Below are 121,896 nucleotides of genomic sequence, written 5' to 3'. Positions count from 1 at the left end.
GAGGGTAAGAATGAAAGGGTTCTTATATTACCTATTTTGAATCTCCAGTAAGCTGTAAGAAATAAAATTTAAATTTAAAAATAAACCCAAGTGTTTTTAAAATGTTGACACTTAAAAAAAAAACAAGTTCATTTTAACATTTAATGTTAATGTTAAAATGAACGTTAAATTCATTTAATTTTTATATTAATTTTAACTACAATTTTGGGTACTACTGACAAGATGCCTTATTTCACCAAGCTGTAACCAGAAAGACAGGTGTGTTTTTCTTTTTTCCTTTTTTTTTTTTTTTTTTTAAAGTTCCCAAGTATTACAAGGTTCATACAGGTGGACAAGGTTGGCTTTCAAGCGCAAATGCAGTTAGACAGTGTCATTAACACGTTGTTAACTCCTGCCAGGGCCACATAACCTGTCCATGTTAATTGCTGGCTCCCATCCAGGAAGGAAGTGTTATAGCATTATAAACCTAGATTAGTGCCCGTAAGCCTAATGCCTTTAATATTTAATAAAAATTAAATATATATATATATGTATAGCGTTTTTTAACAATTGTCATTGTCGCAAAGCAGCTTTACACAATCAAAAGAATTATTTAAGTTTGTATGCAATGTGAATGTGTATGAATCAAAATAAAAAAACTTTATATCTGTCTGTCTGTCTATACTGTATACGCAAACATACACAGAGATGGATGAATAGTTAGACAGACAGACAGATGGATATGTGAATACTGTGTGTATTATCATTGTAAATCAATAAATCATTGAATGAAACTTTGATGTCTGTAAATGTTTATGTACCTATTTATTTGTTCATAGAAAATATGTGAAAAAATGTCATTATTAGTAGTATTGATTCATTTATTTGATTGATTATTTTTATTATAAATGTTATACATGTACATATATATACAAACATACCCACATATAAGATACGTAAGGAAACAAAAAGCTTCATGCACTTCCACAACTTTACAGCACATCTGGTTTTCAGATGTGGATCCAGTACGCGCTGTGAGAGCATTATTTCCCCATTAGATCCCGCCTTCTCATCTGTGATTGGCTGGTAGGTGGATCTGATTTAATCTGATTGGACACCGACGTGGTGACGCCATCGCGTATTTTCTAAGAACAGAGTCGCAATTTCTGAACATAAATATAAACATTAAAAATGTATAGAAACATTGTATGCATAAAGATAAAATGTTGCTATATAATAAAAAAAAACAGAGGCTTGAGAACTAACTCGTCCTGAGAATTGGGATTGTGGGCGTGAAACACGGGCCAATCCGGGAGACGGTGGGCGTGGCTTCCAGTATGTAGGCGGGGATGGAAAGGGAAGGGGAAAAAAAAACAACAGAAAACAAAAAAACAAAAGAGACACAAGGCGTTTGTGTGGGAATGTGTGTGAGAGTAAGAGGTAAAGGAAGTCTGGGTGGTTTACTGTGTAACAGTTCAGGAGTGCGCGCGCGCGTGTGTGTGTGTGTGAGAGAGTGAGTCAATGACGCAGGAGTCTTTATGTCTGTCTGTCTCTCACTCTCTCTCCTGAATGAGCTGATCAGACCCTGAACTATTCCTCGAAGTCGATGAACTATATGGATGTGGAGGGAGGGAAGAGTGTAATCGGACACACATACACACTTGTCTCCTCCTCTCGTCTTGTTCTGAGTCAGAAGTCTGCCGGGGCTGATATGGCAACATTGTAGCAACTTGATTTTTAGCTGCAGCAACAGATAAAAAAGCAGGACCGGTGGATTCCATGTGCGTTTAATGTTGCAAGGTAAGAATGTTTGCATTTTGTCCATTTGTCGGTACACAGTGCAAAAATCTCTCTCTCTCTGTATGCATGTCTACATGTGTGTGCGCGCGCTCGCTTTGGCGACACTGTGTCTAAGTGGTTACTTTTGCTTCCTTTGATGTATGCGTTCAAAACAAAAATCCTTAGATCAGCTTTATTTGTTTAATAATTTGACATTCTTGAGTGTTATTACTCTACAAACAAGTGTGCTGCGTTAAAAACTTCATATATATATAAAAAAAATCATAATGGATTTACACTTTAATTATAATTCTTGTTGTTATAATTCTTTTTCTGCCTTTCATATATCATCATTCACCTTTTAAACTGTAGTACAGCGTTAAAGGTACACTTCATGTACCTTTCTTGGTAAAAAAAAAAAAAAGCAACATAAAGGTGTCTAGAAAAAGTATTCAAATTTGCAGTTGTTAATTATTAATACCCTGCACGATATCAGTTATAAGGATCTATGTGTCTGCGGCGTGTTTTTTTTTATGTTTGCAGACCATTGGCGCTTGCTTAGCTGGTCTTTTGTCATGCAGCCAGGTGTGCTGGTTCAGATTTCAGTCTTCGCCCCTGCGTCCATCAGCTTCCCACTGAGCTCTGAGCATTACAATAGACTGGGCGGAGGTTGGGAAAGAGGGTGCTATACACCATTAATCACCTATTATTTCACACAGCAGAGTGAGAGACGGAATTAACCAGAGATGAGCAAATACCTTAACTCTTTTTGCCGTTTTGAACCGAATTAAATCATGTTCAAATTGCCGAATGCGTAAACAAATAAATGAATTGACATTGTTGTGTTAGATCTGTGTCTTACTTAGACGTCAGGTTTTGCATAGCTTTTATTACACACATTCAGCAATCTGAGTATTGTTTTCTGGTCTCATCTGCACAGAAGTCAATATTACTCATAAACAAGTACTTCTATTGCTAAATAATGACCTGAACACAAAGTGTTCACACAAAGATAAAGCGAGGAGCAGAACTGATAATCCAGGCATTTACCAGACTATTGAAATGACTTTTGTGTAAAAGCATACTGTGATATCCTAAATCAGATTAAAGGTGGTATTGGATTCGAGCATGATAATCTCATGTCTGTGCACGTACACATGCACACAGGTGGAGGAAGGAATTTGTCTTTGCTTTAATCTTCTGAACAAATATAGAAAGACAGGAAGCACCGCATTATGTTTAATTTGCAATCGAGACTTTTTAGTCCCAGTTGCATCCAGTTTAGATGCAAGTCGAATGAGTAGAGTTTAAATTCTAACACTGCCACTCGAAAAAGGACTGTAGGTCTGGTCCAAACTGTAAGCTCTTAAAATATCTTCAATAAATGTCTCGATTAGTAAATCGACAAGACAAACATAACGTAGTAGATTAAGAAAATTAAGCTATTAAGAGTTAAAAAGCTAGAAGCGTTGCCACTTTGTTACTGAAAATGCCATAAAACCAGTAGCTAGAGGAAGAAATGTTGTTATTGACTGCTGTAGACTCCTGAGTTTTGCTTTATCTGATTACTTAAGTGCATAAGTGCACTGATCAAATTGTCCTATCAAACCAAACGATGTGTAAATTGATCGTTGTCACGTCTAATACACAGCTTTCGATAAGCATATTCCCGGGCTACTGCTTAATATCAATAGCTTGTTTTTTGACTACATAAGGCACGTTCGTGTCTCTGTGTGTGTTTGTGTGTGGCTTCACTGATGAGTTTAATTAGAGGAAGCAAAATCAACACGCAGCTGATAAAAAGCCGTTCTTCGGTAAGGTGTTTACCCAGACGCCCTGGCTGAAGCTTAATCATATTTGAGCAAGTGTCTGTGTTTACTGTAAGTAAAAAAAAGAAAACGTAATCTAGTAAAATATGCCTTGTCGAAGGAGCTTGTTCGAAATGACTGTATTGAGTCATTCTGTGCAATCGGATCGTTTTCTTACCCCTCAGATTTCTCTCATCTCTGTCCAGACGGGAATTGTCTCTAGACAAGCTTCAGTGAGTTGCAGTACAGGGCTAGGTCATCACAAGGCCCTGCACAGAGCAGCTCTTCCATAAACTGCTGTATTGTATGGCTTTGTGATCACAAGCCATATGTGTGAGAGATAACAGGGATCTGTTCCGACAGGTTTCTGTGCTGAATGGAGCTCGGTGTCACGGACGCGCATGACGTGTTTTGTTACGGTGTAACGTCTGGTATGTTCATGTTAAAACAAAGGTGGGTTCATGAGAATGGCCAGCTTTTAAAGACACTGTTTTTCTTTTGCTTCTCTAGACACGATTAAGCAAAATAGAGCCTGGTAGCCTGCTGCCTTCAGCGGCTGTGCAAATGTGTGGAGCTCTGGAGAGATGTCAGTGCATTTGCAAGTCATTTGAACAAAGTTCCATTTTTTTTTAAACATGTTTTTGATCAAGCGAGGGCCGAGTCGGCTGGATCACAGGTCTGTGGCGGTGTCCACATTTGCATTTCATTTACATTTGACCAGCACTATTATCCAAAGTTACATACAAGTAAAAGGCGAAGCAATCCAAACACGTAGCCGAGGGAGATGGACGTTTTTCTGCGGCTGCGTGAGGTTTTAAATTTGCAAGCTTCCGTCTCGCGAGATTAAAAGCTTAAAACATCGAGTCACCACCGGCAACAACGCAAAGTATCGTGCTACCACGCCTCGAGAGATTTTCACAACAATATACAGTATGTAGTATGTAAGTAGTACAGCAACAAATTCTCAGCATCAATCTTTGTAAAATGTGTAGAAAAATTCCACACTTTTGTGACACTTAATTGCGAGAAATGAGAGGGGAGGGGGAACAAAAATAAAATTCTTATATATATGTATATGTATAATTATTCGCCCCTGGACACTTTTCTACCAAGAAATCTCCTAACCTGTTTTTACAGGTTAAACAGCACTTTATGTAATTCTTAAATAAAATATGTAGTTTGTGGGTGAAATTCTTATTGTTTTTATTGCTATTATTTTTAGCTATCTATATATTTTGCTCAATATAATGAATGGGAGATGAAGGAAGATGAACCATGACCTACTTGTATAGATTTAAACATTAAGCTCGCTGTATGTAGACAGAGGTAGATTAGAGTGTGTAGATCTCTGTTGTCATTCGTTTCTTATATATAGTGAAGAGAGAGAGAATGTAATCGTATTCTCCACAGCCCTGGTGCAGGCTGTAACAGAAAAGTGACGACCGTGTGGTACAAGATAATCACCTTATATAAGGAACAGAGATACATTATACCTGGTGCAGAGTAAGAAGTGTTATGATGATATTCAGAGTATCTGAAAAAAAAAAAATTCTCTGGCTGGGTGATTAATCATAATATAATATGATTTTTCATTATACGATCCTAGCTAGTGGCAGTTTTGTGGTCATAAGTGTGTTTGCGTGTGTGTATATTTGTGCTGGACAGTGTTCGAGTCTGTCTAGTGGGGGTCGATGGCTCTGCCTCATGCTGGGGCATCATTGTCTGAAGAGTGGCACCCTGCTGGGGTCTTTACCCTCAGTCACGTTCTGAAGTCATCTGATAGCGTTCGGATAGCAGGAGGAATGGCTCTTCTGTCTGTCTGTCTGTCTGTCTGTCTGTCTGTCTGTCTGTCTGTCTCCCTTCATATCTCCCTTGACTCCCTTTTCTGTATGCACTGCAGCGGATATCGGCGCATATCTCTTTGAGAGCTTCTTCGCACGAGTGACGCGCTAGGCCTAAGGCTAGATTACACTCTTTCACTGCAGCAGCGCGACTAACTTTTGCAAGGCACACGCCTTGTTTACTGCTTAAAGGAATAATCCAGCGCCTTTAAACCTAATCTTTAAAGACCGCATCTGTAACATATGTGTGATTACCCTGTCAAGACGTTTCTCTGAACTGAAGAAAGAACAGAAAACCCCTTCACATGAACCTTGTAATGGAAGCCCAAGGGCAGTTGTTAAGTAATGGCAGTTAAATGATGTCTTGCAAATTCAGAACCATCAACCACTCCACTAACGTTTTCTAACAAAGCCTCAAAGAGTCGCTTACGAAATGATGTTTTACCAAAACTGATCCTATTTCGTTCTATCCAGCGTTAGAAAAATGCAGTAAAAAAGGATTACATTTATGTGTGTTTTCTGCTAGAACGAGATGCGTTTAAGTTAAACCGGGCACTTTTGATTGCGCAGAATAAAAAAAACATAGTTACGAGAGCAAAAACTACCTTTATTTTTTGATATACTCCCCTAGATTCACTAATTTCACTAGTACTTGGATACCATCCAGATACTGTATAAAGTTTTCTAATCCATGATCAGACTGTCTGCTTCACGTAGGAACCGCTGGCCTCCCAGGAACTCCTTTAATGTCCAAAATCTGTGAAAATGGGTTGGAGAGAGGGCAGGATTGTATGAAGGATGTGGCAATAACTCTCAGCCATTGATTGTAAATGATTGTGTGTACAGTTCACACAGACAATCCACAAGTTGGCGAAAATGTATCTGTCTTTTAAGGATCGAAGTAACGATTGCAGTGTGCTTTGATCCACCTAGACTGGGATCGCCATCACGGTTTTAGGGCCTTCTTTAAAAACGATATCACAAGTCTCAGGCTGACAGCCCTCGTATATTTAGTTCGAGCTACATCAATTTGAGTATTTTATTAATGCATAATGGCAAATCCTACACTATGAATATTGTGGGTTGGGCTACATATGTAGAAATGTAGTAAAACATATAGAACTAATGAGTGCCTTCATGTAGCGCTAAAATTCGGTAACTGCGCTTACAGTATAAGTGCGTAAGTGAACTTCTTAATTTTTTTCTTTATTAATTAGAAAACAGGACAAAGGTCTATTGCACGTGTTACAAATGTGGAGAATTGAGGTAAGGCTGGATAACAGTCGGAAATACCTTAAAACTCGCTCATGAGTCAAATGATCACATGCTCAGTGGTGCTGTTGTCAAAACGAGCTTGCAAGTTCATTGAGACCCTCATTAGGTTTCGGTTAAACGTGACACTGGTGCTTCCAGACTTCGCTCCTGTGTCTGTGTGTGAAATAAAGATAGGAATCATGCAACTTCATCAGTTTTATGAGCGTCATGTTTGTAGATCCTTCTTATATTTCACTCCAGCTCCATCGCTACGCACATTTGTCTGTTTAGAACAAATGACTCGTCCTGTATTCCGTTTCCTCTTATTTAATAAGCAGGTCGATTTTTCATCAGTTTGTTATTAAACCCTCACCCTTGCCACTGTTTGGTTTGTGCATGTGCTGTGTGATGGTCATTGTGAATGTACGCCGCATTTTTCGAAGGAAATGCATCTGCTGTTGCTAAGCAGTGAGGAAAGGTGCCAAACTCCTAAGAAAGAAGTCCTGCTGTTTTGGGGTCATCAGAGGAGAAAAGGACTGTGATGCCACAGGGGGAATTATAGAGTCTTAATACAGAGTGTCTAGGTCAGCCTGTCTTATTTCCTTCCTTCCTTCTATTCTAATATCCCTGAGAAAAGCGAAAAGAGTTGCTGTACAGATTTATAGTACGGTCTTGCTTTTTTTTTTGGTACATTTAATCATGTAAGCACGTTACAATTGTGTTGTCAGTCGTGTAATACTTGGTAAAGTACAAAGCAGTTTCGATTAAATAATGACGTGGTGGTGCCATGCAGAGCAACTTGGAGTGTACCTCTAACAACACGGCAACCAGCGGACACGCGCACAAAATAATTCAAGATGGCCCTCTGCTTTAAAGAAACTATTTTTCTAGTTGTGTTATGACGGTTATAAATAGTTGACGCCTTCTGACCAATCAGAAATAAGCATTTATTGGTGTGAATTTTTTGATACTTAATATGCTGTACCGTAACTTTAAATTGTCCGTAAGTCCAACAGATATTGTCTAGGTACTAGGATACTAACATGATTGGCTATATACAGTGTTTTTTAGATTGATGTTAAAAGAATGAGCCGTCTTTTTTTTGCCATCCTGGCACACACGTGGACATGTGATCTAACTTCCACGATTGAACATGAACGGACGCATGTTCGCAACTCAAATGTTTGTATGTAGGGGACTTGCTGTACACTGATGACATGTCAAAACATTTATCAGTTGTATACCACTAAACTGGTGGCATCATCATGGACTTCTAAGGCCTGCCCGTCTGGTGCGATCCCACAGAAAACCCAATGCAGCACAAGCAAAAAAAAAAATTGGCGCTAGCCATAACAGAAAGGTACCAGGACACACAGTGCATCACAGCCTGCTGTGTATGGGATTTACCAGGCAAAGAGTTCAAGGCCTCTTTTTGAGCATTTGATTAAGCATCTATGGAAAGTCCGGGACAGGCAAGTTTGATACATCAATTGTATTGTGATAGATAATTGCGTTAAGTTTTATGACTTTAATTGTTTGATGAAGACTAATCAACAGCTCATTACTGCATTCATAACAAAATGCATTCGGTACTGTAATGCTTTTAAAGTGCTGTGACATTTGCACCAGTGTCCTTGGATACCTCCAAAAGGACTTGTATACAAACTGTTATACAATTATGACCGTATTCAGATTTCATATAACAAATTTTGTTTGAATTCCAATCCATGATTCAGGTGCATATTCCTTTCTGACCTCGTATCGTCCTGTATTATTGAGTGATGTATTTTTTCCCCCCTTAAATCCAGTCCCAGTGCAGTAGCTTTCCACTGTTTTATCCAACAGGAAGGTCTTGTTAATTAACTGATTACTGAAAACAGATGTGCTGCAGCTGGGGATTTATTGAAATGAGCTGGGCAGTGTTGTGCAGAAGTGGATTTGTCAGTCGTGTAATACCTGGTCTATGATTAATGGACTTTTATGCAAACCAGCGTTCGTCATGTTTTGCCTTGTAGCTCCAGTTAGGTGTACGTACAACATTAACATGTTTGTGTTTCTTACTGCATAAATAACAAAAGTTTTAGCACCTCAAAATACCACAGTAACCAGTGATACTACTGTATGTTTTACAAGAACTGATTGGAACTGGAACAAATTTGAATTATTAATAATAGGTAATGGCCTGGCTCAGTGGTGGTAAGTGATGTGTTTTTTTTTTTTTTTTTTTTTTTTTGGTACACATTAAGCTGTGGCAGCTTTCAACCATCACAGATGCTAGAAGTCTAAAAAACCTTTTCTCAAATTTAGCGTGAATTAACATGTTGTAAAATCGTTATGATTTCAGTTGCATAAATGTTTCTAGTGCTTTATATTTAAATCATTAATACAAAATGTAAAGTAAAAGTAAAACAAATTAACCTGCACTTTACCTTTTAAAAAAGTAAAAAAATGAATCCAGACAGATAAGTGTTTCTGTTTATGCGCGCAGGCGGTGTGTGTGTGTGTGTTTGTGTGTGAAGCTAAAGTGAGAGGAGATTCAGATGTTGATTATACCATATAAGAGACGCGCACTAAGACCCAGCAGGGGAGACGATTACCCACAATTACGCAGCGCAAGAAAGAGAAAAACCGTTGGTTCAGTTGTGATCACGTGACGCTCGGCGTCTAAACAAGAAGCACATGCGTGATACTCAGTACTCGTAAACCAAGACTTGTTTATTTTACAAGTCAAAATTAATTAAAAATCTTTGCTTGTCTTGCGGAACACTTGCAAACCGCGTTACTCGCAATCCAAGGTTCCACTGTATATATGTAAATCATATACTTTTAGAACAGAGGCTGTTAAATGGAAAACTTTCTAATTCCATCGTGGGCCATTTTTTTATTGTTCCGTCTTTTATGATAGAATCCTTTTGTCACACTTTTGTGTTCACTCACACATAACCTGCAATTCAGGCAGCTTTTCAAACTTAACACTGAACTACAATAGTGTTAAAATAATGCAGCTGTTGTTTCAAGAACTCCGCCAGCCATCACAAGTCGGTGGGAACTAGAATTAAAACGTTTTAAGTTAATTTCTGTTGAGTTGTGTGTTATTGAATGTTCACTGGAAAGAAAAAAAAACCCTCCTCTGCGAAGAAAAAAAAACTCTTTCTCTGAGAACTCTCCTTGCAGTATGTGTGTGTGTGTGTGTGTATATATATAAATATATATGCGTCTATCCCTGAGAGTGGATATGTGCGAGTGTCTCTCTCTTCCTGCAGAGGCCCCGCAGCTGCCTTTTCACAACAACATAAAGTGTATAATTTGTCTGCGGAAGTCTGAACGTCTCGAAAAGCGTGGTGAGAGAGGGAGACTAAGAGAGAGGGGGAGAGAGAGCGGAGGAGAAAGAGAAAGGAGGGGAAACGGTCCTCCGACAGCAATCATTTTTTCGTGCACAGTAATTTTGCTGTCAGAAACAGCTGGCAGTGCGGGCCGGAACAATGCGAGAGGAGAGGATCGGAGCGAGGGAGCGTGGAAGGCGAGCAGAGGGAGGGAGGGAAGGAGAGGAGAGGAGAGGAGAGGAGAGGGGAGGGAGGAGCGGTGGTTGGCAGAGACCTGAGGGGGGGATCGGATTTCAGACTCTGTCATTAAGGCCAGACTGCGCCATGCACACACAGCCACAGCCGCAGCTTCAAGTCTGAGCAGGACTCGCAAACTCTTACCCGGGTAGGGCTTTCTTCTCTTCTCTTTTTTTTTTTAAAGGTTTGTCTTTTAGTTCTTTTTTAACCCCTCCTTAAGAACTTGACCCACCTTACACACTCTCTCTCTCTCTCTCTCTCTCTCTCTCTCTCTCTCTGAGTGATGTTCTCAGCTTCTCCTGGGGTGAGTAGAGAATGTGGGAGCTTAAAAAGTGAGGTGAGGGACAGATAAAAAGAGGGTGTGTGTGTATGTGTGTATTGTATATGAGAGGGAAAGAGAAGAAGGCAGTACTTGGCAGACAGACCTTACGGCGGAGAAGCAGGCAGATCACTTTTAGGATTCATCAGCGCAGACGGAGCCTCGTATGTCTGAGTGTGTGTGTGTGTGTGTGTGCGCGCATACTGACATGCCAGTAAGTCCAAGTCTTTACTTTTAAATTCAGATGAGCTCTTGGAAAGAAACAGAGAGAGAGAGAGAGAGAGAGAGGGACAGAATAGGCAAAACAAGACGAGACGGAGAAGGAGAAATGTGGTATTCTTCTTTTCGCTGTTTTTCAGTTTGCTTTCATTGTTGAGTCCAGATTTGCTCTGGCCCTTCTGTCTTCATGATATTTTTAGTCCCAAATCCTTCAGCCTTTAGTAATCATAAGCCTTTCCGCAGCCTCGCCATATCGGAGGGAGTCTGTCCATCTGTGAGACAGAGAAAGAGAGGGAGAGTGAGTGAGAGAGGGAGAAGGAACTGCTGCCGCCCTGATGGCACACAGGCAGGAAGTGAGACAGAGAGGGACTGTGCAGTCACACACATATACACACACAAGTCCCAGTTGTATGGTTGCTGCTCTGGCTCTTTCCTCTCCTTCAGTGGGTTTCGGAGTGCAGTTATTGATTTCTGCGTCATGCGGTGTCCCTGTGTGTGTGTTTAAGAGTGAAGGAGGGAGCGAGAAAGTGGTGTGGTGAAAGATTGGGAAGGAGCCGGAGAGTCGTGTGTCTGTGTGTGTGTCTGTGTGTGTGTCTGTCTGTGTGTGTGTCTGTGTGTGTGTCTGTGTGTGTGTGTCTGTGTGTGTGTCTGTCTGTGTGTGTGTCTGTGTGTGTGTCTGTGTGACGCTCCAGGCTCCTCTTGCTCCCATTACCCCCAGACTGCACTGGAGACAGTCTGCAATGCACATTTTATGAGCTATCTCGCTCACTGTCTCCTCTCTCTCTCGCGCTCTCTCTCTTCTGGGTTTCTGTTTATTTTCTCTCCTTCAGCTTCACTCCTGCACTGTTCTCCTCCGTCTCTCACCAGGTTTCCCCTCTGCTCTCGCTTTCACAGCTCTGGTCCTGTGTTTTCCTTCTTGCCAAATGTTTTGCTATCATTAGACGTTAATGTCTAACATGTGCTAGACGCGCTGGTTCCATGCATGAGCAATGTTTTTTTTCTTCCCCCTGCCAAAACAAAGACAAAATCTAGGTTTTATCAAGTGTGTCAGTAAACTAAGTCTGCATAACAGCGGCAGTGTAATATAGATACCATGATATATGTGATAATATCTTCAGGACTAATTGCATTCAAGTTGCACAATATATATAATGTATCAATCCCACAGAAATCATGAATTTGTCTATCCTACATTTTGAATAAATAAATTCACGTGATTTATTCTCCGAATTAAAATAATTATAATTTACTTTTGTCACTATTCCTTTTTTGAGAATCGTCAAATCAAAACCTATCTTTTATAACAACATATAGTTTGCCGTGCTCTGCATTAACTTTTACATGCACCTGTCCACCCTTTTTGACATAACATTCTGTTTTTTTAAATACAATTGAATAACAAAAACAGCATTTTAATAACATCTGATTTTGCTCAGACTCAATTACTGTTTTTCTGAGATATGACACAGCGAGCCGTGTCATACTGTTGACTCAAACCCATTTTACAAAGAAAATTTAGGCGTGCATTGAACAGACAATGAACAAGAACAAGTGATATTTAAGAACAGAACGCAATGTCAAACATTCCTCATACAGAAGATTACAGCAGCATTATGTGTGATGGTTGTTTTTTTTGTTGATCAGAATAATCACCAAACCGTGGTCTCCTTTTCCTTTGACCTCCATAGTACAATAAGAGTGTATGATAAGAGCGTGTGAAATGTTGCAACATGGAAACAAAACCACAAAGTGTTCGCATATGTCCTAAAATGCAAACAGGATACTATTACTGAAATGTGTTAATCTTACAGGTTAATTAGAACACGAGATTAAATAGTAGGTTGTTAGAGCAGATTAATAGATTAATAGTAAGAAATGAAACATTTTAAAAGCAGGATTCCCAGCCCTTCCCACCAAGAATCATGACGTCCCAAAATAATGACCGTGATATGAAATTACGCATGTGCTTTTCTACTCCTGGAACAAGACTCGAACTTGATTTTGTATGTTTTGTATTCTGAGTAAATGAAAAGGCATGTTGAATGGGATTTTATTAGATTAGTAATGAACATGGTTTCGGCTGCTCACGTCAGCGGGTGGTGGTGGGGGGTGTTGATGTGACGCTCGATACCCTGCCCGATGCAACCCTCCTATTTCATCTGGGCTTGGGACTGGCACTGCATCCCGTGACTGGGGTTTGGACATTGGGTGGGAATTGAACCTGGTCCTTCCACATGCCAGGTGAGGGACCTTCCACTGAGCCACCAATGTCAAACATGCTATGTTGTCGTATTTGCCCTAGCTACGTTTGATATGAACTTTGCCTGGGCTTTTTTTGGTGGTTGTCAACTGTTAATATAATCATTAAAAATAATCATTTTTTTACCCCTATGTACTGCAAGGAGGAGCTGGAAGATCAGGAATTAAAGGTTATACGGTTCCAATAAATAGGCATTACATTTACTTTAATTACAGTTATGGAGAGAGTATGTGGAGGTTATTTTACAGTTTCATGAACTCGCTTAAAAATGCTCCCAACTGTTTTGAAAATACCCTAGTTGTCCATCATATGATTTTTTTTTACAGCACACAATAGTGCCAGAGAATCCACATGTGTACCAGATTTGTGCTATGCAAACTGTAACAAAACTATAAACGTGGCATTTCGAGGAAAGAAAACTCGAGTCAGCAGCTTTGTGGTTTTCTAAAGTTAAACATATGTGTGTGATGTGGCTGCTTCGGTTTACAGCGTATATGCCACAGATGTTTTATACGCTTTGATTTGCAGTCTCTCCCTAACAGAGAGATTAGTTAAGAAAGGGATAAAGGGGCGCTACAGCTCAGGGCCGCCTACGACTAGCCGGCCAGATTGCATGTTTACGTACTTGCTCAACATTTCTGGTGTAAATGTTGTAGAAAGAGGGGTAGTTGACATTCTTGATACTAACTGGGCCTGGCTGTATTTATCATGCTAACATGCTACATGTTAATGTTTTTGTAATGTAATGCATTTATACACACACTGTGTTTACAAGTATTTATCACATAAATGTTCCTGTCTTGTGATATTCACTATTTCAGATGTTGACATTTTCGGATAGCATATTTTAAAATTGTACCCCAAATGGCAGCACACACAGAGACACAGTTTGTGATTTAATGCTAAAGTGTAATTCTCTTTGTTTTCTTTAAATTTACCAATGGATCTGAGGGAAATGCTGAAATTGCAGAGAATTTTGTTTGTATAAAGGAATAAATGAGTACAAGCTAGCTGAGAAAATCATTAGCCTCAGGTGTTAGCTGGCTAATGCTAATTTCCTGTTTCTGAGTTGGCTAGCAACACAAACAACTAAATAATGGATAGAATCAACACAACTAACTCTGGTATCATTTTAAACTAAATATTGTATGTTTTATATTAGGTATTAAGATTATTTTAAAAATGTACAGCATAATGTATGCAGTTCTGTTGACTAAGCTAGCAAGACTAAGCTAGCTCAGTTTTTTTTTAAGTCAGTTCTTTTACAGTATTTTACATTAATAAATTATATTTTGAATGCAAATCTTTTATTCTTATACAAAGTATACACTTTTATTAATAACTTTAGGAGTCTGTTGTATAAAATATATGTGTTTTGACCCATTGTTTGTGTGTTGATTAGAAGCTAATGCTGTGCTGTGTAACTCGTACATGAATCCTGCAAGTAAAATTTTATATCTTTTTGTTTAATTAAGTCTTGCCACAGATGCTTATCACAGGAAAATAAACATAAACAGCTTAGCCTTGGGAAGCAGGTATTAGTAATATATATCTGGCTCCAGCTGGTTAATAGTGTATCAGGAGATGAATAGGCGATGAATGTGTGCGCTAGAAAAAAAAATGCACACTATAATTAAAGGAAAGTGTGTTTATCTAGGGCACTAAATGCAGTGTTTGCTATTATGGGATTATTTCGGCAAGCACTTTATCAATGAAGGCTTTTCGAGTTAGATCCAGTGTAGATATTTCTCCTCGTTTTATGTAATCTGATCAACCTATTTCACCTCGCTGCCGAGAAGCGGGGCTTGCGTATGGAGATAAATGGAGATCCGAGTACAGAGATATTACATATGTAGTTTCCAGAACTGCTGGTGCAGCAGACTTTGGAAAAAGAGAAAGCACATGGTTATAATGATCGTAGTTTTTAGGCCCACAAGATGTTCATCATAGATGTGGGTGTGTGTATATATAGTGACTATATTCAGGACACAGAGCCTATGGAGAGAATGCTGCTGATGCTTTTTATACTGGTTAACTATACTAACTTTTTACATTGCATTAAGTATATAGGTCATCCTAGTACTGCAGTATATTGTGTTTACTGTGCACATTTGTTTTAGCAAGGATAGGCAGGAGAAAGGGAGCATGTGTGTGTGTGTGTGAGTGAGTCTGTGCGCTGAAGATCCCAGCTGGAGATAACACACTGCAGGGCATTTTGGAGCCCGGCACAGACACGTAGGCTCTGGAGGAAGGGATGATGGAGGGACAGAAGGAGTGCATCGGCAGAATGCAGACATCATGCCAAAAACTCCCTCAGACACAAAAAGATGGCTTTCTGTCAGGGGACGGTTAATCAATAGGAATGATGTATATTCTTTTGCTTGTGTGGAGATGGTTATAACTCCTACGCTGCCAGTAAGCCTCGAATATCATTTATCAATAAGCTTGAGTATGTTAAGAGTAGGCAGTTTAATATTTAGTATACTGCATTGTAATATATATATAACAGTATTGCATGTCATGTGCACTTTTCCAAAATGTCACATATTTAACATTGTGCACAGTAATATTGGATTTCCAAAAAACAGCGGTTTAAGATTTACCATGAAAAATTTTGTCCTTCAAATATTTTGATGTGTTATTTTTGCACTTCACTTCAGCACTGTTGAATGCTCTATTCTAAATGGACAAAAGCAGTTGATTAATTTCCTGTAACAGCAGCTTTGACAATAGTTACAGCTGCAAGCTAAATGCGGTCTTTCACATTGTGTCTATAGGAGCAGCTTACACGGTAAGTGTTATAGAAAATGAGGTTAACCGATGATATGGTGGAATTTGAGCAATTTTTTAAATTTTTTGAAGGACTCTTCAGTGTCGGCGCTTCAGAGAAGTGACCCTTCATGGAAAAGTCTTCGTGGCTGGGCTTTCTGACAATCTATATATATATATAAAAAAAAAAAAAAAAACTTATCTTGAAGAAATAGACAAAAGGAGAGCATGGTGAAGAAACAGCTGATGTATGTGTGCATGTGTACATACTGTGTGTGTGTGTGAATCCAATTTCTAATCCATAGTGTTTAATATGATTTTGGCCCACCACTTTGCAGCTATAGCAGCTTCAACTCTTCTAGGAAGGCTTTCCACAAGCTTTAGGAGTGTGTTGATGGGAATTTTTGACCATTCTGACAGAAACGCATTTGTCAGGGCAGACACTGATGATGGAGATAAAGGCCTGTCTCTGCTCTAATTCATCCCAAAGGTTTTTTATCGGCTTGAGGTTAGGACTGGGCAGGCCAGTCAAGTTCTTCCACACCAAACTCGCTCATCCATGTCTTTATGGACCTTTGCTTTGTGCACTGGTGTTTCAGGATGGCCCTTCCTATTCCAACATGACTGCGCACCAGTGCACAAAGCAAGGTCCATGTAAAAGCTTATATGATGTAAGTAATAACATGAGCTCATAATTAAAAAAGCTAAGTCGGTCTATTCACTCAACCCCAATAATGGATAATTTTCCTATGACGGGGTGCCACTAACTGTTTCGTGTCTCATATATCACCCAGGACATCAAATCAATATGGGACGCAATTTACATTTATTTAGGCTTTAAATAATAATAATCCCAATTCCCAAAATTTGAGGGTTATTCGAGGGTTTCTTATATGTTTGCAACCTTTTGCAGGTTTTCTGGTAAACTGTTTCAAATTTGCACATGTGAGACCTTCGTGTCATGTACACCCCTATCTTTAACTGTCTAGCTGAACAAGGTGAAGAGTGTGTTTTTGAACCTTTGTGTTCAGCCCTGAACCTGGGGTGGTGAGACACTTTCTATAACCTCCTGTTTTTATTAATATTGTAATATTTATTAGAGGAGTATTTGTACATTTCTTAGTAATAGATGTTAGCGCAAATCATCGAGAGTGTGTTTGAATTGGCCCGGTTGTGATGTGATGTTGAATCCTTAGCCATGGTGACTGTGTGCGGTAGCCCCATCACCAGTCCTCAGCCTTCACACGGTCATAAAACACCAGCCTTAATTGTTTTTTCGGCTTGCTTTTTTGCAAACTGCAAGAGTGTTCACATGGATTAGTGTGTCCCTAGCTGTCTCACGGCTGACCAAATTAGATCTGGGACTGAGATCCAGCCCTTAATTACAGAAGAGGACAGAACTATAAGCTAATGCACTACACACCGTTGATACACAAAGCAGAGTTGATGTACAAAACTAGTTTTAAACAATGGTGCCTTAGGGACTGCTGCTTAACCTGCTGCTTTAGTACTTAATTAGAAGTCTATGGGAATATCTAATCTAATGTCTAATAATGTTCATTTTGTAAGATATTCTGGCAAAAAAAAAAAATATTTATATGGTCATGAATTGAACCAATTACAACTTTATACTTGGGTTCTGATATTTCTTGTACATTGTGTTTTGTACAGGAAATTTCCAGGAATTGTATTTAACTATGAAATATGTCGTTGTATCAAGAAATGAACCTCTTAATATGCAGGGTAACGAGCGGAATTGCTTGCATGAGTCTTATGATTTCTATAGATAAAATAATCCACTGACCTGATGATACCAGGTACCAATTCACAACCTTTTCCTATTGGATTTTCAGTAAATCCATGGTACGTCAACCTCCATCATTTTTCTCCACTTTAGTAGCTACTCTATTAAGTTGTTACATCCTTGCAACAAGTGTGTAATAATACGTTATATAATACATAGTCGTGGCCAACGGTTTTGAGAATGCCACAAATATTAATAATGAAATATTAATGACACAAATGGCGCCATCATCAGTCCTGTGTCATGCCAACAGTAAAACATCCTCAGACCATTAATGTGTGAGGATGCATTCCAGTCAAGGGGAGTGGGCTTAATCACAATTTTGCCTAAGAACACAGCCATGAAAAAAATGGTACAGAAACATCCCCCGAGAGCAACTCGCCTCAACCATCCATATACAGTTTGGTAATGAACAGTGCCTTTTCCACCATGATTGAGCACCTTGCCATATGGCAAAAGTGATTAACCAAGTGGCTCAGGGAACAAAACATCAGAATTTTGGGCCCATGGCCAGGAAACTCCCCAGAACTTGATCCCATTGAGAACTTGTGTTTAAACAGAAAAAACTCACAAATTCTGTTAAACTCCAAGCATTGATTATTTCAGGATGGGCTGCCAACAGTCAGGATGTGGCCCAGAAGTTGATTGACAGCATGCCATAGCAAATTGCAAATATTGACTATTTGCATAAACTTAATGTAATTGTCAGTAAAAGTCTTTACCTTTTATGAAATGCGTAGAATTATACTTCAGCATGCCATAGTAACATCTGACAAAAAGATCTAAAAACACTGAAGCAGCTGACTTTGTGAAAATCAATATTTGTGGTGTTCCCAAACTTTTGGCCTGTACTGAAGTACACAACATTGATGACAACAATGGTCTATTTTTGGTATATATATATATAAAATATTTTTTTTTTTTCTGGCTCACTTCTTATAGCCACAACATGATAATTATGACCGTGTCAGAGATTTTGCGTAAATCAAAAAAAAAAAGAAAGAATTTCAGAAATAATTACACCTATTGTTTCACGTTTTGTTGCATATAGGCTCTTGGACAAAGACCTTGTGTGTTTTTAAAAAGGTTTAATTGATCCTAAGCTATTAGCGGGATATCATAACCCTAAAAGCTATTTTGGGTTTGGATATTAAAGCTGGGTTTACGTAGCCTGCACTAATGCAGACACTTTGCTGCTAATTACACAAGTGGCTCCCGTGCTCCTCGGGTCCTGTGACACATGGGTGTAATTAGCGTTAGACTGGTATCTTTGTCTGTTCTCTGATTAGTGAATGATTCACTCTTCAGGTTGTAATAAATGACATGTAGATGAGAGGCCAGCAGGCAATGACGCATTCCAAATGTTTGTCTCATGTCTTTGTTGTGGTGAGTGTGTGTGTATATGTGTGTGTGTGTGTGCGTATCTGTAAGTTCGATTTTTTTCCCCCCTACTTTTCCACTTTTGGCGTTCACATATCTGGAGAAGCATCAGCACACCCACCTGGTAGTGTTACAGCTTGATGAGGTGCTGAAATGCCGGTGTCTCTTGGGTTTTGTCCTGAATTAGTTATATCCTGTGGTTTGGGTTCTTGCTGTGAAACTAAGTAGAGCTTGCTTCACATTTCGGCGAAGAGAGCAAATCGGAATCAAAGCGAGTGGAAGTGAGATGGATTCGGCCTGTGGAGAACGTGCAGCTCAGCGAAGAAGGATGTTTTTGCTAGACTATGCTAAAACATGAAATATAAGTTATATTATTTATTTGGGGATAGAGACCAAGACTGAAGGCTTTGACTCTGTAAGTGTCTCTGTGATTGTGTTTTTCCATGAAAAACAAGCGCATTGTACAATTTACTCTACCATTTATTTTTAAAAACTGTAATATTGAAATGGATTTAAATACTAACGAGTCTGTGACACAGATAAACGTTAGCACTAGATACAACGATACCACCTTATGCCCTAATATTGAAAACTTGTAAATTAGCTCATCTGATACTTTCTACTAAAATAAGATAAAATGAATAAATTTAATTAAACTGCTTAAGATGTCCAGTAAAATCATTAAATCATTTCATTTTTTATTACTCTGAACATTTTGGTGTTATTATCTGTTTAAGGTTTAATAATGAATGGCATTAGCCTTGTTTTAAAGGTGTCCTATTGTACTACTTTTTAATGAGTTAGAACAGGTCTCAGAGATGTTTAAAATGTGTCTGTTAATGTTCTGGCTAAAATACCGCTCAGACCATGTGTTCTTCCAACCCTGAAATAACTTCAGATGCAACTACTACTACTCCCAAAGGTTGTTTAAATATGTAACATAATATGAAAAAAAAAAATTATGATACTTACAGAATCGCAGGTATCGTGATGATGTCATATCGGTTGGTCCCTGTTAACTATCTACTTGGGTTGTTGAACATTCTGTGCAAATTTATTTTGCAGTCTCATGTGGGTTTTCAAAATAGTTTGATTTGAGTGTGTTAATGGATATTGGTGTTAATGTTTTACCAGCAAGCAGGGAAAGGAGAATCATTTGTGGAACAGTGACTAAACATTTTATGCAGCAACAGGTTGCCCAAGCATTACGTCTTTGTGGTTCATGTTATCTGATAAATTGAGTGTGGAAAGTGGGATTTTGTGATTTCCATGGAGCTTAGACTTTGTTCAGATATAAAATCATAGAGTAGAAGTATAAAACAAAGGCACACTGACATGACTGCCTGAGTCTCTAAAGCATCTCTGATGTGGACGTTGACGGAAACGCTTATTAAAATGTCATTTTAAATAATGGCACATTTGGCTTTTTTGCATTTAAATATGTAAATATATATAAAATAAAAAAAACCCTGACCAGTTTGGGCAGTAAATTGGTTGTGACAGATATAGCAGAGGAGTAGCATTGGCCGTGTGGGTGTCTGTGCCTGAAAGAAAACTATCTAAAGCATCAGTTGACGGCTGTAAGCTTATAAGTAAAAGGTGATGAGCGAGCATTAGCATTTGAGTGCATTCCTCAGGCCGATTGAATAGCGGTGTGTATTGGTACTGGTATGGCTCGTTGCTGTAGACGTCCCCTTACAACCTACAAGCAACTACAAACCTGATTTTTTTTTAAGGGAAAGACAAAAAAGCCTTTAGGTTATTCTAATTTCACGGACGAACAGATTTTGTTTGGATTCTTACACGTGTTTCGTCTGTCAAAGTTAAAACCCTGTTAGCTCTTTGTTTTCTTTTTGCAAATCGTGTGTTGTGTGCGCTGTTATGTTAACGGTATTTTTTTTCTTTTTTTTTCCCTCCCTCTGCCCGTGTTTGTTGAATGATGACACATTCGGGTTCTGCTCATGTCCCTAAATGGTGTCCCACATGGTGCTAACACTTTGGGCTTGCCAGAACAAATAAGGATGAAATATATGGGCAGGGAAAAAAAAAAACAAGCAGTGAATCATCAGGAGATGAGATGATCAAACTGATCTCACCAGTGTGAGACGGTCCTGGAACGATTTCACACATCCCCACACTCCTCTGTTTATTCTTATATTTTTAAACTAAACAAATATTTTTAAATGATATTTTTTCATTTCTTCATACTGATTTTTTTTTTTGTGTTATATTTGAAGTAAGACCTTTTTTTTTTATTTTTTCCCCGTAAAACGAGGGCAAAGTAGAAGAGTATTGATCGTGTCTGGGGCTGAGGTCAAATCAGGTCAGGTCAGGTCAGCTTCATTTCCGTCCTGAGATTTGGCGTGTATATTTAATACCATATCTGAAGCACATTTATGATGCAAAATACTAAGGCTTTCTTAATCTTGCATTATAGTATACTATTAATATTTTTAGAAAATAAGAATATCACATGGATACAAGCAAATGTTTTAAATTTGTGATATTCTTAACAACATACATACAATTATAACTTATTTTTCATGCACATCCATGTCTTTATATGTTTGCGTTTGAGCGTGCACAGCTGAGTGGGAGACGGAGTCTGTCTCTAGTGTCTGGGTCAATGCGACACTAGAGACAGTCCTCGTCTTGCTCCCCTTCTGTTCCTCTGTCTCCAGCTCTGACTCAGCCCTTTCTTGCTCTACCTCACTCTCCCCCATCAAATCTCTTTCTCTCTAAAATTCTCCCTTCTGTCTCACTCTTAATACTGTCTGTCTGTCTTCTTTTGTCTGTCTGTTTGTCTATTGACTCTCATCCATCTCTCTTGTAATACCGTCTCCCCCCATTTGTCTATCTGTGTCCCCCTATTTGTCTGCCTGTCTCCCCCCACATTTATGTCTGTCTGTCTGTCTGTCTGTCTCCCCCCTCATTTTTACCTGTCTGCCTGTCTCCCCCCACATTTGTCTGTCTGTCTGTCTCCCCCCTCATTTTTACCTGTCTGCCTGTCTCCCCCCACATTTGTCTGTCTGTCTGTCTCCCCCCCATTTGTCTGTCTACCTGCCCCCCCTCCCCCCATTTGTCTGTCTGTCTGTCTCCCCCCCATTTGTCTGTCTACCTGCCCCCCCTCCCCCCATTTGTCTGTCTGTCTGCCCTTCCTTGAGCATGTTCAGTGACTCAGCATCTCCAAGGTGTGTTGGCAAGTGTTTATTTCAGTATAAACGACAGCACAATCCCGATCCACCTGGACTGCTACAGAAAAAGGTTGTGGTATATAATGAAGGAGATATAAATATATAAATCCCAAACGCCGTGGCTAAATTAGCACTCGTCCTTTATCGCACTGGAAGTCCTCTGCTCATTAGGGTTGCATGGGTTTTAAAGCTAAGAATCCAGGACATCGTGCCGCCACAAACTTGACGCATCATTACTCACTTATGCTTCTGCAGACGTGTGAATACAGTAAAGATTTGTCATCGTCTCCTCACCCGAACGAACCCGTTCACTCAAACAGGAATTTGAAATCGAATCTTCTAATTGTACAATTAGTAGTTATAGGTGACGTTAAGTGCTGTATCATCGTATGTGTTTTCATTAGTCTTGACATGTTTTTTGTTCTGACTGTAAAGATGGTTTACGTTTATGTAATGATGAAAGACAGTTTTACTGTCGTTGCATTGCTCATATTGCACTCCACTCGCAGCAAACACACGCTGTGATTGGACCTGGAGGTTCATAAAACACTGAAGAATCCTTCAGTATGTATTAGTTAGGTAACTGTGTGAACTCCAAATTACTGGTCAAACTTTCCTGGATGTCCCTCACGAGAGACAGCTTCATCAAAGCATTTGATGTTTATGACCGTTTGAAATGACTGTATATCCAAAGTTCCTGCAGTTTTCCAAATGAACTGACCTTTATTTCTTCTAGTGGTTATAATAATAATAAAATTATGAATCGAAAACTATATCCAAACTTTGAACTAGTTCTGTACAGGACTTAAAAATAAGGTGGTGATGTAGTGCAAGAATGCCAGCAGTCTGACCTGGTGCGCCACAAAATGCTAAAAAGCCAAAATTCATGTGACTGAAATTGACTGAAAATATACGTAATTGCAGGACGGATCTGTCCAATTACTTAATTGCAAAAGGCTGCAGTTCACATGATCATTTATAAATCTTAAGTGATTATAGATAAATGTTTAAATACAAAATGGTGCACTTAATATTTTAATATCACGGTTTAAATATTAAAAGTCATTTAAGTGTTCGTGTCAAAATAATAAGAGGGATAATTGCAGCCTTGCAATTGCAACTTTTAATGCATTTTTTTTTCCTATTCTTTTGTCGATGCTACCAACACTTTGTTTTTGTTTGTGACCCACATTCAGTCCCAGATGCATGCTCAGACCCTCGTAGTTAAATATTAAAGACCAAGCCAGGCCTAAGTCAATCATAAAAGTAAAAGCGGGGCTGTTACTGTTTAGCGTAACAGCATGGCGCAATCAACATTTTTCAGGTTCAAATACTAAAAAAAAAAAAAAAAAAAGTAAAAGGTCTTCCTCTGCCTAAATTGTAACCTGATAACAAACAGTAAATCAGTCAGGTGACGAAACCACTAATACTCAAAATGGGCCCAAAACTCCCAGCAATAGCCAGACAAAGTTGAAAGAAAGCTACGGGCCAGAAAGGCTGGGTGGAACCGTCACCATAAAAACTGCTGGCAAAAAAATGTTTTACAAAAACACCTTTCACGCAATGGAAAAAATCTGAGTAATGGAAGCTGTTTTTTTTTTTTTTTTTTTTTTTGCTTCTGTGACCAAAAGCTTATTTTCGATCCCTGGCTCTCTATATATTAAAGCATTTACAAGTCTGCTAACCGTCTTAGTCACCTGGACGAAGGGTTATGGAAAGGGTTATTGAAGAGCGCATGAGGTAATCAGGTGCTCTCAGCCTTTATAGGGTAATGTTTAACTCTTAAGATTCTGTGTATTAAATAAAAAAGTGTGTAGGACAAACTCCACATCAATGCTATTTATTCTCTTGTTAATACACGGAATCCATCAGACACATAAAATGTAGCTAAAGGCCCTCGTTACTTCGTACACTCTTAGAAAATTGTCCCTTGAAGGGTTCTCTAAGGGGTCATTGCACTATTAAGGGTAATTAGCCTCTTAAAATGGCTACACTTGGAACCTGATGGGGATCATATAAGGGGACAATCGAAGAACCCTTAATAGTCTGGCACTGGCGAGAGCTACTTGTACATGTGCTACAACAAGTCACAGCAAGAAAATATTCGAGCAAGCATATTTTACAAGATCTGTTCTAGCCAATTAGTCATGTACTTTATTCTTTCTACTTCCTGATGCTAATTGACGCTGGTTGTTAATAGTCTTTCTTTTCTTTTTTTTTAAAGGTTAGCTATTCAGCCTGTGGCATCTCTATAATAATGATCTAAAATAAATAAAAAGAACAGTCAGGGCTACACAAGACGGTGCTGAGCAGTGTATCAACTTCTCTAGATGCTTTCAGCTTGTGAGAAGCAAAGAAAAGAAAAAAAACCTCTGCTTAGATCTTACTTGAGCCCTAAGCGTCTGGCCAGTTTTGGCCCCATTTGACTCCTCGAGTGCAGCGTCTCTTTCTTTCTCCAGAGCGACAGAGCGCGTGTTCTTTACTGAACTGTCTGGGTTTGATCGCGCCTCTCATCTCGTCGTCGTCCCCCTGTGGGCTGACTGACTGCAAGACACTGATATCAGATCCAGGATAAGGAGGTGCAGGGGAACAGAGCTGACTGACCTGATCTGACTCAGGGTGGGCTGGAAAAAGAAGGCGTTTAAAAAAAGAAAAAAGAAGGAAAAGAAAAGGACAGGAACATATAAGGTAGGCAGAGAGAGAGAAAAGGAAGAGAAGGAGGCGAAACAAGGTGAAGCGGATTAGAAAAATGGTGAGGGAGATTTTGAGAATTGAGAAACGAGATGAACAAAAAAACGGGAGGGAAGCACACGCTGAGAAAAAGGAAGTGAATTAGAGAGATTGATGAGAGAAGTGAAAGAAGGTGAGAACTCCAAGAACACATCTTTGGCGTTTTTGTCCCTTTTTAATTTAGGCATCATTTGTCCAAAATCCTTTATGGCTCTAACACCAGGTGGGTTGTATTCGCCTTATCGGTTAGATTTATTCACGTTTTTTAGTTTTTATTCATAATGCTACGTCCCGATGAGATTTCTGTTCCAAGCAGCAATTAAAAAAAATTAATAAAAATTCCCCACAAGGTGCCACGTGTCAGTAATGTCAGTTCTGTCTGTGCCAGGATTTGGGTACATAATGCTGGTAATGGTTTTAATTAGACCAAATAAGCAGCCACCTGCAAAGGCATGGCACATTTTATCTCCTGAATAAAGAGAGACTGAAAGAAAAGCTTTAATTACAGCTGAGCCGTGAAAGCTGGGTGGGAGGTGAGCCAGTTCAAACTATGTTGGAACTGATGACTATAGCAGAAGCAAGAACTTTAGCCGGGGCTCTTTTTTTTTTTGTTTGTTATTGGGGTGCGTGGTAGTTCAGGTATGATTTTAGTCAAGAACTATATTTCTGTACATGTGGTTATTGCTAACTGTTGGTTAGGGGCGGTAAAAGGAATAATGAGAGGAGCATGCAATTTCCATGGTTTAGTTTTTAGAATAAAGCAGTGCTCTAAATGTAAAGATTTTAGCTGATATAGTCTGGTGTTGTATTTATTTATGTATTTCTGCTTCACCTTCACTTAGCTGACTGCTTTTTCGTCTTTGCTGAAAATATCAGCCGACTCTCCAGGGATGTGTGCTGCAAACGTGTCCGGGTGTTTAGTATCAAAAAATAAATTCAGTGCTGGAGGTGATTCTGCAGTATATTTTTTTTTTTTTTCCTAAACATTGCTTACTACTGGTCTAGGCTTACTATGTAGAAATCGATTGAACTTGTACCGTTTTATAAAGGAGCGTTCCAGAATAAGAGAATATGCAGGATTTGAATCAGTTTGAATCTGATGCCTTTACCTTCTTGGTTCGTTCGTGCAGGTGAGAGCACAGCAGTCTCACTCGGTTGCAGACGGGAACAAGAAATAGCGGTGGTCTCTGTCTGCTTCCAAAGCGAGTGTGGTTTCATTGCAGTCAGACAGCAGTTTGGCTTAACCCAACTCCAGGAAGTGAACCAGACACGCTATATTATAGGTTGTAGGCATTATTTCTTTGTGGGTGCATGCTGAGCTGACACACACAAAGCTGCAGCACTGCAGAAAAGCAACATTTAGAATAGTCATGTCAAAAAAGAAAAACAAACTAGGTAGAAAGAAAGTAGTCATTTATATAATATGTATTATATATGTATTATATATTATGGATATCATTTTATTTATTGCTCACGTTTAGTTTACACTTTTTATTTCATATTTCATATTTATGTATATATGAAATTAAACATGAAATTAAATCCTACAGAAAATACTTGTAATACTTGTATGCCCGAAAAGAAAGCAGGATATTATATAATCAAACACTTTTTAGACAATAAACAAAATGAGAGTTTCTGGGTTCAGCTTTACAGAATCAAAAAAAAAATTATTATGGAAATGTGTATGACATGTGAGAAAATGTGTATAAATGATCAGATTGGAAAAGATCTAAATCCTCAGACGAACTGTGGGTGGTTTTGCAGGATGCCAAGTAAAACTTAAAAACCTAGTAGCTATTTTCCCTATAAAAGTGCACAAATTCTACCTAAAGGGTCCTCATAGCATCGTCACAATATTATGTTACAATTATTATTATTATTATTATTATTATATTATGTTTTTATTTATTTATTTAATATTTATGTTTTTTATTTTGACACTTCGACAGATGTGTGTAGAAATGTCCATAAACTCACCCCAGCTGCTTGAAATTCCAAGGTTACATGAAGCACCTTGATGCTTGCAGGACAAATCTGTGGATTCCATAATGGTACTGTACTGCAGTTTTAGTAAACCACAATGGTTTACCTATAACATTTAAAGTGTTGACAGTCAGACAGGATGGTGGTTATACTGGTCCACCCTGCTAACATGTAGACCAGCCGCTTTCAAACTCACATCTCTGTTAACTGACAAGTTGAAATCTATTGTAAAGTAATCTTTAATCTAAACAAGTTGGTGAACTGTTCAGTAAAAGTAGTTGCGTGAGTTTTCCTTCTGTTGAAGAGAAGCAGCAACATTGGGGTGTCATTGGAGTGTGTTAGCTAAGCATGAATAACCAGCTAGTGAGTCACGACCTAAAATACACTAGCTGGCTAGATAAGCATAAATAGCTAAATAGTGTGTCATGTCTAGCTACCATCACCGTGGAATATTAAGATACTGACATCAAAGATAACGTAATATTGGCTGAAATCACTCACTTGGTTAAAAGAATTGGGTGTACAGGGTTCAGTGTGATTTTAAAAAGGGCTCTTTTAATGTTCTAATACTGCATATCGAAAAAAGCTTGCTTTTCTGTCACAACCAGCATTAACCTTTTCATCACTTTGATCTACAGTAGCTCTTCTATCGGATCAGACTACATGGGCCAGCCTTGGCCACCCATGACCCTGTCGCCAGTTCACCAGCTTTCCTTCTTTGGACCACTTTTGGTAGGTCCTGACCACTGCTTACCAGGAACATCCCACATGAGCTGCAGTTGCTCTGACCCAGTCCTCCACCAATTACATCACAATTTGCCCTTTGTCAAACCCTTGCCCATTCTTTTCTGCTTCTAACACACCAACTTCCGGAAAGCTACTAATATATGGTAACTATAGCCACTGGATGAGTGACATGAACTTTGAGTCATCGGCGGCCAAAGCTAATAAAAGAGCTACCGTAGCTCAAATTGGGTAAAAGCTTAATGCTGGTTCCAACAGAAAGGTGTCGGAACACACAGTGCTTTACTGTTTTGGTGGCAAAGGGAAGGGACCTACTCCATATTAGGCGGGTGGTCAGAATGTTGTGGACTGATCAACATATATTATTAAAAGATAAAGAGCATGTTTTAGACTGATGGATTATCTTAGCATTAGTTGACCATCAAGCTAGCTAGCTATCTTAGCCACAGCTTGGCTATTGGCATGCTGGAAATTAATAAATGTGCTGTAGCATATAAATGCGGACGAGTCGCACTAGTTCAGAGACAATGCAGAATGATTATCTTTTTTTTTGTGTTGTTCAGATTGTGGAGGAATAATAGAATAAGAAAGGCATTAAATGGCGATGTAATGTACAATCGTAGGTCAGTGTGCGCAGGGAAATTCAGGTCACTCAATATACTGCCTGCCGGTTTCCTTTAAGAGTTCTTGGGATAATTGAGTGAAATCCCCAGCTGTATTCATTCTCCTAATTGAAAGCAGAAAATGCCCCGTTTCCTTACATAGTTCTATTTCTGCGAATTCCCGTTTTGCTCGCGGTCTGCCCCACTACCCCTTCATTCACCTCGCTTAACCCCCTCGGTTTGCCCCTGCTCCTGCTGCTAACGGTCACCGATTGTGTGTGTCTGCCTTAGTCTGTGTGTACGTGTGGCCTGATTAAGTGAGCAAAATGTGGTCTCTGGGCATCCACAATGCTGCCAGGCGAGCATTAACAGGACACACTTAATTTTTTATGTCTGGGAGCATCCAGCCAGCCACAAAAGCTCTCTCGCTTGTGCTCTCTCTCTCTCTCTGTCTCGTTTAGACACACGCAAATCCACACACATAAGCTAGATAAGTGATTTGTGTGGAATAAACAGGTCACGAGGGAGCTCTTAGCTGCTAGCGTTTTATCATGTTGCAAGAACAACGATGATGATAGTAGATTTTGAGTGGGCTTTTATAAACTCAGCTGTGTGTGTGTGTGTGTGTGTGTGTACGGGCTAAATGACTGAAATGAAGTCGGGAAGGCATGCGTGTGAGTGGGCTGATTTTAGGGATCCTGGCTCTGAATCACTCTTCAATTCTGCATTCATCCGTCCTGCTGTGCGTCTATCCCTCTCTCCTCCACCACCACCTCCTCGTCCTCCTCCTCTTCCTCCTCCTCTCACGTCTGGCTTTTCCACTCTATCTGCCAGGCAGCCTCCCCTCCTCTGTCTATCTGTCTCCCTCTCTTTCCTCCCTCTCTCTTTCTCTCTCTCACTCCATGTTAGCCAATCGTAGCACTCCAGTCTTCCCACTGCTTGCCACTCAGTGCCTTGTTGCCAGGACGACAGAAAGGCATGAGACCCACTTTAGTTCAGGATTTTAAAGTTGCCGTTGATTCCGTGCCCAGCTGGAAAAGAGCTTGCGTCCCATAGAGCATGAAACCCCATGCTCGCATATCTTTTTTTTCTTCTCATTCATATTAAGGGTGTGGTTTATGATGTTTTAAAAGTGTCTCAGATAGTGTAATAATTGTGCAGTTTTAAACACCACTCATTTAAAGGATTGTCGTGCAATGCTATACTTTAGCTGTTGGTATATTTTTCTGGTCCAAAATTCAGCTCTACTCCTTAGCTGAAAGACCAAAAAGCATCAAACCTGTTATATATCTGAACTACACGAGTTGGACAAGCTATACCCATCACTTCTTGTTGAACGTAAAATAATAGTCACACATTGAAAATCGACGGATAACTTGTCGCGTCTGTGTGTGGGAACTGTACACACCCTCTTTCACCACGTGCACATCATAGAACCTCGGCTGGGAGTTACAGTCCTGACCTCCCTCCAAGTTATTTCCACATGTTTGATCTGTTAAAGGAATTCCTGGGAGGCCAGCGTTTCAGATGTGAAGCAGGCAGTCCCATCAAAACCCCTGGTGTACTGAGAAAATGATGAATATGACCATGAATGCCATCGATGAAGATGGTTTTCTCAGTATGCCGGAGATATGATAGACCGTAGAATTTAATTGTATGGATGATCATCATTTTTACACAACATGGTCAATAATAATCAGGTTTCTTGTGTACGTTGAGTTTACTGGTTGACGTCTTGGCATACACGGTAAAAAGGGCTATATAAGTTTCATGAGCATCAATCTATCATTTCTAACCCAAAGTTTTCTTGCTTACAATGAGGAGATTCGGAGTAGAGGACGTCTTGCTGAGATCGACATAATTTTAAATTTGTTAAAAACACAAGCAATACCATGGAGACCTCTGCCAACATGCTGAACAAAGACATACCTGTTCCACCCCTGACAGGACTCACAAACATCCGATAGGTGTAGCAAGCTCACGCCCCTGACATGCCCTTAAATACCCTATGACTTACTTGTTAACAGAGACCTTTGTGAGTATAAACAATTTATCGGCAATCTGGACTCCGATGAAGTCATTCGGCTGGAGGAAAGATCTGCGTATAAACGTATAACCGATGGTGCGCGGTTGTGGAGGAATCCTGACCTCTTGCTCCACTAATCTCATGTTCCCCCTCTCTCTCTCTCTCTTTGCCTGCCTACTTCTTCCCTTTCCTGGCACTTACTTTATAGCTATCTCTCTTCCTCCTCTTCCACACTCTGCTCTCTGGTCTTTGAATTGCATCTCCTTTTTTCTGGCAAGATGTAGGAGGGTGTCTCCGTCTGTCTGCATGTGTGGGGGGTGTTTTTTTTTTTTTTTTTCCTCCTTTTTTTTTTTCTTTTGCAACTACGCAGTTTCGTTACTCCAACTCGGATGAATATGAGTTAGCAGTTTTAAAGAAACAGAAGGTGAAATCTGCTTATATGCGGCACATTTGGTTTTTAATTTATAACACATCTTTCTTTGCCTATGATTCCAGGTCTGCGATGGTCGATGGCATCATGATCCTGCTGCTTGTGGCCTTGACGGTTTTACCAGCTGCCAGTGTGGAAGGTAAAAGTTGCACGGTTGCTCTCTAGTCATAACCTCGAATGCAGGAGTCTAGCAAATCTCTGAAGGGCCATTGACAGATGTGTGCATTTGAGAGAGTGGATGAGTGAGTGAGACAGTTAGTTAGCATCCTCCTTGCTCAAGGACACTCTCACTCTGTGTGTGTGTGTGTGTGTGTGTCAACTTGTTTGTGATGGCTTCACTGATTGCCTTTCCAAGTTAAAATGATGACTGAGCATTTAATACTTTAATTCTTTCCCACTCTCCTTCTACGTATAATGTATTAACCAATCCACGATGGAACTGATGTGCAAAGCCATGTGTAATGAATCCCAAACTCTGTGTCCTTCTTTCGACTTTCCCTCTTGAATTTCACTGCTGCTTTGCATAGCATACTTTAGTAACCTCTGAAGTAGTATTTGACATTGCCGGCTCTCCGCATCGCGGTACTGCAGATAAAAGAGGGAGGAAGAATGATTCACTCACCTCTTGTGTGCTTATGTGTGTGTCCCGCGTAGATAAAGCCATGGTGAATGACTTTGAGTGTGTGTGCGAGGGGCAGTCATGCAGCAGCAGCGGCCGCTGCCTTGGCCAGCAGTGCTTCTCTTCTGTCTCCATCCGGAACGGGACGGCCCTGCGACAGAAGGGTTGCATTGTGGGTAGAGAGGAAGAGGCGGTACAGTGCGGAAGCTCCCTACTGGAGTCTGGCGTCATGGTGCAGTGCTGCCAGGGAACACTGTGCAACAGCAACCTGACTGTGGAGATGCCAAGCTCAGGTGGGTCTCCTGATTTTCATAAAGATACAAAGAACCCTTGGTATTAGGTGCAGTTACATCAGGGATGTGCAACGTTTTATTGATTTCCTTTAAAAACAAATAAAATAAAATGCCAAAATTAACGTACCTTAACCAGCTTAGTACATAAAATTGCTTTAGACTACTGCAAAATACCAAATAATCCAGACTAACATAAAGGAACCTAGGCTTTTATATACCAGCTATTATAAAGTAATCTGGACCAGGATAGACGAACCTGTATTGACTAATGTAGACCAGCATATAACAAACCAGGATGATGATGAGCCAGGATACTTAGGCCTGAATGATATAAGATACGTCATTGTAGTCTACTGACCAGGATTAATCTGTAGGATAAAAATAATCTTGACCTGAATGCACAGATAATAATCTGGTATCTAATCAGATACTAATCTGGATCAGAATGTAAACAAGGCTAAAATAGACTACCTTAAAGACTGCTAACTACTAAAATTTAACATGAACAAATCAGGATAAACTATTCTCTCTGTGAATTTTCTATTGGATTAAGGTCTGAAGACTGGCTAGACCACTCCATGACCTTAATGTGCTTATTCTTGAGCCACTCCTAAGTTGCCTTGGCAGTATGATTGGGGTCATTTTCATGCTGGAAGACCCATCCACAACCCATCTTCAGGAGGTTCTCATCCAAAATTTCACAACACATGTCCTCATCCATTGGCGCCTCAGTGCAGCAAAGTCAGTCTGTACCTTTAGCAGAGAAACGGCCCCAAAGCATAATGTTTCCACCTCCGTGCTTGACTGTAGAGACTGTGGTGTTCATAGTGTCATAGTCAGCATTTTTCTAAAAAAAAACAAGTCAAGTTGATGACAAAGAGCTCAATTTTGGTCTCATCTGACCACAGCAGTTTATCCCAATCTTTCTCTGTTCATTGGCAAACCTTAGACGGGTCTGTACATGTGTCGTCTTGAGGAGGGGAAGCCTTGCTGTGCTGAAGGATTTCAATCCAAACAGGCGTATTGTGTTACAAATGGTTTGTTTGGTGACTGTGCTTCCAACTGTCTTAAGATGTAGTGTAGTCCTGAGCTGGTCCTTAGTCCAGCCTTGTGCAAGTGTAAAATCTTGTTTCTGATTTGCTTCGACAGCTCTTTGGTCTTGCCGATGGTGGTGAGGTTTGAATGGAAGATAGAGATTTTGTGGACAGGTGGCTTTTATACAGATACCACATTGTTGTTAGGAGCACCTACTTAAATTGATATGTGTACCACAAGAGCACATAACCAGTCTGTGAGAGGCAGAATTATTGTTCGTTGGTACGTTGGTAGGGGATCAAATACTTATTTCAATTATTGAAAAGCAAATCCAAAATAATCCAATCTAAACCAAGTTAAAGGATGGAAAGCTAATATAGACCGGCATATACACATCAGTATTACTAATCTAGCCCAGAATTTATACAATGGAATAAACTAACCTGGACCAGATTATGCACATCAAGATACCAGCATATAAATAACGGGATTATCTAATCTAATCATATACAGATCAAGATTAACTAATCTACTAAACTCTTTTTTTTTTTTTTTTTTTTCCCCAGATAAAGACTCCAGGCTGCATATATGTAAATGTGAGGGAGCGGAGTGTACAAGTGGGGGCTTTTGCACGGGAGAGCAGTGTTTCTCCTCCGTCACCGTCGCTAACGGAAACCCGCAGCACCGTAAAGGCTGTTTCTCTGCTTCTCAGAAGGGCGGGGCTAACTGCGACACACCCAACTCACCAGATAGCATCATTAGCTGTTGCACTGGATACCTGTGTAACGCCAACATTACAGTGGAGCCCCCTAATAGAGGTAAGTAGTGCAATGAATCATCACTGCAGTTTGAGGTGTGCTGTTATAGGAAAATAATCAATAATGAGGAATTGCTTTTCCTATCCTGAAGTTTCCTTCACTGACTCCATCACTTTAACATATCAAGTACTATATATCTTGTTATATCGAAAGAATCAACAGCTTCTGACCAGTTTAGATTTGAATGTAAATTCACGCGTATTCTTTGCTAACCTGCACATCTGTTCTTTTTTCTGATCCTCCCTTTAAACAGACACGGAGACGAAACTGCTCCCGAAAGAGCATGAATGTGTGTGTGAGGGCCGTTCCTGTGTGAGCGGTGGGCGATGTAGGGGGCAGCAGTGTTTCTCGTCTTTGACCGTAAGCGACGGAGTGCTCGTCCATCAGAAGGGCTGCTTCACCGTGTACGAGCAGGGTCGCATGACCTGCAAAACCCCGCCCTCACCTGACCAGATCGTCGAGTGCTGCCAGGCTCACCTGTGTAATATGAACCTCAGCGTGGCTCTGCCTGTCAGAGGTAAACACCATTATAGATGTGTATACTATTACATGTATTTATTTGGCAGATGGCATCATGCAAAGTGAACGATTGCTTTTCCAGACCACATGGACATCCTTGCACATGCTGAACAATGCACACAGTACCATGTGCAGGGAGGTTTATGATTTCCATAAGAAACTACCATTTTATATCATAGACAGACTCAACACTACCTGCAATTCCCGCTTCCTGTTGTCACCTAGATAAGGACGGGCCCGGAGTTCAGTCTGGGTCCTCTCGAGGTTTCTTCTTATTGCCTTTCCAGGGAGGTTTTCCTTGCCACCGTCGCCCTCGGACAATCTGATCACTTTGATTTATACAGATTTCCTCACACGTTTCAAACTCATTTCCCGAATTCCCTTTAATTCTATAAATTTGCTTTGCAACAATGACTATTGTTTAAAGCGCTATATAAATAAATCTGAATTGAATTGAATGTCTAAAGGATTTAAATGCTGAGAATGCAGGAAAAACCTTATTGTTGGAGACACTGGATTTTGGCACAAAATAACTTCCTTTTCTTCATTCGAGAGGTTAATTTCTACAGTAGGTCTAGGCAGCATGCTAGCATTTGGATTACCATGTTGATCGACAGTTTCATGATGCATGTGTGTGTGGTACTTCAGGTAATCACTTCTCTGCCTGTTATATCCAAAAGGCTTGAGCCACCCCTAATTTCTTATTTAAGAGAAATATATAGGAAGTACTCAGTCCTGCTCCACTTCATATCAACCCATTGTTGAGTATTTTACTGTAACAGCGTCCCCGCCTCCCCAAATTTCCTCCAGGTACTCCGATTTTCTTCCACGGTCCAGAGATATGCAGATTAGGGTAATCGGTGTTCCCGTAGTGTGGAAATGAGAGTGTATGTGTGTGCATTGCGATGGATTGTCCTGCAGTCCAGGGTATCCCCTACCTTTCCCCCTTTCAGTCTCCTGGGATTGGCTCCAGGCCCCCCCACGAACCTGTATACAGGATATAGTTGGTATAGATGATGATTAGACAATGATGACAGCATGTGATTGTGCTCTTATTACACTTTCAAACTAAAACGGCATCATTTTAATTCTTGTAAGCATGCACCGTGTATCTTCTAACCTTCACACACACACACACACACACACACACACACACACTGCTCTTTTTATTAGCGCCACCCAGAACAAAGGCACGGTCAGTTAAACCCTTTTGTTGTTATGTTGAAGCCTGGCGTCCTCATCGAGGAGCAGGAGCAGTGCAGCAGGTGCTGGGGCGTGATTCTGCAAAAATCCTGGATCACGGGCCGCGAATGCCCTTCACCTCTACTCTCTCCTCTCGCGTGAGCTCCAATGTGAGCTGAGATTCAAGAGGCGACTATCCGATCCCGGTTGCCCGATCAAAAGCCTGTTCTGTACTGGGCTCCGTTTAGTTGAGGCTCAGAAAACCAGGGGTTCCGCTCAGCACAGCAGGGCATGAAATTATCTACCATTATCACTCCTCTGAATTCGGTCTTTTCAGACTCGTACATGTTCCAGCTTTATTGTCGCACAATAAAAACAGTCCTGCTGTGAAAGGGAAGCTCCTGGACAGCAGTTTTTCGCTTCAGCGATTGGCTTCTTCCGCTTTTGTCCTTGTGGAAACATGAAGGAAATGAGTCACGATGTCTGCCTGCCTGCCTGCCTTCCAGGAGCCTGTGAAATTTGTGCTAGCGTTAGATCGAATGGATTTTTCCGGACGAGTCTTGGATTTGCATTAAACGAAAACTGTTGATTTTTAAATCAAATGATTCAAGTTTTATCGTGAACTGAAATCCTTAACTGTCTTGCGTACAAGTCTTTAGCAGTCCTTTATCAGTATTCATTAATTAATTCATTTTCTATACCGCTTATCCTATATACGCGCGGGGGGTCTCGAGCCTATCCCAGGAGACTTTGGGAACAAGTTGGGGTACATCTGGACTGGGGGCCAATTTATTGCAGGGTACATACATGCGCACTCGCAGGAACCAAGCAATTTGGGAACACCAATTAGCCTAATCTGCATGTCTTTTGACTGTGGGAGGAAACTGAAATACCTGGAGGAAACCCAAAAGCATGCAAACTCCAGGCACACAACTGAACCCGGACACTGGAGGTGGGAAGGCACTGTGCTTCTCCCATTTATTTTTAAGATTTAATATTTCATATAAAATGACTTTTGAGTATTTTTATTTTTATTTTTTGGATGGATCGCCAGTGTGCTTCCAAAGATGATAAAAATGTTCTTTTTTTTATACTGGTCAAGGCTTCAACAAGCCAAATAGATTTCCTCCCTATTGTGACCTCATATAACAAGTTACCCTTCTCTCCTCTGGCTAAATTATTTCAGGGGTAATTTAGCGAGGGCATTAACAGACATACTTCGGAAGAGCTCTGAGACCTGTGTTAACCTGGTAAAAAAAATGGGTTCCTTTAATGCATGATTTGAAATGACAGCAAAACGTGAGCAAAATTGTAACATTAATATCACTTTCGGATCGAATAAGAACTTGCGTTTGAAATAATATTAGAAGAAAGTATCGGTTTTGTAGAACATTTATTAAATATGAAGAAGGAGTAATACTTTTCATAACGGCGTAAAAAAAAGGATGTTTTAACAGACTTTACACAAATGAAAGTGTTTGTGATCTGAAACGTTGAAAATGAGAATTTGTTTGCCTTTGGATATCTAATTATGCAAATTTAAACACTGAGATTAGTTTTAAATGCTACATTCCAACACACATTATTGAACCAGGAGCATGAAATGTGCATAAGTCAAGCTGAGAATCAATAAAAAAAAGGAAAGTTTTAAACACATTTACACTTCCTCTGTGATATTAATCTCAGATATAGCCTGTAATATATTCTTATAACTCGATTCATAGAGTTTATACAACCCTTTCTATAATCATCTCTCAACGCAAACGTCATGTTAAGAAATTATTCTTCGACAACCTTTCCACATCATGTAGTTCTATACATGTCTTGGACAATTTTTAGATTGTGATCAGTTCTAAAATACCCGTATGAACATGAGCGCATGACGCCCTAACGTCCAAACAAGCAGGCGTCTTTGGTTGTCAGTGCTCTGATCTCTTTAGGAAAACAGGTTTTACTAGAATCATTTTTTTTTTGTTTTATCTTCAGTTTCTTGACCTTTGAAATGAAGCTTATGACTGTCACACACAAGAAAGCACAGGAGACGAAGGATTTATCAGATCTGTCGGGATGGAAGAAAATTCTTTCTTGTCTCGACTCTTCATTCTTCTCCGAGGAATGAAAAGAGGAATTATGCGAGACAAATTATGTTGTCTTCTCAAATTGTAGGCGTGTACGTGTTGTGTGTGCCTGTCTGTTCATGTCTTATTCTGCATACATGTGTTTGTGTGTGTGTGTGTGTGTAAGAGAGCGAGAGAGCACGATTTTAATCAGGCTGCTGGATTTATCCCTGCCTACTCTAGGAATAAACGGAGTCTTGAGTGCAAGTGAGCAGAAAATGGCGTCTTTGTCTGGAGTGCAGCCCTCTTTCCTGCAGTCTCGCACGGGAGCGTGTGGGAGGTTCTGCTGTGTGAGGCTGCAGGCTGTGTTCTGTGGTTCAGGGGCACCATAAGCCCTTGCTTGGCCCACCTTTAGCCTGTGTTTAACCGGTTTTAACATCTCAGCCCACCTTTCAACGATTCAGCCCACTCTGCACCATCATGTCTTGTTTTAAGAGCATGGAGAAACCCAGAAGCATAAACGATCTTCTAACCAACTTCTAACCCTCATCCGACTCTGACTTACAGCGCTGGATCTCTGTAGCTTCCTTTTAACATGGTGATGCCGATAGTGCATACTTTCCGAGTTTCAGTTTACGTTTATAAAATTTAAGTTAAATAATGGAAAGCATGATTTGTTTTATGGCACATTTTTGTGGACATTTTTTTCACTACACTTTTAGCACCGAATCTGCGTTTTGTTACTTGTTCTAGACAGGTGCTGGATAACTGCGAAAAGACCGACTTTGAACAGAAAAGACACTCATTTTGCCGGGCTTGTAGCATTGAATTCCTTTAAAAAAATGAATAAACTAGCAGATGGATGTTTTACTAGATAATTTAAAACAAAAGCTTACTGAGAAAACACGCATGCAAACTCCATGCACACAGAGACGGCATTCGAACCTGGCCAGGAATCGAACCCGGACCTTAAAGGTGCAAGGCCACCATGCTGCCTTTATTACTTAATTAATTAAATATTGTAGATTAAAATGAAGAAATGGAAACAAACCATTCAGCATCACCAGTACACTAATCACCGGACTGATCATCTGTCATCATCTGCCCCAGTTTTTTACTGGTTCATCTCTTAAGTTAGATGTTTTTTATGCTTGAATGGTTTAATGGTCATTGTGTGGCCTAACAAACAAAAACATTCCTCTATGAAACTAGTCAGAGTAGGAGATACTGTATCTTAATTATTTGTAGGGTAAGATGCTTATTAAAAATGTCGTTAATTAAGCTGTAATTAACATTTCAAAGCAACATCTCAGAAATACTCATTTAAAAAAAAAAAAAACAGTTTCATACAGTGGCGACATGGTGCCTTTGTGGTTAGCATCGCCGCGGGTCTGAGTGCATGAAGTTTTGTGTTCTCCCCGTGCTTGGAGGGGTTCCTCCGGGTACTGTTCCCTGTCACAGTCCAAGCACATGCAGTTTAGGCTAAATGGCGTTCCCAAATTGCCTGTAGTGTGAAATGAGTGCGTGAGTGTGAGTATGTGTGTGCTCTGTGATGGATTGGAGTGTGTACCCCAGCGTGTACCCCACCTCATGCCCCAAATAAGACTCCTGGGATAAACAACCCTGTATACAGGATAAAGCGGTATAGACGATGAGTGAGTTAGAGCTTTATGAAAGTGATTTGATCTGTTTTAACAAACCTAGATGTAAAAGTTCATTCATCAAATAGTACGTGGATTAGACTAGGTTAGAATGTAAGCATTGTAGCACGTATTGGGGTTAAATAAATGCATGCAGATTAAAATGAATCACATGAATCTTCTCATAAGCGTTTGTTTTGTTGCAGTCGGACTTCCTGCCGGTTCCGACCCCATGTGAACATTTTAGTTCTAATCTGTCCTGTTCTTTTCCATCCAAAGTGCTTTTCTGACTTTCTGAAAACCTTGACTCAGCCCACATCGAGCCTAACTTTAGAACCCCTTTTTCAACCTACTTCTAGCCTCGGTTTGACTCTCCGTAACTCATCACAAAGCTCTGAATTTTTCTGTAGCTTCTGCTCAGCTATTTCACCCGCAACCCAAACCCAAACTGTGCTTTGATTCTGTCCACTCGATCGGCCCACTGTCTGTTTGCGGACCACCTCAAGTTAGGGCTGTTTGCTCTTCAACTGTGTGGGTTCCTCGGAGCAGGACAGAGCTGTATTTGTATGTGTGTGTGTGTGTGTGCTGTACTGTAAGCTACTGTGTGTGTGGTCCAGGCAGTTTGGGTGCAGTGTGGGCTTCAGCATACCTAATTATTATAGCCTCTCCCAGCAAAAGCCCAGTCTTAACTGCAGCGTGTGTGTGTGTGTGCGTGTGTGTGCGTGTGTGTGCGTGTGTGTGCGTGTGTGTGCGTGTGTGCGCGTGTCTGTGCGTGTGTGTGCGTGTGTGTGCGTGTGTGTGTGCGTGTGTGTGTGCGTGTGTGTGTGCGTGTGTGTGTGCGTGTGTGTGTGGTGTGTGTGTGTGTGTGTGTGTGTAAACCCTCAGGCAACTCGAGCACACCTGGGTAAATGAAGCTAAAAGTCTCTTTGTATTAAAAAAAGAATAGAAAGAATTCACGAACAGTTGAACTTACTTGACCTGAGTCAATAATTACATCTCTGCACCCTTTCTACTATATACGATGATTCAATTGCGACAAGTGTTTTAGCCTTTTTAGTGTCACTAAGGGTAATAAACCTGTAAAACAAAATACTCTTGTTCTTAATATTGTCTCTTTCTCTGTCACAGTGGTGGAGGGCCCTAACTATAGCGTAACAACGTTGGCCATCGTGATCGTGGCTCCAGTCATTGTTCTTATTATCCTTTCAACGGTGGCCATCTTGATTTTCCGCCGGATCCACCGTAACCAGATGGAGCGGCTGACGGCCCGCGATGCCGAGTACGGCACTATCGACGGACTCATCGCGTCCAACGTTGGCGAAAGCACACTGGCGGTGAGATTTATTCTGATGCTTAATATTGCACTGTTACAAACAGCCTTGTGTGGTTTATTTAAAGTCGGTAATGCATGACTTTTTTTTTTTTTCTTACAAAGATGTCAATTGCCCTCAAATCTCTTAAGGATTACTGTACATCTTTCTAGATTATTTGCCTTCTCAATATTTATCAACGTTCTTCAAAAGGAAGGTACAGTAAAAAAAAAAAAAAATGACCATCAAAACAAAATTATCTAATATTTTCATTGTTAAAAAGTCATATTTATAAGTAATGTTAAATATCTTGGCCATTCCGAGATTTAAAAAATATATCCTTTTTTAGCCATGGTAAATTTCTGTCTTTAAAGTTTAAGCAAAAAAAATAAATAATTGACAATCATTTTGATATTCTGTAAAGCCAATTATGTGAAAAAGGGTTAATTATAAAAAAAAATAAAAAACACAGTGTTTGAGTCCAGTCTTACTTTTGTAAAACGCGCAGATAAATCTAACTGATGCTTGTGTGCCGTGTGATGGATTGGCCACCCTGGTCGGGCTGTTCCCCACCTTGTGCCCCAAGTCCACTGGGATAGAATGAGCAACAGAGTGAGTGAGAGGGATAAAACTGTAATTTAAATAAATAACATCTTCCCCAGCAGGCCGTGCTCCTCACTGAGAGCTCCTTTCCTGGCTCCTGGTGTTTATTTGCTCAAGTCAATGCAGTTGTCCTTTCCGAAAACCTCCCGCAAATCTCTCCTCTGGTTCGCTAATCGCCCCCTCAGTCGAGCGAGCCGGGGCATTTAGCCCGCTCCCCCAGCAGTCTCCCACAGCATTGCGGGGTGTGTTTGCTGAGTTGCTGGAGTTTGGATCTTTTTCAAGTCGTATTCACGGAGTCTCGTGGAGTGCTTGGCAACCAGGGCTGAACTATGCGGCGGCTGAATGTTGGCCTGAGCATAATTAAAAAGTACTTTCCAGAGCTGGGAGAGAGGGCCAGAAATCGTATTAAGAGATAACAGTTGAAGAGGCGTATGTAGAAACACATGTGCAGCATCTCTTGGTTGTCTTGGGGTCAAAGAATGTAAAAACACACCATACAGCCAGGGAGCTTCTACAGCCATCGTCCCTCTCAAGACTACCAAGCCTAGATCGCGGTTTAAAGCTGCAGGGGTTTAAGTTTGTGCTCTCACGCATGCATTCCCCTGCTCTCTAAATTCTCATCATCAGGCAGATGTGTTTATCTCTGGTTGCTGCTTTGGATTACATCCTCTTTATTCCCTCCTCATGCTCGCTCTCTCTCTCTCTCTCTCTCTCTTTTTTTTTAATAGCATGTCATGCTGATAGAAGTCCATGTTCTGCTTGGTTGCTCAATGTCTCCATCTGGTGTTGTTAGGACTCTGCATTACAAACAAGGCCAGGGAAAGAGACACTCCGGGTTTAAACGGAGTCTGGAAGGAGGATTAGAAATGGGATAAGTGCTGGCATTAGTCAGCCTTCTAATTGTGGAAAGTCAATCTCTCAGTGAGATTTTTTTTTTTTTTTTTTTTCCTCCAACAGCAAAACAGATTGGCTGTGTTCTGGCCTAAACAATTGAGGCTTTAGTGGGTGTATTTGCACTGTAGTAAAAATTGCTTTATAATGAATTTTTGAAATTTCTGAATAATTAAAATGATGATAAATTTGACAGTTGATTTAGTTTTTTAAAACAAAATTGTACATTTTAATATAGAACATGTAACCTAATCAGACAATATTTCAAGAGAGGTTTGAGTTTTGTAAAATTTGCTAATATTGACAAGTTCTTCTCGTTTTGGAAAGCTTCTGTCATTTAAAAATATTCTGCCTGACATACTGACATTCTAATGTTCTGGCCTAATGTTCTCATTGTGGGTTTCGGGGACCTCACTGTCTCTGTGGCTTTTGTCTTTATTTTTTATCATTTTATTGATTTATTATAGATCTTTATATTGGTAGAAATCACAACATAAACCATACTATAAGTTATTTAAAAAAAATTTATAATAATAATAATAATAATAATAATAATAATAGTATTAGTAGAATACTTTTTTATGTTTCTACCCATGTAAGTAAATTCTTGTTTATGTAAATCCTGTTCTTATGTTACCAGATGGACACAAAAGAAAGAATATTAGTTTTTCTTTGCATGTGCATGTAACCAATACATTTAAATACAATGCAAATTTTTAAGGTGCATTAATGACATCAAAATGATCAATTAGTCATCTGTTTTTGGATAATTTAAAACAAATACTATTTTCATTTATTTATTTAATCTTACAGTTTTAACAGTTAAACGTATTCCTGAATGCAATTGTTTGGAAACCCCCTGCTTACACAGAGCACGTTAGTGTTTTGGGGTGTAACCTTAGATAAGGCACACAAGCTTTCCCTTTCATGTATCAATGAGCTTTTTAGAAGAAGCCCTGGATTAAAGAATACTCACCGTATGGTCGGTTGTTTACATTGTCAGTCAAGTGAACCTTATGGTTATTGTTTCTTGGACACGGTAAAAAAGTTACGGTAAAAAAAGCAACTATTTCTAATGCTTTAGCAAAGGCTGAAAGTCTAAAACATGAGAATATGCATTACGTCCCTAAACACAAACTAAAGCCCTAAGTGTATAACTAGTGTTCACTTCTTTTGATTGTCCACCAGAGGGCTGCCATATTCTTATGCATTACAGACTGACTGTCTAACCATCACCTGACTCAGCATTAATATTATTTATAACTCTCTCTCTCTCTCTCTCTCTCTGTCTGTGCAGGATCTGTTAGACCACTCATGCACATCAGGGAGCGGTTCTGGACTGCCTTTCCTGGTACAGAGAACAGTTGCCAGACAGATTACACTGAACGAGTGTGTGGGTGTGTATCTAATCCGTCTCCTCTTCTCCTTAAAAGATTTCTCCTTTTGTGCATCTGTGTGTTTTTTCCAAGGACACACACACATCTGTTGTTTGCCCTCTTTAGAGATTCTGTCATTGCTTTTTTATTTTTTTCAAAATTTTAGGAATACTTTTTTTCCCCCCCTCCCTTGAGAATGAAAGACAGATGTGGGGTGTGTGGGTACTGATTAGATGAATGCGTTTAATCCGCCGTGTCTGTTTGATTCTCTGAGGCAGTAAATATCAAAGTCTTGGTGTTAATCTGTAAAAAAAAAAAAAAAGGCTGTTTTTGCCAGACTTCCTCCAAACGCCTGTGATGCTACATGCCTTTTAAGTCCACCGACATGGTTAGTTTAAGAGAAGAAGGCCTGAGCGGTTTACTGATAAAGACTGTCTGCTGTTAAATGTATAACGAAACTGATCTGAAGATTTAACAAACTGTTTCATGAGATAATGCTAAAGTTATTTTATAAAAAGTTATAGTTCGCTAAGTTTGTATTCAGAAACAGCCTGACCTGTTGTTTATTAAAAACAGCAATAGGTTGTTGGCTAAAGGCAGGCTTTTATATAACGGATACGAAAGTTGGTAATTCAGTAAAGTCTGGCCTCAAGTCACTTGAATAAAGGTAATTTCTGTCAGGAGCTAAACATTTTGAACTATGGTCCAGGAACAAGTCCGATCCCCGGTGGGCTGTCAAGTGGAAATACAGCTAAAGTTCCTGAGTTCCTATAAAAAGTTTCCCCTGGAGGAAATGCACATACTGAAGCACATCCCTTCTGGCTGCAGTACTTATAGTAATGATCCCAAAATGTGTGTGTGTGTGTGTGTGGTCTCTCAGGGAAAGGCCGTTATGGAGAGGTGTGGAGAGGTCAGTGGCAGGGGGAGAACGTAGCTGTGAAAATCTTCTCCTCCCGAGATGAGAAGTCCTGGTTCCGCGAGACTGAGATTTACAACACGGTGCTGCTGAGGCATGAGAACATTCTGGGTATGTCCATCTGTTCTGTCCAGCATGATTAAATACACGATGATTTAAAGGTGTACACATGGTTATAGTGTGAATGTAATCTAACTTGTTTTTTTTTTTCTCTTCTTTTTCCATATCGTACAGGCTTTATTGCATCTGATATGACCTCCCGTAACTCCAGCACTCAGCTATGGCTGATCACACATTACCACGAGATGGGCTCGCTGTATGACTATCTGCAGCTGAGCACGCTGGATGCCCCGGCCTGCCTGAGGATGGCGCTGTCCATAGCCAGCGGCCTGGCGCACCTGCATGTGGAGATCTTTGGCACACAGGGCAAGCCGGCCATAGCTCACCGAGACCTGAAGAGCAAGAATATTTTAGTGAATAAGAACGGCCAGTGTTGCATCGCTGACCTTGGTAAGGACATAAAAAACATACTTTAGATAACAAGCATTAAAAGACAAAATAGGAAATGGTAAAGCAAACTTTTATTAATCTGAGAAAATGTAGCTTTACTCCAGTGCAAGGAAGGAAAAAGCAGATGGTCAGATAGTCATGTTTAATAGGCAACTTTGATAAACTCTGTAATTTCATGGTTACATTTTGACTGTCATTAGTTAAGTGTTTTTTTTCCTCTTCTCAATTCATCACGAACATTTGCCATTCTGACCTGCTAATAATAGTGACCCGCATTATATCCCTACAAATCAAGAGCACTTTGCCCTTATTCAAAAAACTATACTGACTATAATGTTGTGAGGCTCTTCCAGCTCACCAGAACACCGGGTGGCCATTAGGCTCCAAAAATTCGGCCCAGCTTCATGCGGAAGCCTTAATGAAAAATCCATTAAAGTATACACCATGCTGTGAATACTGGGAAACTTTGCTTTGCTGAGGTCAGAGCTGGGATGGAAGGGTTTTGAGAATTTTTGGTAAACAACTTTTTCGAAACAAGACGGATTACGCATCAGGACAGGTTCATTTTTACCATTGTTGGTCATGGACAAACAGAATTAGAAAATTGGGTGTTATGGGTGTACTTGAGTTAATGTAATGTTTTTCTAAAAGTGCTCGTTGTAGTTTATGGATTTTTCCATTCCATTTCTGCATTTTATTATTGTATTGTTATACGTCCACAAGGGGGCAATGTGTATTATATTTTAAAGATGATTTTCTTTTTCTCCTCATCAAATGCTCTAAATATTATTTTAAGTACAGAATGACTATGAGATAATATAATTTAAGATAAATATTCATATCATAAATTATTGCCGCACAATAGGATTTTATTTGTTAATCTGGAATTTATGTTTATCTGTTTTTTGACATTCAAGGCCTGGCTGTGATGCATTACCAGGACACAAATGAGCTGGATGTGGGGAACAACCCTAAAGTGGGCACCAAACGGTACATGGCCCCCGAGGTGCTGGATGACTCCATTCAGGTGGACTGCTTCGAGTCATACAAACGAGTGGACATCTGGGCTTTCGGCCTGGTGCTATGGGAAATCGCCAGACGCACAGTCAGCAACGGTCAGACAGTTTTTACCTCCACTGATGCCTTCTGTCTGCCTGAGCTAATCTTTTTTTGGTTTATGCCTTTAGCCATTTTAGCAAAACAGAAATGAGCATTTCTTTCATGATCTTAAAGCAACTATAGACACACTATATGAACAAAAGTATTTGGCCAAACCTGCAATCAGAGTGTATCCAAATACATATACTTCAGTATGGAGATGGTCCCCCTTTTTGCAGCTATAACAGCTTCCACTCGTCCAGAAGATTTTGGAGTGTTTCTGTGGGAACTCTGGGGAATTTATGTGGTCAGGCACTGATGTTGGACGAGAAGGCCTGGCTCGCCATCTCCGTTCCAGTTCATCTCGAAGGTGCTCGGTGGGGTTACGGTCAGAGTCTTGTACGGGTCAGTTAAGTTCTTCCACACCGAACTTGTCAAACCACGTCTTTAAAGTCCTTGTTTTGTGCACTGGGGCACAGTCATGATGGAAAAGGGACTTCCTCAAACTTCCTCAAGTCTGAGATGTCCTGGTACGATAAAGCATTACGATCACTGGGCATAAGGGGCCTGATTGTAACACCTGAATTCAATAATTAACAGGTTTGGCCAAATATATTTGTCCAGATGGTGTACAAGTCAGAACGTTTTCCTACTAAAACCATAATTTACTTAATTATACAATTTTATATATATAACATTTATATTATATACTTGTTATCTATTTGGTAAATGCTATTTGACTAGTTGCTATCACCAAGTCTAACAGGATTTATTCCATAATTAAACTATTCTTTACTGCTAGCACTAGTTGGCTAGACAGGATTGCTAGCAGAATTTTTTAAGAATCAGTTAAGTTGCTAGTGATGTCTATCATCCAGTGGTTCTAAAACCACACCATCATAGATAACATTGGATGATGCAATCAGGCTTTTTTTTTTCCAAAATAAAAGCAGTCTATTATTTTTGGTCGTTTTTTTTTTTCCAGCTGGTGAATAATGGTTCCCCTGTGGGCACAAACCAAAACAGGTGGATGTGGATTGTGAAAAATCACAGGCTACAATTTTCTTCTTTATAGGTTTATACAGGCAATTACATTTTCTCTAAAGATGCTAATCTGTTTCACAAATACTTTTTAGCTAAATACATTTCTTTGATCCCTTGGCCATAGTTTGCGCAAAGACATAAAACCGTTAAAATGTGCAGTGTGCAACGACCTTAAAATGTTACGCTGAGATATTTAATCAAAGTATTTATGGAGGTCATGCTAAGCTGAGAATGCAAAGTATGCTTAAGTAGGAGTTCGGAATCTACTTCTAGGGATGAACGTTGAGTGGAATATTAATGTTCAAATGAAGCTGGAGGACTTGTGTTCACCAGTGGTATTCTGGGATTAAAGATTTTTTTCTTTAGGACCTCATTTGAAGTACAGATTGCTCAGCAGAAGCAGGGACTCTAAGAAAGAAACTGAGATTCTTGATCAGAATTGTCCCTGTTGGATGTCTGTGGACTCACACAGAGAGTGACAGTGGGAATGTAGGGGTACTGTATCAGCAAGACCTTCTAGTGCTATTAATGACTGAGCCTGAAGACATATTGTAGATCAGTCATGTGACTGTCGTGCCATCAGTAGTGTTTGAGTGCAGAGTGCTGAAATGGATGCCGGTTTCTCTACTGTGCGTAGCTTTCCCTTGCTATTTATAGTCTTTAAGCGGTAAAGCTTGACCCGGGGCACATTTCCATCGCATAATCCACCTGCATACCGCACAGATTAGACAACTTATCACAATTAAGCTTTGATTTTTACCCAACTCAAAGCAAAAGAAATTTTCATCATAAACGTAATAATTGGAAATGAAAATATTACATTTTTACTGTTGTAAACTTAAACAAAATAATTGATTTAATTTGACTATGCAGGTATTGTAGAAGACTACAAACCGCCCTTCCATGATGTAGTGCCTAGTGACCCCAGCTTCGAGGACATGAAAAAGGTGGTGTGTATAGACCAGCAAAGACCCAACATTCCCAACAGATGGTTCTCAGATTCTGTGAGTATATATTTATATATGTGAATATCAGTTAAAATGTTGAACACTTTTAAGTCCTTAATTGTTATTCCTCATTTTTAATGTCCTAATTATAAAGCAGTATGTTATACTGTACATTAGTAAAAACATGGATGTTCGTATTGTATGTACAACCTTAATAATCATGTTTTCGATTCACGTCACCCTGATATGAACCATGGGTTTTGAACATTATGTTGCATAAACACTTTTTACGTCTTCCATACAGTTTCTGAATAAAAGCCTTAATGTTACTAGATGTAAAATTGCATAATAGAGCTATAACCAGCAAGTACATGCCATTAAATACAATATTTACAGATGTATTTACAGCAGAAACCTTATTTCAGCCTCAATCCGCTTGCTGTAAATGATTCTTTATTCACTTCATCAATAGAGTTCTTATACTTTTTCTGTTTTTTTTTTTTTTTTTTTTAGACTTTAACATCCATCGCCAAACTTATGAAAGAGTGTTGGTACCAGAACCCTTCGGCGAGGCTCACGGCTTTGCGCATCAAAAAGACTTTGACAAAAATCGACAACTCTTTGGACAAAATCAAAGCGGACATTTGAACTCTTTTCATATGGAATATCCTTAAAGGCCTTTATAAACTCCAGCGGATGACTCGTCTGGAGATCCAGGAAATAAAAAAAATAAAAAAAACATAAAAAAGGGACCTCACGGACACAGTGTTCTCTTTGAGGCACAATGTATTTATTTTGAAACGTACAGTGGGACACGTTTTGGCATCCAAAGATGGCACAGAGGGCATTTAAAAAGACTGCAGATATATGTGACCTAGCTTTTACAGAGACTGTTATTTAAGCAAGACCTGGAAAGGGGAAAGTCGCTTTAGATCTCCAGTTTACTTCTAACGCAGCTTTGAGTTTTAGAAATGTCTGGAAAAGACGTCTTTCTTTTAGCAATATTGTCCGTGCTTCTTTTTGATCAATTGCACTGGCAGTCGCTGGCATTCCTTACTTGCACTGTTATGGAAGAATTTGGAGAGGAAAAGATGACAATTTGCCAAAAAAAAGGCTGTATTTTATATTCCACTAGCATCATATCCTTATCCATTATCAACCACAGAGATAACGTAAGCAACTTTTAGTTTTATGTTACAGTTGTTTTTTGTTGTTTTTGTTTACTTTTGCACTGCCGTTTACAGTATAAGGATAAAAAAAAGTGCATCTCTGCCTTCTTTCATGTCACTCGAGCTGTAATTTATTTAAGTTTTTGAACCATACAATAGCCACTCTGTTACTGTTTTGCCTGAGATGTTTGTGTCACTGATATTTTTTTGTATTATTAAGCATTTAGCTATTTCCCTTTTGTTTGTTTCATAAGCTTTATGGACTATAGATGCTAAAGTAAATAAAAAAAGATTCTTAACTACAAAAATATTAGGCAATGCCTGTAAACTGTTTATAATTTAAATTATGTGCACTGACCACACAACTTAAGAAAAAAAAAAAAAAGTCGGGTTGTTAATATTTCCTATTTAAAAAATATGATTTTACTGTAGTAATTAAGGCAGTATAGATCTCACCCTAAACAATTATTCTGATGTATTGACTAGCGGATTTCATCCTAAAACAGTTTGACTGTTTTGACCATTTTGCCTAATTCTTATAAGAAACACAGAGCTACAAATCTCATAATTGGTATTAAATGCATTATAGATTAGTGGTATTAGATCATAAAATAAGAATCAATCAGAATTCAATATGAAAATGTCATCTGTTATTACACTAGTTTATCAGGGAAAGTGGATAACTGTGTGTGTGTGTGTGTGTGTGTGTGTGTGTGTGTGTGTGTGGCTTTGGAGGCATTTCCGAGTTCCACATTTGTAAAATTTGGATTTCTTTAAGTGTAGTACTTCTGCTATTATTTGGTCTTTCTATTTTCTAATGCCATTAATATAGTATTGTCATTTTATGTAATTAGTTTTTTATTGTAGAAAGACATTCAGTCTTTTCTGTGACTTTAACAAATAGATCTTACGTCAAGATTTTAAGCAACTTTTTATGCCTTCTGAACAAACAATCAAATATAATGCACACTCCACAGTGACTACGCCAACCATATTATTGATGCAAACTTAAGTGTGTCAAAATATAAGATAAAAAAAAATTTATACACTTTGTTTGAAATTAGTTGTGCTTTTCGGCAAAATTAAGGTTTTTCCATGTAAAAAAAAAAAATCCAGCCAAATTTGCATTCCTTTGCATGAACTTATCATCAAAACCTTTTGTACTGAGAGGAAAAAGAGGAAACGGACAAGATAACATTTTATCTGTTAAATGTGACTTGCTGTTTATGGGAAGTGGTAAAGCCATTGCATAGAGGATTAAGTTAATTTTGAGATGTACAGGCTTATTATTAAATATTAAAATTGATTATCAAAAAGCAAAGTTTATTTTATTGACCAGAGGCAGATTTTAGTGTTGCACTAGGACACCATTTTTTCACAGGAGCACCATTTCTTTATTTTTACTGAAAAAATATTTTTAGTTGTGAATAGGTTTGGAGGATTTTTTTTTTCGCTACTAAGTAAATATCCTGCCAATGTTTTGGACTGTTTTTGGCTGCAGTTCATTAGCCTTTCTCTTCCCAGCAATTTTTTTTTTTAACAGATTTTTGGAAACACTTTTCTTCTCAAATATTTCAAGGTCTGTTGTAACCTTAAAGTAAATTCCCTTTTACTTTGGATGTGTTTAAATATCAGTTTTCATTTCCTGATACTTGCATTAAGACATAATATAAAATCTTTTTTTTTTTTTTTTGTGGCAGACCATCCACCTATTAGTTGGGCAAAAAAATAGGAAAATATGGTCTTAAAGTACAGTACTGTGCAAAAGTCTTGGGTCAGACCTTAATTATTCATATTCTGCTTCCAAAGAGTCAGACCTTTTTGTATTTTAAATCTAGGCTGCAAGCTTCCTGAAGGAGTTCTTTGGCTCTCATTGTTTAGTTTTTTTTGCTACACATTCAAGCATAAGAAAAACATCTAACTTAAGGTATGAACCAGTGAGAAACGGATGCAGATGATGAGAGATGATCAGGCCGGTGATTAGTATGCTGGTGATGCTGAATGCTGATTGGTTAGAACAGACGAGAGGGGAAATGAGGTTGCTGCAGAGGTTATTAAATAAACAACCTAGTTTTAAGTTGTATCTTTAGGCACTTTGCAGCTTGTCGCAATAAAACATTTGTTCTAATTTCTTTAATTTAATTTATTATGAATGATTGAAATCGGTTCAAGACTTTTGCACAGTAGACATCTCTTAGTATTTAGTTGCATATCTCGCATAGCATCAAGCTGGTGACCCATTGACATCACCAGACTTTTGCATTCTCCTTATGTGATGATTTTTCACGATCATACCGCAACATTTTTTTTCCTCCTGTCTATCTCCTCTTGAAAAGGTGATGTATGTGCTCAATTGGATAAAAGGCTGTTTTTTTCCCATGTTTTTGCCTGACGAAGTCCTTTGATGTGTTGGTAGCCCAATTTGGGTCATTTTGGTACCACATAATTGTTTCTCCACAGACAAGGCAAGGCAGCAGTGGCTCAAATGGTTAAGCCTATGGGTTACTGATTGGAAGGTTGGGGTTTCGACCCCTACAGTAGCTCTGCCAAGCTGCCACTATTCTGCTCTTAAAAAAGACCCGCTGTAACCTGGCTGACCCTGTGCTCTGACCCCAGCTTCCTAACTGGGGTGTATGAAGAAAAATTTCACTGTGCTGTAAGGTACATTTGACAAACAATTAAATATTTTGGGCAGTGGTGGCTCAGTGTGTTACTCATCGGAAGGTCGGCGGTTCGAGCCCCAGCTCTGCCAGGTGTCCACTCTTGTGCTCTTGAGGGGGCTGCTCTGAGGCGCCGTATGATGGCTGACCCTTAGCCAACTAACAAGAAGCTGGGATATGCCAAGAATAAAGAATTGCACTGTGCAGTAATGAATATGTGACGAATAAAGGCTGAACTTACATTAAGTAAATTTTAAGACAATGTTTCTGAATTTATTCTGCTACCATCATCATAAGTTCCACCATCAATACACATTAGTGAGTGTGTTCCAGAATCAGCCATGCAAGCCCAAACCATTACATCACCTCCAGCATGCTTGTCATATTTTTGGTAAAAGTCAATGTTGGTTCCAGAACTTTTAAAGCACATCTCTGTATTTCTTTGCCAATCCCAGTCTGGCTTTTACTGTAGATACTGTATCTACTATATCCTACACCTGAATTGTGGTTTGCATCGTGCGGTATGAATTGCTATATTTCTGGTATTTAAGTTTACTTTGAATGACGGATTGGTATAACTTCACCTCTGCCCTGTTGACATCCTTGGTGATGGCACTGACTGTTGTTTTTGGGTTTTTGTTCACAGCGGTCTCAGTGAATCTGTTATCAACTGCCGTTGTTTTCCTTGGCTGACTGATCCATGTCTGGCTGCTAGGACTCCAGTGTTTTCTTTCTTTTTTCAGGACATTCCAAATGATCTTGGCTATAGTCAATGCTTGAGCAATGGTTCGTATTGATTTGTTCCCCCCTAGCTTGGTCTGCCACCAACGCTGCCATGTTGTAAGTTGTCTAAAAAATTTTTTCGAGTTTTTCAAGTTCCTTTATTCGTACCAAGGGTAAAATTGATTTGCAGTCAAGAGTCCTCATTCACAACACATCCAGTACTCTTATCTTTTATCTTTTATTTTTGGTGTTTTATCTCATATTTATGTTATGATCTCAAACACAAATTTCTTTAGTGTATAGCAAAAACAACAACAAAAATTTGTATATTTGAAATCTATAATTACATTAACAAACTAATGATTGATTATTGAATCAAAATGCTTTCATTTCAAAATGTCTGATTCCCCCGGAAATGCATTTCAGCATGTTAGACCCTGGGAGCCTTCAGTCTGAATAGAAACTGAGCTTAGTGAAGCAGATGATGGCGAGTACACTCGTATAAAGTCGGAGTGCTTTTAACATTGCTGCAAATGCACTGTAGATTTGGTTTAAATGAAATTGGAATAGGTCTATTTCATTGCATTTAAAAGACATCCACTTTTTCAAAAATGTAGCCAAAAAGCCAGTGGTTTTCGTTTTTGAAACGCTTTTAAAACGTTTTTAATTATCAGCACTATACAGGCAGAAGCGAATACAGCAATGCCCTGTCCTAGTGTTGTTTGGCCACTGGTCTTTGACACACTAGCGCTACCCTTGGCCTGATTCTCCCCAAATACATGTCCCACACTGTGGCAAAGTTGGAGCAATGTGCATTCAGCAGCCCAGGGAACCAGTCCGCAGTGCAGGTATTTCAAAATACAATTATGTATGTGTAAATCTGGCATCTACTCAATACTATTTAATTTCACAGAACTCAAAATACTGTCAAAAACCCTTAAAAGAATGACTGCTGTAATCATTTAGTAATCGATTACTATACGTAGATCTAAAAACTCACAATGTTTTAGCCTTTGTTGTTTTTCAGCACGGCATAGGTAATATGATGAACTGAATTTGATTTCATTTTAATCAACTATACAAACATGACAATGCAAGAACTCATTTAAAAAATGTGCCACATGGGCAAAGAAATGGCACAGATACACACAGTGTTTTTATGGTTGTTTTCGGTTGTTACATAACTATGACCCCTCCAAAAAAAATTACAATATGCTAATTTAGAGTTCAACATTTTTGGTGATGTCATTTCCATATTCCGGTAGTGTTCAAATTCACACGTTATAAAAGTAATGATAACCTTTGTTCCACCTGACATACTTGAAAACCCAAATGCGCAGCTTGATGTCTGAAGCCATTCTATTAACACACCAGCAAGGCTTCTATATAATCATATAACTATATTATTTATTGTCATTGAACATATTAAATTTAATATAATGAATATTTCTTTTTATATTCCTTTTGACAGTGTCACAAACAAGTTTATATCCCAAACAAATTCAAGACTGAGTGTCGAGGAGAAACTCCTTAACATCACAAGAAATCTTGAAAAGAACCAGATGAAGTTGACAAACAAAGTGAATTATAAATTGTTAATATTCTGCAGCTGTGTACTATAACGGCACTTTTTTTGTGTCCTGAAAGTGAACTCATCTTATTCTTGAGGTTCCTATAATCACAGGAATAAGATTTTTTTCATTCAACATTTTGACTTGTTCATTTCGTATGCAGATGAAACTAATACTCAGTAGCATAATAGATTTTGAAGGATGACAGTCTTGGTTCAGGTTTCAGCATTGCCGATATAATTTTTTTGATAAAACAAAATACAACGTAAAATGTCCTCTCTTGGAAATTGATTCCTCCCTTGAAACACTATGACACAAATACAAAGCTTGAGCACAAAAGTATTTTCCGACATGGTGCCAAACATTTATTGTCACTTTAACAAAGAAATCGCTTCATGTGGTGCACACATTGTAGCTCAGTATTGCCTAGTAACAAAGTTGTGTGTTAAAAATATTCTCCCACACTTGATGGTATTATACAAAAAAAAAAAAAAAACTCCTTAACTCAAAATGAAACATTTAACACCATCAACCTCTGTTTGACTTCAGTTTGTTTATTTAGTTGCAATGTCACATTATTAATTCTTTGTATTCATTTTAGAAAATATGCATTTTGTGCCAGATACATATAAATTATTTTAAAGCTGATTGAATTTGTCCAGCAAACCACACATCTAGGTTTTGGTCCATTGATTTTATTGTACATATTTTTTGACACATACATAAAATGGTATATGTTTATTATAAATAAGGCTGCATGGTGGCTTACAGTAAATATTAGAATAATTGGCAAACACCTTAGTGGTCTGTGTGAAGAGTTGCCTGTGCTGTCTCCTTCGGATACTCCAGGTTCTCCCACAGTTTAAAGACGTGTTATAGGCTGATTGGCATTTCCAAATTCATATTTCATGAATTTATATTACAATTTCCATAACATATGACTTGGTATGTTGATAAATGTGCCCTTGTGGCCTGCGATAAAATGCCAGCCCACTTTGTGCCCTGAGTTTTCTGAGATCAGAAAGAAAAATAATAATGTATAATAAATCAATTAGTGGTATACATAGGCCACAGACAAATGCATGCACCCTCAACCCCCAAAAAAGCTGGAAAAAATTGTACAATGTTACAGTAAAATATTTCCTAGGAATTTTCTTGGTTCTGGTGAATAGTTCTTTCATATATTTTTTAAATATTAATTATATTTATTAATGGTGTATTGGTGGCTCAGTGATAGGGTTCTTGCCTGCCATGCGGAATGCCCAGGTTCAAACCCCAGCCACTGGATGCAGTGCCATTACCAAGACTTAAGAAATCCAAGTTCAAATCCGAGTGATTTTGTATGTGGTCCTAGATTGGATACACATCCGATAGGTGGCCATGCAACTTCAAGGAGAACGGGCAGATCAGAATTCATCCTTTTTTGCTTTTTTCACATGCTTCATGGGGATTCCATAGCAGTGTTAGCGATATCTGCTAAAACAGCCAAAGCAATGAATCTGGCTTTCTTCCTTTTTCTGCACCTTAACAAATGCGTCATTGTATAAAAATGGTGAAAAGTTTTTCTAATGCTAAAATTGTTTAACATAACAGACTTTAATTTTCAATATTTAATTGTAACACTTTGTTTAAAGGCCATGTTCAAGGAAATGTCTTGATGTGGCTTTGATCTTTAATGATCCATCAAAGTGGCACCATATACTTTCCCTCTGAAGTTTTTTTTTTCATGAAATAAATCTGATTGACAATAACGAAAAGAAAATAAGTGAAACACTAAAATCATGAAACAATCATTGTTTATAATTAATAACACTATAAATATCACTCACCCCAAACTATGGGGGTGTTACTGTACTGTTACACAAAATCAGTGTTATTATTACACATAAAGACTTTTATCTTGAAAAACATTTGACAGTTTGAAATTGTTTCTGACTCATGCATTTGTTTCGAAATGTCATTGTTTTATTCAAGCTTTTAAGTCTATTGTTAACGTTATTAGTTTTATAACTGTCAAAAATTAATTTATTTTGGCATAATGTGAAAAACCATGTGGTTTTACACATTACATGGGGTAAAGCGATTCTTTGGTGTTACAAGGAAAATAAGTATTTTTAAACTTATATTTTTCTGTTAATAAATGTATAAATAAATAAAAATACATAAAGCGTTTTTGTGGATTCATAAAGTTTTAAAGTAAGCTATTGTTAATTCTAGTTATAGGCATTATACCTTTCTGTAGAATGACCCATATGCATCTGACAAACTGCTTGCTTTCCTCCAAAACAAAATCAAAAATGTGTATGAATCACAATGATAAGATGAACAAGCCGAGGACGACGGCGACAGTGGCAAGGAAAAAGTCCCTGAGATGGTAATAGGAAGAAACCTTGAGAGGAACCAGACTCAACAGGGAACCCATCCTTATTTGGGTGAAATGGGTAGCAGGGATTGATCTGCATTCATACTGTGTGAGACTGGAAGTTACAATTGAGTCCAGATTGTTATTGGAGGATCAGGTAGTCCTGAACTATGGAGAGACTGAAGTCACAAGTCTTCGTGGAAAATTATATGGAACAACATCTCCATATTTAAATCTTTACTCAAAACTCACTTCTTTTCCGAATGTTACACCTGAATCCACCTGTCCTCTGCATGTTTTTTTTGTCTGTTTGTTGACTGTTTTTCCACTTATTGTAAAGTGTCCTTAAGCTCTGGAAAGGCGCTATATATATATATCATTATTATAATTATTAATTATTGTAATTATGAATGTAAACCGTGAACCAGGGCATGCATACCTGCAATGCAATGTTGTTCGTGATCTTAGAACGTAGGCTTTGTTTGTGCAGAACTTTGAAGAACTTGTCTTGCTTTTAAAAATGACCTCTTTACAGGTGTCACCACCACTGAATCGACTCTTCCAATGGCTATGTGTTTTTTTGTTTTGTTTTCTTTTTTGCCTTGGTAAATAAACACAGTCCAGGTGCGAGTGTGTGCTGGTAGGCTCGCGCTCTAATCGGTTTATATCCCCGTGCGGGCCGGAGGCGGGGCGGATTACCTCCCCCTGGGGCATTTCCTGCGCTTTTTTATCCGCGCGCTCCGTTTTTCATTTCCCAGCGAGTGAGAGTGCAGTAGCGCGCGAGCCGCCGCGTGAACAAACCACGGATGAGGGAAGCCGTGCGATGCGCGTGGCCCATGGCGAGGCAGCCGGGTTGCTAGCGGAGCCGCGCGTGCATGTGTGTGCGTGTGTCTCGCGGATGTAGCAGCGCATGGATCGTTTCGGTCTCAGGTGCGCGGCGCTGCTGCTGGCGGTGACGCTCGCGCCGCTTGTCGCAGGTAAGCTGTGGTCATTACACGCTCGCGAACTGCTTTCTAGGAACTAACTTCTGCAAGTTCTCGCGCCTCCTTTTATGCCTTATGTGACTGAGTGATCCTGTCATTAAACTTCATGGTTTAATATCTATATATAGTTTAATTACTATACTTTTCTCTCTCTCTCTCTCTCTCTCTCTCTCTCTCTCTCTATATATATATATATATATATATATATATATATATATAGTTTAATTATAAACCTACAAGGGGACTCTGATCCTTTGTACACATAAAAACTCACGTGTTATTATGCAACGCATAATAACACGTATTTTTTTCTTAAGCAATAAATAAAGTGCACTTTCTGTCTGTAACATCTTCACCTGAGTACATAGAATTTTCCCAGAACTGTAGCCTACAACTGTATAATGATGTGTTACCCTGCTCTCATATACCCCTGACCCACTCATACCCACTAACAATAGTAAAAGGGGTAAGGAATGGAAATCCTGTCTTAACCTGTATGACTGTGCAATAAATAATCTGTTTATTGTATTTGTAATTGCACTATGTTTTTGCTGATATCACAGTGTTGTAGGCTGTGACCTGCTGTGACTGATTAATCCTAAAGGTGCAAAACACATTTTATATAAATGCATTGATCAAATGTGACATAAACAAATAAGCAAGCAAGCAAGCAACCAAAAAAAAAAATTTAAGATTCAAATGAAGGTGCAGTTTATCGGTTTACAGTTTCCAATAGCAGACACCTGCTTGATTTCTATGGAAAATCTACAGAGTCATCAACCAGGAGGAATTCTAATATGAGGTAATTAGGAAAAACACACAAACTAGCTACAATGGTTTCATAAAAGATAGATACTGTAGGTAGATAAGTGGATCGATTTATCATTTGTTGTACTTTGCAAGACCTTTTGCATCTGCAGTGTAATACTACTGTACAAATGTATTCTATATACAAACACACACACATGCTACTTTTGCTTTTGTTATCTTGTAACTGTACTTTACAAGCCTGGTAGCACTGATATCCTCCTGTGAGTGAGTTAAATGTGTGTAATGAGGCAAAGTGGAACCTTCTGTCCTTTTTTAATCTGGCTTTTACGAGATTTGTAGTGATGTTTATATTTGCATTGTTCACTTTACTTTGTTGTGCAGATGTTTTTAGCATGACCAGGCTTTGAAACAGATGAGATGATATCTGATGCTTTTTTCCCCCACAATATTTGTTACTTAGTTCAATTTCTATTTTATTTTATGGTCAGGAGTTAGTAAACGATTTTCTGCAAATTTGATTCTGCATATTTCAAATTCTGTGTTTCAGTGGTTCAGATGTTTTGGAGAAAAATGCCTCCTTATGGCCAAACACTGTATTATCTTTTTATTTACTGTGACATTTATTTTTAAGTAGTACTTTTGCTGATCTGTGGTTTACTCTTATGATTTTCTTTTCTTTATATGTTCGTGACAGAACAATGAGGTTTAAGATTACATGCACCGGGTCTTATATTCCTCTGGTTGGCACCGCTACCTCATTCCCCCCTTTCCCTTGGGGTACACAAGACCACTAGCTTCATTTTATGACACCACAAATACGATATTGCACCATTATAAACCCATTTTAATCAAACATTGTCCATTTCTAAATATAGAACCTCCACAGGTTTTCACTCTTCCAGACTTAAAGCTACAATGAGCAAAAATGTTTCTGATACATCTGCTGTTGTACTGCTCAATGCATTTTTTAAACAAGCCTTTAAATGTCTGTTTTTTTTTCTCCATAAAACAGACATTTTGCTCAGTAGTCATCTTTTCACATTATTAATGCTTTTTGTTGTCTCGTTCATGCATTAGGAAGCTAATATAGTTTAGGACAGACTCAACATTTTCACTATTTTATAAATGGAATAATAGACATACCGAGTCTATTTAATAATTTAAAGGACCTTCCTTTCAAGATGACGAGGTTGAAAATGGAAACAGAGTAATAGTTTTGATAGTTAACTAGACATGCATAAATTTTTTGAGACATGATTTAATTAATTTGCTGAATGAACGAGGAGTTCTTGTGCTCTTTCGTAAATGGCGGTTGTTAAGAATGCTTTATCAAGTCTGCAGTTTTCCCTGAAGCTTTTGTTTCTCAAGCTGAACTCAAACCTACCAAGAGTTATTGCAAAAAAAAAACTATTGCTGCAACTGGTAGTCCCAGAAATATTCCCAGTGGAGTAGATTTTGTGTTTGAGTGTTCTTAAATTGCCCTTGTTTATTTTTGTATATAGTGTTTATAGAAATCATAAAATACCACTTTAGATTTTTTTCATAATTACATTATAATTGTTTTTTACAGATATAAGTTCTGAAAACCTTAACACACAGTACTGTTCCAAAACAGTAACACACTTCGGTAGCATTGCTGCCTCGTGGCTCCTGGGTCCTCTCAATCCGAAGCTTGGGTTACTGTGTGTAACATTTGTCGTTAGGTTCTCTGGTTTCTTCACGCCTCTCTTGCCTATGCTTAATTGCTCCAAGCTGTCACTGAGTGTGCATGGTGCTCTGTGATAGATATGCATTTTTTCATTCTTTCCAAAGTGTACTCCCATTTCACACCCCAGATCCACTGTGATCCTGACTAGGATAGAGTTGCTGATGATGAATGAATAAACATAAACAAAAACATTTTGCTCACTTGCCAGATACTTTTACTTTTACTCAAAGCCATTTAGAACAGGGACAGAACGTATAGAGTTAAAAACCTTGCATGGAATCCTTGTACTTAAGTAATATTTTACCTAGAGTATCTACATTTTTTACTCAGGTGCAGGATTTGTGTACTTTGCCCACATCTGCCTACAAAGCGACCAGTCTGGTAAATTAATTTGAAAGAATAAATATAGGGTATTAAAATAAAATGTAACAATGATACATTTTTTTTTAATTATTGTCCAGAGGAGGACGTTGGCATGGAGACTTAGTAGACTACAATGTTTTTTTGGTCATGATACTGAAATTATTTAGGGGAAACCTAGCTAAAATTATTGCTGGACATGTCACATTCTCTTTGTTCTGGGTTTTACTTTTTTTTTTCAATGTTTGATAGCAAGCAGCTCATCCAACATTCAAGTGGAAAACGGCATTTGAAACAGGCAGCAAGAGCAAAAAAACATGTTGATGTGGTTGGAAATGTAGTCAGAGTTTATTTTTTTAAATGAGGACACACTGCTTTTTATAGTGTACAAGAGACAATCTTTTTGAACAAGTAAAATTCTTTAAAGGAATTTGAAGGATTTTTTGAAGGAACATTCATCTTGGGTGAATTTGTTTGCTGTTGTTGCCTTACCAGCTTTTATTTCATAACATATTTCACAAAGCACACTCGTTTTCACAGTCTATCCTTTCCCAACAAGAATAGTTATTTTAAAGGACTGACTACAACTGTGTTGTAATTTAACTACACTAAATTAGTGTATTCTGTGGGTCAGTAGGAGACATGTTGAATATAATCCGAGAACTGACTAAAGCCATCAGGTTATTATTATGTGGTGTCTAAAATGGCTCAAAAGACAGTCTGTTACTGGGTTTCTTATTGGAAGGTCGTGTAATGCGAGTTATTCAGCTCTGCTAAGCTGCCACTCTTAAGCCCTTGAGCAAGGCCCTTAACCATATCTGCTCCAGCGGCCCTGTATTAGGGCAGGCTCGGACCCCAGCTATCTAACTTGGAAATGCAAAAATTGTAAATTTTCTTTGGGATTAATAAAGTACTTAATTATTATAGTAAAAGTAACATCATAGCATAAAGGAGTTTAGTTAGAAAAAGAACTTGTATTGATTTGCACTGACTCTTAATTCTACCAGGACAAGTGGACTTTTTCATGGTCACCATATTTATAAGATGGCTGTATATAAATGTTGATTTAATATTTCGTGACCCATTTTGAAGCAAGCTGTAATTACTGGGTTCCAAAAGGTTAACAAACTCCCAATTAAAAAGAAGTACATGAAGGACAGCCTTCCATAAAAGTAGACAGTTCTTGACCAATGGGTAGCTGGAATTTATCTCCCTCTGAGAGTTTCATCTGTTCTTTGCATTGTTTTTTGAAAGCAGGAGAGTTGAACCTGTCTTAGGTCATGTCCCCATGTAGTTGGGTATTTAAAAAAACTAAGGATTTTTTTGTGGCAGACTTACAGTATGTAAACTAGTGACTGTGTTAACGTTGCTTACTGGACTTTGCAGTTAGTCACACATTACTTTAACAAACAGTGTTAATGTACCACGAAGCTCACTGCTGCTACATACAAAACCCTGAAAACACAGACCCCGCTGACAGTGATGATGGTTTTGGACGAGACCCGGTCGGACTTCTACATAGCGCAACCGGTAATGACGTTGTTGATTAGGCGTGCTCCTGACAGCACGTTACAGGGCGTTTTGCGTTTTCATGTGGACAAAGATATTTTTAACACACAGGTGGTGTGGACAGAATAAAAACAAAACAAAAAAAAACACACAACAAGTAGAAAAATCTCAGTTTTAAAAAAATGCCTGGCTACGTGTGGACATGGGCTTAGAAGGACAGGTGCGAGTGGGGCAGTTTGAGATTAGCCTAAGCAGCCTTACCCAGATTTACTGCCAGTTTAAAGTCCTGAATCCTGTTGTGTAACCTAAAAAGGAGCAACTCAGTCAGCTAGTGGCCACAAGACGGCTAACGGCCATAAAAGTTAAGCAGATTATAGCCATCTTTATGTGTCTGTTTCCAGATATTAGTTGTAGAGCAACAAGGGTACTTAACAGTTATTAGTTTGATCAAGCAGAGTGGCAAGTCTGCATACAGTCAGAAAGCTGAATAGCTGGGCCACTGGTGCATTCACAGCTACCTGAAGCTGAATATGCTCAAAACCTTGAAGCTGATAATGGTCCTCAGGTCCTGCAAATGTGATTCTGATTAACATTCTGATTCACATACTAAGTAACTTTATTTGATATAGTTTGATATAAACTTGATTGAAGAAGTCAATAAGATTATATAAATGGTATTAAACAAATAGTGAAAAAGCCCACTGGATGCTGCATGGTTGCTGTCTGGTGAAAAATTGGCATAAGATAAATTGAATAAGGGCTAATGAAATGAAAAATATTATTTAGTCAGTTTTTAATTTGTCTGTAAATTAGTCTGTTAATCATTTAAATTAGATTGTAAATTAAGTCTACAGTGGAACCTTGGATTACGATCATAATTCGTTCCGGAAGTATACTTGTATTTCAAAACACTCGTATACCAAAGTGAATTTTCCCATAAGAAACCATGAAACTTAAATTATTCATTCAGTCACAGCCAAAAAAATAAATACATTAAAATAATTAATACAAATAAAACAAATTAACCTGCGCTTTACCTTCAAAAAAGTATAAATAAATCCGGACAGATAAGTGTTTCACTTTATGCGCGCAGGTGCGGTGTGTGTGTTTGTGTATGTGTGTGAAGCTAAAGTAAGAGTACACACAGTATACACAGTAATCCTTCTTTCTCTCTTATTTGAATTTTTCACTCGCACACAAACACACACACACACACACACACACACACACACACATTAACGGAAATACTGTTTTATCGGACAAATTAACAAGGAACATCGCTATTGACACTTGCGTGAGCTCATACTAACGTCATCACTGCTGTAAAGTATAAATAAAAGAAATTAACCTGCACTTTAACTTTGAAAAGAATCACAACAGAGCGGTGTTTCTTTGTAGAGCAAAGAGAAAGAGTGTGTGTGTGAGTCAGTGGCAGCTGCTAGCTTTTGAAACAGGGGAAGCTTATAATAGGCCTTCATCATAAAATTTATTATGTTCTTTGCACTTTTCATGCCTTTTGTATGCCCTGTCAATGTTACCCAGATCCCCAAACCCCATGTTTGACCAAACACATCCCATTCCCTAAGAAGGTTTATCAAAAGGCATGGCCAACAGTAAATTTTCTTTGTCACAGCACTTCCAGTCAGTCAGTTCACCTTGTCATACCAGGAGAGCTGAAAAGACCTGTAATTTTTGCACCAGATTAATCTTGGGCATTGGTCTGCCCTGCCGTTTAATTCTGAGTCTACTAAAGAGACTACTAAATGGTTTTTGCCAGAAGCAGGTCAACAATATTAGCACCGCCTGCGTCTGCTATTATGCACAGCTTGCTAGCTGGCTAGTTTCCTCTTCCACAAGCTTCTATGAACGAATTAACTTTACAATGCTGAAACAAGAAGCAAAGTCAAGAACACTATAATACATGGGACTGAACTCAAATCTCTGTGGCGCTGATGTATACTTAGGACATGCTGTCAATCAAAAAAGGGGTTCCGCCCTTTAAACAGCTCCTCCAATCATCATGCAGCAGCCCAACATCCTGGCCCGCTCACTGCTCCATTCACTCTAAGAGAAGCTGAGCTTCCCTGGAAGTGACGATTTTGGTGCATTTATCCAATTATCGTCCAGCTTTTCTGCAGTGAAAAAAAAGCTCCTCTGTTCTTCAGGAGAGTTTAATGTGCTGTGCTGCACGGAAATGTATGACAAGAAAATTGCGTCCCACAATCTACAATAAATACCTGATTCTTAACGAGCTAGTCATGAAGTTGAACACGTTTTAGTGCACTTTTATTAAAACCAATATAAATACGACAGTGCATATATGAGCATTTATTTTCTGACATATTAGAGAAAGCGAAGCTTTCCTTGTAGTCTTAGAGCAGCCGCCACTGGTGTGAGTGAAGGCGAGGGGAGGAGGCGTGTCTGTGTGAAGGCGAGAGGAGGTGTGTGTGAAGGGGCACGGTGTCCATCCAATCTTTGCTTGTCTTGCGGAACTCTCGCAAACCGTGTTACTCGCAATCCAAGGTTCCACTGTATGTGCATATATTGATATCCTGCACACCCATCATCATCTCAGTAGACCCCATGTGCCATTAAAGGGCCTTGTGATATTTTTTGCGCTTTTATCAGTAACCATTTAAAAAGAATTGCATGAGACATTCACCTTAGAGTTTTCTCAAAGACTAACAGTGAATAAAAAATGACTTTATTCTGCAGAAGGTTTCAACCCTCAGTAATAGTTTTAACAACCAGTTATTTTTCTCTGTGTATTTTCAGCACTTAAATGTGTGTGCCAGCTGTGTGCGAATCACACCTGTGAGACGGAGGCTGAGGGAGCATGCTGGAACTCAGTGATGCTCATCAATGGAAAGGAGGAGGCCTTAAAGTCCTGCCTGACCCCCAACGAGCTTAAGGGACAGGTGTTCTGCTACAGCTCCAAAGATGTGTCAAAACGCAACTGCTGCTTCACTGATTTCTGCAACAATGAAACACTTCACTTACGCCCAGGTACCATGCCTTCTTTTTTCACCTTCAGCTATGCTCTGAGCGATGATGTGATTTCATGTACCATATAAGAAGAATTATCCTGATGTCTCATAAGCCCTGGTATTTATACACTGATTTATGCCTTTATATCAGATAACTGTGTCTGACAGTTGAATTAATATAGTACATCTGTTATGACTGTTTGTAGAGCTGTGCGATTAAACAGATTATGCAATTTAATAATCTTTTAATGTTGAATTTAGTTTGTTGACTCAATAAGAGGAAGGGTTTTATTTCGAATCATTTTTACACTTTTTAAGTAAACTTACATATGTACACGTTTTTAATATGTACGGGTAGCTCAGTGGTTAAGGCATTGGCCTCCGGTTTGGTAGGTCCGAGATTTAAATCCCACGCCCACCAAGTTATCCCTGTTGGGCTCTTGAGCAAGGCCCTTAACTGCTCAGATGTATAATGAGATAAAAATGTCGCTCTGGATAAGGGTTACTCCTAAATGTAAGATACTCTTGTTTTTGTGAGAGCAGCACTTTTTTTTTTTTTTTTAATCATTTGTGTGGCTGGTGCACCTACCTGCCACCTACTGGAAACATCAATTAGCTTAATCTGTATTTATTTGGATTGTGGGAGGAAACCAGAGCACCTGGAGTAAACCCATGAACCATAAAGATCTGAAGACAGTGGAAATACAGTGGAACCTCGAATTACGAGCATAATTCATTCCGGGCTAATATTCCAAAACACTCGTAAATCAAAGCAAAGTTTCTTATAGGAAATAATTGAAATTCAAATTATTTGTTCCACAGCCAAAAAATAAATACATAAAAATAATTACCACAAAATATTAAGTAAAAATAAAACAAATCAACCTGCACTTTACCTTTAAAAAAAGTAAAAATAAATGCAGACAGATAAGTGTTTCCAATTGTGCACGCAGGCCTGTGTATGTGTGTGTGAGAATCTAAAGTAAGCTCCCTTCTCCCCCTTCTCGTCTTCCTCCACTCTTTTTACACACACGCGCACACAACAGAAACACTTTTATCGAAAAAATAAACAAGAAATCTTTCTAATGACACTCGACTGAGCGACACACTAACGGAATCACTGCTGTAATGTAAAAATAAAACAAATTAACCTGCACTTTACCTTTGAAAAGAATCGCGACAGAGCAGTGTTTGTGTAGAGCAGAGAGAAAAATTGTGTATGTGTGTTTCTGTGAAGACGAAAGTAGGAGGGTTCTGTGTATGTGTGTGGCATGGTGTCCAATGACAGGCACACAGACACACACAGCAGGCAAAGAGCAGGCTAAGCCTTAAGCAGAGAGAGAAAATAGATCTTTAACGTCTCTAATGAGACTTGCCTTTTCTTTACACACACGCTGTACACACACGCATACACACACAAAATAAAATATGTTTTAAGCACACACACGTGGTCAAAGTGTTATAGTAAACAGTACACGTGTGCATGGATGTTAATTATACCAGTAAGAGACGTGCACTATGACCCAGCAGGGGAGACGATTACCCACAATTCCGCAGCACAAGAGAGAAAAACCGTTGGCTCAGTAATCACGTGACACTTGGCGTCAAAACAAGAAGTACATGCGTGATACAAGATACTCTGTACTCATAAACCAAGACTTGCTCGTTTTCCAAGTTAAAATTTATTAAAAATCTTTGCTCGTCTTGCAGAACACTCACAAACCGCGTTACTCGCAATCCGAGTTTTCACTGTACTTCAAAACATGTAAGGAAAATAGCTGCTTGAAGCAATTCAGACACTAAACATAAGTGCTATTTAAGTGAACGAAATCACAAATTGAAAATCACAAGGTGGGGTTGTGATGACGCAGTGGTTAGCACTTTCACCTTGCACCTTCAGGGTCATGGGTTCGATTTCTGCCTCAGGGTCTGGGTGCATGTTTGTGCTTGATGGGATTTTCTCTCAGTACTTCAGGTTTTCTCCAAAAACATGCCGACTAATTGGTGTTCCCAAATAGCCCATAGTGAGTCAACAAGCATGTTTATGTGTGTGCCCTGTGATGGATTGACACCCCGTCCAAGGTGTACTGTGTCTTGTACCCTAAATCTCCTCGGATTGGCTCTGGGCCCCTCCTGTGACCCTGTATCAAAGATCCAAAAATCTAATCAAATCGTCAATATATGTACAATTTACAGGTCTCGCAGTTGGCTGGCTTCCTCGAGCCCTGAAGCAGATGTTTTCTGATTGATGATTATGCTGGAAATGATGAACAATGATGTGTTGACCCTGATGTATGTGGTTCTGCTATGAGTGCAGGACTATCTGTGAATTTCACAGAAACAGTATAAATATCCAGCCTACAGCAATTCTGTGTTCAGGGACCTATAAATGGCAGAGGACATTTACTATGTGTGTATGTGTGTGTATGCATGTGTGTAAAAGCAAATCAACGATGTCTGACCCATCCTGATGGTCTATTACTTCATGGAATACTTCAGCCTCACTGTCTTTATTTCGAAACATTCTTTAAAGAAATAATGCACTGATGAGAAAATGTGTGTATTCATGGTGCTCTTTAAAGATCTGCCATCCCATTAGAGTTTTCCCAGTTAAGTCTTCAGATCCATCTTAATCCAGTCCAGGATAAAGTTATTACTAATGATCAATAAATTAAGACTATGATTATATATTAAACTGTTGTCTAATTCTCTCTCTATAATGAAAGACAAATGTGATATATAATAAAGGCCAAGCCTTTTTTGTATGTATGACCATGAGTGATCTCGAATTTAGCCACTTGGCAGATGAGAAAGCTGTTGATCCTCTCATGCTGAGCTGTGATATAATATCCTGGCAGGGTTACGTCCTCACAGACAGTGTTATCTCCAAGCTGAGAGTTATTAATACTTCACTATGGTCTAATGGGAGGTGTGGAGACTCGAACTGAGCACTGGCTTTGCAGATAGGCTGAGCATAATGCAATAGATTGTCTACTACAAACTCCCCCATATGGCATGCTTTATTGACAAAGTGATGAGAGCTCAGTGCCGTCTATGGTATGGAATAAGGAGATTTACCTAAAAATATTGTCCTATTTTGCTCAGGGTAAGATTCTATTTGTGGGCAATGGTCTCTTAACGGTGATAAGCTGTTTGTGAAAGTGGAAGACAACATGAAGACATTGGTTACCTCTTTGTTCTTGTTTTTAAATTGTGTATTGGTTGTGATTTGTGATGAAAGTGCTGTTAAACTCTGACTAGTGCTCGATTTTCGCAAGGTGTGTTCACGATGGAGTGGGATATTTGTCTTTGTTCATCACTGTTATTGCTGTGAAATATTAGACTCTGTGACCATGCACAAATCATTAACAAGCACTATTATATACTGCAATTTACCCATTTAATGCTTGCATGCAGTTTAAATGTTATGGCCATAGAAGACCTGGAGAAACCCTTAGTGACGTCATCCATAGGTTTTCTGAAGAACATTTTTGAAGCTCAAAAATGGATCTGGATCGCCGGTCATTGCCATCTTGGCATCAGCTGACCCCGGATCTTTGATACAGTCCCCGCTGGCATAAATGGAAACATGTCTGTCAGGATTTGTTTTGACTTTTTTTTAAAGGTAAAGTGCAGGTTAATTTGTTTTATTTTTACTTTATATTTTGTGTTAACTATTTTTATGTATTTATTTTTTTGGGCTGTGGAACGAATAATTAGAATTTCAATTATTTCCTATGGGAAAAATGCTTTGATTTATGAGTAATGCTCGTAATCTAAGGTTCCACTGTACTTGTACTTCCACTGAAATTCACCCTATCCTGTTGTCATGAATGGGAAATTTGGCTATTGAGACTGAAACCCTTTTTTTGATACCTAGCTGTTAACATGTTTATTTCTGCTGTAAAGTTGGGCAACCTTGGTGTGACGGGGTGGGAGGCGTCTATGGGCATTAACTCTTATTTAGAGGTGTTTTGTATCCAAACAACAATGAGTGTCCTCCTGGGACGAGTCATTAAAAGTGAACTTGGAATCTTGAAATCATGAACATTTATAGTCACCTATCATACATTGTCTCCACCACCACCAACCACACATTTTGTTCTGCCCCAAAAAGGCACTAGACCAGTGCTGGTCAACTCCAGCTGGGTTTGACCAGTAGAATCACCAAGGTATACTGGACACTGATCCTCCAGGGGTGGATTTGAACAGCCCTGCACTCGACCTGTGCCAGCTGGCCAGACTTCTACAGAAGCATACAGTATAGAGAAGTAGAGAGGCAGACTAACTGGCCGGGTTCTTTTCAAATACACTTGTCAATTGCATATCTTATTGGTCAGTACAAAGTGGTAACCAGCATACAAATATGTCATGCTGTGACAGTACCCAACATTCCTGCCTAAGATATTTACACTATGTTATATATTAATAGGCCTATGAACTGATCTGCTCTTGCAGAACAGAATGTGCCCACTCCAGCCTGGTATTCGGCAAGGGCTCTAGGATTTGATCTGATAGAAGTGACAGCTTGTCCAGCTGTTTCTGTTTCTTACATAACTAACTGCTGTTGGTTCTTGGAAAGAAACTGTTCAATGGGAATGCACTACCTCCAAAGAAAACTGCTCTGGTGATTCTCTGCTTAACATTAGAACCTGAGTTATATACAGTAATGTGCAAAGGTCTTAGGCACATCCAAATAATTGCTGTAGAGCAAGGATGTCTTAAAACATGAGTCTACATAATCAAATACTATAAAAGCAGTAAACAGTATTTAATTAAATGAAGTCAATAATTGGTGTGATGACTCATTTCTTAAAATATATTCTTTGTACTTTTTGTGCAGTTTTATAAGGAAATAAAATGCTTAGTTTCTTGCTGAACATTCTCCTTTGTTCTTTGAACTTTGTCACACCTGCTTCTTTTGTAAAGAAGGATGTAAAACCCAGAAGCGTTCTTTTTTTTCTGAAAGGTGGCCTTTTACATAAAGTGCTGCTTTCTTTTCTGGTCTACAGACATTTCCCGGTAAGATTACTTTTTTTTTTTTTTTTGCCAGAACGCTAATGTAATGACTGTATGTGATGTTCAGTGTTCTGTGCTTGATGTTTTACTCCACAAGGGCCAAAGTATTGCCATGTGAAGAGGCAGCTTTGGTGGATGAAGTAGAAAACACTGAAGAAAACTAAAACTGACAAATTATTCCTCACATAGGCGCTACCTATTCTTTTATCCTTCTTTTTTTAGGATAAATAAAAGATATCAATGACTCGCCTCACAAATTTTCACATAAAGAACTGAAATCGGGCAAGAAGTTTGCCTCGGCATGCGAAGCAATTTTGCCATCAGAGCAGACAAACCGAGCTGAACTGAACTGAGCCTTGCGTCAGTGGAAAGCCAAGCAAAGCGAGTTTACATATTTTTTTCGTGGGTTTTTTGCATTGTGTGCAAGATTTAGTGAAGATGTAGCATCATAAGGCCGAAGAACAGGCAAAACTTTCCGTTTTGCTTTTAAAGCAGTCGGTGCCAAAAGGAATCATAAATTAAGGAATTAAGGTTAAGCAAGGTTTAATGTCTATTTTTTTTTTTTTTTTACTTCATGTACATGTCTTTTCTAAATGTCTTGATTGTTTTTATATGCAAAAATATGATGATAGTGTAACGTCGCGGGTATTGCGACAGGCAAACTCACAGACAACTACCCCACAGGTTCCCAGTCAGGCAGGCCCACGGCCACCCTCACGTGCAGTTGCTAGGCAACGCCGCCATGATGGCAATCAGGGGGATGCATGACACCTGGATGCATGTCTACATAGACCCCCAACACAAAGCAATAGACGCGCGGACAATTTGGTAGCACCAGGTCTAGGAGCATTGCTCCAGGATAGAGAAAAGTGAAAAGAAATAAAAAGAGAGAAGTGAAAAGAGATTAACTGAAAAGAAAAGTGAAAAAACAAAACTAAAAGACAATGAAGAAGGTTTAACCCTAAAGACAGGGGACTTCTTTGTTGTATATGGTTGTCTTTGTTTCATTATTTATTTTGTGTTCAATTAATAAACCCACGTTATCTCAGAACGGGAAAAGCCTCCCGTAAGTGTGCACAATAACTCCTACAGCTCACACGCACAACATTCCCTTTTTTCTGTAAAAAAAAAAACGCTAACACCATGCGATATTTCTCCACATCATAACAGAAAGTGTTGGAAATTGGTAATGATGGTAATATTTTTGGGTGGCTGAAATGGATTATCTGTATTTATGTTATTTCTTACTGGAAAATGGGCTTCATCTAAATATTTCACGCCTGGAATGGAATTAAATTCGTATGCCGAGGTACCGCTGTACTGACCGAATGGTGAGGGTAAAAACGACACAGGTAACAACTAGAACCTGATATTATGAAAGGTGTTCTCTGCAAGCCAAGTTGTCATAATAACTTTTAAAAGAAAACTACATCCAGAACTTAACCAACTATATTTCGTCCGTACTCTTGGAATAGATTTTATTTTTTTATGACAATGCAGGGTTATCTATTTATGACCAGGGAGCATATAAAAGCCTGTTGCTCTTGCTGTTTTACACATAGCAGTGCAGATTTTGGGAATGTTCTTTCTCTAATGAGCTGACACCCTTTGGGCAGCTGGGACTGAAACTGTGAAAGCCATGAATAAACCTGTTTGACTATCCGATTCTACTATAATAGATTTTGGTCCATGGGTGACCAGCAGGCGTGACTGAAAAGCTCGACTCTCTATTTGGCAGCGCTGTCACTGCATCAGGTTTGTACTGTCTGTTACCATGGTTATTGTTACCATGGATTGTGAACTGAAGCATAAAGGGGCCCGAATGGCACTTTGGGAGAGACAGAGAGAATAAAAAAAAAAAACACATTAAAATGAATTAAAATATAAAAACTAGTTAGGTTAAGAAAGTGTACTCACCCTGTGGATTTGGGGGGGGGTGGGATTGCCACGGTACTGTACTTTGGGACCGGAAGTCTGAAAACATTCAAACTTGTTTTTTGTTCAGTTTTACAGCTGGTCCATTTATAGAAAGAAGGTGTGGCGGCGGAGCCGGTGGAAGTCCTGATGGGCGGAAATATGTTTGTAGTTGACTTTTGCTTGAAAATCAATAAATGGCATCGCCATGCTGAAAACCTCAAGCAGACTGATAAAGGCGGATGAGTTTTTGTGTGGGTGTGTAAGCAGTTAATCTGGCTGCAGCTGTAGTCTTCTTGAAGCAGTGATTTTAAAATAGTAGAAAAACATCTGAACAGAGTGATGATTTCATTATGACACTCTTAAAATAAAGCCTTTTCTCCCCAGCATTTGTCTTCCTCAGTTTAAGGCTGGTTAAAAATTTTACTTTGGAATCTTTTTTCTTCGTAAATTTCAATGCCTTAGACACATTTAGGAAAAAATAGAGACATATTTCTGGGGCATTAGTAGTTCAGTGCTATGCGAGAGGCCCAGGTTTGATTCTTAGTCCCAAATCAGATACAGTTTAACCATGGCATACAAACTTTCTAAGCCTTATGATGAAAACTAAAATTTTGTGGAAAGCCAAGCAAAGTGAGTTAACATATTTTTGTGTGGTTTTTAAATTGTTTATTTCTAGCTATTAGTTTTCTTGAATAGAATAGGTTCCATCTAAACCTCATTAACTCACAAAATATTGTCCACCAAGCTGCCTCGAGCAAGACTTTTAACATTGAAATAAAGTGAACTAAAGAAGTCACCTTAACCACTAAACAGAGTCCACCTGTGTGCATTTTAATCTCAGTATAAATACAGCTGTTCTGTAAACCCTCAGAGCTTTGTTAGATGACATTAGTGAACAAACAGCATCATGAAGCCCAAGAAACACACCAGACTAAAGTAGGGTTAGGTTATAAAAAATATCCCAAGCCTTGGACATCTCACGGTGCACTGTTCAAATCATCATTCGAAATTGGAAAGAGAATAGCACAACTTCAAACCTACCAAGACATGGTCGTCCACCGAAACTGACAGGCCAAGCAAGGAGATCCTTAATGAGAGCAGCAGCCAAGAGGCAAAGATCTACAGCTCAGGTTGGAGAATCAGTCCACAGGACAACTGTTAGTCGTGCACTAGACATATAGTGGTAAGAAGAAAGCCATTGTTGAAAGAAAGCCATAAAAGGTCCCGTTTGGAATTTGAGGCAAGCAATGTGAGGGACACAGCAAACGTGGAAGAAGGTGCTCCGGTCAGATGACACCCAAATTAAACTTTTTGGCCCTGAAAATACCGTAAAAAACAGCATCATGTGGGAAGCTGGTTAGAGTTGATGGGAAGATGGATGGAGACAAATACAGGGCAATTTTAGAAGAAAACTTGTTAGAGTCTGTAAAAGACTTAAGACTAGGCCGAAGGTTCTAAACATATTGAATTGAGTAGAATTTTATTTATATAGCACTTTTAACAATGGTCATTGTCTCGAAGCAGCTTCACAAAAATGAAAAGAAAATTTGAAAAGAAAATTTATGGAAGTGTGTATGTGTGAGAAAAATGTGTCTAGATAATAATGAGATTGTTCCTGATGAGCAAGCCAAGGGTGACGGCGACAGTGGCAAGGAAAAACTCCCTGAGATGGTAATAGGAAGAAACCTTAAGAGGAACCAGACTCAACAGGGAACTCATCCTCATCTGGGTGAAAACAGATAGAGATTATATAACATCATGTGTGTTATGCAGCTGAAAGTTCAATATAACAGAAGTTCTTTAAATTAACATGAAGTCCAGTTCAGCATAGGGATGAGTCAGTAGGTGCAGAGGGCAGATGGGATCTGGATCATTGGGAGCACAGGAGCAGCATGTGTAGCTCCAACCATCATAAAGCAGAGTCTAGCTGGAGCTAATCCTTCTCTGGATGCCTGAGGATTCTCGCAGGGTTGGCCTTTGTCTACTGAAGCTGGCACAATCTCCAGATGCCTCGGGATGGGTAGGAAAAAAAAAAGAAAGAAAAACATACAGCCAGAGCTACAATGGAATGGTTTAGATCAAAGCATATTTATGTGTTAGAATATCCCAGTCAAAGTCCAGCCCTAAATCCAACCGTGAATCTGTGGCAAGACTTGAAAATTGCTGTTCACAGACACTTTCCATTCAATCTGACTGAGCTTGAGCTATTTTGCAAAGAAGAGATTTGTAAAGCTGGTGGAGCCTTTTTTTTTTTTTTTTGTAATGTAATTGCAGTGAAAGCTGGTTCTACAAATAATTGACTCAGGTGAGCTGAATACAAGTGCATGAACCACATTTTAGATGTTTATTTGTAGAAAAAAAGGGTACCTTTCAACAATAACTTATTATGATGCCAGATAAAGAGATCTGATACTTTATAAGAATTAACATGTAAATCAATAACATTTATGTTTAACTCATTCAGTTCCAAAATTAAGTATATTTACAAACGTATTTCACTCTGCACAAAATTGCTATAACATCTATATGTTAATACCACACAGTGCTATTATTATAGCATATAATATCGTATTATACTCTGCACAGTATATGTTCTCTAGAGGAATAGCTTGTACAGTCTATAAACGAAGCCACTAGTGTCAGTGTTATGTGTTAGGTTTCCAATATATCAGAATAGCAATTAAAAGGTTTGCAGTTCCCTTTCTGAACGTGATGACTCTTGTATGTCTTTATGTGCTTGGGAACTCTTCTGTATACTCAGAGCATCTTTTCCATCATCTCAGTTTATTGCTGCCACCACTCTTCCTGACATTTATGTTCTAACACTGTCAGATTGTTTGCCTAATCTTTGCCCTTTCAGCTTGACATATGTGTGAGATGTCACGTTGGGACACTGAGAGTCATTGCAACAATTTTCCTAGATAAATTGTAAAACAGAGATACATTTTTTTTTTCAAGGACCATAGGGTGTGCAAACTTTTTTTCCCTAGACTGTATAAGATTTCAGCACCTGTGTCAGACAAAACCTCCGTCTGACGAAACCCACAATATCAAGTGTTACGTACAGACCATCAAAGTATTTCAAGTTATTCCATCTTGTATTGTGTTGATGAACCTTGGGTTGATTTGTGCTTTCTGAGAACAAGGGGAGGGAAAAATGTTGAAACACCGAGCTCTGCTTTATGTCCTGACCCTGTACAGATGCAGCAAGACTGCGGCGCCTAGGGACTAAAGACGCACATTAGGAGCCAGTTTAGACCAGTGACTCTTACTCCTGACACACTGCAGTGCTGAAATGCAGACTTGTTATTACACTATGTTTGTAACTGTCCATAAATGATAAGGGTGGTTTGACTCAGACTTAAGCCACATGAGCTGTCTGTACTTTTGCTTAGGACTTTCCCAGATGTTTTAAAAAAAGGGAACCCTTTCGGTAGTGAGATGCAACGGACCCTGTAATGAAACTGAGAAAAGTCCAAGTGTTAAAATAGTATCCACATTAGGAAAGTCCACAGTGTGTGTTTATACTTCTATGGTGGAACCTTTAGAGCTTTTAATTCAAATTAAAATTCTTACCAGCGACTATTCAAAACTAAAGTCAAGAAATTCTATATAATTAACATAACTAAATGAGAAATATATATATATATATTATACCCTGTGTGTGTGTGTATATATACCCAGTGAATGTGTGTGTGTATGTGTATGTATATATTGCCAATATCACCTGCCTTCACATGCATATGAAGAGTAAAATCCAATTCTTAATCCATGATAATACGATCCCTTTAATATGATATTGGCCCCGCCCCCTTTGCAACTATAACAGCTTCAACTCTTTCAGGAAGGCTTACCACACGGTTTAGGAGTGTGTTTAATGGAATTTTGACCATTCTTCCAGAAGCACATTGGTCAGGTCAGACACTGATGTTAGATGAGAAGGCCTGACTCCCAGTCTCTGCTCTAATTCATCCCAAAGGTGTCCTTTTGGGCTGAGGTCAGGACTCTGTGCAGGCCAGTCCATTTCTTCCACACCAAACTCGCTCATCCATGTCTTTATGGACCTTGCTTTTGTGCACTGGTGCACAGTCATGTTGGAACAGGAACGAGCCGTCCCCAAATGGTTCCCACAATGTTGGGAGCATGAAATTGTCCAAAATAATGGACCTCTTAATTATGAAGCGCTAAGAGTTCCTTTCACTGGGACTAAGGGGCTGTGTCCAACTCCTGAAAAACAACCCCATGTCGTAATCCCTTTCCACCCAACTTTATACTTACCACAATTAAGTTAATTTAATTCTCCAATACTATGCAAGCTTGGGACTGGCACTAAGGATGCCCTGCATCCAATCACTTAGTTTGGTCATTGGTGGTGGGGAATTGTGCATGGCAAGCATTTTCTGACCGCTTTTCTATAAAGCCCTACACTTCAAGGATTGCAGCTTGTGGACAGATGTGCCATATATTGTTGCAGTTTTTTTATGTAATCTTTATCTTTGTTTTTTTGAATCTGTGATTAATCCTTTCCTTACTTAGGCTGTGAGGTTTGGTATACAGCATTCTCTTGTCAGGTTTGTATCAGTGCCATTTTGTCGTCATTAGGTTATAATGGATTAAATGGCGCTCTATAAGATGTTGAAAATTTTGAATTGTTTTAGATTACAAATTATATATATTATATAATATATTTATTTCATTTTAAAATAGGATTATATATTATTATATAATATATTTATTTCATTTTAAAATAGGATTATTGTTTTTGCGGAGGACTATTTTGCTCCTTGTCTAATAGTTCAAGGATAACCTGGTCATACATGAGTTGACGAGAGGTTTTACGAGGACAAATTTCTTTCTTCTACATTTTTCTTTCTTGGATGTATTTTTTTTTCTTCTTTCGTGTCCCTCAAGTGACTCAGTACCAAGGGCATAAAAAAAGGAAAAACTTACAATATTTGGACAATGTAACTGAAACACTGGCCAATTTAGTGTTGCAGCTTTCATGGCTAAATTTGAGCAGCCTTATGGCCAATTTTGATTGATTGCACATTCCACCAATAAGAACAAAAAGAGTGTGGTTTAATTTTTTTAAAGGTTTTATGGGCAGAGTAATAGCACAGTTTTGCTTAAAATATTGCAATGCACACAACATTATGGGTGACATATCAGAGTTCAAAAGAGGACAAACTGTTGGTGCGCGTCTCCCTGGTGCATCTGTGACCAAGACAGCAAGTCTTTGTGATGTATCAAGAGCCACTGTATCCAGGCTAATGTCAGCACACCACCAAGAAGGATGAACCACATCCAACAAGAGTAACTGTGGACGCAAGTAGGAGCTGTCTGAAAGGGATGTCCAGGTTCTAACCCGGATTGTATCCAAAAAACATAAAACCACAGCTAAAAAAAAAGTCACTGCAGAATTAAATGTGCACCTAAACTCTTCTGTTCGTTGGGAGCTCCACAGAGTCAATGTACAATACATGGCCGAGCTGCTATAGTCAAACCTTTGGTCATTCGTGCCAATGCCAAACGTCGGTTTCAATGGTGCCAGCAGTGAAAATCTTGGGCTGTGCACAATGTGAAACATATTTATATCTCAGTCCACCTTCACTGTCACGGAGTTACGGTGTGGAGAAGCCCCAAAGAAGTGTCCATTGTCCATCCATCAATTTTTTTACTTATTAAGAATGTTAAGCACTTTTAGCATTATTTTACATTTTAAATTGTAGTTGTATATTAACTAATTAAGCATATTGATAAATATATATATATACTGTATATGAACAGAGGTCATGGAAACCTAGTGTACTGAACCTTGCTTTGAGAGACACCAGTCTTAAGTTTTGCACCATTATCTTGAAATGTTGTAGCAAAGACATACACTAAACAGTTGCACATAACAAAGAAATAAATCAAATATGTTTATGTTATTTAAATCATTATATTTGTTTGTTCTCATCCCAGGTCAGTATGCTCATACTGAACATCTGTACAACATATGCTTTATAGTATGCAGCTGCAAAAGAGTAATGATTTTTAATCCCTCTATCAGGTGTTGCACAGAGGAGGAAGAATTTCCCTTTAAATCTGGTTCTCATGTTTTTCTTCGCCACTGTCGCCTCTGGCTTGCTCATTATAGATCTAAATATATATATACAGATTCCTGTAAAGCGGATTTGTGACATTGTCTTCTGTGCAATTGAATCGAATGGATGTTTTGATTGATAGTTTGTTCTACAGAACTGAAACGCACTTTGTGTTTCCACAGAAAGGTGGATTCCTTTAAAATGGTAGCAGAGGTAATACTTTTAGCTATCAATCTACATTCCCATTTCCGCAGAATACAGAGCCATTGTTCTTGAATAAGAAATAGTGACATGCCAAGCCTGGTACCCAGATCAGCACTGCATTTTAGTTTGAAGTGTTTTATCTAGTGCAATTATACCTTTCTGCAGTTACATTTAAGAGTTTGTTAAGCTGTGACAGACGGTCCATTGTAGACATATGAAAAGCTTCTGACAGAAAACACTGAAAAAAGAAAAGAGCTGTCTGAGTGGATAAAAGAGTCTTCTCTCAGGCAGCAGGGATTTTTTTCATGCATGTTTACCCAGTTCACTTGTTTGTCTCCTATAGGTGCAGTGTTATGTCCGTCATGCCCATATGGTTGGAATGAATAATATTAGGCATTTGGATGTGATTTTTAAATGTAATAGGAAGCAGAGGGGCCCAGCTTGCTGTGATGGTCAGAATTATTCATTTGAAACTCTCTCTAAACGAACGAAAGGACTGGACAGCGTTCACATGCATGTTTGGCCTCACAGCCATAAAAACAAGCTATAAATGATCGTCAAAAGGCACCGTGTTCTGTGAAAGCTGAATGTTCTAGTTTAAAGCCTGCTGCACGTAATGTTTTATGTTCTCGGCATTATGGTAGCACGATTGCGTAAACAGGCAGGGACACGCAACACAGTCCCGAGTAAAAAACATCATCAAATCTTCTCAGAACTGTGACTACACAACAAGTTTTATTATATTATTATATTACAAATACCACGCAGGAGCAGTTTTGGATTAATATCATGTTTGGTTGATATTAGTGCCATCTCTGTTGCATTTTATTGATGGACTTAAATGATGACTATATGACTTTTATGAAACATTAATTCTCTTAGGATCAACGGGAGACAAGTTAATTTATCATTCAGTTATTACTTCTAAATATTAAATGTTAAATATAACTAAATGCTATTTAGTAGAAAAAAAGTTTAATTTACTTTTCTGTATCCATCTCTGCGCGTGGCATGGACTCTGACTAAACTATAATTAAACTTAATATATTTTGACTTTATAGACTATATTTATACCCACCAAAAACCAGAAAATGTTCAAAGTTAATGAACACAGTATGTTTTAAACACCTAAAATGGCCTTAAAAATAGAATTATCAGAATTGTTTTAGTTAAAATATCACATCTGGTTCCACCACCAAGCCAGAAGCCTCCACTCCCAGGCCAGATGTTAATCCAGGACACAGTACAGTGTACGGATAGGGATGTTTCTTTAAATAAAATTGATAGAATTAAAGCCTATTATTATTATTATTATTATGGCGGCATGGTGGTTTAGTGGTTCGCACTGTCGCCTTGCCCCTTAAGGGGTCCTGGTTCGTTTCTCGGCTAGTTTCAATTTTCACCTCTGTGTGCATGAAATTTGCATGGTCTTTCCGTGCTTGACGGGTTTCCTCCGGGTACTCAGGGTACTCTGGTTTCCTCCCACAGTACAAAGACATACAAATTAGGCTAATTCTCATTCCCGAATTGCCCATAATGTCTGTGAATAAGCTTGAGTGTGTGTGTTCACCCTGCAATGGATTGGCACCGTGGCATAGGCTCCAGTCCCCCGCGAGCCTGTATACAGGATAAAGCCGTATAGACGATGAGTAAGTCAGTAAGTTGTTATTGTTATTATTATTATTATTAATAATAAAATAATTTCTACAGTGCTGTGCAAAAGGCCAGAGTTTTCTATTTTCAATCAAATGCCTATTTACTACTCATCACTTATTATTTTGGCAGGAACAATAATTATGGGAAATGTACTGTGCATTAATTCCATTTTCAGTCTAATAGCCATATGTGTACTTATGCAGGCCTTTATACGTGTATTTATGCAGGCCCTTATTAAAGGAAAAAAATTACAATTAGATGTTTACAGATTTCATACTGTTTTCCTGTATAGGATAAAAATTATACAGATGAGAAAATGCATTTTTAAAAAGTCTGCTGCCTGGAATTAATCTACTGTAATTTCTTTTACTTATTACCGATTCTCATTACATTATTACTCATTACATTATTCGCCCCCAAATAATTAACATTTAATTCTGTTTAGACATTTGATTCAGAATAAACAGGCAGTCTCTGACCTTTGTACAGAACTGTATCTTTAGCATATGGTGCCAAAAATTCTGGAACTTACTCTGCAATAGTATTTGTTACCACTTTCTTGAAGTGACTTTAGGTAATAATTTGCTCTTGTTTTATAGATTTTTAGAGTCTTCATGGATAAATCTACTATTGCAAACTGTTTTAGCAGGAGTGGTGGTTCAGCAGGCTAAGGTTCCAGGTTGTTGGTTTGGGGATATGAGGATCCGGGTTCGAGCCTTGCTGTCGATGAGGTTGCCACACCCCATACATACTACCCAGCCACTGCATGCAGTGCCAGTCCAAGCCTTATTAGAAAAATGGGAGGTTGGGTGTGGATCAAATGGTCCGTTGTGGCGACCCCATGACCCTTGTTGTTTTATGAACTGCTGTATACCACAAGTTCCCAACTCTGGTCCTGGAAAAAACCCTGTCCTGCACATTTTTGTTGTGTTTCTTGCATCTGATTTAAATCCTGGCTTTGGAGCACGGATCTTTCCTTCAGGGCTGCTTTTACATTTCATGTTCTGATCCTCTCTGGCTAAAGCCATACCAAGGAGCTTTAACACTGCCTGGGCAAAATGAGATCATTTGTGGCTTCATGCTCACACTCCTGACACTACTCATCTAATTATCACAAACCCCTGGCAGTCAATATGACACTTAGATGAAGCTAACACTAGAGGGTGCACTACCCTGGTGGATGAATTATCATCTCTTCTCAAAGCCATGTGTGTGCGTCATGTGTGGCATTCAGTGGATTTTTAGTAGATACATATAAAACCAGTCAGCTCTACTTGATAAATGTACATGTATGTAATGTATCATGCAGTTCAGGGTGTTTACATGCTGGCAATTGCTCTTAATAACAAACTGTGTGTGTGTGTGTGTGTGTGTGTTTGTGTGTGTGTTACAGAAATACCCTCTGAGGTCTCTGACTGGGGCCGGCTGGAGTTATCGGCTGTGATCCTGGTACCGTCCTGCCTGCTGTGTGTTGGTGTGTTTCTGGGTGTGTGTGCCGTCCGGAACCAGCGCTGCCTGCACAGCAAGAGCCGAAACCAGGATCCAGAGGAGCCGCTGGACGACCAGAGTCTCGTGTCGTCAGAGAAATGCCTGAAAGACCTTATTTATGACATGACCACGTCAGGCTCAGGATCAGGTGAGCTGAGACAAGAGAAAATAAGACACAGACAGAGCACTATGAAGAGAATTTGGAATTCAACATTGCCTTCAACTTAGAGAATACAAAAAAATATTATTTAGATGACACTTTACTAAAAGGTCCACAGATAATTGGATTCATTAATACATTAATGTTCAACACGTTAACAGCACGTGTATATATACGATTAATTGAATAATTAATATTATGTGATCCGGTGTTAACAAAGGTTTTGTATATATATATTATGTTTTTTTTTTACGATAGGTATGTTTATGTAACTTGAGACGATTCACAATTTGCATCGAAAGCCACTAGCAGATTATTTTGAGAAAACATAATCATGGTGATTAGTGTGGGTGATTAGTATAATGGGAGTAATGAAGCTCTCAGAGGATGCTGACTCATTCTAACACACATTAACAACTGCGTCATATGCTAAAAAGAGTAGTTTTGAATGGAAGTGCTGTTGATGGGTGGAAATAAGCAGTGTATACATACATACATACATACATACATACTGTACATTCATATACCTACTGTACATACGCTTAGGCTTAATATCACTGGTGAAAATTTTCAATTTTATTTGTATTTACGTCAAAACATCTATGAAATGATCCTCAGCAATACTGCATGTCATGATTAATTAATTCAAATAAATAATGAACATGTTAATGTATAATTAAGCACTATCCTACAGCATCACAGGTATGCTACAGTATGTCTAGCAATACAGCATAACCTCAAGTGTGATATTGCTTTTATGCCACAAGCACCATTTATTTTTAACTGATAATGATTTATTTCTTTTTTTCGCCCTGCTCACGCATATCCTTGGACCCATAGAACACAGAATCAAACACGACTGGCAGAGCTGACGAGCGACAGTTAGTGATCAACAGTTTTAATTAGTTTAATTAACAGGGATGAAAGTTGTTTTAAATTCTTACAAGTACTAAGTGAAGGAAATAAACCAAGTAGGTGGTGGACAGTACTGTCTCTTAAGTTATTTTTTATATATTTTCACTTACTCCGCTTTAGAATAGCAGCTCTGTTAACTTCCGGGTTCTGGGGTTGAATTTCAATTAGTGTAAACGGAAAGCCGGTGAGCTAGGGTGTACATTGCACTTCGAATGGTTTACAACCTGCTGCAACCGACAGTGTAATTAATGGCCGTGGTTCATTTATGATTGGTATAGATATACATCCCAGTGGAGTTACCGTACATTATCACCATTGTGGAATGCCTCTAGTCCAATCAGATTCCTTGGTCGGAACTACCAAGTAGAAGTACTGATATACTTTTTGTCGACTAAAGTGTTACTCCATTACGGCAGAGTTGCTTAAGAAATAAAAAGTGGGTTTATGATTTAATATTTCTGACGGTGGCCAAATGTTCCTATTATCCAGCTGCTCTTACATTGCTGGCCTTAACCCCAAAAAATCTAATTTAAAAAATGACATGTATGGTCTATGGCCAAATGATTGTGGACACCTAATTCTTAAATTCTAATTCTTCCAGTCTGATGCTGGTAGACTATATCTGTAGAAACTGTAATGCTACAGCATATAAAACATCTTATACTGTTCCCAAATTTGTGGCAAGAAAGAGCCACATCTGGGTGAGAAGGTCAGATGTCCAAATATTTATGGCCGTATAAATTTCACCCTGTATGTGTTTATGATTCTGTAACGCATACTTGTACTAACATAATTTCCCCCTGTTTTGGCTGCTTCTGTTCATTTAGCTCTTGGTTTTGCAGTCTCGATGTGTAATGTTGAAGTTTCATAAGCATAATGAGTATAATGTAATGTATGTATACAGTATATTGGCTAAAAGACACTGGTTATTTGTGTCTCAGGGCTGCCACTGCTGGTACAGAGGACAATAGCACGAACCATAGTGCTGCAAGAGAGCATCGGTAAGGGTCGTTTTGGAGAGGTGTGGCGAGGGAAGTGGCGGGGAGAAGACGTGGCTGTAAAGATCTTCTCTTCCCGGGATGAACGCTCCTGGTTCCGTGAGGCCGAGATCTACCAGACCATCATGCTAAGGCATGAGAACATCTTGGGCTTCATAGCAGCTGATAACAAGGGTAGTCACACGCACACATGCACACTTTATGATTTCCACACATGTCTGGAGTCTCAAGATAGCTCTTGTGGATGTTTTTTCTAATGTTTTGTATATGGGAATAAAAAACAGTTCAGTCCATGCTGTTATAGTGAAAATAAAGAAAGACCGGGTGGTGTTATGTCGCCCGATTCATTCTCCATACCACTTATCCTGTACAGGGTCACAGGAACCTGGAACCTTGGGGTCTTGGGGTACCCCTTGGACAGGGTGCCATACCATTGCAGGGCACGAGCACTCATACGCTCACTCATACACTACTAATTAAAAAAAAGCCAATTAGGATAATTGGACTTAGGAACCTGGAGTAGCAGAGTAAAGAGAACATACACGCAGATCCCAGGCGGGAATCGAACCCATAACCCATGCCGTTTTGTATAGTTACAATTAACATGAGGAATGCCCGCAAAACATTTTAGTTTGTGTCATTACTTATAGCAGATATTTGTTTCTTTTTTTTTTTTTTAAAGTTAATTGTACAAACGAATTGAGCATAAAAACCCTCCATCCTGAAGATGTTACAAAGCCTTTTAAAACTGTAAAATTAAAGATGACTCATGCGAGGCTTTGCCCTATCCATGATTTTATCACATATTTTAATGCAGAATTTTTGCCATATAAATCCCTGTTTCATGTTTTACTCCAGAAGTAATTACAGGTAAGAGAAGGCAAATTATTGTAAATCTTGCAGACATGGATACAGTCTAAGCTGTACTATTATGAAACAGTGTACCGTACATTCTGGCCAGGAAGAACTCAGCATGTAACAGCATTGTGGCTTCAAGTTGATTAGTATATAAAGTGTTGATCTTTTCAAATGATGTTTCTAGTTGCTGCAGTCTTGTGTAAAAGTTACTGACACCTCTCTGAATTTTACTTTATCTTTTGGTTTTAAAACATATTAATAATCATCTGATCGTAGCAGGTCATTTGGCACATATAACCTAAGGTGAACAACAACATGTAACTTTTTTCACTGGGCCATGACTGTACAAGTCTGTACATCATAATGAATGGATGGATGGATGGATGGATAGACAGATGGGGGGATTCAAAAAGCCATCTGACTGCCTTCTCGTTAGGTAGGGAAGAGTTTTTTCTCTGTAGCTCAGTGGATTACTCGCAGCCCAGCTTGTTTCCTTTCATACCACACAGTGACACTGATGGTCTTGTTAGTCAGCATGTTATCTAACTTATTTCACTCATTTGCTGTTGAGGGGCTCATAATGAGAGAAATGAGATGATCTGATGCACAGCTGCAGCAGGCCTTTGGGACACTTAGAGTGGAAATAAGTCTAGGCTGTTTTATCAACACCAGTCCTCATCATCAGGGTCAAAAACGCAAACTGGAATTTAGTTTTAAGTGTAAAAAAAAGAAAGAAAAAGCTCATATCAGTGTGCAGTTTTACAAGATTTAGGTTGTATCACCATTGAGGAAGTCGTTGTCCCCCCCCTACACTACACACTCATACAGTACAGACACAATTCACACCCGAGGGCAGCTCAGTTTCTGGTATGTTGAATTAAACTTGGGGAAACCAGACACAACTGATGAGAACGTGGGGTAAACATAGAAAGTAGATCATTCTGAAGGTCCGAACGCAGACCCAGGCTCTGTGTGAGGAGGTAATGGTACCTTCTGCACTACCTTGCTGGCTGCTTCTGTAGGAAAAATCGTAATTATTTTTATATACTTTATATTCAAAACCCAATAAACACAAGGAAACCGCTTCTAGTGCGTTTTTTTTTTTCACGTTCATTTTACGCTTCGGAGGACCGGATATATCCCATGATCCTACATGCTATACATAGGGAAATGCAGAAAAAGGCAAAATAAAATAAAATCAAATAAATTGTTGAAAAAACATGCACGGAAATTTTTGCATTTCTTCATAAACCACAAAAAACTTCCTTTAATCCGACGTTGTGCAGTCAGAGAGTGAACCCAGTAGAAGGCGGGCTTTCATATCCAGTTCCCGACACATTGCCCCCACAGGTTAACACACAAACTACAATTTGGGCTGCAGCCTGACGTTAGACGTCTAGGACGTTCAGAGCACGTTTGTCTATCCAAAAATGTACCGCCCTTGTGGACAAGGCCTTATGTGCTCAGGAATCCCCCACCCCTCCCAGTCTTTATTTATTCCATACAGTTATTGATCCATACATACTGTGTATAGTGTCCTCTCTATAAAACATGTACATTGTTTTACGTTGGTCTGTACTTTGAGAGCCACAAGCAGAATCAAACTCCTTGTGCGTCTACATACTTGCCGAATAAACCCCGATTCTGATTTCTGCACCCGGACACAATAGAGTACAGTAATGCGTTTGCAAATTCAAAATGGAGTTTAATGAACCAGGAATCTGAAAATATGCATGATACAGATAAACAAAAATGTGACTTTTGTTCTTAAATACCTGATTTGCTGTGATTGATCTTATATAGCCTTTAAAGATTTCCATAAAAGACTACCAACGTATCTTGTTTTAGTTAAGGATGCCAAAATGGACTTGCTAAAACTATTTTTAAAAAATCGATGCATGTATCTGTTCCTTTCATTTTTTTTAGATAACGGTTCATGGACTCAGCTCTGGCTGGTGTCAGAGTATCATGAACACGGATCACTGTTTGACTACCTGAACAGATACACAGTGTCTATAGACGGCATGATCGTCCTAGCACTGTCCATCGCCAGCGGCCTGGCTCACCTTCACATGGAGATCATCGGCACTCAGGGTAAGTCAGTACTCAATTCTACCTTGTTTTTGCTTGTATCTTGTAAATCCTTCCTCTGTTCCCATGGGAATAATACACCTCTACTTATGAGGAAGTGACTCATCAATTGTGCACTTTCTCTAAAAGCCCCAGAAATGTTTTAGATTAAAAGATAATAGAGTAAAGAAAATCTCTGGCTATTTCTGTAAAATTCAATGTGTGCATTTTAATTATGGTAGAATGCCTAATTTGTTAGTTCAGGAGTCTGACTATAGGAGATTAATCAAATGAAATGAGTGAAGGTGAAATTGCTCTATCTTGGACAGCGTTCCTCATGCAAATGTTGAAAATGTACTGGGACATGGGTGGAAAAAATAAACGTTAAGGGGGAAAAAATGCAAGGCAAAAAAATAGGCAAACAGGATAAGGGTGAAAGAAAATGTAAGCTAGGAAAAAAAATACCAAGTATTAATTAGAATTAACACCCTAATTAGAGTTACACATGCGTTGTTAAACAGAAGAGGAGAATTACTGAGTATAATTCTGAGTAGCTGAGTTTTACTTCCAGCTTGGGCTAAAATATAAAGACATTCAGTTTGTACTTAGAGCTAGCCCTTTCCTTATTTTGGCACCGGAAGTAGAGTCTTAATTTTTTTCCCCCCTCCTGTCCCATTTTTTTTTTTCTTCTTCAGTTTTTTTTTCTCGCTTTTTATGTCCTGTTTTTTTCCCCTTCATGTCACGGCTTTTTTTTCTTCTCCAGATCCCCCCCCCCCCTCCCCCCCACCTTTGTAAGATTACACAATTAATATAAAAGTCTGCTGCTATATGTTTTGTTTTTTATTATTATATTCTACATTTTAAAATAGTTAAGCATTTATTTTTAATTTTCTCGATCACAATATTTTGTCAGTCTGACTTAATGATGAGGACAAAAGGAACTTCACAGCTTGTTCTGGCTCTATGGTTTAAACCTGGGCCCACTCCTGGCTTAGTGGTCGATTAGTTCTGATAAGTGCGCTTGTTCTTCTTGGAATGGCAACCATCGTAGATTAACACACTGTGCTTGATTACGAAAACCAGCCTCTGTGCTGAAGGCAAATTTGTTTAATTTGTTTAATGTTTTTGTTGTTCATAGTGCTTTCGCAGAATTAAAATTTTTTTTATATAATAAAGAAAATCAAGCAGTAAATATAGAGTAATCATGAGTTTTGAGTTTTTGATAAATGAGTTTTGTAGTATAGAATTTGTGAGAGCTTTCATGCAGTTCTTAATTTATCTATCTATCTAATGTAAAGTATATCTAAAGGGTGAGCTGCTAATTGTTCCCCAAAATGCCTTGTAGGCAGGCTCTAATGGTTCATTCACACCTTTTTCGTGGTACATTAGGTAAAGTGATGTGGAATATGCCGAGCCTAAGTGCAAGCTTTAATCTGGACATGGATTACACACACTTAAACTCCACTGTGAACTGACAGCATGTGATTAAAAATGAACAAGAAGCCTTTTAGGGGTCTGAGGCCTAAGACATGGTGCAAAGTGGAAATGTGCAAAGAGAGTAGCTGTCAGTCTGGAGGCATCTCCAGGGGTATACAGTAAGTATGGTGTTGTTTCCTTATGTTGGGTAGTTGTTGTTATCTGTAGTAGAGAGGCAGAACATAATACTAAAATGAGTTTTGTAACTCACCAGATTTGGCTGGATTTCACTATGAACACCTCGCTATTAGCCAAAATTTCCAGCACAGGTTCAGGTTGCAAAACAGGGAATTAATCCAATTGCATTATTCATGATTTAGAACATCACGCATTACAATTAAGAGGTACAGATGAACTAGCTTTGATTAGGTTAGCATTTAAACAGTTGGACAGCAAAACTCGATAAACACCATTTTTATACTATTTTAAACAAAACTTTTAATTATCAAACACTGGATTAAAAAAATAATTATTTAAACTTTCACGTTTTAGTCAATCAATGACATGAAACAGCAGTGTTGCATTACAAAAAAACAACCTAAAAAAGCCAACGCATCTCTTCTTTTTATCATATAATCAGTGAAGCAAAACTACACGTTGGGCAAAATAGCAGCTGCCGTTCATTAACTAAATTTGTTTAATGAATATTTGGAGAATGTTAATGCCAGGAACAAAGGACATTTACAAATTGTTACTACAGTACTACTTTGCAGTTACCCCAGCATTCATGAACTACAGGTATGCATCATTTAATGTCCATGATGAATTCTGTGGAATAGGCCTGTATCACATTTCGGGGGATTTGGGGTAGGAAGTACTGTACGCTTGGTGAGTGTAAAAATTACTCATCTCTTCATCTCGTAAATGTTTGTTTTAGCTATTTGCAGTGCGCTGATACACACTGTTAGTTAACATAGCTTTCTTTCTCTGCGTGACAGCACCTAGAAAAACACTCATAAATGCATAATGAGTCAGAGGTGGAAAGCATTACGTGGCGACATAAGACACATCCCCACTGCCACAAGGACCCATGAGATTTAGGTTTTGTTTGAACAACATATACTTAACGAAGCTATGTGGTAAAACTGTAGTGTAACCTTATGTCTCACATCCAAAATGACACTTCTCTTTTTTTGCTAGTTTTGCTGCATTTGGAAGCCATGATGCATTTTTCGATAATATTTTCAAAAGAAAATTAAGCAGAGAGAGACAATTACAACCTCAAGAGATGCATTGTCGTTGTGTGCTGTGAATGGGAAGTTGCATTTTTTATGTCTGGCCCCATTTGCTCCCTCCCTTTCTCCATTGGGATTCATGAACTCTTTTATTACTTATGGGACCGCGGGTGTATACTGTATGCAGTCAGACGATGAATGAACGGACATTATGTGGCTCATACCTGTACTACGGTAAGGCTCTATCAGCAACCACTGAGGTGAGATAGAATCTGGTAAAGGAGCAGGTGGCTAATGCTGTAACCAGAATTTTGTGTTGTTTTTAATGTTTTTTATTATATCCTACAGTATTTTAAAAGGTTTTTGTGTGCAATAAAACTCAACAGTTGATTTAATTCGCTGGAAGTGACTCACTACACAAAAAAAAAAAAAAATTAAAGCATGAGTTATAATATAATATAATCATATATATTAATGCACAGTTAAATTCTTTATTCTTTTGCATATCCTAGCCTTGTTAATTAGAGGTCAAAGCGCAGGGTCAGCCCTTTTTACGCTTACCCTGGAGCAGGCAGCATTAAGGGCCTAGATCAAGGGTTCAACAGCTGCAACCTAGCAAACCTGGGATTTGATCTGCCCAACTCAGAGCCTTAACACACTGATATTCCACTGCCCTGGTGTTATGGTATTATGGATAATACAGTTGTAAGCTTATTTATCCAATATGATGGTGCATTCCGTAACGTTACAAAAAAAAAATCAATAATATATTGGCATTTGTACTCTTTATCATCATTGTGATTTAAAGTAAAGGTGTAAAAATATTTTCTTGTAATAATTTTTTTTTAAACAATGGAGTTATCTCATTCTGCTGTCAAACTCTGTCTATTTATTCAAGAAAAAAGCTCAATCTTAAAAGAAACTGCTCTATCAGGACATTTTTTGTTGAGTGAAGTTAAGCTTCTTTAGGCCATGCCTGCTTTTTTGGCCACATGTTCTCTTCTCTTAGTCCTCTTAGTCCCCTGTGGGACATACAGTAGTGTCTGTGATTTGCCTTTACTGGGCCTTGTCTTGTTTGTTGTGCTGTGCCTCACCTTATGTCAAGCCCATGTACCTGTAGCATTTTTTTTGTTGAGTTGTACTTTATGATCAAGCAGAACACAAACATAGTTTGATGATGATAACTCTTGAGTCCATAGTGCAACATTGCCCTGTTTGACGAGCATGATGGAACGCTGTGACACTTTAACATGTTACTTTGAATGAATTACTTATCTATAAATCTGAAAAGAAGTTGTCTTGTATGTCCATAAATGTGTGTGTTTTAGGAAAACCAGCTATCGCTCACAGAGATATAAAGTCCAAGAACATCTTGGTGAAAAAGAACAGCACTGCGGTTATCGCTGACCTGGGCCTAGCGGTCAAACATGACTCCACCACCAACACTATTGACATCCCGGCTAACCACAGAGTGGGCACCAAGAGGTATGTGTCTCCCTGTGCAAGAGTGAATATGCTGAAGGCCTTATTCATACAAAACATTTGGAATTCCTAGAAAAAGTTTAAATGTTTTTAAATAGAATAGCACTGTATATACAATTTCAATATACACTGATCAGCCACAACTTAAAAAAATAACCCAGACAGGTGAAGAGCATAACATTGATTCTTGTTACAGTGGCATCTTTCAAGGGGATGGAGATATTAGGCAGGTGTAAGGATCTGAATGACCTGCCAAGTTACACTGGCCAAGATTGTGATGGCTAGACGTCTGGGTCAGAGCATCACCAAAACGGCAGGTCTTGTGGGGTGTTCCTGATATGCAGTGGTTAGTACCTACCAAAATGGCCCAAGGCAGGACAGCTGGTGAACTTAGGCCAGGGTCATGGGCGCCAAGGCTTAATGATGCGTATGGGAAATAAAGGCTAGAATGTCAGGTTAAATCCTACACAAAAAAGCATGTGAGTTGCCACAGAGCTGTTAGGGAGCCCATGACCCCTGTCCACTGTTGAGAACGCCCACAGTGGTAAATAAGCATCAAAACTGGGCTAAGGATCAATGGATGAATCACATTTTCTTTTACATAATGTGGACAATCTGGTGTGTCTGCGTCTTACTGGGGAAATGATGGCACCAGCTTGCACTATGGGAAAAAGGCAAGTTGCCGGTACCATTGTGATGCTCTGGCCGATGTTCTGCTGGGAAACCTTTGGTCCTGAATGTTGCTTTGACCTATGTAAACATTGTTGGAAACCAAGTACACCCCTTCTTGACAACAGTATTCCTTAGTGGCAGTGGTCTGTTTTAGCAGGATAATCTGTTCTGCCACATTCCGAAAAATTATTAAAAAAATATATATATATATTTGAGAAGCATGTCTAAGAGTTCAAGACCCTGAAATTCTCAAGATTTCAATCCGATTAAAAGTCTGTGGAATATCCTGGACAATAAGTTAACTTGCAGGACTTAAAAGTGACTTAAGTGACTTTTTGGCACAAGATGGACCTACACAATATTAGGCTGGTGTTTTTTGGTGTTATAGCTGATCAGTGTACATAGCAGCAGAAATGTCTTATTCATTAAAATTACAGTTATTATTATTGATGATTCACTCACTCATCTTCTATACCGCTTTATCCTGTATTTAGGGTCGCAGGGACCTGGAGCCTATCCTATCGCAGGAGGCTTAGGGCACGAGGCAGGAAATCACTTACAGTAGAAATATAAATCTTAACAAAGAAAAAAAAAATCAAAAGTCTTTATCTGTGCCTCCGAGTGGCGCAGTGGTAAAAGCGCTCGCCCTATCATCCGGAGATCGCTGGTTCGAACCCCGGGTGATGCTGTTTTCCTCTCACAGCCGGAGGCACAGAGAGAGCTGATTGGCCGAGCTCTCTCAGGGGGGAAGGATGAGAGGTACTTGCGCTCCCACATTAGTCACGGCGCTTCAGCCAATCAGGGGCGTCTGTGAGCTCGCGCACACGGAAGGAGCGGCTAGCGCTTTCCTCCGAGTGTGTTACTCCGCCCCTAACGGTGCGTGAGCGAGCAGTTCGAAAAGATGCGGTCGGCTCGCGTCACGTGGTTCGGAGGAAACACGGGATAGCTTTCGTCCTCCCGACTGAGTGGTGGTAGTAGCCTTAATGTGGGAGCCCCCTAGTGACGGGGAGGAATTGGCCATGACTAGATTGGGGAGAAAATCGGGGAAAAAAGAATTGGACAGGACTAAATTTATAAAAAAAAAGAAAAAAAAAAAAAAAAAATCAAAAGTCTTTATCTGTAAACATCATTAAAAAAAAATCTAATTTAATCCTTTTCAACTTTTTTACATGATCTGATATCCAATACGTTTTTTCTGATAGCTGATCCATTTGTTGTTGTTGGTATCAATACTGATGATGGGTTAGGGTTAGTCAGATGTGACTGGATTCAAATTTAATCCTCGATATTATTATATACGACCCATGCAAACAACATACAGTATCTTATATACTGTATGTAAGGAATGTCCAAGTGCTTTTATAGGATAACTACTAAATAACAGTGAGATGTGGCTACTTCCTATTGTGCACAATTTATAACATATTTTTTTCATTTATAGCTGTGTTTACAGTTTGTTTTCATCTTAAATACAGCGATACAGATCACATCTACTGTATGCATTGTTTTTGTGTCAGATTTTAAAGTTCACTGACCGTTGTTGAACCTTAGCGACTATAAGCTCACCATTACTGAGCCGCTTTGCCTGGCTATATACAGCAGGCCATATGGGCAGGCTCTGAGTACACTCATCAGTTTCCATTAGCCCTTTAGAGAGTGGCGTGTGAGTGTTGCCTTTTCTTTGAAAATGTACACTTAAGTATATTTAATTTGCTCTGTTTTGTGGTAGTCGACGTGTGGCTTTGGGGTTAAGTATGTGTTTGTGCCCATGTGTTACACGTGTGTCTATGTCCTTAGGCGTGTGTTATCTCTTCTCTGAAATCAGAATGCTTGTTTCTGAAGCACAGATGTTAGTGTTTACCGAGTACTATCTCAAAAGCACCTCTTGTGCCGAATTTAATGTACATGAACCTGACATATGCAGTATATCTCCTGTGTGTGTGTGTGTGTGTGTGTGTGTGTTTCCAGGTACATGGCTCCTGAGATTCTGGATGACACCATTAACATGAGCAGCTTCGAGTCGTTTAAGCGGGCTGATATCTATTCTCTGGGTCTGGTTTTCTGGGAGCTGGCCAGAAGATGTTCAGTCAGAGGTGTGTGGTAACCATCTGAGGCGACCATATATGTATGTGTTATTTGTGAGAGAAACTAAACGTACCACTTCCTAGCAAAAGTTTAGGAAAAAAAAAATGAGGCTGAAAGACATGTGGGTGCTGCAGTGGGTAGTCTCACGGCTTTACAGCTCCAGTGTTCCTGATTCCATCCTGACCTCAGGTTACTCTCTAAGTAGAGTTTCTGTGCTTGTTCTCCGTAGGTTTCCTTAGGGTTCCCTGTTTTTTTTCCCACCTTCTGAAAATAAAGTACTCCTGATAGTGAGTGATATCCATCTTATTAGCTTCTGGAAGTACTTACACAAATAAATGTTTGGCCACGTAACATACTTTTAACACTTTTTTGATCTTTGCATCAATACAAGGTTCTTATTATACTATATTATATACTATATTATGTAATTATACATTATACCCATATTACTTATATGGAATAATCATTGTAATCATTAGTTGCTTAAATCTCGAAATAATCCAAATGTGGTCAAGGTCATAGGAAGGTCAAACTTCTGAAATAGTGTTTCTAGACTTTATTAAATAGTTTCCATCTTGTTTGAAGTATATACTGTATTTAAGTTTTTTTTTTTGCTATACAAGTCAGTAACAAAAAAACGTCTAGACCTACAGTATGGGTGGTAAAGCCGTCCATGTTGATGCTTTTGCTAATGGTGTCATCTATACCAGGAATGGGCAATTATTTTTCCTAGAAACCCAGATTGTTGCTGGGGGCTACATAACTTTTTGTGACCTCATACCTAAATTTTACCGCTAAGATTTAATATAGAAAACATACTGTGCACTTACTCCTAGCCTTCAGCCATCAGCTCCCAATAATAACATGCCAAAAACTGCTTTTGGCAATTTTATGAGCTGGTTTTTATTCGTCTCTCCTTCATCGCATAACAAATATCTATATCTCTTCACATGTTTTTTCTTTCAAAGTGACTCCTCAAGTTGTAGTTTTTATTACAGCCACGTTTGTTACAAAGTAACGATTGCAGCTTTACCGTCGTCTTCTACGAAAAGTCCATGACTTAATAAACAAGCCAATGACAGTAAATGAGCCAATCCACATCTTAACTGGGATCTCATGAGACAGTTGCCAGTTAGCTAGCTAGTGATGCACAGTGGAGCCTATATAGGCCTAACATCTGATGCTCCAAAACAACAAGTTGTTTATTTTAAGACCCGGAGGTTAGCTGTTCTTGCAAGAACTGTATTGTCAAGTGCAATGCAAAACCCATCAAGCTCCATGATGAAACAAGTTCTCATGAAGACCTTCCCAAGAAAACAGGACCAAAAATTACCTGCTGCAGAGGAGAGGTTCATTTAGAGTCACCAGCCTCAGAAATCAGCAATTAACAACCAGCACCTCAGATTAGAGTCGTTATGAAGGAATTTACAGAGAATAAGTAGCAGATACATCTGAATATCAATTGTTTAAATGAGATTATTGCCTTCAGTATTGTTTTACAGTGTAGAAAGAATTTCAGGAAATCAGGAATTTCAGATATCAGGAAAATAAATACTGATAGTGTAGTAGCTCACATGTATTGTACACAAATTAGACACTGCAGTGCACCAGATACCAATATTTACAATTATATACAATATTTTCAGTGTGTAAGTGAATGTATAAAATGTCTAAAGTCGGGTATAATGTATGTGTGCGTGTGTGGGGGTGTGCAAGAAATAAGTCGGCCTCACCGTTTTCAAGCATCTGGAAGCACGATGATAGAAAATGTATAGCCTGTAAAGCTGTCCTGATGGTGAATAATCCTAATTTAAGAAAAATCCTTAAAAAAACTAGATTTCACAGTCCAATACAATGGAAAACAGCTCTGAGACAAAATGAGGTCCGGGATTCCCCTCTCGATTTAAAGGCGCAGAGACAATATTCCACTGAGAGATTGATTTCCTTTGGTGCGATTATGCTTTTTGGCCACATGATGGGAGTGTGGGGAAAGGGGACAGATTAAGTCGAGTGGATTGGTATGCTTTACATTGTATATTTGCGTCAAAGGCGTATACTTTGACTTAGGAACAAATCAGACTTACGAATGTGCTCCCGGAACGGCTTTCGTTTGTAAGTCGGAACCTACCTGTATTAAACGTACCGTCATGCATGCAAATGTATTTCCATATTCTAATACCAAATAATCCTAATACCTGTAAACTGTATCTTGTCTATAATTCCTCAGTTAGTTATAACAAGAGCATGCTGATGGGTCGTGGGTCTAGGCTGAGTTTTGGCTGAATCTAAAACATTTTAAATGAGATGATTCCTGAAAGACAATTAAAATGTCTATGAACAGAAGTTGCTCAAAACATGGAAACATCTACATTGTGAATTTTTGTTTGTGTAGTGTGTGTATCCGACCTTTGAGTTCACATACGTACCATCTGTGAATGCAGAGCCATTGTCAGATTCTGTTTTTTTAGGTTCATGCAAGTTTTCTTCCTTTTCAGTAGGATACAGTCATAATACAGTAAGAGCACCCTCTTGTGGAGATTTCTCAGCCTGCTAAATTAGGAAGTGCAGTGTATTTTTAAACGGTGTAAGATTTTATATCCTCCTCCGTCCTCAGGGATACATGATGATTTCCAGCTGCCTTATTATGACCTGGTGCCTTCTGATCCGTCAGTAGAGGACATGAGGAGGGTCGTGTGTGAGCAGAAGCTGCGGCCGAACATCCCCAATCAGTGGCAGAGCTGCGAGGTAGCTTTGAAACTGGAGATATTTTTTTTCCTTTTTTACTAGATATGCACTCAATAAGTAAGTATAATATAAAGTACACTTTTAACTGTGTGTGTGTGTGTGTTTGTTTACTCAGGCCCTGCGAGTGATGGGTAAGATCATGAGGGAGTGCTGGTTCACCAACTCGGCAGCTCGTCTCACTGCGCTCCGTGTCAAGAAAACCGTCTCTCAGGTGACAGTCATTAAAGATGTTAAAGAATAGCACACACACTACACATTTAAAGACGCTCATGACCTCTGAGCGACCCCTTCATCCCCAATTAAGGGACCACATGTCAGAAGTCCATGATGTCGAACACTCTGCCGCCAGACTGAGAGTGAGAAGGATATCGAGCTGCTCAGAGCGAACCTGGACTCATTTAGAGAGTGCAGAAGGTGCAGGGAGTCTGCAGAGAAACTGTGAACGTTTTGTATATGAGCAAGAATTCTATCATTATCTGGATGACATACTAAACACTGCCTCATTTCAATCTTTTTTTCATTTCCTTTCTTTTTTTCTCTCTCTTTATTTTTTCCTTTACAGCCTCTTAACTCCTTTTATCTCGTCTCGTTTGGTCTCTTTCCTTTCTCACTCCTCCAGTGGCTTTTGATGTTTTTTCTATTTGCTGCAGCACATGAAAAGCTGTACCCAATCACTCCGCATTTTTCAGTAATGTGACAGTTAATGTGTTAACAATGTATGCCGATATGCCAGTTCATTATCTACCAGGGAGCTTTTCTTACAGACCGTTTTATCGGGTAAAAACTACAGTATCCCTGCAGGAACCCCTAACGTTGTATGGTGTTGTCATTACGAGAGGTGTTCAAGTCAAACCAAGACTTTTGATTGTGCAGTTTAACAGAACACAGATATTAAAGTACAACTTCCCTTTATTTCTCTATATAATCCACTGCTACACTAATGCACTTATCCCAGCATTTTACTAATGCTTGGACACCATCAAGGTATCCAAACCCAAAAAGGTTTTAGGCTCCATCCAAAACACAACATCAGGATTTTTTTTTTTTTTACACAAAATGCACTTAATACAATGTTGCAAATGCAACCTTAAAACAACAGAATATCAGCATTTACTCATAGCGTTTCGAACGTTAAGGTCCCGAAGCCTAAGTCTGCATGTTCTTCCCGTGTTTGGTGGGTTTTCTCCGCATACTCCGGCCTCCTCCACAGTCCAAAGACTAGCAGATTAGTGTCACTGCCATTCCCAAATTGCCCGTAGTGTGTGAATGAGAGTGTGAGTGTGTGTGCCCTGCGATAGGTTGCCCCCTGCTATCCAGGGTGAACCCTGCCTTGTGCCCTAAGTCTCCTGGGATAGTCTCCAGGGCCCCTGCAACCCTTTAACGGGATAGAGCGGTATAGACTATGAATGAGTGAGTGAGTGGTTTGATGGCGAGTTTCCAACGTTGTGTCCGTCAAGTAGTCAACACTGGTCCAGCATTACTTTAGCAAAACAACCTGGCACTAAAGGTGTCCCAACATCTGTAGTATTGTCAAATTAACATTTCCATAACATTTTTAAGGCTAAAATTTTCTGTTGGGTTTGGTTACTTTTGTCAATCTTCAAGGACAGATTGTAGCTCAACTGTTGGTCTGCTCAAACCATATTCATTAGTGAAAAGGGAACACCGTATGACTATAATCGCACAAATATTATCTGAATGGTGAAACTTTTCAGGACAGCAAAGACGGCGATGTGGTTGTGTGTGTGTGTGTGGTCCTGCTATGAGTGTATCAAGTATAGCAGTGAACCCTGAGTTTTTATGTATCTATGTCACTGCTGGATATCCATCAACCAAAAATATCCACCCAGTCTACAGCTATGCTTCAGCCAGAACCTGACACTAATGATGGGTCCAACAAAATGTTTTAGGTGTACAGTTTTTCCTGTTGTATTAATGTTTCCATTGCAACAAGAAACACATGCTTATTTTTGTAATTATTTCAGTTTTGGTCTTGTCTCCACGTCTTTTACCGTCATTGCTTTTCTTCCTCAATTGCCTACACCTTTTTTTTATGTTTCTTTGTTCATGCCTATGAATTTTTGTGTGTGTTCTGCGTATGCATAATACACACGTGATTTTCTCTATAAGCGAACCCACACGGCGGCATGGTGGTGTAGTGGATAGCACTGTCGCCTTGCACCTCCAGGGTCTGAGTTTGATTCCCAGCCAGGTTTGATTCCCGTCTCTGTGTGCATGTGTGAGTTTGCATGTTCTCTCCAGGCTTGGTGGGTTTCCTCCAGGTTCTCCGGTTTTCTCCCACACTCCAAAGACATGTAGATTTAGGCTAATTGATGTTCCCAAATTGCCAGTAGAGTGTGAGCAATGAGCGGATGAGTGTGTGTGTGTATGAATGTGTGTGTGCCCTGTGATAGATTGGCACCCTGTCCAGGGTCTACCCTGCCTCCACCTACATATTATCAGTTCGGTCACATGGTCGTCTTGATTCATACACTGTACATAACATACAAGCTACTATCTGTGTGAATCTATAATCTACATGATTTTAATTATTCAAATTGTCAGTGAGTGTAGCTCTCCTTCCACTTTATTAGGAACCCTGTTTGTATGTAACCCAATTCTCTATTGTGCCCTTAATGGGACAGTACTGTAATAACTTAAATATTTCAGATACAGGTTTCTGATTCATTCACACCGGAATGGAAAACTAATTATTTTGGTCACTTTGACCATAGTGGGGTTGTTAATTATTTCCACAAACTGGTAATCCCCTAAGATTTTTATGAACTGTAGTCTCTAGTACGGCTAGACTGGTTTGAGCTAGATCGAAGATAAATACAAAATGCAGTTTTTAAATGACTCCATTTATTGAGGGGATAAAAAGCTACCTGACCCTATGTGAAAAAGTAATTGCCCCTAAACCTTATAACTGGTTTTGCCACCATTGGTGGCAACAACTACAATCAAGCGTTTGCTATAAATGTCAATGAGTTTCTGTGAAGGAGTGCAGAATTGTTTTAATTCAGCCACACCGAAGGGTTTTCAAGCATAAACAGACTGTTGAAGGTCATCTCAAATGTATTTATGTCTTTGACTTAGCCACTCCAAAACCGAAATACAGAGATGGACTTGCCGCTCGATTTAGATCATTTTAGCTTTAGAACCATCAACAGCATGAGCTGCAGCAAAAGGTGTCTTCTTTACTTTCTGGTACTTTTGCTTTTATTCTACTGTGCTGTACAAGTAGTACTCCCTGTACCTTTCAGAACACAAAGACACTGCTACCTCATGCGCTTTCTCTAAGTGCCAAATGCAAAGAGTCATTCATTTTAAGTGTTATGCCATGACTGCTTCTTTTAATGTTTTTGCATATATACTGTAATCTTTTTGTATATGTGGATTGTTATTGTTACTGAGCAAAACAATTAGATGAATTGATTGATTGATTGATTGATTGATTGATTGATTGATTAGGAGACAATACTGTATGGATTAATTAATTGGATGATTAATTAAACAAAAATCTGTTAATCAAACAAGAAATCAGAATGTATTCACATGCATAATTTATCAGTATTATAAAAAATATTAAATATTATATGAATATATTTATTTATGTATTATATCTTGTATGTGTAAAATAATCAGTATTTTATATAACACTTGTCCTGGTTGGATCAATTGTTCTATGTAATTTGAACTATGAACCTTTTAACGTAATGCTTTAAAATGTCGTATGAAGATGTATTTTTATTTTTTTTAACGTTTCAGTTTCAGATATTTCCATATGAGCACTATCACTTTCAGTTGCACTGCACAAATATTGACTGTACCTGTGACTATGTGTAGGTTTGACTTCCTGTACAAGTCTTTTTTGTTTGTTTCTTTAACATGGGAAAAAAAATATTAACAGCTTTCTAAAGATGACAAATTCATTTGATAGCATTTACAAAAATACGTATGATTATTGCAGTTCTGCCTAAAATCTATCTATTATCTGTATATATCTATTATACATACAACTCAGCCATATGTTCAGTGATATGTGCAATATCATGGGTACGTTCATAAAAGTTTGACTACGATTTGAAGACTTGTATCAACATAAAGCTTAATGTGAATAATATGCTGATCATACAGGTGTGTTATAATGCTGTACTATATGAGCACGACTAATCCTGCTTCCTTGTATTGCACTATAGAGCAGCGTTAAGTTGCTCAAGTTATTAAAATCAAAGAAAAAATAGAAGTATGTATGCAAACCTAAAACAAATGCATATATTTAAGTTTTTCTTTTCATGTATAATGTAATCAATCCTAAATGAAGAGGGCCATTTTGTGGAGACACTTTCCTTACATTTCCATACATTTTCCTTAGTTATGTCTGTTATTTAGTTGTATTTTCATTTCATCTTCTTTGTTTTTTTCTTTTATGATTATTTAAATTTCCACAAGAAGCCTGATTTTAGTGTCACAATTGACTGACAGGCAGGTGGTGGCAAATTATATTTATCTCAGTTTAACAAAGCAAAGGTATATCGTGCCTTACTCAGCAACTCATTGGCTTCATGTTCTTGCCCTGACCGATCATCACTCCCGCCTAAATGTATGCAAACCGAGCAACATAAGCAGAAAAAAAGATTGGTGTGATCGCATGCACATGCACATGCCTGCATATTCTACTGTACATACTGTAACTACATAGCATAAAACATCATCGTAAAACATATTATTAAACTGTGCAAGTTACAGCAAAGCTGTGAAAAGCAAACCCCTAAATACACATGGAAAATGCATGGAAATGACTGAGAGATGCTGTTTTGATGTTTCATGTAGGACACAGATTAACCTTTACAGACTGCAGCATAGCCAGTAGGTTAGCAAGATTCAAAATTTAAGTCAAAAGTTTTAAGCAGAAAAATGTGTAGCTGTAATAACTCTGTCCTAATATTCTCTGGCTTTTTGTCTTGTAAGAATACATGAGCATTAAAATCCATCCAAAGCTTCCTAAGGCTATCTATATACAAGGAATGAGGATTGTTCTTCTGAAAACTATTTCCTCTATCAGTGTTTTCATGATGGTGGTGTAAAGGTCCAAACACTCCCAACCTAACGGAACACCTGCCACAGAATTTGGAATGATGTGTTGGAATGTGCACTCTCTACCTCCATCATCAAAATGGCTACTGAGGGAATATCATAGGGATCATCCCTATAGTTACAGTTTCACAGACTCGTAGAATATGTACCTCATGGTAGCGCAGCACCTTATTAATACATGCTGCATATTGTTTAGGCCTTTAATTTGTCATCTATCTGTCATTTTTAGTTTATTTTGCCTGCATGCTTCTAATTTTCAATTTGTGGTCCCAACCTTGTTCTATACATTGCTGAGCTAATTACTTACAACATATGCTTTACGACAGACTTTACATCCTGACTTACATAGTAACTACTGCTTTTATCTCAAATAAGTGTTTTTCCTGCTTCCAAACACCTTAATTAATCCAGACTGCCACTTGGTAGCATGATGTATCATGTTAAGAAGTAGACATTGGTATGTCCTTAGATTAATTTTGCCAGAGTATAATATGTGCGTATGTTTGTACGCATACAGGCCTGGTCAGGGTGATGTAGCACTCTTGTACCTGGACTTAAGTTTGATTCAAGTTGTGATTTTCATGACTTTGCACTTGACTTGGACTTGATGTGAGCTTGACTTAAATTTAATGCAAACGCCCATGTTCTGGTGTATATGGTATACACACCAGAACATGAACGTTTGCATTAAATTAGGTACACAGTGCAACTAATTCAGCATTAAATAACATTACACATAGGCTACTCTCCACATAGGCTACTCTCCTGCTGCGATTCAATAACGTAGAGTTTAATGTGTATATTTAATTTTTTGTTAACAAACCGATTGCAAGAATTCTGATACATTTACAGAATACTGCCTATTACTTCTAATCCTGACACTTTAATATATATATATATAAAGCCATAGATATGAAGTGATGCATTATTCTAATCCTTTAATCTTCTAAAGCTTTAATTTTCTCTGTTTTTACTTTTTTATTTATTGAGGTATGTGGAAAATTCTGTCATTTTCAGATCTGTATATAGTTGAAAATGTCACCATGTGAAGACTTTTCTTAGGCCACTACAGGTTTGTCTGCCAGAATCTAAAAGCAGTAGAAAGCAGAATTTCTGTTTCAGCTTGCTTAGTTTAATCTGTATGCATGGTTAATGGAGCACATGCAGCATCCTGTCTCACTGTCTGACTTTAGCATCTAGTAACCTATTTTTACATAGATGATACTTTTTGTATGCAATTTCAGAACTGGTTAAAATTTGTAGCTTAACAAAGCTACAGTCTTTATAAGAATAGTATAACCCTCTAGAAACTGTGTCTGGACTGAACTGCTAGATGTTAAGCAGTTTACACTTTTTTTTTAGTGTATGCAAAAAACAAACCAAAAACACAGACAATAAGCAAAAATAATGGAAGTACTAGAGATTATTGTGTCAAGGCTGCCATTGGTGGAACCATCTTGAAAATACCTTGTGTGTATCAACATACCAAAAAAAAAAAAAAAACTGATTTGGATTCTTTGCTTTATCAAAACTTGGACACCATTATGTCTTAAATATTTTCTATCCCAGGACAACTCATCATTTCTGTATATCTGTAAAGCTGCTCAAGAATTGCTAATCATTTCTTTTGTAGCTGTTTTGCTCCTCTTAATTTGTCCCAAAGAAGCCCTGGTGCCATTGACCGACAAGGCACAGGAATTTACGAATTTTGTGCGTTTTTCTTTCCTTTCTGAGAACCTACCACCATGCTCTTGCTTTGACGAGAGGAGTTTGAAGATGAAATTTCATACTATTTTTAGCATTTTGACGCCTAGACTATGCTTGTCACATAGCATTGTATTGTGTCTCCAAGATTATTTATTCTATTCCTGTGTGAACTGTGAGACAATAAAGTATTTTTTTTTATAAACCTGCCTTAGTATTTGTCTGTGGTTATTTTTATTTTTTCCTGTTTTCTGAAAACCGATTTCCACTTGCCAAGTATGCAATGATAAGACTTATCTCTGCAAATACCCTCTCTGGTTTGACATAGCATGACCTCAGTTTGTTAACTCTTAAACATCGCTATGATGAGTCAAATCTGGAGCACTGACTGCACACAAACTGCAACGGCTGACAGTTTCAGGTGCTGTGACCGTTGGGAAATCGATGCTATTTTAATGAGTCAGATCTGTAGAAATGTGTGTATGTGTTTGAGAATGTGTGTGCGGGTGTTTTCTGTTCCCCTGTCTATGTTGCTGAGTGTTGTATTGGAAAAGACGTTAAGCAGGTTGACCACCGGCAGTTTCAGAACGGTATTTCCCCGAATCAAAGAGATTACAAAGAAGTTATCAATGGCAACAAATGCATAAACAGCAAATAACCAATTTCAAAATGACTCAAACTTCAGCAGGGTTATGGCTTCATTCATCTTTGCCTTTGGAGAGAAGAAGCGGTTCTATAGCAGAAGTTAGTATGAAGTAGAAGTTAGTATGGTGGGTGTCGTCTTCTTCTTTTACTGCAATGCAAAGAATGGTGCGTTTATTCTACATAATGATTACCAGATTTTTTTTCATGAACAGTTAAATGCATATAAAATACAATAAATTACCCAACTTAATTATTATTTTTCAGAGCTAGTGATAATGCATTATAAAGCAGCTTTACATACATCTGGATCTAGATGTAGATCACTAAAAATAATAATTAGTATTTAATTATAATATTAATAAATAAAAATATTAATATATGTAATAAACATTATTTAATATTCACAATTTTCACATATCCTAATTAGCTGAAGTCAGAGCACAGGGTCAGCCAGGATAAAGTTAAATTTGATTATGTCACGTATACAGTACTGCATGGTGAATTGTTTTAATTGTTTAATGGGGTCAAAGTGCGGGGTCAGCCATTATACGGCACCCCTGGAGCAGACAGGGTTAAGTGTCTTGCTCAAGGGCTCAACAGCGGCACCCTGGCGAAGCTGGGGCTTAAACCGCTGACCATCCGATCGGTAACTCTGAGCCTTAGCACACTGAGCCACCACTGCTCCTGGAGCAGTCAGGGTTAAGGGCCTTGCTCAAGGGCAACTCAACAGTGGCAACTTTGCAGTGCTGGGGCTCGACCCCCCGACCTTCTGATCTGAAACTCATTAACCTACAGTCTTAACTGTTTGAGCCACCACTGCCCCATTAGGGCCATTGTGAGCACACCAGAGGGGACAGTGTCAAGGAAAAACACTCTGAGATGACTAGAGGAAGAAACTGCAAGCTGTTCCCTTCTGAGTGAGCACCTCATAATCAGATTATAAATAGGTACTCTTTAACAAGTGTACAGTATCCCGTGAAGTCAAAAAGTATCCTGTATGCTCACTTTGAGCAAAATGGCAGTTAAAGTGTAAGTCCAAATGAGATAAGAAACTAAAGGATGAGTCTTGAATATCAGATGATGTAGGATCTCACACAAATGAAGAATCAGTATGTGTTAAGCTGCTCCAGCAAGGGAAGAGCATCAACACGGATGCAACAGGTGGATGTTGTGAGAGAGTAGTTGCTATGTTTACACCGAGACCTTTTTTGTGTGTGGCTTTCACACAGCACACAAGTGCAAGACAACTGCCAGTGCAGTAACAGACTATACTGTATGTAACCCTAATGGAGGGTAAGGCAAAGAAAAGCCTTTAGTTCATAAAAATGACAGAGTGTATCTGTATACTATGTTAGATGTTGCAAAAGTAAAAATGTACCACAGGTCCACTGTTCTTAATAGCCATAATACTAGCCTTAATAGTAATAATAGCCTTACTACTCATAATTCTATTACTTTTAACCTGATGTTTTATAAATAAAACTACAAAGTAAAAAAAAAAAAAAAAAGGTTTTCCTATATATATATATATATATATATATATATATATATATATATATATACACTGCACACATATACTAGTGACACATTAAAAAAAAAAATGCAGTGTCTTTACAAGAACTAGTAACTTGTATTAGGGTGTTTTAGCGCTTGATTTTAGCACTTGAGCAAGTAGTGCGTAGTATGACTTTGATACTAAGCAAATACTAAGAATACTTGCAGCACAGAGCAATATTTTAATACGAAGGGTGTTCAAGTCAAACTGGGACTTTTGATCATGCAGAAGAAATTCAATTAAATTTTATTTCGATAGCGCTTTTAACAATTTACATTGTCACAAAGCAGCTTTACACAATCAAAAGAATTAAGTTTGTATGAAATGTGAATGTGTATTAATCAAAATGATATGATTGTCCCTGGTGAGCAAGCCGAGGACGAGGGCGACAGTGGCAAGGGAAAACTCCCTGAGATGGTAATAGGAAGAAACCTTGAGAGGAACCAGACTCAACAGGGAACCCATCCTCATCTGGGTGAAAACAGATAGCAGGGATTGATGTGCATAATATTATGCGAGACTGGAAGTTCAGTATAAGAGGAGATGTGTAAGATTAAAGTCCAGTTTGTTCCTGGAGGCTCAGGTAGACTATAAGAAATTCCAGTCCTAAACTATTGAGCGACTGAAGTCACAGGCCCTCAGAGAACAGCTGTCTGCATCAGTCGAGGACAGGACCACCTTCATGGAAAAGTGGAGCCATCCGCAGTCACCACACGCACCCCTGGCAGACCACACGGAGCATCCATGTGATGAGATCTCCAACCACAAGCAGGGCTCCAGGATGAGTTAGACAGGTCCAGAGGGCAGCGGGGGTCTGGATCACTGGCAGCTCAGGAGCGACATGTATAGCTCGACAGAGAGACAGGTAGAGGGAAAAAGAGAGAGGGAGAAAGAGAGAGAGAGGAGAAAACAGAAGAGATGGAGGGATGGCAGTTAGGTAGGGTCACAGTCGAACAATGTAAAAGGTGAATGTATATTTAGTGCAAAAAAATAGATAAAAGAATTCAATTATGCAGTAAATTTTTATATATACAGTAAAATCTTATTTCTATATAATCCCTGCTAAATTAATGTACTAATGCTAGCATTTCACTACTGCTTGGATACCATAAAGCGGGAAAATGTTCTCATTACACCAGAGCTGCCAAACTGCTTGCCTTACCTCTGAAACCCTGGCTTTCAAAAGGAAATTAAAGCTGTACAAACTTGCCTGGCCCTGGTAAATTTCGTTTGCAACACCCAGGCCTAATTACTGCCAGACCTGTTGAATCAAATAGAACGTCCGTCAAAGTGAAGTCCACAGATCGAAAAAAAAAGAAAAAAAAAAAAGAAAATCATCTCGATTAAAAAATTTTTTACTAACAGATAAGACTTAAGTAATTAACATTTATCAGTTGGAAAGGGTTACCAAGCCATTTCTAAGGCTTTGGGACGCTAGTGAATCAAGGTAAGGGCCATTAAACACAAATGGAGAAAACTTGGATCAGTGCTGAAACTTCCCAGTGAGTGACTGGCCTACCAAAATTATTCCAAGAACACAACAACGACTTATCCAAGAGCTCAAAAAAAAACAACAACATCTACAACATCTAAAGAACGTCAGGCCTCACTTGCCTCAGTTATGGTCAGTGTTTATGGCTCAACAATAAGAAAGATACAAGGCCATAACTGGGCCCAGACACTATGCATGGGGCACAGCAGGCCAAATGTACAAGGTCTCCAAATACCCCAGATTTCAATCTGATCGAGCACCCAAGACATGCAATGGGCAAACAAGACCAATCCACAGAGGCCCCACCTCGGGACTTACACCATCCAAAGGATCCACTGCCAACATATTAGTGGTAGGCACTACAGGACATCATTGTCAAGCCAGATCTGCCCCAGGAGCACAAGGTGAACCTAAAACCAATAACCAATCAGTTATAGCTGAGTGTTAACTGCACCTCAGGTCTCCCATCGGTGTCTGAGCTCACTAATGCTCCTGTGCCTGCACGGCCATATCCACATAGCCTTCCCAGAAAAGTGAATTTTACTATAACAGTAAAATGTGAAATAGTTTTAGTTAGATATATTCTATATATTAAGTATCATATACCTTTTATAATCTGGTTCAAAAGGCATAGCCTATATTCTTACCAAAAAATAAACAACAAAAAAAAACAGATCCACATTATTACATGTTTATTATATAGTATTAGCATCCTACTGATGATGTACAGTATAAAGTTTAAATGGTTTGTCTGGAGTATATCTTGCTGAGCATTTCACCTGTAGCTGTGGGTGTCCTGGCGTACAGTAGATCTAGTGGAAAATCTGAAATTTAATTCCAGAGAACACTGGGAACACTCAACTGCTTAACAGATGCTTTATAATCCAGATTTCACTTTCTTGGAAACAAAGGGTGTCATACACAGTAAAGATGATGATGGTGATAATGATTGATTAACATTAAAATTATTGTAATATAGCAGCATGTTCTCTATGTTAGTACATACCGTATTCTGTCGTTTTAAGTACTTTCTTTTATTCAATGCAGTCAGAGATATCTGAATCTCAGTCAGATTTATTATCTGAGAAGTTAAGACCTGGAGAAAGCCTTGGGGTCGAGGGAGCAGTTACAGTAGCTACAGGTACTAGTACATCTTAAGCATTATCAGATGAAAGGTTACTCTTTTTCCATCCAGCTCTTTGGTGCAACGGTAAGTTTGGTACTGAACATATTTTGCACTGGCAACAAATGGTGGTATGTGAACAGATTTCTTAAGAAAGTACATTACTACCACACACACACACACACACACACACACACACAACACAACACATTATCTTGTTATTATAAGAAAATAATCTTGTTACTACAATGAAATGATCTGTTATTATAGGGAAACATGTTATTATGGAGTAAGAATATTGTTATTATAACAAGATAAATAGCTGTAAAGGATTTATTTTTTCTTGCATTGAAGGATTATGCTTTTTAAGATTTGTACTATCCTATTTGCGCCTATCCTATAGCTGGGAGCTTTCGTCCCCACCGGGATAAATTAGCCTTGGTTTTCCTGTCCATAAGATCCTGTCACTAGTTTACTGGTATATAACTGATAACCAATGTTAACGTGTTGATGTTACATGGTGTTAATGTTATGGCTGATCAGTTTACACCACAAATAGCATCACTGGCTGATGTTGCTCTCATTGGGAAATCTTATGCACGATTAGAACAGCAGTGGCCAAGGTCTAAATTTATCTGTACTAATGATACAGCTAATAATAGATGATAATAAATAATAAAGTAAATCTACATGCCTCCCTGGCTGACATTTGGAAACACAGTAATTAGCACTTGGCCTGTCACAGAAACTTTGATTACTAAATTCTGAGTTTTTATTAGTACATTGGGAAATGCAGTGGAATGTTCTCCAGCTCCTCTTTAGCCCACAAACTGTGCAACACAGACGGTTCTGATATATGTGTGTGTGTGTGTGTGTGTGTGTGTGTGTGTGCATGCACATGTAAAGGCCAAATAAGTTCACTGAGGCAGAGAGAAGTTAGGATTGGGGCAATAACCCTAAACACTTTCCTGGCTCTGATACAAGGAATTATTGGCTGACTGATTTATTTTCACTCCTGCTTTTTGAAGGGTTTTATCAGACAAATTGAAGTGACCTTAGGGTGAATCCAGTTGCTAGAAACAGTATGCATGTAAAAACCAGACATACCATTCCTGAGGAGAAACATTTACTCCTGTTTTTGGTACAATCGAAATGCTTGCACAATGTAAGCTTCAGGGATTGTCTTAGCTTGACCATTTCTACACTAGCTGAAGTCTTCAAGTTCAGACGAGCCAGATGTTCAGTACTTTACTTTCGGTGCCATCCGGGACCAGGGGTCTAGTTGAGTGTAATTCTTACTGTCTGGGAGAAACAGGTGTTCTTCTGCTCTCTTATGTCTACCATAATGCCGGCTGGAGCCGTTAGTGTTTAAGTCTTGTATAGTCTCATAAGGCAGACCTTAAGATTTGGTTTGTTCTGTTAAAACACTCCACTGGGCTTTGACAAAAACAGTCTACAGACTATACACTTTCCGCTGTAACACATCGACAAACATGTGTCAAACACTCTTACAAAGGTCACTTACCACTTCACACTGCTTCACACAAATATTGATTCTTCTAAAAGAAGAGCATGCTTACTTTAGATCCCAGCTTACTGTACGTACTGTATGTGAAAGAGGAAGAGTGTTTTACAGCTGCAATAGTGAAAGGTTAAAAAATGTAGTGGCTTTATGAGAACTAGAGGACACTTCTATAAGGGTGTTTTAACACTTGATTTTAGTTTTTTTTAATGAACATACAGTAGTATGCATAATATGTAAAATAGAAAATAGTAAGGAAACTTGCAGCATAGAGCAATATTTCAATACTGCAATGTAACTGCGAAGGGCATTCAAGTCAAACTAAGACATTTGATGGTGCAGAATAACAAAACACATTTATGAGATTTAAAAACTACATTTATTTCTCTATATAATCCCCTGCTACACTAATGCACTCATCCCAGTGTTTTTTAACTGCTTGGATACCAACAAGGTAAAAAGTTTTCTCATCTGGAGCCATGATCCGTGTGTGTCTGCTTCACATCTGAAACGCTGGCCTCCCAGGAACCCCTCCAATGGCCCAAACGTGTGAAAATGGCTTGGAGCAAGTGTCAATAACCCCCTGCTGAGTTCCTGTAATGTGCAAGTGATGTTTGTGAATGATTGTGTGTACAGAAGATCTCTTCTAGAAGTTGGTGACAAGTTAAGAGTTGATTTTTTAAGAAACAAATTTTCTGATTGTCATTTATGGACGCACGGCTTTCTTTAAAATGGTCCCATCATTCAGATGTTTTACTCTGTCTAAGAGTCTCATCATCGTACTGTGTTTGAAGTCTCCAGGAAATGTCAATCGGTTTTATGCCCTCATTCACAAGAAAGTGCAATACAAGTTTACGGGGCATCATTCGGTTTTATTGATATCGGCACAATAAGCATATGACCAAAAATCTTTTTAGGTAGTGATCTAGTTAATTAGATAATGTTCTAAATATTCTAAAAAAAAGCTTTATAAACAATGCCTTTTCTGTAAGGGAAGGATGGCATATTCCTTTGCGCTGTCTATTCCAGCATCACTAGCCAATCGTGTGCATGTGTGAGTTTGTGTATGTAGAACAGGGCAGACAGCACTTTACTTTAAGTGCTATGCTGCTCTAAGAGACTAATTAATGAATATAATGGTATATTCGTCTTAATCCTGAATTCCCGTCTTGGAGGAAAGCATATTTTAACCGTCACCTTCTTAACACAGCAGGCTAGTGGGTGGGAATTGGGTTGGTGTCCAAATTGAGGAGAAAACATGCAAGAAAGGAACAAATAAAATGCTGTGTAAATGCAACCATAGTATTTCCCATATCAGGGTGGTTATTTCCTCACTCAAAGGGGGAACTAATTTCGCATTGAGTAATTTTGCAACATAATAGTCAAAACTGAATATGACAAATTTCTCACAGTCTTTCTAAAGACCATGTCTCTCTGTGACAGGGCAGGAGTGGTCTTCGAATTGTTGTGAGAAGTGAAAGAACGTGTGGAGTCAAGAGGAAACAGGTGAAAGTACTAAGACTCATGTGTGTCTGAGCTGAAAACCATAAACGAAAGAAAGAGAGAAGGGAAAGAGTAAGACAGAAACAGATGAGCACACACGGGTACGCAGACGCACAGACATGCTTCACTTCACGACTGATGAAACATAACAGGTTAAAGGAAGAGAAAAGGAACTGCAAAAGTCGAAGAGGAAAACACACGCACGCAATGCCCCAGCGGTCACATGACACATATATCCGCTTTGACACATTCATACTCAGCCGGCAGCTGTCATGCTTGTTGGATTCGGCGGCAGCTATGAGTGAAGGCAGAGCAAGTGCAGGACCATGACCTTTAACATGAACCGTAAGGAAATTCTGCAGCAGCAGAGGAGCTTGGACACTCTACAGGAAAATCCCACCAAGAAGGGTATACGTTGGAGACGGGGATCTTTAAGTAATGGAAAACAATCTAAGAACAGAGAGTACAATGCAGCGACGCTGACGCGGGGTCGAGAGCAGGTGTGTTGCAGAAACTGATTGATAGATATCAATGCATGATTTAAATCAACGCTGGTTAAAAATGCATGGAGTGGATGGTTATTTGCTCTTGCATTTCATACATCTCAGTGTTAACTTCTAAACTTATGAAAAAAAAATACTTTTAATTCATCCAGGAGGTTTATTTACGCACATACAGCTTTTGCATCTATTCATTTTTGCATATGTATGTAAAAAAAATCCCTCTCTCTCTTTCTTTCTCTCGCTCTCTCTTAATGCCTACTACTGCACTAATTATACTATATATTGATACATTAATCATTAATGATCTATTTGATCCATGCTACTGTTACACAGGTTTTTAACAAATAGTATTGATGTGATGTTTAACATTTTTAACATATCCTATTAATATGATTTTCAAACCCAATCATGTCGAAAGTGAATAGTGCATTGATGATGAATACAAATGACTTAATACTATTTATGGTGTTTTCAGTTGAGCCGATCATATTCCACTTCTCTGGTGGATTATACCGATCCTCAGAGGTATGTGCAACTTTCCACCCCGATTTTTATACTCATACTCCAACTATATAAATGAGCACAGTATGCGTTATGACCTACACAGTGACCTTGTGGCTGACCACTCATCTCTCTCTTTTTCAGGACGACGGTTGTGTTGGAAAAACAAGACAATGAAGCATTCGGATTTGAAGTTCAGGTACGAGCGCTTCCTCATTTCGGTTTCAGCCAAGAACTTAATGTGGGTTAAAGTTTCAGTACATCTTTTCATCCTGTTTTTGAGTAAGCTGGAAGTGCGTATATACACAGATATGGATCAGTGCACTGAACCGTGCACCTTAGGTCTACTGCATAACCTGTTCACAGTTCAGGGACAGTCCCATAATATTACTTTTACATTTTTAAATTATGTTTTTTTTTATGTTTCTGTCTGTCACTGTAGACATATGGCATTCAGTTAAACAGCAGCAACGAGTTAGAGATGTGTACATTCGTATGCAGCGTGCAGGAGGGTAGTTCTGCAGAGACAGCAGGACTGACAGCGGGTGAGACACACACCCATACCCACCCACCCACACACACATACACATACACACACACATATTCATAGCCTGAGAGCTGCAGCAACTTCCTTTGCACAGACTACCACATGACCACACCTACATGACCTGACCCCTTCGCTGCCGCTCTTTTAAGCGGGTACCGTGTTTACTGCGCCCACCTAAGCTGATTTTGACACCCCCGCACATACCGCTTGGTGTGTCTTTTTCCGACGGTTGACATTATCAATGTAAACAAGTCCAAACATTGGTTAACCTTTTACATCCTTACAGCACATTGGCATGTCCTCTTATTTTTACAAATATTACAGAATATCAAATTAAAATGTCTAACAGAATAATAATCTAGGACAGTGTTTCCTCCAATTTCTTTGATTTTTTTAAACCACTGTTACAAACATAAGTGAACTAAATCAGTTGATACATCTCTCTTACCGAATCTTGTTCCCATTTTCTGACCTGCTTGTATTGTATTTCTTTGATAGGTGACATAATACTGACAGTAAATGGTGACAGCATCAAAGGATTCACCCATCACCAAATCATAGAACTGATCCGAAAGTCTGTCAACATGTTAAAGTGAGTTAAAAACGAAACAAAAGAAAATTCCACTGTTTATACTCGCACTTGTACATTTGGAATTAATGTAGTACAATTTGTTTTCTGCCAGCCTGTCTTGTATTTTTTCTCTATAAACCCTGACCTACACAGCTGTGTGTGTGTGTGTGTGTGTGTGTCTAGGATGGAGACAGTCAGTGGTAGTGTGGTCAAAAGAATTGAACTAGAGAAGAAGATGCGCATGCTCAAGGTATGTGAAAATCTGGGACTACAGTATGAAATATTTTTCAAAGTTTTGGACTAGATGTCGTCCTTAAAAATACAGAATTTTTCTTTGCATGTAGCTCACTAAACATCCAGTTCATCAAAGGGCATTTTTAAAAGCCCATATCTGTTTAGAAACTGGATTAAATAGGATTATATCCATTTTAATGTCTTATATATATATATATATATATAGCTTCTTATGATTGAGGTGTCAAGTTCTGGTTATAAGCTTATTTAGGGGTTTCACGCATATACAATATAAACCTATCATAATGCATATGATGCACTCTGTAAGATCGTTCTTGATAACAAAACCAAATAATTTCCCATTAAAAATCTTAAAACAAGCAAAAAAACTCTCAATCCTCAAATCACAATTTTTCACTCTAGTGACCTTAACTTCTGCTGATGCAAGGCCAATCAGGTTTCCCAGAATGACTATATCGTACATTCTTCTGCATGTACATATGTGTGTGTGTGTGTGTTTGCATGTGTGTGATTTTTTTTTTTTTCTCAATACAGCAAACACTGCATGAGAAGTGGCTGGAACTGCAGGCGCTCACCCTACAGGAAAAGCGTCTTACTCGAGGTGAGAAAATAAAGACAGCTGAAAAACCACACACACGCACACATGCATACTCGCACATCCTTTACCTCAACCAAAACTGCTGCCATTCAGTTCATGCTAGGCAACTCAAAGTGTGATGGGTGAATAAAGTGAAATGATAAACTATCAAGGGGAAGTTCCAGCAGTAGAAAAAAAAACTGCGTTTGTTGATTAAAAGTTCATTCTCAGGTGCTGAGCAGACTTCCTGTGAAAGAATTAATTCCCACAGCAAAAAGAGAAAAAAAAGCACCATCGCTCGGTTCTGATATCTTTCAGATCAAATGAGTAAACCTTGAGTGATGGCCGGCAAAACCAATCAGCATTTTTAATCAGGTCACCACAGCGCTGATGCTACTTCCTGCCCCAAAACCCAATTCATTCAGCTTAACCAGATAATGAATTAAAAAAAATGATGTTCAGGGAATCAGACAGGAAGTTGAGTCTGCTAAACTGTAGAAATGCAGTGCTTATTAAACACTTTAATCAGTATATAGGATATTACATGGTATTAACTCTCAGATTGTGTTCGGTCCGTTACACAAATATCTTATTGATCAAGGGATTACAATCTGACAATCAGGAGGAAATGTGTCACGTATGAGTCTAAATGGGATTATCCTTTCAAAAGAGTAGTTTGAACTTTCTGGTTTCTCAGTTATTTTTAACTTTTAAATTTGCATTAATACAGTTCTTTATTAATGTATATATATACATTACTTTTTTTATATATACTTTTACGAAATAAACATATATATATATATATATATATATATATGTATGTATATATATATGTATGTATATTTCATAAAAGAATGTGCACCTTGAAATGCCAAAAGAGTCTGATTAAACACGAGGTTTTCTTTGAACCCTATACAGTGTAACACGTATTAAAGTCAGGACAGGTCATGTACAAGAAGGCTTTATTGTATTGAATCTAATGTTTCCTCACAGACAGAAGTAATTCCACTATAGTACACTCACAGTGCTGCATGCTATGGATATATTGTTTTATTTCTCAGCTCACCACTACACTGCTGGTAACTTTTTAGCTCAACCATTTCCCATAACTGATCTCAGATAAAACTGATAAAATAACAGGGCGTTACCCCATCATGCACAAAGTGTGAAAGCTATATTCACTTCTTGTTCTAAAAAAAAAAAAAAGAATAGAATAGAAATGAAAAAAAAAAAAAAAAACACAGTCTGGCCGAGCCTCTACTCCCTTGCCATCAGCACTTTGTGCTCTGCAAGATTGTGGTTTTAGATGATTAAAATTAATCACTCCCTTCTTTGTTAACTTTTACTGGGTTATAATAAGATGAAAAACATTTTCTAATGATAACATTATCTGTCTGTCTGCCTATTAATATGTCTGTAATTTTAATCTATTAATATATCTATCTATCTATCTATCTATCTATCTATCTATCTATCTATCTATCTATCTATCTAATGTACTTTGTAATGTTCTAAATGATTCATCTTCAGTAAATGATTCTTTCTCTCTGCAGGAAACCTGAACATCAGCTCTGAGCATCCATCCATAGAGTCTCTCATGTCTCTGTCGTCTCCCAGAAGTCGCTCTGGATTTCGCTTCTCCAGTGACAGCAGCTGGCCGAGCGTGCTGACAGACGAAGCCAGCGAGGACGTGTTTGATGATCTCAGTCCTTGTAGTCCTCACAAACCCAACTGCGACTTGTTCGGCACCACGTTTCAGCCAGAGGGGGCGCCATCAAGGCCGACTCTGTGCCGAACGCGCAGTATCAGTAACGGCAGCAGCTGCCAGTCACCCACGTGGGATAACACCCGGGCTTCCTCGTCCTCCTCCAGCTCGGTGTTCGCCACACTGCCTCGCCGAGGGAGGAAGGGCAGCATGAGGAAAAACCTACTCAGACTGTTACCTGGAATGAACTCTTCTCTCGAAGAAGAGGAGGCCACCTGAGACTGAGACTGAGACTAAGAAGCCAAAAAATGAAGCTGAATGTACTGTATGCATCTTGGGTGTAAAAAATGTGAATAGTGGACTTCTGATGTCTAAAAGACTTCTTATAAATTGTCCAGGCTAATACTGATATGTTTGAAAAAGCGATTTGCATATGAAAAACACGTCGAAAGGTTTTCTGTCTAGACTGAAAACTAAAAAAGTCAGCAGGTTACCTATACAGTGAACATGTGTATATTTGTGCACATCACCTGAGCTGGAAGGTTTGTGCATTTGATGCAAAAGCCAAAGAGTTTGATGTGGTCTGGGCCAGAAAAGAAGGCTTTGCAAAAGGAAAAAAACAGAGAAAGCAAATATGTTTGGCAATGCCAGTGATCATGCAGCGGCATTTGGTGCACAGCAATGAATACAAAGTGATCCATTATACATGCAGAAATACTGAGTTTTAAACTGACTTGTGATTATGTCATTGGTTTATTTTCATTTTCTGACTCATTTTCTACAACAGCAGCCCTGACAGTTTTCAGCTGCAAGACAAACTACTTTATTAGAATCAAAAGCTAATAACAAAGACAAATGTATGATTGATGATCTATGGCTAAAGAAGATATTTATTCGACATTTCAATCAGCACAAGTTCTCCACCAAGGGAAAGTCTTCAGGATGTATTTCTTTTTGCCTTATTAATTTTAAGGCAGAGATAAAAAAAAAAGAGACAAATTGTTGAAGAGCTACATCACACAATGCTATCACTGTCTTTTTGTTTCGGATGCATCAGATCTTGGACCAGTGCCCTCTGGATTTCTGGCTATGAATTACGAATTTATAGAAAGAGCATTTACAGATATCTTGCATATTTCATAAGTGTGAAAATGGTGTTTTTTAATATTTATTGGTTTTGTTTTAAATGTATGCATGCAGTCTGTCAAGGCCATGGCCTATTCATAATTCTAAAACATGTAGCATTTCAGAAGATACATTCTAGAACCTATGATATTGTAGAACCGGGCCCCTTACTGGCTTGGGTCAAAATAGGACAAAGCCACACATCAGCATTACTCACACGCACACTCTTGCATGCAGATACCCTTGTGTGCATAAGAAAGTAGCACAGGGTGCATAATAATAATGTATAACCGAAAATACAACAGTAAAACGTTGATTTGTGTGTATGTGAAGCATGTAAACTGCTTTATTTGCATTGATGTGAAAGCTGTCTTTCCAAGCTTGCATTAAACATGTATGTGTGCATGTGAAAAGTGTGAGAATGAGACGAGTGTGATCACGCAATTTTCCGTTTAACCCACATGCGCATATCACTTAAGTGTAGCAATAAATAAAACAAAGCAGCAATGTTAATAATAAAGTGTTGAGTTATTTTATTTTAAAATTTTCATCCTTGCCTGTTTTTATTACAGCACACAAAGCACAGCTTTTAATGTTGAACTAGTCGTAGTGACGTGCACAGAGAGTGTGTGCTGGCCTACACGAGTTAAACTCCACAGCCCCTAACCACAGATATATCTGAAAAATGTTCAAAACAGGATGTGGCTGTGAGAAAGGTGCTACCCTACCAACTATTTTTTCCTTTTTTTTTTTTTTTGCAGGTGATGGCGTTCGGCAGTCTCACTTGCCAACACTGTACATTAATACTTTAATTACAGTAAAAGTATGCTGAATATCAATGAGCTAAGTATTTTAAAGAAAAAAATATATTTATATTAATTTTTTTTTAAATACAAAACAAAATGTGTGCCTTTTTGCTGCTGCTTCTGACTCACAGATGAAACCTAGACACATTGAAACGGTTATGTAAATCATTGCACATTAGTCATCCATATACTTTACACAGTGCTATTTAAAGGTCTTAGGAACCCTATGTTTATTTTTTTATAATGAAAATATGAAATTTTAGTATGGATTCTGTCTTGCATGCATTTTTTTAACTGCATGAGTGAGCTTTCAAGAAAAATAAATGTTAGATATCTAAACTTTAAACTACAAGTAAGATGAGGTTTTTGTTTAAAAATTGGACCACAGTGTACCTAAGACAATGGAGACACCAAAGCAAATCATGAATATTGATTGTATAAGTGGTTACTGTCATTTCATTCATTGTTTCCAAAAGGATTGTTATGTTTATTTATTTAAATTTGTTTACAAATAGTAAAGGATCAAAAAAAGAAAAAGAAAAGCAATAGTAAACACTAGATGGCAGCGAGACATGGAATTTGAGACATGAATCAAACTACATGTAAGGAACAATATACTGTACTCTGGTTAGGTTTGCTGAAGCTCGATGTATCTATTCAATGCTTCCAAAAAAGTTTTCCACCTAAAATGTTACATAATTTTGAGATGCTAAAATTAATGAATAGGATTTTTACTGTTTGACAAAAATCTTCTCCATAAGATCAAAGCAATTATAACTTTAAAATGTAATGCAATATAAAGTCATTTTGTGTCATACAGAATTTATCAATGTCTGAAGTTAAGTTGATCTGTTGCACATATTCTTTTAAAAGTCAAATTGAAAATAACACCGGATGCAAAAAAAAATAAAAAAAAATCAACAGACAGACTCTCAACCCATCTTTCCCACAGTGAGCTGTCCCGGACACGTCTTCACACACAGTAAAGCTCTCTTTCTTCCCCCACACACGTGCTATACGTAGCAGCACGATCACTGTGGCTTTCTCTGGTTTGACAGTCTGTAGCTTCTGTGTGAACAACCACATTGTAGGTTGTTAAGTCACAAGGTGAACTGCTATGATACAGTAGAGAGTACATGAAAATAGGTTGTGTATCAGACAACACATATCAGCCTCAATAGGTAATAAAAACCACAAAGGTTGTAATATGTTACATAACATTAGCCATGGGGTTGTCTGACAGTCCATCATCAGTTTGTTTATCACTAATTAAGCTGGGGTGCAGATTTACATGAGACACGTGAACACAGACTCCAAAGTTCATAAGAAAATGCTTTGAATATTAAGCTGTATTAATAGCAGCTAAAATGAGTGCACATACACTTCAAGTGTGTATATTAGCTTGAAATATACACACATTTTGGGTTTTATAATAGGCTTTTATAAATCTGATCATAAGGTATGCAATCATACACTGTAAACAAATATATCTAATAATAACATAAAAAATCATGTTATAAATATAAATGATACTAAAAAGATTATACTAAAGTAGTTCAATTACATGCACATGGACAATTATATGATAATGGAGCCAGAACTTGTTTCAACAATTTTCACAACAATGAAAAGGTGAAAAGGAAGTTGAGAGAGAAGCCAGAAGTAACTTGCAAAGGGTTGCAGGATAACCAGAAAGCAGCAGGAACTACACTATATACGAGCTATACCGAAAGTAATGCAAAGTTCTACACTCACCTAAAGGATTATTAGGAACACCATACTAATACAGTGTTTGACCCCCTTAGCCTTCAGAACTGCCTTAATTCTACGTGGCATTGATTTAACAAGGTGCTGAAAGCATTCTTTAGAAATATTGGCCCATATTGATAGGATAGCATCTTGCAGTTGATTTGTGGGATGCACATCCAGGGCACGAAGCTCCCGTTCCACCACATCTCAAAGATGCTCTATTGGGTTGTGATATTAGTACAGTGAACTCATTGTCATGTTCAAGAAACCAATTTGAAATGATTCGAGCTTTGTGACATGGTGCATTATCCTGCTGGAAGTAGCCATCAGAGGATGGGTACATGGTGGTCATAAAGGGATGGACATGGTCAGAAACAATGCTCAGGTAGCCCATGGCATTTAAACGATGCCCAATTGGCACTAAGGGGCTTAAAGTGTGCCAAGAAAACATCCCCCACACCATTACACCACCACCACCAGCCTGCACAGTGGTAACAAGGCATGATGGATGCATGTTCTCATTCTGTTTACGCCAAGTTATGACTCTACAATTTGAATGTCTCAACAGAAATCGAGACTCATCAGACCAGGCAACATTTTTCCAGTTTTCAACTGTCCAATTTTGGTGAGCTTGTGCAAATTGTAGCCTCTTTTTCCTATTTGTAGTGGAGATAAGTGGTACCCGGTGGGGTCTTCTGCTGTTGTAGCCCATCCGCCTCAAGGTTGTGCGTGTTGTGGCTTCACAAATGCTTTGCTGCATACCTCGGTTGTAACGAGTGGTTATTACAGTCAAAGTTTCTCTTCTATCAGCTTGAATCAGTCGGCCCATCCTCCTCTGACCTCTAGCATCAACTAGGCATTTTCCTAACAATCCTTTAATTGAGTGTATATTAACTGAATAAGGTCAATCAAATTCCAAATATTGGTAATGAAACTATTTCTCTATACAAAGGTACTACAACATTGTCTCCATCACAAGTGATATCTAAAGCATGTTTAAGGAGATGAGACCATTGACAAGAGCAATGTGCAAAGAAATGGAAAAAGAAATTTAAAGAAAGAGAAACCACCAGGCAGTCGTGTAGTAGTTAGCTCAGTCGCCTTGCACCTCCAGGGTCTGGGTTCGATTTCCGATCAGGCTTGATTCCCATCTCTGTGTGCATGGAGTTTGCAAGTTTTACCCTTGCTTGGTGGGTTTCCTCCTGTAACTCTGGTGTTCTCCCACAGTCGAAAGACCTGCAGATTAGGCTAATTGGCGTTCCCAAATTGCTGTAGTGTGTGAATGAGTGTGTAAATGTGTGTGTGTGTGTGTGTGTGTGGCCTGTGATGGATTGGCACCCTGCCCAGGGGTGTACCCTGCCTTGTGCCCAAATTCTCCTGGGATAGGCTCCAGGCCCCCGCGACCCTGAATACAGGATAAAGCAGTATAGAGTTGCAAGTAAAAGTATGTGAACACTTTGGGATTACGTGGAGTTTTGCATGAATTGGTCATAAAATGTGCTCTGATCTTCATCAAGTCACAACAATAGAAAAACACAGTCTGCTTAAAATAATACTACACAAACATAATATCTTTTTATTGAACATAACATGTACATTTACAGTGCAGGGTTGGAAAAAATATGTGAACCTTTGGACTTAAAAACTGGTTGACCCTCCTTTGGCAGCAATAACCCCAACCAAATCTTTCCTGTACAACGATCTTGAATAATTGTGGACTTCTCTTCACAAAACTGTTTTAGTGTAGCAATATTCTTGGGATGTCTGGTGTGAATCACTTTCTTAAAATCATGCCACAGCAGTTCAATCAGGTTGAGGTCAGGACTCTGACTGGGCCACTCCAGAAGGCGTATTTTGTTCTGTTGAAGCCATTCTTTTGTTAAATTACTGGTATGCTTTGGGTCATTGTCCTGTTGCATCAACCATTCTCTGCGGGACATTAGTTGGCAACCAGATGGTCCTACGTTTTCCTGCAAAATGTCTTGATAAACTCTGAAATAAATTTTTCCATCAATTGTTTTTTTCCAAACAACTAATTTTTTATTTTATTTTTTTACTTTGCCAGTAGTACTGTGGAACATCCAGGTGCTCTTCTGCAAACTTCAAACGTGCTGCAATGTATTTTTTGCAATGGCTTCCTCCGTGGTGTGATCCTATGTACTCTATTCTTGTTTAATGTTTTCCTTATTGTACTGTAGATTTGTCAACAGAAATCTTAGCATGTGCCAGAGATTTCTGTAAGTCTTTAGCTGACACTCTAGGATTCTTCTTTACCTCATTAAGCATTCTGCGCTGTGCTCTTGCAGTCATCTTTGCAGGACAACCACACCTAGGGAGAGTCTTATCGTGGACACATAAACATCAAGGCTGTTGAAAATACTTTGGTAACCCAATCCAGCTTCATGCAAGTCAAAAATTCTTGATCTGGTCTTCTAAGAGCTGTTTTCTGCAAGGCATGGTTCACATCAGGAGTGCTTCTTGAATCCAAGAAGCACTCTTGACAAAACTGGTGTGTGTTTTTAAAGGGCAGGACTCAAGGTTGGCTCACTCCTGGCTCCAATTAGCTCTTGGAGAAGTCATTAGGCTAGGGGTTCACATACTTTTTCCACCCTGCACTGTGAGTGTTTACATGTTATGTTCAATAAAAACATGAAAACAAGCAGACTGTGTTTTTCTATTGTTGTGTCTTAGATGAAGTTCAGAGCACATTTTATGACCAATTCATGCAAAACTCCACATAATCCCAAAGGGTTCACATACTTTTTCTTGCAAAGGTAGACGGTGAGTGAGTGAAGGAGTGAGAAACCAGCATTAAGACAAACCATGTAGTGGGAGACCATTAACTGCAGCAAAGAGGATTTTCACAGAGGATTTAAGAGTTGAATTCAACAATGGCAAAAATGCATCACTCGAGTAGCAATTTCATATAAAGTCAGTTCCGGCTATCTGTTATCAGCTAAACGAGGATATGTTAACTGTTGAGTCTCTAGGTTTCTTCGTATTGCCGTCACCCCTGGCTTGCTCATCAGGGACAAACTAATAATTATGAATTATACGTATTTCCTCAAACTTTTTAAACTAATCTGCATAGTTCTTTTTTTAAATCTGTAAAGCTGCTTTAAAAGGTGTCACGCCGATTCTTTGGTACACTCTATTAGTGACCTAGTAAACTAGCTAGCTTGCTCCACCTCTCAGCTAGCTTGCTCCACAAGTATCTTACCAGAAATTATCAGTAATATTAAATAACACTGACATTAGTGCCTCTACTAAATCAAAAGTATTAGTTTAACCAACCTTGAGGTACTTTTTCAAGTTGGACTGCCACTAAATGCCACAGTGACTTTAAGTACATAAGAAGTATCACATGTGGTAGGCAGAATCTTTCAATCCAATGCACAAAAAGATTTCATGCAAATAAGACCATGGAGCTCAGTGAGTTTACCACTGTAGTCAGGGTGGTTGTCATCTATTACCAGAGTTTTAACATTAGCAGCGGAGCCTGCAGCCAGTTTTGCATGATGGTATCAGCCATTATTGATCTAGTTGTGATGATGACTCAGTG

The 121,896-nt window shown here is 38.7% G+C and overlaps 3 protein-coding genes across 3 annotated transcripts; all 3 read left to right on the top strand.

The window, feature by feature from the left end:
• The first annotated feature begins 1,370 nt into the window (after positions 1 to 1,370).
• On the top strand, positions 1,371 to 50,011 carry LOC128523938 (activin receptor type-1-like). Its single transcript, XM_053496158.1, has 12 exons — positions 1,371 to 1,779; positions 30,750 to 30,823; positions 31,339 to 31,596; positions 33,198 to 33,449; positions 33,703 to 33,966; positions 39,976 to 40,181; positions 42,949 to 43,048; positions 43,908 to 44,054; positions 44,178 to 44,453; positions 45,371 to 45,568; positions 47,469 to 47,599; positions 48,056 to 50,011. The coding sequence occupies exons 2-12, from the start codon at positions 30,757 to 30,759 to the stop codon at positions 48,188 to 48,190; spliced, it is 2,034 nt and encodes a 677-aa protein (XP_053352133.1). The 5' UTR covers positions 1,371 to 1,779; positions 30,750 to 30,756; the 3' UTR covers positions 48,191 to 50,011.
• Positions 50,012 to 56,858: 6,847 nt separating this feature from the next.
• Positions 56,859 to 97,517, top strand: LOC128524230 (activin receptor type-1C). The gene is made up of 9 exons (XM_053496685.1): positions 56,859 to 57,004; positions 64,134 to 64,364; positions 80,621 to 80,863; positions 82,732 to 82,962; positions 85,573 to 85,740; positions 89,696 to 89,852; positions 92,490 to 92,614; positions 95,221 to 95,351; positions 95,467 to 97,517. The coding sequence occupies exons 1-9, from the start codon at positions 56,938 to 56,940 to the stop codon at positions 95,590 to 95,592; spliced, it is 1,479 nt and encodes a 492-aa protein (XP_053352660.1). The 5' UTR covers positions 56,859 to 56,937; the 3' UTR covers positions 95,593 to 97,517.
• Positions 97,518 to 110,070: 12,553 nt separating this feature from the next.
• cytip (cytohesin 1 interacting protein) lies at positions 110,071 to 116,288 on the top strand. Its single transcript, XM_053495721.1, has 8 exons — positions 110,071 to 110,495; positions 110,974 to 111,023; positions 111,144 to 111,198; positions 111,442 to 111,544; positions 112,045 to 112,138; positions 112,301 to 112,367; positions 112,907 to 112,973; positions 114,503 to 116,288. The coding sequence occupies exons 1-8, from the start codon at positions 110,322 to 110,324 to the stop codon at positions 114,931 to 114,933; spliced, it is 1,041 nt and encodes a 346-aa protein (XP_053351696.1). The 5' UTR covers positions 110,071 to 110,321; the 3' UTR covers positions 114,934 to 116,288.
• Positions 116,289 to 121,896: the final 5,608 nt, after the last annotated feature.

This window comes from Clarias gariepinus, chromosome 5 (genome assembly GCF_024256425.1).
Source record: "Clarias gariepinus isolate MV-2021 ecotype Netherlands chromosome 5, CGAR_prim_01v2, whole genome shotgun sequence".
Classification (NCBI taxonomy): domain Eukaryota; kingdom Metazoa; phylum Chordata; class Actinopteri; order Siluriformes; family Clariidae; genus Clarias; species Clarias gariepinus.
This window is presented reverse-complemented; position numbering and strand designations above follow the sequence as displayed.

What these genes read in the sequence shown, in the direction of transcription:
- LOC128523938 (XM_053496158.1), top strand. Translation starts at nt 30,757, where the DNA reads ATGGTCGATGGCATCATGATCCTGCTGCTTGTGGCCTTGACGGTTTTA. An exon ending in TTGGCGAAAGCACACTGGCG is followed by an intron (nt 40,182 to 42,948) that starts GTGAGATTTATT and finishes CTGTCTGTGCAG; the next exon opens with GATCTGTTAGACCACTCATG. An exon ending in GAGGCATGAGAACATTCTGG is followed by an intron (nt 44,055 to 44,177) that starts GTATGTCCATCT and finishes CATATCGTACAG; the next exon opens with GCTTTATTGCATCTGATATG.
- LOC128524230 (XM_053496685.1), top strand. Translation starts at nt 56,938, where the DNA reads ATGGATCGTTTCGGTCTCAGGTGCGCGGCGCTGCTGCTGGCGGTGACG. An exon ending in CATAGCAGCTGATAACAAGG is followed by an intron (nt 82,963 to 85,572) that starts GTAGTCACACGC and finishes CATTTTTTTTAG; the next exon opens with ATAACGGTTCATGGACTCAG. An exon ending in CACAGAGTGGGCACCAAGAG is followed by an intron (nt 89,853 to 92,489) that starts GTATGTGTCTCC and finishes GTGTGTTTCCAG; the next exon opens with GTACATGGCTCCTGAGATTC.
- cytip (XM_053495721.1), top strand. Translation starts at nt 110,322, where the DNA reads ATGACCTTTAACATGAACCGTAAGGAAATTCTGCAGCAGCAGAGGAGC. An exon ending in GACAGCAGGACTGACAGCGG is followed by an intron (nt 111,545 to 112,044) that starts GTGAGACACACA and finishes TTTCTTTGATAG; the next exon opens with GTGACATAATACTGACAGTA. An exon ending in GGAAAAGCGTCTTACTCGAG is followed by an intron (nt 112,974 to 114,502) that starts GTGAGAAAATAA and finishes TTCTCTCTGCAG; the next exon opens with GAAACCTGAACATCAGCTCT.